The sequence below is a fragment of the Fundulus heteroclitus genome, chromosome 1, assembly GCF_011125445.2.
Source record: "Fundulus heteroclitus isolate FHET01 chromosome 1, MU-UCD_Fhet_4.1, whole genome shotgun sequence".
In the NCBI taxonomy this organism is placed as follows: Eukaryota; Metazoa; Chordata; class Actinopteri; order Cyprinodontiformes; family Fundulidae; genus Fundulus; species Fundulus heteroclitus.
Genome location: NC_046361.1, coordinates 32,683,231 through 32,789,809, shown reverse-complemented (window position 1 = coordinate 32,789,809; position 106,579 = coordinate 32,683,231). Strand labels below are relative to the sequence as shown.

Sequence of the window (106,579 nt, the reverse complement as noted above, 5' to 3'; positions counted from 1 at the left end):
TTCAGTTATATACAGTGAATCTTTATATATACAATGGATCAAAAAGAATACCAAAAAAATACAAAAAAGGAAATAGGAATGGGCATATGATGTCTCATTTACATTCTTAGTGGTCTATATATATAAACATATATATATATATAAACATATATATATATATATATATATATATATATATATATATATATATATATATATATATATATATATATATATATATATATATACTTATATATAGACATATATCTATGCGCCTACATAAATACGTACCTACATACCTTTTAGTTTGCTTAATGACCTTTAACTTATATGATTTGAGTCAATAAATTGAACAAAAGCAAAGCTAAAATTGATTATCAAAAACTTATTTTTTACTCATGGCTCGTGTGGTCTCTAAAATTTCAAAGGTCTCTTTTGACCTTCAAAATAGTTGTCACCCTGGTGCGTATGGGTGTGTTACCCTTTCCTGCCACAAGGTGTCGACATTTCCACCCCCGAAAGCCGCCAGCGGACCGCCACGCCTGTAGGCGGACCAGCGCCATCGTCAGACCAGACGCTGCCTGGGTACAGACAACAACAGTGACGGACCGAGAGAGAGAGAGAGAGAGAGAGAGAGCGAGAGAGAAAGACCGCATTTAATTTTTTTTTTTTGCTTTCGGTTACGGGTGTAGTCTGAGAGGTGGAAATAGTAATTGCACTGCAGCTTTACCTCGAAGTTTTAGCCTCATGAAGGAGCTCCGTCCTGGCTGAGTTGGGAGATGGGAGTACTTAACATCGTAGACCAGGTAGGCTTGAAAGGAAAGCGCTCCGTGTTTGGATTGTGGCGCAGTCTATTTGCTGGAGATAACCTGCTCTAGTGCGCAACATGCTACGTATTCGCCGACCCGCTTCTAATAACTCCGCCGCTTGCTGCTGCTGCATGCTTCTTTTTAGATTTTGGCATCATGTGTGCAGCGTTTTGACCTGATTTTTTTTAATGTACGGTTTCGTTTTGTGGGGTTGGAAGCGAAGCCCGGACCGTAGTCTGGGCCGGGGCCAGCTCCGTAACTGCAGTTAGCTCAAGCCTTTTAGCTAGCTGACGTAAGAACCGAGAATGGGGCCTGCAGGCCTCTAACAGGGCTTGGTCTATCCACTGGGGAGAATAATGAAAGAAATGGAGAAAATTAGCTCCACATTTAATTAACTACGTCAAACGTTTAAAAAAAATCATAATTTATCATCATGCTGATGTCTTTAACCGTTTTATTATATTTGAAAAAAATGTGTTTTCCCTGTTATTGCGGCGGGTCAGATAGATAGAAATTAGCATATTTCGAGTCATCGATCCGGATTAGTTTTAAGAATTTTTTTTTACGGTATTTTAATTTAATTTTTTGCATCATTTTTCGCTGTAACTAAGGCGTTGTTTTCGTCTGTTTCAGCCTCCTCTGGTCCAGGCCATATTCAGTCGTAATACTGAAGAAGTTCAACTGTTATTGCACAGAAAGGAAGATGTCAATGCACTGGTATGTGTGAAAGTACAGCGAGCTTTTAAAGGGAGATCACAATGGCTGCCATGCAAATTAAATCCCCAGTGTTTACATATTGTGTGTGTGTGTGTTTTTTTTGTCTCTTTTAAATAGGACCAAGAGCGCCGCACGCCACTTCATGCTGCTGCCTGTGTGGGTGATGTCCATATTATGGACCTCCTCATTGAATCAGGTGATTTTTCTTTTTTCCTGCATTTATTCCAGACAAGAACCCAGGTACCTTTCTCAGACAAACGCCATACATGCTCTTTCTAAGACCGAATCCCTTTTCTCTTGCCCCTTGTTCTCTACCCTAACTCTACATGTCTAAGGGGGTAGGGGAAGCAGCTCTGATTTGAAAGACATTTCTTTGAACTGAAGTAACTTGCCTATAGTCCAAAATTCCCGTTTTTGTTGTGTTTTGCTTGCAGGTTTCTGTGGCTTTGTACTCATGGTGGAAATGTGTCTCTTTCAGGTGCCAGTGTAAATGCTAAAGACAACGTCTGGTTGACCCCGTTGCACAGGGCAGCTGCTTCAAGGAATGAAGTACGTGTCGGTTTGAAATCGTCCATTATCATTTAATTTTTGAATTAAATGCTCAGCTGCGGCTCTATCCGTAGATTATCCACTGAGATCTGAGTTCTAAATTATATGTAAACACATTAAATATAGAGTTTAGGGTATTTCTACAGAAATATAAAACAAAAAAAAATGTGAAACTTGATCTTAGGATTTATTTAGAAAAAAAACAATGATTTTTGTTACTGCTACCAAAATAAAATAATAGATTACTACTGTACAGTTAATATGTTGCCTGTAATATTTAAAAATTTAGAAGTGTAAAAATATATAGAATAAGTGTCCTAAATTTAGTGGTGGTTTTGATGTGGTTATTGCAGAGAATAGTGTTTATTTTTGCCATTTATTTCCTTATTTGGCCAGCATACACACGCTGATATTATTTTTCTCGTTAGTTGGGCTGCCTGTTCGGGTAGCCGGCCTGCAGTCAGGTGCCAAACAGACTCCTGCTTGTTTTTTTGGCTAAATGTGCTTTTCTATCAAAATAAAAGATCAAACTAAAGGGTGGTGCTCCTTTAGTTGTGTTTAGAATCACTTCTTGTCATCTTTTTTAAAAAAAATATGTTCAACCTGCGTTTCAGCAAGCTGTTCAGCAGCGTGCAGCAACAACGTGAGGCGAAGCACTCATTACTCTTTGCTCTATTCAGCCAGATAACATTTCTGCCGTTTTGTTTTCTCTCTCTCTCTCTGGCATCTCATATAACCCCAGTTAGGGCTGAACAATTAATCGCATTTTCAATATAATCGCGATTTAAAAAAAAACGCAATTTCCAAATCGCAGAGTCTGCAATTTTTGGCTATGTAACAATTAGACACGTCTATTAGGTGTTGGTAAAATGTTTAAAGTGGGTTTGCCTCCACATGGAAGGGAAGACAGTTGCAGCAGTGAGATAATCTAATTTTATTACCTGTTTTAGAGTTTATATAATCATACATAGCATTAAGTACAGGTCAATCAGTTTAATACATAGACTTGCTTGTTGGTTGCACTTTATGTTCAACAAGGATCGACGTCCAAATCAATTAAAAGCTGTTCTCTTGAATAATATTCTGATTAATAGAAACATTAAAAATTCTTGTTTAAAATAGTCCTTGTTTACAAACATCTTTATTTAGATGCCATTTTTGTCGCTTGTGGTTAATGCAGAGAAAAGTCAAAATTGCAATTTTGGTTGAAATATATTATAGGCAGAAAACAATCATTTCTGCACCGAGTTTAGATGCTGTGGGTCTTTTAGCAACTAATCTGCACAGCGAGGAAACAAGTTGATATGTTTAAAAAGAAATGATAAATTAAACTGGGAAAAAAAATCACATTAAATCGCAATATTAAGAAAAAAAATCGCAAATAGATTATTTTCCAAAATCATTCAGCCCTAACCCCAGTAAACTCTTGCAAACGTAGGACGGAAAACCGTTTAAGACCTCGGTAAACCTTGACACCAACCCAGGCCTGGCTGTGGGTGAATAGTGCAAGCTGTAATAAACGTATTAATTTAGTGAAAACCTTAAACCTCGGTGGCTCTCTTCTCTTCAGAGGGCAGTGGGTCTTCTGCTGAGGCGCGGCGCTGAGGCAAACACTCGGGACAAGTTCTGGCAGACGCCGCTACATGTGGCCGCTGCCAACCGCGCCACCCGCTGCGCAGAGGCTCTGCTGACCCAGCTGAGCAACTTGAACATGGCAGACCGCACCGGTCGCACTGCCCTGCACCATGCAGCTCAAAGTGGTTTCCAGGAGGTGAGACTGCAAGGATTAACCTTTAACCTCTGCAGATGCTCTTCACAGTTGAACAAAAATCTCAATGTTAATTTCTCATTTCTTTTTGGTCGTCGAACAGATGGTGAAGCTGCTGCTGAACAAAGGAGCCAACCTGAGTGCCATTGATAAGAAGGAGAGACAACCTATCCACAGTGCTGCTTATTTGGGTAAAAAAATAGTTTTTATTTATCACCATGATTGCTATTTAGATGTTTTTATCTTCATAGTTAGGTTTCTCCAAATAAAGAGCAGCAACATGTAAGGAAATGTGATGTGAGAGGGAAAGACATACCAGTAAACATGTCAACCAGGCTTTTTCTTGGAGTCTTCTCTATTGCTAGATATTTACTGTAGATGAAATATAAAAAAATTTTTTTTTTTTGCCTTTTGGGATTTTTACAGGACATTTGGAGGTTGTGAAAATGCTGGTATCCCGTGGCGCTGACAAGAGCTGCAAAGATAAGCTGGGTTATACACCTCTCCACGCTGCTGCTGCCAGTGGTCACATCGAAATTGTAAAGTACCTTCTGAGGATGGGAGCAGAGGTGAGAGGTTATGCTTTTGTATTCAAAGTGTTTGTATATAGACTTAACTAGTCAATTTACCTCCTTTTAAATTCTTCCTCGTTTAAAGTGTGACGCTTCGATTGTGTTTCATGGTCAGATTGATGAGCCCAACGGCTTTGGGAACACTGCGCTCCACGTGTCCTGCTACATGGGGCAGGAAGCCGTGGCTACTGAGCTGGTGAACCACGGAGCTAATGTCAACCAGCCCAACAAGTGTGGCTTCACCCCTCTCCACCTGGCTGCCGTCTCCACCAATGGTGCCCTGTGCTTGGAGTTGCTGGTCAACAATGGGGCTGACGTCAACCAGCAGGTTTGGAAACAAACGCTTTCATTTTTACAGATGAGCTCAGTGTCCACAGACTTGGATCCAAACTGAGAGAGCAGTGAGATCTCGAGTATTTGATATTAAATTGTCACAATACATCTAGTTTAGAAAAAGTCTTGACAATTAAGTCTACTTTTTTTTTTTTTTTTGCCGTTTCTAGTTGCATGCAGGGTTCCCACGGGTCCTTGAAATCCTTGAAAGTTTGTGAATCTGAAAAAAATAAATTCAAGGCCCTTGAAAGTTATTGAAAACAGCCAAAAGAACACCTTGTCCTTGAAAGTCCTTGAATTTTTTTGTGGGGTTGAAAGTTCACACGGATGACTACTCATATGTCATTATTTTACTACCACACAATCTTTTAAAATATGTTAATTCCGCAGACTTTTGATTTGCAAAAGTACATTCGCTCTTCTTCGTTAGTTGGTAGGCTACGGTTTAGGCCTACGTGCGTCCAATAGGTTACGTTCACGCAGTGTTGCCAACTCAGCGACTTTGTCGCTATATTTAGCGACTTTTCAGAGTCAAAGTCAAAAACTAGCTTAATCAAAGATGAAAGTAAGTGAAACAAATTGATATAATTCTGAACATCTCAATGCTGCACTTTTTTCCATAAAATTCCATGAAACGGTAGGCTAATGTACATCTTATATGTAATGTAGTATGGCATAGCCATGTACTGTGGATATAAATGTAGGCTATGAATATGATCAATATCAATGTAGGCTATAAATTAAGTCTACTTTCTTGCATTGCTTCTGACCTAACAACTTCTATGCCGTTTAGTCTTATTAAATTTGCATTGTATTAAAATATGATAACCTATTAAGCGGTCACAGTAGGTAAATGCCGCCACGTGTGGTCCTTGAATTTGAGGAAATTGGTCCTGGAAAGTCCTTGAATATGATGTTCACCAAGGTGTGGGAACCCTGTGCATGATGTATAAGACAAAACCAATTTTTTGTGGGCAACACTAGAAAAAAGTCTCATACAGAGCAGCTTAAGCTTTAAAAATTCAATTTCATGATTACTTTTTTTAGTACCTTCCAAGGACAACATATCTGATGAAATATTGCCTTTGGCGCTATGGAGTATGCCTTTTGTGTTGGGAAAAACACGGAAAATAGATGTACATTGCGACACCGTCTCTAGCCAAAGCGGAAGCGCGACAGCGGTCGCCATGATAAGTGCTGTGCGAATAGTGCAGTCAGTAAGGAAGAACGCACGTGTTTCCGTCACGTAATGATGTAGTTAAATGGATGGCGTGTGACTGATTCGGCTTTTAATTAGCAAAAATCAAGTATTGCTTTTATAAATGCATATTCTGGCAAAGTTTAATACCATCACATCCAAAATCAAGGCGTTCTCATAAACACAGAGGTGTCGGTGCGCCCACTGGGAGGCGTCATGTTGCGCCGCTATTTCTGATTTCAGAAGCCTAAAGGAGACAAACTCGTTTTCCCCATCTGTCTCCTATATGAAGACGTTCTGTCCGTGGAGGAGGAATATAAACAAGCAAAGACGATCGTAGATCATTCCATATGCCGTTTTCTGTTGAAATGGAGGACCATCCATTATCTTCACCCAGTAAGAGGGAAGAGAAAGTAACCAAGAAAAGAAAAAGAAGTAATAACCAGGAGAAAACGAGAGGCTATATCGCCGTAGCTATTATTACCAGGCAGAGATAATTTATGACGGAGTGGGGATTTAGAACTGATGCAGAGGTTAACGCATCACAGAAACCAAAAATGTGCCATAAAGTCGCGCCCTAGAGGTTGGGAGGCATATCGATATTGAAAGCCAGAATATTGATATTAAATTGTTTTTAAAAATATCAATATTCATCTTTGTATCAATTTTTTTTTTTTTTATGCACAGCCCTAGTTAATTCCATATAATGGGGAATTTGGGCTTTATGTTAGAAACAGAGCAGTGTAGTCTAGCAGCTACTCTGTCCTCCCAGCAGGCAGAGATAGCTCGGTTGTTTGTCTCCCTCTGTGTGTAAAGTGGAGTGGGGTGGGGGGGATATCAGCTGTGTTCACTGTCTGTAGTGCAGCAGCAAGAACGTGTCTCTTTACTCGTGTTTATAGTCGCCTTTTTAGAGCAAAAATAAATGACTGCACGTTCAGAAACGAGCCCAAAAAAAACATTACTCACAGAATTTACAAGCAACTTTAGAAAGAAAAAAAAAGTGGACGGAGCCAAAAACCGTTTCACACGATAACCGTAATTCATGTAGCGCAGCGCTAGATGGGTAAAAATCTTATACACTGAGGCTTTAACGGCTGTCCGAAATTGGCACAGCAGTCTGAAGCTCCTTTCCTCGTCATGATAGAGTTCTTACTGTTGACCCTGTGAAAGGTCAAGGAGCAGGATTTAGATGTTATTAAGGATATTTGAATGGAGCCACAGTCACAGGCGCTTGTTTTCCAGGAAAGGGAGGAACTCAATTCACAGGGATTCTGCTCTCAAGCAGAAGGGTTTCCGCTACATATAATTAATCGTGGCAGACCGCCACTGCAAAATAAAAGCCACCACACCTTCAGAAGGATTTAAAAATTATAAAATAATTAAAACAACGAAAAGCATGTGAGAGATATAGCCTATATTATTTATAGCCTATATTTGCGCACTTATACTAATATTAACCATAATTAGAGTTCGTAATGAATTTAAATATAATGAAATTTAAAATGTACTTGTAGGGGCTAAGCCGACGCTTAAAGCCACTGGAGTGTTTTTAAACCGGAATCTTATGGTTGACGCGCATTTGCTGCGGTCAGATGGTAAACAGGAAATGTCCAGACGCTGTTCTTGCAGTCAAAAGCCGATTTATTTCCATTTTTTTTGCTTGTTTATAAAACGAAAGATGATACAAACGTCCAGCTGTGTGTTGATAGTGTTTCCCGGCCAAGCGGTCAAAACCGATTTGCCTTTTCCGGTGAAACACACAATGTTTTGTTTCTTATATAGACTTTATACATATTGGCTTCTACATAACTTTTATTTTGAAAAACCAACACCACCTGCTCCTTCCTGTCTGGCTGCTAAGGCAGCTGGCTAACAGCTCCCACAGTGCACTGCTCTCAGGAGGGAAGGAAAACCAGAGGTGACAGTCCAGTGTTGCCCATTTAGCATCTTTGTTGCTAAATTTAGCCACTTTTCAGACCCCTGAAGCGACTTTCTTTTAAAAAGCAACTAGCAAGAACTCTAGCGACTTTTCCTGTCTTAATGGCGACTTTACCAAAAGCACCAGTCGTTCTGGAGTCACTGGAATGAGGCAGCAGCGAGAGTTGCCGCTGGAGTTCCTGCTTCCCTCAGCGTTGTCTGACAGGCACACCAGCCTGCTGCTACCTCATCCTGAAAGCCCCGCATGCAGTCAGGAGAGCCTCTGTTGTTTCATTGCAAAAGTATCCTGCCCCCATTTTAAAGCAGGATAAAATGTTTAATACAGTTTTTATTTTTTCTCTGAATCTGTTGCACTAAAACAATTCCCTGAATATAATTCACACGACTTCAATCCCTATTCACCTCGTTCACTTTGTGTCTCTGCACTGCAAAAATGGAACTAAAAATAAGTAAACTTTTCTTAAAATGAGTGTATATGTCCTTGATTTGTGCGGGTAAATAAGACGATCAGCCAATGGAATGAGATTTTTGCACTTAAAATAGGAACAACTAATCTCCATCATCTTATTTCAAGTGAAGGATGGCTAATTATCAGGGTCAAAATACTCATTCCATTGGCAGATAATCTTATTAACCTGCTCAAATCTTGGACAAAAACACAAATTTTAAGAACATTTCTACTTATTTTTAGGTTTGTTTTTGCAGTGTGATAGCCTTTGTTTTGTTTAAAAAAAACAGTTTATGTGCTGTGTATTCAGACCATGCATAAACAATTTCATAAGATTCATTTGTAGATCCTAACAAGTTTATATACTCAGCTGGTCCCGTAGCGTGGGCATGGGAAGCGAGGTGTTGAAGTGTAACGAGACCGGTCAGATTAGTAGAACCGAGCTGCATAGTTTTATCAGGAGTGTCAACACTTTGGAATAGAACATGATCCTAACAGGTTGCCGGGGGCGGTTGCCAACTACTCGGCAAGCAAGGTCGCTATTGGCTGTGCTAAAAGCCGCTAGATGACATCATCACCAATTAATATCAAATTTAACCAGAAGACAGTTATTGGAGGCACACACAGCGGACACGGTGGATAAGTGACTGGGGCTGTGAGTGATTCAGATGCAGGGAATTATTTTAGTGCAACAGTTTAAGGGGGGAAAAAATCCTGCTTTGTAATCCAGGGCGGGATAAACGGGATTCATGATTAATTTGCGATGTGGAAACGGAGTGGAGTCTCCTATCTGCTCTGGCAGTTTTGTATCTTTAATATTTCTGCCATGCTGCCTGCATACTAGGGTCGGATAATAACAACATATATCGATTGATAGATGTTTGGTGTGATAGAAGAAAAAGGGTCAATTAAATATTTATTAGAATAACAGTTTTCCTTCCTTTTGCATTCTAGCCTATCATGTAGGTTAATATTACAGTCATTACATCCTCCCAACCAATCACAAACAGACCCAGGAACGCTCCCGTCTCCAAGCTCCGCCCCTTCAGAGTTCAGAGAGCACGTGTTCTTTTTCACTTCTAAAAACTTGCAGTTTTGTTAAAAAGTTGTTTGCATAAAGGTTTGAATTTAGTGTTCGTGTGTCTTTATCTAAAAATACATCCTTAAATCAACAGCATAAAACAGCCAGGGCTGCACTTAAAATGCATGTTTTGAATTTTTTCATAATTATCGCTATCGATTAATATGGTTTCTATTTTAACGATTCCCCCCATCTCATCCAGCCCTACTGCGTACGTTTCCCTCTCTTTGTATCGGAGTCAAATAACGATATGTTGATTTAAACTGTTTTAGCTACAGTTTATGCATCTTTTATCCTATTCCTCACTGTCATCTTGCTGGAGACCATGCTTTTTTTTTAATCATATATTTTGTTCGGGAACATTTTTTTTAAAGCAGCAAGTCTTAGGAGAAAGCTCTGCTTGCAGACTTTTATTGTAAATTGTAACTTTGCGCATTCATCAGTCAGACATAACATCAATGCCACTTACAGGTGATGCGAATAACCAGTCAGGGTGCCAGTCTACAGTGGCAACATTTCAAGTAGTTTATGTAGACAAAGAGGTTCTTTTGATTTAATAGTTGAATGTAATAAGGACAATATGGTATTTTCAGCTGCTACCATTCACCACGTAAATTTCATGCGTTCTAACTTTTAGTATTAATGTTTTCCAGGTGTAAATAATGTTTTGAAACTTGACCCCAGAATAAATTAAAGCTTCAGGGGGGTTCAGTTCCAGATAATAAAGGTTCAGAGTAGCATTGTCAAAATATGCCTGGCATTACTTTATAACACAGTAGACCATACTCTAAAATGAGATTTATTTTTCCACAGTGGGGAAATTGAGGCATGACGGTGGCCAAACACAGTTACACACTAAATCTGTAATAAATTAAAAAAAAGCTAATCTAAAGTTTGTTCTTTCACAGCAGGAAAAGCTTTGTGGTACATTTTTTGTAAAAAAAAAAAAAAAAAGTGTTTTTCTTTCTTTCTTTCTTCAGAGCAAAGAAGGGAAGAGCCCCCTGCACATGGCAGCCATTCATGGACGCTTCACTCGCTCTCAGATCCTCATCCAAAACGGTAACTGGGACTTTTCTGTCCGACTGAACTGCAGGAATACTTTTTTTTTTTTATCCGTTCTCTGCGTTTGGATGTGGATCTTAATGCTCCCTCCTTTGACTTTGGTTTGCATCAGGTGGAGAAATTGACTGTGTGGATAAATATGGCAATACCCCCCTCCACGTTGCTGCTAAGTATGGCCATGAACTGCTGATCAGCACGCTGATGACCAACGGAGCAGACACGGCCAGGTATGGGGGGGATAAAACAACGTTATTACGCTGCAGCGCTGCAGTTGGCTGCATTAGATGCTGAATATGAAATAAAGCAGCAAGTTTCACTGAACGCGTTTTTTTATTTTACACATTTGTTTGTTTACCAGACGTGGGATCCATGGGATGTTCCCCTTGCACTTAGCTGTGCTGTACGGGTTTTCAGACTGTTGTCGCAAGTTACTCTCCTCAGGTTTGTTTATTTTTAAATATCTCCACTTCGGTTTACTTAATTGTTAAAATCCGTGTTTATATCTACTTTAACTCGTTTGGTTAATGTCCCTTCAGGTCAGCTGTATAGTATAGTTTCATCCATGAGTAAAGAGCACGTGCTATCGGCCGGGTTTGACATAAACACCCCTGACAACTTTGGGAGGACCTGCCTACACGCCGCTGCCTCTGGAGGGTACATAACAACCTTTCTGCACATTTTAAGAAAACATTTTGTCTGCGTTTGTCTTTTCTGATGACGATTTCTTTTTACAGAAACGTTGAATGTCTGAACTTGCTCTTAAGTAGCGGCACCGACTTGAACAAGAGAGACATAATGGGAAGGTGAGTTCTGCATCATCTCGTCTGGACCTTTTCAGACCATGAATCTTGGTATAATTCTCAGTCCTTGCCTAATTTCTTCCTGGCGTTCTCCCTGTAGGACACCATTGCACTATGCGGCTGCCAATGGGAGGTACCAGTGCACTGTGGCTCTGGTGAACGCTGGCGCCGAGGTTAATGAGCAAGACCAGACGGGCTGTACTCCCCTGCACTACTCTGCTGCCTCCCAAGCCTTCAGCAGGTAGGAAACCTGTTTAGATTTTAATCTTTGCTTTTTACCCCCTAATAAGGACAGTACGGAGCCCCTAAAGGGACATGGAGGGGAAAAAAACTATTGCGAGATCTCGCAATGTTTTTGCGAGACCTTGCAAAAGGTTTTCCTACGTCAACGAACCGGAAGTGAAACAAACGGCCTGATCCACACTCATTACTGGTTAGTCACCACATGGTTGTTTGCCAACCACCATTAAATAGAAAAAGAAGTTGTAAACAGACACAAAACAATGGAGGCGCAAACACGTCATCCATGGGAGAAGTTTATTGATTTCTATTTTAGTACTGGCCTGACATATAAAGACATTAAATCCGTACTTGGCTGCAGACATGGACTTGACATTAGTGAGAGACATTTTAAAAGATTTAAAGAAAAAGTTTTCCTACGTCGGTGAACCGGACGTAAAACAGACACACAACAGTGGAGGTGCAAAGTAAAAAGAATAAAACCATAGACATAATCTAAGAGTAGACCCCGCACTGACTGTCGCGGCGTAGGAATTACGGCCGCCATCTTGGGGCGGTCGACCTGCTACCCTAACCTGATAATTAAAGCTGAACACACTAATAATACCATAGCACTGGGTGGTGTATTTTTGTTTAAATCGACAGACTATTGACATCAGGGCTCGAGGGCTAACTTTTCACAAGTAAGATTAAAAGATATCGTTTATATTATAATGTTATTTTTTTAAAACAGAGATACAGGTCTACATGTCCAAGTTTTTGTGACTTGCATCTACTCCGTGAAGGCATCAGACCTTTAGACATTGGTGAATAATATATTCACCAATGAATATATTATTCAATAAATAAATATATATATATATATATATATATATATATATATATATATATATATATGACGTAGGAAAACCTTTTGCGAGATCTCGCAAAAACATTGCGAGATCTCGCAATTCAATTCAATTAAATTTTATTTATATAGCGCCAAATCATGAAACATGTCATCTCAAGGCACTTTACAAAGTCAAGTTCAATCATATTATATATATTGGGTCAGATTATACAGATTGGTCAAAAATGTCCTATATAAGGAAACCAGTTGATTGCATCAAAGTCCCGACAAGCAGCATTCACTCCTGGGGAAGCGTAGAGCTACAGGAAGAGTCATCTGCATTGTACATGGCTTTGCTGCAATCCCTCATACTGAGCAAGCATGAAGCGACAGTGGGAAGAAAAACCACCCATTAACAGGAAGGAAAAACCTCCGGCAGAACCGGGCTCAGTATGAACGGTCATCTGCCTCGACCAACTGGGGTTACAGAAGACGGAACAGAGACACAACAAGAGAAACAAAAAATAGTTAAGTCAGTCAAAAGCAATAGTTTTTTTTTTTTTCCCTCCATGTCCCTTTAGGGGCTCCGTAGGACAGTGACTTAAGCCAATTCAGAAAGTCCACACCAGCGGTCCTCAACTCTGATCCTCGGGGACGCGGTGTCCTGCAGCTTTTAGATGTGACCCTGATCTAAAACACCTGATTAAAATGGCTGAATTACCTCCTCAGTCCTGCTAATGACCAAATTATTTGACTCGTGTGTTGGAGCAGAGTAACAAATAAAAGTCGCAGGACACCGGCCCTCGAGGACCGCTGCTTGAAGCCTGGTTTATGCATATTACGTTGTTTTGGCTTCCACGCCCCTCCGCACAGCCAAAGGTTTTTGCACCGCATACCTGGGAAAATTTGTAACTACGCAAGAGCTCCTGCTGGCGGAGGTTCGTAAATATAGACTAGAATTTATCATTCGGCGCAAAAAAAATCACTGTGATCAACGAGTTACCGATTCCAGAACAGAAAGCTCCATCACTCTTGGAAGAAAGTAAGAGGCTTACATGTTGGAAACAGCTGTGTTTTCTACTTCTACTTGTAGTGGGGTGTAGTACGCTTGGCGTAGGAGCGGAATACTGCCCCCTAGAGTCTAGGAGAATAGTGCTACTTCAGAGGAAGAGCAGCACGGAGCATAAATGCTGCAGACGTTGCATTTCAGAGCGGAACGTACGTGCATAAAGCAACCTTCAGACTACCACTTATCGCCTACGTCAAGTACGTGTTTTAGCATTTATCATTTATTTTAAATGCCTTGATGTTTGAGGGCAATATAAAATGGTCAGTAAAGCTTCTGTCCACGTGGAAACCTCCTGGTCAACATAAGCTAACGCTAGCTGTTATCAGCTTCGGTACCCGCTCAGCACAGTCACAAAGCTGTCTGTACTGAAACAGTAATTTCCCTCTGGGATTGTTAAAGTATATCTGATTCTGCCTCAGTAAAATGGCGATAGGGTTCGTTTCACTGATACTAAAGGTAGCTCTTTCACTAACAGCTCTAATTTTACCTTGAACCTTTAGCAAACGGTGCTATCATGTTACGTCTGTTGCCTCCTCTGGGTGCCACGGTCTGCAAGGGCGTTCCCGTTTAATCCTTTTTTTTTTTTGGCTTAGGGTGCCATGTGACAGAACAACACAATATAGCTCATAATTAAGCGGGTAATGTCTAAATTCTGTACATATACTAGCGCTTCTCTAGTCATACCGACCACTGAAAGCAAGCGCTTTACACCAGAACCACATTAACCCAATCGCACGCATAAAAGAAAAACTTAAAAAAAAAGGTCTAATTTGCAGTTTACAAGCCACATAGGGGACAATGCTCTTTTATTTTATTTATTTTAGAACCATGCTCTGTTCTAAAATAAAGCGGCGACAGCAGCGGTCGTGCATTTACTGCAATTAGGGCTATAATTCACAAATTGGACTCAAGAGCATTGTTGTGTCAGATTGCTGCGTATAAATGAATGTTTCATGAATCTTTTTTAATACGTAAAGTGTTTTCTCCTTTGCAGAAATGCTTGACACCTCATAATAACTTTTAACAAGTTTAACTTTTAGCTGTGAGGGGGTGGAAGTTTGTCCCCGCTGAGGAATTGTTAAAACGAGGCGAATGACACCATTTTCTGTGCGTCTCCGTTTTTTATTGTCCTGCATTCGGTCACTTGACCGGTTGAGTTGACGAGGCAAAGCTTTGCTCAGCAAACGTCTGCAAAAACTGTTCATCGTTGCTTTTCAGAACTGATCGTCATTATTCCGGGAACCATCAAAATACCGAGGATGAGACGAAGGAGTCGTACTTGTGAGTTTTCTCTTCCCTCTCGCCTGTCTCGTGTTTTTCCCCGGCGTAACTCCACTGGTCCCTAAACCAGTGGAGTTACGGACAGAAACCCGCTGAGTGTCGCTCTCTGCTGCTTTTTCCCCCACAGTTGCTTGGAGCATCTTTTGGACAACGGTGCTGATCCATCCATGGTCAACTCAAAAGGTTACAGCGCTGTTCACTATGCAGCTTACCACGGCAACAAGCAGAACCTGGAGCTGGTGGGTTTTCCTCCTGAAATGTGTTTTTTGTTCATCGTGCTCACTGCCAGCCTTGTTGGCTTTTCTGCAGAACTGCATCAGATCTCTGTGCCTAAGTTAGAAACTGCTGGTTTAAAGCTTTATTTCACACTGAGCTGTTGGGTGTTGCTCTCAAATAGACTCTTATCAGTGAGAATGCTATACAGCATTCTCACTTATTAAGTTCCTGATTTTCTTTATTATTATTATTCCGTTGGCGTCTAACTACTCCCGCATACTTCAACCGATTTCAACAATTTCAGTATCAAAACATTTTACAATATTTCACTTTTTGTGCGATTTTTTTTTTTTTTGCTGTTCCCATTGAAAACAATGCAAATTGATACAAATTCCTTCAAATTCTTAATTCTTTCAATTCTTCTAATTGTTCTAATTCTTCAAATTTTTTAAAATATTTAAATTCTTCAAATTCTTGAAATTTTTCAATTTTTTTTCGTTTTTCAAAAAATTTTTCACATTCCGTCACATTTTTTCACATTCCTCAAATTCCTTCAAATTTTTTCAAATTCTTCAAATTCCTTCAAATTCTTCACATTCTTCTATTTCTTTTAATTCTTAAATTTTTTCAACTTCTTTAAATCCCTTCAAATTCTTCAATTTTTTTCACATTCCTTCACATTTGTTCACATTCCTCAAATTTTTCAAATTCCTTCAAATTTTTTCAGATTCTTCAAATTCCTTCAAATTTTTCAAATTCTTCACATTCTTCTATTTCTTTTAATTCTTTTTTTTTATTATTATTTAAATCCCTTCAAATTCTTAAATTCTTTAAAATTCTTTAAATCTGATTTCAATGTTTTTCAGCTACTTTTTCTCTTCTGCATCTTCTGCTCAAATCATTCTGCAGATTAGCATTCTCACTCGCTGTTACGCAGGAACAGCTTTTTCTAGTTAGTTTTATGTTTGTCTCTTATTTCCTCTGCTGTAAAGTTATGTGCTTAAACCGCTGCTTGTGACCTTTTTTACAGCTCTTGGAGATGTCCTTTAATGCACTTGGAGACATAGAGAGCAGCATTCCAGTCAGTCCTCTCCATCTCGCTGTAAGTGTTGCGCAGACCTCTGGTTGCAGGAAGCCCGTTAATCTCAACTAAAACCAAGGCTGAGACTAATTAACCTCCTCTCCCAGGCTGATCGGGGCCACTGGCAGGCCCTGCGCGTGCTGACGGAGACGGCCGCCTACGTGGACATGCAGGACGCCGCCGGCCGCTCTGTGCTCTACCTGGCGGCGCAGAAAGGCTACGCGCGCTGCGTGGAGGTGCTTTTAGCTCAGGGCGCCTCCTGTCTGCTCAACGACAACCATCTCATGTGGACCCCAATTCACGTTGCAGGTATTGTACCCCGGACTGAAAGCTTTCTTTAGCGCCGTGTTTGTGTCAGTTTTATTCTTAATTTGTCTTTGCTTCTCTCTCTCTCTCTCTCCCGGGGAACCAGCTACCAACGGTCACTCGGACTGCCTGCGCATGATGATCGAATACGGGGAGGAGGGGGATCTCACCAATGTCACGGACAAATTTGGCCAGTGAGTTGTTTTCTTTAAAATGTAGTGTCTTAAGTTAATGCAATCTGGCACCCAGTCAGACGTGTACGTCTTTATCGAGGCAAATCACGTGTGGATGTCTAATTGTTTCAGTTAATCTCTGAGCTAAAGGATTAACCTCATTTTACTTGTTAAAGCATGAACTTTTTTTTCCCTTGCTTTTAAGCTGAAAAAAAAAAGTTAGGCCACCCTAACCTAACCTGACCCCAGCCAGATGTATGTCGCTCCGCCTAGCTTCACTTACATCCATCTGGGACATCTCCATAGGAATTGCCTTTATTTAAGGCTGGGCCTTATCAAAAATCCTTGCATATGATTGGATAAGCCACTTGTCTGTCATCTTTATCGACGCGCTATTTCAACCACTCACACCGAAGCCAACCCGTGACGCTGTGAGAGCGAAGCAGGAAAAAACAAATGTTTTTTTTATGTGTTTGCGGCTCTAGTGGCACGCGTTTTATTGACAGTGAGCTGACAGGAAGAGGGGGGAAGACAGGCGGCAAAGCGCCGCGGGTCGGAGTCGATCCCGGGCCGACCGCGTTGAGGACTAAAGGCCTCCTAACATGGTTCACGCTAACCGCTCCGCCCCGGAAGACAAAACTTGCCAAATCTGGTCGGGAGAAGGGCGAAAACATGGTTTCCACCAACAAAAGCCTTCAGAGCCGTTCTCTGATGTTCTTTTAATGAAACAATATTAGGTAGATTGGACAACACGGAAGAAATAGCAGCATCAATGTTAAAGCTTGCTTCCTCGATGCGAGCCGCCATTGTTGTCTGAATCAAAACAGTCTCACGGTCGCTTCTCCACTACGTCACATTTATGAAACTCCAGCCCTGCGTCCTGATTGGCCAGACCATAAAATTGGTTGGAGAAATCACTTTCTATGGGAGATGTCCCAGATGGATGTGAGTGAAGCTAGGCGGAGCGACGTCAATCTGGCTAGTGTCAGGTTAACCCTAACCCCCTAATGGCTAAAATTGAATCCTTTTGACTTTGACTAGGCCATTTCTGTCCCATTTCTCAGTTTTCTGCCAGATTTCACATGTTCCTCAAGCACTCTTTAGTTGATGGTAATGGTCGTGGTGAGTCCTGTGATGGTGAGCTGGGAGGGTCCTGCTGCAGCAAAAGGATTTCCCCAACCGTGACGCTTCTACCTCCATGCTTTCCTGTCCTGGGATGGTGGATGTGGTTCACACCAAACACCTCCTCCATTCTGCTGTTCGGATAAAAAACGCTTTAGACTTGTCTCTGTATGATCTGCCAAACTTCAGTCTGACCTTCATGGTTCTTTCAAAGAGAAAAGGTTTCCTCCTTGCACACCTCCCATGGTTTACTGTTCAGTTTGGATTTAAATGTCCACAAACATCTCAGGCAAACGCACAAACTTTCATAAGGTGTCACTTTTTTTTTTTTTTTTCACATGACCGAACCCTTTAAAACCCTTTTTGTGAAGCTGGTTGAACAAACCTTTATTGTTGCTTTTGTCCCCCATCAGAACCCCTTTAATGCTGTCTGTCCTGGGAGGTCACACTGACTGTGTCCACTTCCTGCTGGAGAAAGGTGCCCTACCAGACGCTAAGGACAAGAGAGGACACACGGCTTTGCACAGAGGGGTAAAATTAAAATGCTACATCAACAGAATTAAAAACTGGATAGACACAACAAGGGTTAGGTTTTACATGAAAGTTTGACTTTTTTTAATACTGGAATACTGAAGGTTTATATTGAGATGATTTTTAGATGATTGGCATCCCATATTGGAGGGGAGAAATCTGAATATTTTGACCTTTTTTTGGACACTTAAAGAGAAACCAATGGTTCAGGGATGGCTTAAGGAACTTAACAACTACTTTGTGGTGTTGACTGGTCCAGATCTCAACCTGTGAGATGAGCTAGACAAACCAGTCTAATCCATGAACACCCCACCTCGCACATTTCAGGGCTTACAGGATCTGCCGCTTGCATCTTGGTGCCAGACGCCAAAGCTCATTTTTACGGATCCAGTGGTGGTCTTATCAGAGCTATTTAGAAATAAAACACTGACCAACACATTATCAGGCAGGTGGTCATGATGTTATTTCTCGTCAGTGTTAGGGCTGAACGATGTTGGAAAATAATCTAATTGCGATTTTTTTTTCTTTTTCTTAATATTGCGATTTAATGTGATTTTTTTTTTCCAGTTTAATTTATCATGTCTTTTTAAACATATACAAACAACAAATCATTTTGTTTCCTCACTGTGCAGATTAGTTGCTAAAAGACCCACAGCATCTAAACTCAGAGCAGAAATAATTGCGTTCTGCCTACAATATATTTCAACCAAAATTGCAATTTTGACTTTTCTCTGCGTTAACTACAAGCAACAAAAATGGCGTCTAAATAAAGACGTTTGTAAACAAGGACTATTTAAAACAAGAACTTTTAATATTTCTATTAATCAGAATATTGTTCAAGAGAACAGCTTTTAATTGATTTGGACATCAATCCTTGTTGAACATAAAGTCCAACCAACAAGCAAGTCTATGTATTAAACTGATTGACCAGTACTTAATGCTATGTATGATTATATAAACTCTAAAACAAGTAATAAAATTAGATTATCTCACTTCTGCAACTGTCTTCTCTTCCATGTGGAGGCAAACCCACTTCAAACATTTTACCAACACCTAATGGACGCGTCTAATTCCCTAATTATTACAAAGCCAAAAATTGCAGACTCTGCGATTTGGAAATTGCGATTTTTTTTTAAATCGCGATTATATTGAAAATGCGATTAATTGTTCAGCCCTAATCAGTGTGTATAAAAAGTTGGAAAAGGGATCCCTGATGCCTAATTAATGTTTGTCGGCACCCACTCCTTCTATAAAACCTCATTCAAGATGATAAAATGAACTTAATCTGTAAAGTAGCACCTTCCTGGTGGTCAGTGTTTCATGGTTTACGCCGACTGATGATATCTGGGTGGAGAGCAGGTGATGGGACCCAGATGGTCGCAGCAGCCAATACAGTCTCTCTCTCACTGAACATAATTGTACTGGATGAAAAACAAAAGATGCAATTTAAAGTCGAGCACAGAACATTAACGGCATCTACTTCGAATTATAGATGAATCATTTATTACCTTAGACTTAGACATCTATATTTGTCATCTTGTATGTACAGAGTGCAAACAGAACGAAATTTCATTGCATACAGCTTGTAATTAAAAAGTAAACAATTGAAATGTTAACAATGCAGGAGAAGATACAGCTTTGTGAATCTTGAGGTAAAATGATGGACAAAAAAAAAGTACGCTGTGTTTGTCGCTGACGTCACTCTTATTTGTTTGTCTTTACACAGGCAGTGTTGGGACACGATGACTGTGTAGCAGCTCTGCTGGAGCACAAAGCTTCTCCGTTATGCCGGGATGCCCAGGGTAGGACGCCGCTGCACTACGCTGCCTCCAGAGGCCACACAGAGATACTGGCCAGTCTGGTGCAGGCTGCCACCGCCACCGACCCACAAGATAAACTGCTGGACAACAAACAATACACCCCAATACACTGGGCTGCTTACAAAGGTCTGCTTGGTTTTTTTATCTGTGGAGAAACTCTGAATATTAAACGCCGCAGTTATTAAATCTGCGCTGTCGTGTCGATTCGTCTCTTCTCAGGGCACGAAGACTGTTTGGAGGTTTTACTTGAATTTAAAACACTTATTCATGAAGAGGGAAACCCTTTCACTCCCCTGCACTGTGCTCTGTGAGTATTAACGTTGCATATAACCAGGATACGTGTCTGTGGGCTTCATAATGAACTGCTTGCGTTAAAAACACTTGCTTCATCGAGGCTTAATGGGTGACTTGTCGTCTGTAGGATGAACGGCCACAGCGGCGCCGCTGAGAGGCTGGTGGAATCTGCCGGGGTCCACATGATTAACACCAGAGATGCCAAAGGAAGGTAGGTGGACTCGGCTCAGGTGTGAAACTTTGATGTGGCGAGGAAGATGGTGTATCAGACGGTCGATAAAATGTACAGATATTTGCCCATTTTATTGATATTTTATAGCCATTCATCTGTGCGTCTGTAGTGTTGCCATAGCTTGAATAGTGTGGGCCTGAGAGGACGGCAACGGTTCTGATGCTAGGTCCAAAAAAGTCTGTATGAGGGGAAGAAAATAAAGAGTAGAAATCCACCGGGTCTGAGACGGGAAACAACCAATTTCTAATCTTATAGGTCTGAGTAGTGAGCGATCAATGATCAGTGCTCATATTTAATGTCTGTAAACACCACGAGCCGCTACGGGTTACATAAAATCCATTTTTTGATGCGTCCAAGTGACTCGCTTCGCCATCAAAACCCGAATATCGTAACGTTAATTGTTGATCTAACTTTGATTTATGCAGAAGGCATAATCCAGAAGCATGTAAGCGCGCCCCTGGGACGGTTTACGGTGAAATTAAATGTAAAACACAAGGGATCCATATTTAATGGTTCCAAACGGATCCTGAAATAAGAGAACAGCTGATCTTAGCTGCTGGCCATCGAGTTAGTGACGCCACAGCACCGCCCAGAACGAGCCGCGCCAGAATGTAGCAGAGCTACGGCAGATTGCTACGAAGGATTTAGTTTTAGTAAAAGTGCTGTAGTAGATCTTTGACTAATTAGGAACCTATGAATACGGTCAGCTGGCGATTAGTTTGCAGATGCTTATATGTTATCCTCATTTTGACAAATCTGATATAATGTGGAGAAAAAGTACAGGCTGGTAAGCAGAAACTGTGTTTTGTACAAAGCAAGTTATTTTCCATCTTCCAGAAAGTTGAAGCTGAGAAACTGTCAAGAAAGTTGACTCGGCATCGCCTCAGAAAATATGCATGTTTGGTTCTAGATGAGCCTGACATGCTGCTCAGTATTTCACTCATAATCTTAGTAATGGATTGTGTTGGTTGTTTCTATAGGACCCCCCTGCATGCCGCTGCATTTGCTGAGGACGTTGCAGGACTTCAGCTGGTGCTTCGCCACGGGGCAGAGATCAATGCCGTGGATACAAGTGGACGCTCTGCTCTGATGGTGGCTGCTGACAGGGGACTCAGCGGCACTGTGGGTCAGTATTAACCCTGCTCACTGTTGGCTGTGGATTCTTCCAAGCCTTCCTCTCACTAATCAGACCACTAATTTTCCAATTACCGTATTTTTTGGACTATACGTTGCTCCGGGATGTAAGTCGCACTAATTAAGAAATTTATTTCACACAATCCAAGACTTAACAACTGACGTTACAATTCAATTCAATTCAATTTTATTTATATAGCGCCAGTTCATGAAACATGTCATCTCAAGGCACTTTTCAAAGTCAAAATCAATCAGATTATACAGATTGGGTCAGATTATACAGATTGGTCAAAAATGTCCTATATAAGGGAACCAGTTGATTGCTTCAAAGTCCCGACAAGCAGCATTCACTCCTGGAGAAGCGTAGAGCTACAGGGAAAGTTGTCTGCATTGTCCATGGCTTTGCAGCAATCCCTCATACTGAGCATGCATGAAGCGACAGTGGGAAGAAAAACTCCCCATTAACGGGAAGGAAAACCTCCAGCAGAACCAGGCTCAGTATGAACGGTCATCTGCCTCGACCGACTGGAGGTGAGAGAAGACAGAGCAGAGACACAATAAAAGAGACACAGAAAGCACAGAAGCACACATTGATCCAGTAATCTGTTCTACATTAGATGGTAATAGTGGGTGATCTGTCTTCCCTGGATGATGTCTCAGATAACAGAACACCAGACCAGGTGTACCTACTATGAAGAAAAAAGAGAGAGAACAAAAAGTTATAAGCAGAAATGATGACAAGCAGCTTTTCAGTCTGCATTCTGCGTGAATGCAGACTGAAACAGCGAAGCAACATATAAACATGTTTACTACTTGGTTCATGCTGGTCAGTATGATTTACCATTTCATTTTGATATACAACTCACACCTGAATATAAGTAGCAGGATCGGCCAAACTATGAAAAAAAAAGTGGCACTTATAGTCCGAAAAATACGGTAATTAATTATTCTAACATATTATTTCCCTTTAGAAAGCAGCTTTGTTTTTACATTTATTTCTACTAAAATATTTTTGTTGCTTTTTTTTTTTGCATTCCACATAATAAAATGTTAACACAGTTTTGCAAATATAGAATATAGGGCCACCTGAAGCAAGAATACATAAAAGTGAACGCCTTTTTAATTCAGAAATAAAAAGCTTACGTCTCAGGATCCAATTTGTGAACGTAGCACTAAAAGAAAAAATATTTTATCACACTATTTAGTTGAAATTTTAATAATAAAGACAGTAAATTTCAAGTGAATTATGTTTTACTGTAAGTATTTATTCAAGAGTTTATGTAGATACATTATCTACACAAATAGACCCGATCAAAACTGAATTAAATCAAATTAGTTTGGGCTACTGAACAATAATATGAGCACGCAGGATGGAGGTAGTCGGTGAAAACATAGCAAGTTGTTCAAACTGGGAATGCATTCAGCAGTATAAAGAAAATGCTTGTTAACCACAAATATTGATGTCGATGGATTATTGTTATATGTTCAGTAGCCCAGGATTTAGATTAGGCTGTTTTTTTTAATTATTATTATTATTATTATTTACAACTTTTAAGTATTAGGTATCAAAGATAAGTTGTTGGCTCAAGGACTTAAACATCTGGAAAGTAGAAGAGAGAAGTTTTGGTAATTTCATATCTAAGATGGTGGTTTTAAAGGGAGTGATGCCTCCCTCAGCGCAGAGATTTTATGCATAGCACAGCTCTTTGTCACTCTGTACCTTTGTTGTGTTTGCTCTGACCATAAAACAGGATTCCTATCAAAATCATTTTCATACCAATTAAATGTTATTTGTAAATAAAAAAAACCCTAATACCTTTATTCCATCTGCGTAACTACTGTTTTCTGTCCTAACGACTGTTCTAAATGTGTTTTTGTTTGCTGCTCAGCCATCCTCCTCCACCGAGCCAAGGCTGATCTGACGCTGCTGGATGAGAACAGGAACACTGCCCTGCACCTGGCCTGCAGCAAGGTACACACTGTACCTACGTAATCCTGTAGTTAAAGCCTTTTATTAGCAAGCGTTGGTGTTCTGCCAGTAATGAAGCGAGTCAAGAAAATACGGCTTTCGAGGTAAATGTTTCTGTTTTTGTTGTTTTTCCTTCAGGCCCATGAGATGTGCGCTCTGCTGATTCTGGGAGAGATCCACAATCCCACTCTCATAAATGCCACCAACAGTGCTCTGCAAATGTAAGGACCTACAAACATTAGAAACTGTTACATAATAGAAAATGAAACGGCATCAGGAACAGCCTTCAACCGAACCCTTATGTCAGCATCCAAACAATAAGATGTAGATTGTCTCCAGCTTTAGGGATTTTTAGACAAAACCTGTGCAAATTATCATTTGGGTTTGGAATGAATAAACGAAAATAAGTTTTGTCCTTATTGTCATTTGCAGTGATTTTAATTGTTTAAAAGAAAAGTTAAAACGACAGAAATGAGAAGTAATAGAGAGACGGCTGAAATCAAGTTCTCCAAAATAACATGCTGACATTTATCCACCACTATCGCATCAAGTCGGGATGTGTTTTTTTTTTTTTTATATATATATATATATATATATAGAAGGTAGCAGCTACACAGTTCATTGTTTAGCAACAGTTAGCAATATTATAAATAAGCAGATTCGTCTGGATCTTTGATTTTGTCTATTTTATAAAATTAATCCCAGCGCAGAAGAAAAATCGTAATACCAGTCCTCCTTGAGTCCAGACATTTCTCACTACCCAGACATATAATTATTCACAAAGTGGTTAGAGTTATGTTTGCTAAGTGCTTTCTTGCTTCAATCTGTAAACTGCATCATTTTACTCTTCTTTATTGTAAAAAAGCATTCATGTTCATATTTGTCAGGATTTTAATACTTGGAAGTATGCGCATTTAAATTTCCATGTTTGAACATGAAAACGTTTTTATTTTATTTTTATTTTTTTTGTGTCCTGTCTGGCAATGTGGTAATAAGAATTGTTGTTTTAATGCCAAAAAGAGCTCATCAGATTTTACTTTCACAAGCAGAGCCTTACTGCTTTCGCCATGGTGCTCCGCTTGATTTATATATGCAAGAAGCTTTATTAGAATTTATGCAGGGAACATTTCATGTTAAATGGAAACTGAAACAAGATGGTAGAAGAGAAGAAAAGGAGAAAAGTTGAAAGAGAGGAGAAAAGAGAGAGAGATACAACATCCTCAGTCTGCTTCTTCACCTGCAAAGAGAGATATAAAAAGAACAGCAAAACCAGCCAGTAAAGTGTTAAATGTTTTTAGATGTACAGCCAAAAAACTTCAACTAAGAGCTGCTGTCTAAATGCATCTTTTATTAAAAATACCTGGTAATTAGGGCTGTGCATAAAAATTGCTTCAAAGATTAATATCGATGTACCTCCCAACCCCTAGGGGGCGTTATTACAGCACACCATTACTGCTCACAGTGAGGAAGAGCAAGTGAGACAAATTTACAGAACGGCCGACAGGATTTTAGAAGCGCCTTCATCCCTAAAATCAGACGTTTGGGCACATTTTTGGTTTCTGTGATACGTTAAATGCATTGAACCAAACGCACTTTATTTTCCTGTTAATATATCAGTGTTCAATAAATTGAATATAAATATAATATTTGTCTGGTTTTGTTGATTGAATGACAGAGCATTCATTTGAAAGTAATAAATATCGTTACTGGAGTTAAATCAAATCCACTCTGAGCTATATTGAGAATATTATCGTATCGTGAGCTATGTATCGAGAATCGTATCAAACTGGCTCATCCTAGATGATACCCAGCCCTACTGGTAATTGCAGCTGGCCGATCCTTTGTCTAATTTACCTTCTGTTTTTTCCCCTTCGTCTTGCAGGCCCCTCCATCTTGCAGCTCGTAATGGCCTGGCTACGGTGGTGCAGGCACTGCTGAGTAGAGGAGCCACGGTGCTGGCTGTGGACGAGGAAGGTGAGGAGCTTCATAGCTGCTATGAGACCTGTTCATGCCTTCTTCTTCCCTGTTTTTATACATTTAGCAGGTAACATGAGGGCTACGTTAGGGAGCCTTGAAGATGTGTACATCATGATATTCTCAGGCGAGGACATTTTGAGTGAACAGGGATTTTATTAGTTGCGTATCAAACAAGTCTGAATTAACCTGACTAAAGGAAACCCTGATGGTGCCGTGGAGTCGCGTATCTTTCCGCTGTTTATTTTGGTGTCAACCATTTGGGCTCTAAGTGGGTCGAATATTTCACACAAAGCCACTGTTTTCTACTGAGGCGCCATTTTTTTTGAGTTGATTCTTGAGCCTTATTTATAACATCAACAGTATTATTAGGGTTATTGAACCCTGCTGCAAATGCTCTGTTGTTAAGGCTTTTTACAGCATTGCTAGCAGCGATCAGAGGTCAGCTGATGCTCTGGGATTATGAACAGGGTTATTATTGGTTATTATTATTGAAGGGATTTTGTAAAAAAAAATTAAGGCCTTAAATTGCATCAAAATGCATTGAATTTGATTACTGGTGGCATTAAAATAATATTTGTTTTTTTTTTTCAAGAAAAATACTACCTAAATAAACTGTTTGGTCAGATGTGTATACTAGCAGAAACATGCAGAACCGTTCCAGTAAGTGCTTCTGGTCGGTGGTAAAGGTGGATGTTTGGAAAGAAGCGTAGGAGCATGGGGTGCTCATCCTAACCAGTCACAGAAGAAGATGTTTAGGGGCTGGAGGTAGAGAATGGGGGATTAGAAATACCAACAAAAGTGGCTGGAAAATGAGGAATTCAGGACATGGTTGCAGCCAGTTGGTAAAGATGGAGAAGGATTTTGCTGTTTGTATAAAAAAAAAAAAAAAAGCAAAAAGAGTGAAGCGTGGTACAATGGGTGTCAACGCTTTGAGATCTCACATTCAATTAAATTTTATTTATATAGCGCCAATTCATGACACATGTCATTTCAAGGCTCTTTCCAAAGTCAAATTCAATCAGATTATACAGATTGGTCAAAAGGTTTCCTCTCTAAGGAAACCCAGCAGGTTGCATCAAGTCTCTCCAAGCAGCATTCACTCCTCCTGAAAGAGTGTAGAGCCACAGTGGACAGTCGTCTGCATTGTTGATGGCTTTGCAGCAATCCCTCATACTGAGCAAGCATGAAGTGACAGTGGAGAGGAAAACTGCCCTTTAACAGGGAGGAGAACCTCCAGCAGAACCAGAACCAGTGTGAACGGTCATCTGCCACGACCCACTGGGGGTTAGAGAAGACAAAGCAGAGACACAATAAGAGAGACAAGAAAAGCTCCAGCATTGCAGTTGGACTGTTACAGATCAGCTTCAAAGAGCAGACGACAGCCAACAATGTCGGGTTAATTTTCTGTAACAAACACCAAAAATGTTTGTCAGAACTAGAATCAAAAGCTTGCCAGCTAAGTCCCATCCGTTAATACTCTTTACAAAAAAAAACATAAATCTCGTGTTAATGATGTAGTACAATGTTCAGCAACATTTAACATCGCATGCCATTTTTGCAGCAGGAGGTTTTCATCCACTATTTAATTTAATTTGTATTGTGGTGTATCTTAAAATAATAATTTCAAGGCACTTCACAAAACATTAAGAGTTTCCAATTTGTCTTTGCATATATATCTGAACTGTCATGGGTGTCGATGGCATTAAACATTTTACAAATGACATTAAAAAAAAAGCATTAAATAAGATTTAATCAGTTCTGCAGAAACCCTGTATGTAAATTGTCACAAACCCCTCTTGTTGCCTCAATAACTTAGGATGGTGATTTTTAGGGGATAATTTTCCAGGGATACATTTGTAGCATTTTTCTAATTAAGTTGTTTCTGTACTCTTATTTTATTAAATTAAACATGGTATCACGCAGTGAGACTGAAGGTGACGTAATGAGGCGACCTAACGCTGGTTCTCTAGTCTGAAACAAAAAAAAAAACCCAGATCAGTTCTTTTAGCAGAACCAGTTAAGAACCAGCCCTGTTCAAGAACCTAAAACCACTGTAGTGGAAAAAGCCTTTTTTTTATCAGGGTGCTTGCGCAAGTCTTGAAAGTCTTAATAAGTATGGAAAACAAGGTCTGGAAAACACTGTTTTCCAGACCTTGAAAAGTCTTGAATTTTGTGTGAAAGTCTTAATAAAGTATGGGGGGAAAAAAATGTATGGTAGAATTTTACAGTATGCTCAAAGGCATTGTGAAATGAGAAATAGGAAGGTAGGCTATAAAACTATAATTTTACTAACTGGTCACGTACTGTATTAGCCTAATGGAATCAAACACTTGTTTGATGTGAAATTCATGTACTTGTGATCTTCATGTTTTGAAACGTTTTCATCAGTAAAAGCATAATTTACTGTGAATAATGCATTTGTTCATTGAATACTAGCCTATAAAAATTAACATTTCTAATAAACAGTTTGTACAATCTCAACCAATGAAGTAGGCAGTAAACATACAAGTATACAAGTACATAAAGTTGAGGTCTTGGGGGAAAAAAATATCAATTTTAAAAAAGTCTGGAAAAAGTCTGGAATTTTAATTTGGAAAAAGAGCAAGCACCCTGTTTTATTTATTTTTTTGTCACTTCTGGGTGTACAGACGTGATTATTAGAGCACCTGAGAAGGGGTTCACCTGTGACGTACTCATTGTGATTGTTTTCTGTTGATCAGGCCACACCCCAGCTCTGGCCTGTGCGCCCAACAAGGATGTGGCTGACTGCCTGGCTCTGATCCTATCTACCATGAAGCCTTTCCCTCAGCGGGACCCCTCCTCCTGCTCCTCCTCCTCGCCCACCGTCTCCTCCTCCGCGGGTCTCAACTTGCTGAAGCACTGCGGCATCACCGCCGCCTGCTCCCCTCTGCCCAGCAATGGCCTCCACAACGGCTACGTCAAGGACCGCCACGGTGCCCCGGTCGGCCTGGACGGGTGTCTGTCTGAGTGAGAGGGCCCTAACCCCAAACTCAGCCAGCTGCTATCAACATCACCACCACCAGGGGGGGCGACTACCTTAAACATGGTCAAGAGGACCAGAAGAGCACCCACCCACATGTCTGTTTTCTCTGTATGTACGTGTTGGTGTGTCTGTGTGTGCGTGAGCGTTTGGTCTTCTCTTGAGGTGCAGTCAAACCTATTATGCAATTAGATCCCATTTCCTCCATCTCCTGGTAGTGCTTAATGCAAAGAGGTAGATCACTCTACAAGGTCACAAAGATGAAGCGTTCAAGACAAACACTAGCAATCTGGCCATCTCTAAATTAACCCTTTAATAAACCCCCTGCTGGCATCATTATATAACCAACGTTTCAGAGCATGGAGGAACCCGCTGTATCGACTGTGTCTTCATATCACCCAGTAGAGAGGTCATATCATGTTTAACCAGTAATGTGACCTTGTAGAGGATCGTACAGCCTTCCCAAAAGAATGATCAAAGAGTTTTTCCGTTTGAGCTCTTTTTTTTTAATTATTATTATTATTATTATTGTCTATTAGCCTAGATTTTTATGAAGGAACCACACAAGGGAAAGTCAAAAGTTTTTGCTTGAGAGTGCAATGCTTTTTGTACTACAGTACAATCTGAAATTTTGGGAGGGAGGGGGGAAAAAAAAGGGTCATAAAGTTGTTTAAATCCTTTAGCTTACTCTAAACGTATGGCCTCGAATTGCTTTGGCATTTTAAGACGATTTGGTTAATGCTGCTGAATTCATTAGCATGTCTCCTTCCAAAGGAGAGCCATTCTCGGGTCGGCGCCATAATGTCCCCCTAAGTTCTGAGTGCTGACCCGGTTTTTTTTTTTTTTTTTGTTTTCTTTTAAGATGCTAAATAAGTGTTTGTTAAGCTAGAATGTTTCTAAGCATATAAGTTATGACCAAAGTTGATCAACACTACTATGGCTATAAATTATTTATTTGAGATGAACTGTACTGTATAGAGAAAGACAATAGATCTCGATATACCTCGTCAACTCGTTTAGCAGCTGCTTCATCTTCACCCAGGGTCCGTAGGCCTAACGTTCTCTTCTTTCATTTTTCTTTTTTTTTTTTTTTTTTGTAGGATTTAAGAGAACTGCTGTAGGATAGTGACTGACTGAGGCCTTGTTTATTTCTAGATGAAGGCTTTACTAGTAATATCTGCCAACAACACCTCATCGAAGCATCTTATATCTGAGCACATAAATGAACAAGCCATTTCAATTTATTTCCCATCTCTTTAACAGTGTTTTCCAAAAAAAAAAAAAAAAAATTTCACAATTTGAATGGCCTGATAATTGAGAGATAGAGCGAGAGAGAGAGCAATCAGTCTTGTTTTTAGGCACTAATGATATTTTTCTTTTGTTTATTTAGTTTTTTTTTGATGCGTGTGTCTTTAAATTTCGAACTGGCCATTAATGTTTAAAGCTCTCGCTAACGGAGTATTTCTTGGAGCTTGTGAATTTGTCTTAAGAATCTACATCACAGCTTCTCAGTGGTGAACTGATCCGTTTAAACAAATCTTGTCTCTCTTTTTTTATATATTATTATTATTATTATTATTACTATTGGGCGGTTTCCAAGCAATATTTTTTTTTCTTTTTGCCTTTTTTTTTTTTGTTGAGCGTTATTAAATAGACAATCACTGTCACAAGGGCTTTTGTTTCCCTAGAATGTGTTTTGGTTTCTTTTTCATTTCTTTTAATTTACCTAAAGACTAAACGAATGGCTCTGTGCGTGCCGGGCATTTTACTGTCAGTGTCAACTTCAATGCACTGGATTGCCTTTATGGCGTCTCAAGAAATGCCTTTTGACCCATGCCTTCTATAAAGCTTCATTTCAGTAGTAGTGCGTAGCGGCAGACCGTGACGAGCCCTGAGACGGATTATGTTGCCGCCCATATGACAGCAGCGGCGTTTACCTACAGCGACACCATCGTATCTAATGAGAGTTTTAAATAAAGAGCTCAATGCTTGGCTTATCCTAACGATCCAGCATTGTTGGTAGAAACAGAAAGTTGTATCCCTACAGGAAACAAATAGGGCTAAGAAGAGAAGAAGAAGAAGTATCTTTGCTTAGGCCAATCCCTGTTTAGATTTCAGGAATAGCAGAAATCCAAATATGTGCTTTTATTTGTGTTGATTTTGTTGCCGCCTCATCCCATTTTTCCGGTAGTAAGCATACTAAAGATGATTGTATCAGACCACTAGAGCTGTTAGTGACTCTTAGATGTTTTATCTATGCTATTTAGTCGTGTTGAACCATCTGACGGTGGTCGGCGTACACTAAGTCAGATGGGTTTTCCTTGGTGTGATAACTTCATATCCGCTGGTATTGAAGTGGCACAATTGCACACGTTAGTTTTGACTGGATAAGAGAAGAGGACCTAGACTAGGCTTTGTTGTTGAATACACTTTAAAAAAAAAAAAAAGGAAAAATGCTTTCTCTGTGGCGTATTAAACTTGATTTTGTTTCTCAAACTGACAACAAATATTCTTTTCAGAGCAGCAATCTCGATGAGTTGGTTATAGATCACTACGTTATCACGCGTCGATAACTGACTGAAACAGAACAAATCTGTGAACCCCAGCCTTTGTTCTCCCATTAGCCAGGCTTTTGCACAGAGCCGGTTCCAGTGCTGAAACCGGTGCGCCGTACCAGTGCTTTGTGATTCCAGCCCTCCAGGTCTCTGGCTCGGGTACAGACGACACTTATTAGGGATAAATATTGCTTCGGCATTGAAAGATTAGCGTATCGCCTCTTGATCTCTCCATCGCTGACGTTAATATCCGTGGTTCGATCTTAGGTAGGTGAATGTGGCTCTTACAGCTTATATTTGATCTTAAATACATAAACTCTGTTTGGAGCTTAGTTCTTGAACACTTAAGTAAGTTTTCTTTACAATAAGGCTCCCCTTATTAATTAATCTGTAAACACTTAATTACTCATTCATAAGTATTATGCATTAATTAAGGGGAGGAGAGGTACAAAACTGACTAGATTAACTACAGAGGAGAGATTAGGCTCATTATTTGGCAAGAATCCAGAGTTGCTTACATTAAACATTTCAGACTAAGTTTCTACCGTGTAAGCACAAACTGGTCACTTTTGTCTCATGCTCGACCATAATGCATAAGAAACAGTTATGTATGAGTTATTAAGTATTTCACAGATTAATTAATAACTTATCTATTAACTTTTATTAGCCATATTTAAGGGGGGGGCTTAATGCAAAGTGATACCGAGAGAAATAATGTAGTTTTTAACGTTTAACCAGCTCCCAAGCACGGATGTCATCCTGGGAAATGAAAAATAAAAGTGATAGAAGATCAGGCGTGTTCTGGATGAGACGTTTTTTTTTTTTTAGTGAGGCTTGGAATATGGCAGCAGAAAATCCAGCCTGGTTCTTTTAAAAGAAGCCGGTCCAGCTCAGGTTTAGCACTGGAACCACTCTGGTGGCAAACCCCTAGTACTGAGGGTAGGTACATACTTTTACTGTTCTTCTCAGGATCCCTGCTAGAGCAGCAGGTTGAGTTTCTTCATTCAATCAGATCTCTTATGTCTAAAGTAGTTTGTTTTTTTAAGATGGGGAAATACTGAAATACATTTTTTTTTTTAAAAACTGTAATCCTACAGCACTTAATTACATAGTCAAGCACGCACTTTAGTACATTCAGGTTCTAAGTGTGCAGAGTAGAGCAGATGAAATGTATGTACTTATGTTTACATGCATGTGTTGTTGCTGCTGAATACAGGAAATGTTGATGACAAAGATGAAGAGGGGGGAAAGAAAAGCAAAGGCTGCAACTAAATTGTACTACAACAATGCATTATTTTAAATATAAATAGAGCTATATAAAAAAAGGGTGTTTTTTAAGCACTTGGGGACAGTGTCCACTGCCCGCTGACTTGTGTTATCTCTTCCCATCACCCAGCCTACTGTTAACACTGCAGACTTTGGCCTAAGAAGTCCGGTAAAGTCAGTTTGTGAGATTAAAACGACACCTCAGGCAGGCACGCTTCACTAAATGCTCTCCATATCCTCTCTGCCATCTGTTGGCCATTGTAGGTGCTGTCAGGACAGCCTGGTTTTGGGCAGGGATATTCTTCTTTTTTCTAGTGATGTCCTTATCTGTGTAGTAAGTGGAGCCATTGCCCTGTGCAATGACACTCGATATAATCTCTTTTTTTTTTTTAGTTTATTTTTTGTTGTATTACAGTATTCTTATACGTGCTTTTTTTTTTCTTTGCTTTTCGTGTACCAGGAATACCAGTGATTGTGCATGGAGCTAGCTCACAGCTGTGATATAGCTAATATTAAACAAATGGAGCATATTATACAATATATTTGGAGTCAGAGACGGAAAGCAATGAAAGGTCCAATTGTAGCAATAGAGCGTGCGCGCGTGTGTGTGTAATAGTGTGCAGCACAAATATTGCACTGCCATGCATTTTAGGCCAATTCAGTAAATCATAGCATCAATGCCAATGGAAGATTCAAATGCGGGTTAGATGTCATATTATATCACTAATAAGGCCTGTTTTGCCAAAATGTGTTGAGAGAGGGAGAGAGGAAAGCCTCTCTGTAAAGCAGCAATGGATTTATGCATACGTTCAAGCAGTTTACAGTCTGACCATCAAATCTGAGCCATGAATTATACTGACTGAAATGAATGTAGGGTCAGTTTAGAGCGCGACAGTTTGCTTTCTCCCGACTTTAAACTGTTGCTCTTCATTTGTCTTGCGTAGATATGAATATACAGGTAGCATGTAGAAATATAACTCTCTACTTATTCTAATGTATGTGTAGTAGTCTTCCTGCTTTTGAAGGTCTGGATATGTTTAGTTTTTTTTTTTTTGTTTTTTTTTCTTCTCTCTCCCGCCCCTCCACCTCTTTAGGCACTTATAGTTGCATATTACCGCCGTGTAGAACGAAGCCTAAAAACATAAAGGACACAAGCGTAGATGAATTTAACATTACCGGTCATCTATTCCATTGTGATTGCCTTACAGTACAGTGAAACAAGAGGGACAATTAAAAAAAAAAAAAAAAAAGGTCTACAGTAGATATGACACTCACTCATAAATAGCCTATATTTGGCAAAAATGCACCTAAGTTACACCCATTTAGTGCCATAGAAACCTTGATTTGCCTTTAGACATGAATCATAATAACTCGGTCAGAAACGTATTCAGACGTAGACAGGATTCTTACGGTTTTGTGTTTGGAGCTGCATGTCTCTAAGCCCGTTATATTACTCAAAAGAAAAAATATATAAACACGTGCATGAGAAATTACTACTTAAAATACAAGTATTCTGTTAAATTTTGGTGTTGATATAATTCTGTTTTATAATTGGACTTTTTTTTTTTTTTTTTGGGGAAGAATATAGGTAGTCCCTTTAGTATTGACAAAGCAATCCATTGTTTGTGTGTTTTAACAAGGTGGTTTATATTGTGTGTTACAAAGGAGAAAAAAAAACAACAATTTTTGATGTCCAACAACAACGAGAAAAAAAAAAAGCATAGTATATACAATATAGAATTGATTTGCCTCAATGGATGTCTTGGTTTTTACTTGAAGTAAATGGCAAATTTCAATTCAACTCTGATCCACTGTTGAGCCTTTTGCCTTAAAAGCTATAACAGAAAATAAACCCTGGCAGCACCCGAGACGTCACCTCTCCAGTAGAGTTGCGCTACTTGCTTTGGTTGCTTAAAAAAAAAAAAGAAAAGAAAATTGGCTACTTCTAGGTCCGAGAAGCACACTGATAAATTGGGGGTAGCACATAGCTCAAGGTTGCCACGGTACAGAGATTGTTGAGGGTTTTGGGATTTTGCCATATTTTCCACTGTGAATGAATGAATGAATTCAGAATTCACTTGTAAACACAATCAAACTATGGCTTCTCTGTTATCCAGAGCCAAGAGACACTGGGAATTGACGTTGTGTACCTCAAAACAAAAAAAAAAATAAAGAAAATTAAGACAGGAAGGATGCTTGTACAGCTATGCTAACAAAGAGTTAAAAAAAAAAAAACTTGTAACTCCATTTTGTGCGTTGTGTAATTCTGCTTAAACCAGCCTAAACCCGATGATCTGCACAGGAAGTGTTTGATCGGCGTCGGCAGATGTCTCATGTTTCCTACCTTGCGAATGGGGCAGCCAGCTGCACCTTGTACTTTTTATTGGACCTGCAGTTTTACCTCATCAGTGATCTTTTTGTGTGACGATGCTGACATTGATTGTGCGGTGTATATCCCTCCTCCCCCCCCCCTGATGTCAGTCATGTAGATTACTCACAAGTAGTAGTAGTTTGTGTGTTTCTGAGTTTTCAACATATAAACATGCACAAGCCCCTTCTCCTCCCCCCACGAACTGACAACCGAAGCGCTTATTTACCCCGTTTCAACACGTCTCCCTTCATTTACACTCAACAGATAGTAAAAAGGTCCAGTTTAATATCAGCTGGCACGTTAAGGTAGCTATAAAACTTTACCTCTGTAAGTCAAAACAATATAACTTCGCTGTCTGACGACCTTCCCGGCCTGAACAGCTGGTTATTCATTCCCTCTACCCCACCAATAGGACCTGTGTAATACCAAGCACAGAGGTGGCACGGTGCCTTTTATTTGTTACTACCGAAAGGTACGGTCTTCCATTTGCGTTTCCCCGAAGCCTTACAACGGGAAATAAAACACACTGAACACGAGTGGCGGCAGAACTGAACTCCCTCCGAGCACAGTCATTTAAAGGGCAGATATCATTTTTATGACTTTTCGTTTTCGTTTGGGCGCGCTAATTATTTTTCCTTTACAAGGCTAAACATGATTAATATCTTTTTAAAAAGGAAAAAAATATAGCAAGCACAAGGCATCCTAAAGTTAGGACGTTACATCTTAAATGCCGAACCCCCCCTGGCACCGATGCATAACACAACGTCCACCCAAGACAAAGGTAGTGACGTATATGTCGGTTCATGCAGTGAGCCCTTCTTTTTTTTTTTCTTTAACACATAATGGGTTGCCGTTTTGTTTTATTATGAGGGTTTTATTACAACACAGTAATGTAGCTGTTAAAACATTATCCCAGGACATCATCTCTCACTCCACTGAAACTTTCTAAGTCTGTCTTAATTTATTTTCCCTAAAAAAAAAAGTCACAACAAAAACAATCTGGCCATTGTGTTAAAAGGCAGAGAATTTAAATGACCAATATTCAGTTATATAGGCACCAACCCTATATAACCGCCAATCTGCTTTTAAGGGGCGGAGCCTGAAGCACTTGGGCTATTTAAATAGATATTTTAGCTTGTTTTGCAGTTGGTCGTGACAGCTTTACAACGTTAGTCTCTGCTGGCGGGACAGACTGTCCACCTGTGGGCGCGCACAGAGAGCTAACGATAATTTTGTCTATTTCTCTTATTATTTCATAACATTAATGTAATCATTGAGTATCTAGGGAGGTCCGAGGCATTCCTCCAATAGAACGGTGGTGGAAACACAGATATTTGATTCCGGCTTTAGCTGCAAACACGTCTTTTGTTCATTTGGCTCAGACACGGAGAAAGAAAAGCTCTAGCTGAAGCTAATTCACATGGATCGACACGAAATGCCGTTGTTTAGACAGCGGCTGCAAAGAACTGCGTTTAAAATTACCTTTTTTGAAAAACAATAGAAAATATTTAAATGTGATTTATTTGCGATACGTCATTTCAAGAATTATATTTTTTTTTTGGCATTAAAATGTGATATTTGCCCTTTAAACTGTGCTTTGATTCAAAATAAAAGTAAACGCCTAAATGACTGCCTCCAGATTAGCTCGGCTCTCTCCACATAGTTCCTGCGACCAACAGTGTTGCAGGAGAAATTGCACATTAGTGATGCAATTTCTATTTCTTTTTCTTTTAGTTTTTGTTTTTTTTTGTTTTTGGCACATCAAAAGGTGAACGAATGATCAGTCGATTGAAAGCACAAATCCAAAGAAGGCACCTCGGAGCTCGGAGGGCTCTCCGAACCATGAGAAGCAACGTAAACCAAATTTAGGCCAAGATGTGAGGGAGGGAAAAAAATAATATACAAAAACATGTTAAATGCAGAAATCGTGAGGCTTGACTTTTAGAAACACAGTAACTGTAGAGAGACCGCTGTCTGAATTTCCAGAGCTGCTTCTGATTATTCCTCTCACCCTTCTGGGTTATTCATCTATGATTAGTAACTTCACACTGCAAACCAAGTTGTCATCGACCTTTTTAGGGTGAACTGTTTGTTTGTGACTGTGTTGCAAATTGATTGTGGAGATAGTATTGTGTTATTTTAGGGTAGACCGAGCTAGAAATAGGATTGCAGTTGTAGCTGTGTGCAGTGTTTAATAACGGTGTGATCATGTTCTAGAAGTGACGTAACATTTGTTGTCTTACTGCGACGTTAAGGCATGAAAATCTTCTGTCGAGCTGACCTCGTTTTCAAATGGATATAAGTGCAATAACCTTTTTTTTTTTGTTCGTCACCGCTTCCTCGGTTGAGAAAAAAAAATTTACTTGCGATCCCTTCTCCTTTTTTTTGTAAAAAAAAAATAAATAAACTAAACAAACAAAACACCAAAAGTCACTGATCTGTAGCAAATCAAGGATTCCGGTGGTCCTTCCATTTGTATTCAGAGGTGTCCTTTGAAGGCGAGGCGTGAGATTACGTGAAAACTGTGATTAACACGAAAGTTTAAAAAGCTGCCTGCTCAAACACAGGATTGTGCACAAGTGGGGGAAAAAAAACGTTTGAGTAGTTTCTTCTTTTAGCGGACGGACTCTGATGGGATTGTGATTTGGACTAGACACGTTCCTTTGCATGTGTAGGTGTGTTTATATGCATCCTCTGCTCCTCCTTTTAGTGGTTTTCTTAAGAATATTTAGACCTCCTGTCAGAGAGATGAGGGACATAAAAAATAAATAAATAAATAAAAGGAAATCTAAAAATGCCTTATATTGTTTTTTCAATGTTGAGCATTAAGGGTTTGTTTTCATGCCCCTCCCTGTTCAGTGTGTAGCCTAAAGCTTGTACAGTTAAACTCACAGGATTTATACCCGCTCCATAGGACGCGTGTTTTCAGAGTTTTTGTCACTCGCAGGTCCTGTGGTTGTGGTTTTTACAGAAACATTCCCCTTGAAAGTGCCGTTTGTTTTCACCAGCAGAAGATGTGTTACTGGGGGGGGGAGGAATGCGTTTACTCAAAGGAAATCGATGTTGGAAACACTTTGGCAGCGTATTCTGTTGAACCTGTCGAAATGAATGAAACCAAGTATTCTGTGCAGGTGAAACAAGGCGGCGATCTTCTGATGGAGCACCTTATTATCATAGAAGCAGTGTCTCACCGATCTCGATTACTCTAAAGCAGAGCCATATCAGAGGATTTCCCCATTAGGAACCCCCCCATGAATGTGCTTTTTAGCTGTAGGATGTATATTGCATGTTTTGTGACATTTTCGATTGAGTATCTTTAGTCCCTTTCATGTTTTTTTTGTTGTTGTTTTTAGTCTGCTTCACTGAAGAGTTTACCACCTTACTGCAACCCATGAGCTTTTAACAATACTCCCATCAACTGGACTTCAAGCAGGTGTCGATCTGCTGCAGAGGCAGCCTTAATTCATTGCAGATTTAAAAAAAAAAAAAAAAAAACGATGGACAAATAAGCCGACCTGTTTTAATTTGAGCGGCTTGTCTGGGGAAGTATTGGGGGGGGGAAAAAATAGGAGCCCTTATACGTGGAAGGACTCTGAATCAGGGCATGTGATGAATTACAATCAAATTATTACCACGATGCACCTTCACAAGCATAGGAGGAGGGGGGAAAAAACGTTGGCTTGTCCACCTGACATTCCAAATTAGATTTTCAGTTCTTCTTCCACAGTCCTGTCCCCTTTTTTTTGCTTTGCTGGTGAATGAAGTGGGCACGTGCGTCAACGACAGGGTTCCCTATTTAGCATAACGCTGATTACCTCATTTACAAGTCTGCAAATATACTACTCTACTGTGTGTTAAGGAGTTGATGCCATCACCAGCAGCGCGGTCTCCTGACCTGTGATGACAACAGGACCAATGAATTTACTCTGCTCACGTTAGCCGGTTTTTAGACTAACAACCTGTCTGGAAACATACGGTTGGAAATTTAATTGAGCTTCTTTTTTTTCTTTTTTTTTTCCAACAGGCGTTCTAAGATTTAGCTTGGTTAAAATCTCTGCAGCTGCTAACCCAGTCAGCATCGGGAGTGGTCAGAAAGCCGTAGCGGTGCATCTAACTAGAAGTTTGTTTATTTCTGTAATCCCATTTAAAAAGTGAAAGTCAAAGATTCGTTACATACAGTGAAATGATTCAAGCTATTCCGTTAATTTAGAAGCTGATTGCTTACTATTACTGAAAACCTGAAGTATTACGCAAGACTTAATGAACATAGATAATTGATCTAGATTTGTTGGCTTATTAATTACAAATATGGCTGCAATGTCACGGACTTTGGACCTGATGGCACACAGTCCAAGTAGGAAGTCATCTTTTTTTAGCGTAGGAGCTAAAAAAAATTCCTAATAGACCTTAAGACTTTTTCCTTCCACTCAATTTTCCATTAATATGCTCCATTAACATGCTTGCATACAGTCAGATTAGTTGATAACAGCATTTTATGGCTATTTCCTGACTGACTCAGTTCTCATCATCGTGAAAAATAAGAGAAATACATTTTTGAACTTTTATTAATGGCATCTATAGAGTATGGAGTTTCACTTTTTGAATTGAGTGACTGAAACGGACATTTTGAAAGCATTATGATTTACTGGGATGCACCTGTCTAGTCAGATTAATTTGACATTTCTCAAGTTTTAAGTGAAAGTCCGACGGCTCAGAGATTGACTGGGATGGCAGCTGCTGAAGCTAACCGTCGTGGTTCAGTAGGCCTGGTGTATCACAAACATTTGAGTAAAGGTTATAGCATCGCGCGCTGTTTTTTGTTCTCGTTTCTTTGTAGCATTACTCCTACCTCCTTGTTTTTGCAGCATTGCGTATTGTTCGCCTCTCCACCTGTTCTGGCTTTTAATAGCGCAGTTCACAGTACGGGAATACAGATTTATCATGAGCAATTGTATACTTATACATAAAGTGTGCTTGGATGTGCTGTACATGTCTACTTGACGTTTTAAAACAAAAAAAAAATATTTATGAGAAGCATTTATACGACGAAATACCACTGGAATGTGAAGCCAGACAAAGTTGTGATGCAGATTATGATAGTCTCTCCCCTTTAACATTCAGTGGTGAATGGTCAGAGGAACCATCTTTAATAAACTAAATGATGACTTTTGAGTTTCCTTGTTTTCCTTTTTTTTTCCCCTGTATATGCTTTTCTGTCTAGCCCTATAGTATACAATAATAATTCAACGTTTACAGCTTCGTTTAGGCTCATGCAGTTGTACCGATACACCACCGGTTGTCACAATGGAGATGGGTAGGTGGATCTGTGGTTCTGTTTGGGGCTAAGTCCCTCAAGCTGTTTGCCTTTGAGTCCACTTTCAACCGAATCCTAGCTACGTCGGCGTCTGTCTCTCCACACTGCCCTCACATTTTACATCGGGTTTGACTTACAAGGTGAAAGGTTTGAGGTTTTCAGACCAGCCCCCCCCCCCCCCCCATCCCTTGCACCCGCTACTCGCATCAACACAAGAACAGGACCAGCCCCACTCCCTGTCGCCCACAAACCCCAGCGTCTCACCTGAAACCTCAAGCCATTCATGTTTCTGTTTTGTTTCTTCAACAATGCAATCCTGAAAGCACTTTGCCTTGTTATTCCTTTTTTGTGAACATGTGAATGATAATTTGTTACAGAAATGTTAAATATGTAAAAGATCATTCACTGTTTTGGAAAAACCTGCATCTGTCTTTCTGACGTTAAAAGAAAAAAAAAACAGTTTAGTGACATTAAACCTGAATCTATTTTATAAAATGTTTGCTGCAGCCAATTGGTCTTGTCATTCAGTATTGTGGCTTAGGGTTGTTTGTGTTCAATAAAGTGCTATTGCTAAATATCTCCTGTCTTTTTCTTTCTTTCTTTTTTGAATGTTTTCCTAATTTGACATTGAAGTGTTGTGAGGAAAAAAGTATTTACCCGCTTGCATATTTTTCTTGTTACTGTTTGTTTTGTTTTTTTTTTTGCTTTTTGTCACAACTTTCAGATGAAACTAATTTAAATACAGAACTGGAGTAAATACAAAATGCTTATTTCAACTGGTTTAAATGTGAAAACTGGTGTTCAAACCAACCTGGTTGTGGATGTAAAATGAATTACCCCTTAAACCAGTTCAAACCTTTTTGCTCTGTGGGTCCAAATCAGCAATTTCAAATCACTTATGCCTCATACTTTTTTTCTTTTTCAATTTGGAGGGGTCTATTAAAAATGAAAATTGTTTTTATTGTGAATTCTTTTTTTTCTTACTTGCTCAACAATAAATAAGACATTCAATGTTAAAATGGGGGAAAAAGTAGAATAAATAAGTACTTCATGATTTGTATGATTACTGGCAGCTAGTTTAGGGTTAATTTGTGTTGCTGAAAATAAATTGTTGTACTTCCATTTTTATTCAGGAGTTGAACTTTCTACTTTCCGTTTCTGAAAATAAAACCCATCATGAAATCAGATATCCAACTTAGAAAATTAGAGATGGGTCATTAATATTAATTTCAAAACAAAATACATAGAAAAAACTAAGTGAAAGGGGTTTTTAGGCTACAGTTCACTGCGATGTAGGAGTGACATCAAACACAGCAAGTTGGAAACAGCTGGATTGGCTAATTGTCTTTGTTCTACAAAACACAACTTTATAACAGGATATTCATTCATTCATTAAAACTCTTGGAGCGTATTCCCTCACAAAGCTTGGGCATCCAAAATGTTGCAGCAAGAGTTCTGATGAAAATCAACAAGAGGGATCATATTTCTCCAACCCTTCATTGGCTTCCTGTTAAATCAAGAATAGAATTTAAAATTCTCCTTCTAACGTATAAAGCCCTTAATAATCAAGCTCCATCATATATCAGAGCTCTGATTACCCCGTATGTTCCTAACAGAGCACTTCGCTCTCAGACTGCAGGTCTGCTGGTGGTTCCTAGAGTCTCTAAAAGTAGAATGGGAGGCAGATCCTTTAGCTATCAGGCTCCTCTCCTGTGGAACCAACTCCCAGTTTTGGTCCGTGAGGCAGACACCCTGTCTACTTTTAAGACTAGATTTAAAACTTTCTTTTTTGACAAAGGTTAGGGTTAGAGGGGTTTATGTTACCCTGAGCTTTCTCTGTAGTTATGCTGCTATAGGCTGAGGCTGCTAGAGGACATCAGGGTCTATTTTTCTCACTCTACTGAGTTCTCTTACTGTTCTCCAATTTGCATTGTTTGTCGTTATTTTGTTCTCTTCATAGAAGATACAACTGGTCTGGTGTTCTGTTAGCTGTGAAATCATCCAGAGGAGACATCCATCTTTTCCTCGACTCAGATCACTTTCGCAGGCCCTGCTGCTGCAAACCAATCAACCATTTTCCCATGGCATGATGCTGCCACCACCATGTTTCACTGTGGGGATGTTGTTCTTGGGGTGAAGGGACGAGGGTTTTGCGCCAGACAATATTTTTGTTGACCGCTAAAAAGTTCAGTTTCAGTCTCATCTGGCCAGAGCCCCCCGACAGATGTCCCCCCGACATTTGGGGAATCTCAAAACATGCCTTATTATTTTTAACACTAAGGAATGGCTTTTTTCTATGAACTCTTCTATAAAATCCAGCTCTATGGTGTATAGCGTATTGTGATCCTTTGAACAGCTCTGCAGCTCCCTCGGGGTTACCATTGGTCTCATTGATGCCTCTCTGATCAATGCCCTTAATTTGTGTATATTTTCTCCTTCTCCTCTCCTCTAATGCGTGTGTGTGTGTGTGTGTTGGGGGGGGGGGGATGTCAATATTAAGTCTGATGTGTATGGGTGTCATGTTAGTTGTCTGCCTCAAAGGTAATTTCACCATGGTAAAACATTGTGACAATAAAAGATTCTTGATTCTACTTAACCAACTTCGGTTCTGTGCAGATCCATCACATAAAAAGGTAAAAGAAAATAACAAATATTAAAAAAAAAAATTTAAATTCTAAAAATTGCAGGTTGGACTTTAACAAAATAGGTAAAAAAAAGCCAAAGAGGGTGAATTCTATCTATCTATCTATCTATCTATCTATCTATCTATCTATCTATCTATCTATCTATCTATCTATCTATCTATCTATCTATCTATCTATCTATCTATCTATCTATCTATCATTATTATTAAGGGTTTTAACGGAAACGTGGTACCTGAAGTACGTCATGACGTCTCCTTCCGTCTGCGTAAACTCCAAACTGTATGATGTAGCAGGACGTGGCTAACAGGGAGCTAGTGACGGCACGACGTCCGAAACACTTAAAAATCCTGAAAAGAATTAGATTTACTTAATGTCGGAGTAAGTATATCAGTCATTACTCGGATTACCTTCCGCACATTTGACTCTAAACAGCTGTTTTTTTTCTGTTTAAATTTTCCAAACTGAGCCCAGGTTGCTTAGCTCGAAAGCTAATATCGTATTTGCTAACAAGGCTCGCTAGTTAGCAGACGTTTAGACCCAAACCGTGACAGCCGGGCTTTCGGCTGCCTCACCTGAAGCGTTTTGGTATTTTTTTCTTTCACCAAGACGCCAGTTTCCCAGTAATATAAACCCCTGTACTATACAATTTAATGTTGGGGGAAATAACAAATCCCGTAGACCCAACCAGCCTTTGGCGCTTAGCTAACTTGTGCAGGGCATGCTGAGAAAGAAGGTGGAAAAATGTGTAAGAATGGCATCCTGGCCAGAATGTGCTGCTTTTTCCCCTAAACTGGGTCAGGCAGCAGTGAACCAGAACAGTACAGAACAAGATGTTGGGTTGTCCTTGAGGCGATGCATAGATGGAGGATAGCTTTGGACGACCACGTAGCATCGGTTCAAGGGTGGCGTGGGAACATGACAACGTTGCCATTGCAAGGGTTTTGGGGGCGATTGTGCATAATTGACGCTCCTGCTATTCAATAATTTGCGTTTAAAATATTTTGTTTCGTGTTACAGATTAAAATACTACTTATATTGACAGTACTTTCAGGGGTTTGAACTTGCAAAAGCACAACCCTTCTGAGAGGTTTATTTCTCTCGTTTTGCTTCATGCTTCCGTTTTCAGACAATGATAGTCAGAGTAAATAGATAATAATACGTTTTTGATTTAGGATTTTATTTCTTAAAAGGAAGAAAGCTGTCCAAACCAACACACCCAGATGTTGAAATTGTAAATGCCACTTTGCTTAATCTTGATTTTTCAGTGTTCATCCACAAATCATCGATTAAGTCTCACTAGACACACCTTAGCTCGATCATTGCCAAACCTGCAGAATCATGAAATCTGTTAGGTAGAACCTGTCGGACAACATGAAGTAGGTCTTAAAAAGCAACAGATCATGCTCCAATGTTAATTAATTATAGGGCGTATGAAGATCAAAGTTATTTAAATCTGTTACCCTGGGAAAGGCTGCAAAGCTGTTTCTAAGTCATTGGTTCTCCAGTGAACCATTGAGAACCTTTATGCAAAAATGGAGAAAACACGAATTATAAAACTTCCCAGGGGAGACCGGCCTACTAAAATTACTCCAAGCTTGCGTTAAAGAACCCAAAATGAAAGCACCACAGCCCTCTGTTCCCGATTCAATGCTACTTGAGATACTTGGGGGAAAAATAGCCTCTGTGGGAAAGTTTCAATGCAAGCAAAATACGCTGCTGAGCAGAAGTAAAACATTTGCTAACATATAATGTATAGATTCCCGAGACCTTTGGAAAAGTGCAGGTGACATTACATCTGCCGTGCAATCAACATGGGAATGATCTAACCGCTGGGTTGTCCCCGCTGAGAAAATCCTCATGGGAGAAAGTCTGGCCATTAGGTTGTGAATATAAGCTCAAGCACACTTGGGTAATGAGGCAGAACTGATGATATGAAGCATACTAGCAAGTCCACTTTTGAATTGTGCTAAAAAAAAAATAACGGGAAGTTTTTGAGTGGCCTAATCAAAGTCTGGACTGGGACCTGACAAAGATGCTGGGGAATGCCTTTGATTTAGCAAAACCCTTTTGATGTGGCTAAATTAAAACAACCATACAGTGAACAGTGGGCCCAGGTTCCTCCACAACCTTGTAAGACTTGTTGCCAACAACTTTAGTTGCTACCAGCTGTGGAGAAATCAATTTATTAGATTTATTAGACATGGATTAGAATAGGGCTTGTTTGATAGTTGCCTTTAATGAAGGAATTCCTCATTTAAAAATCTAACTACAAACCTTTAAAGTCACTTTCCTGTTTTTTTTTTTTTTGTATTTAGCCAGGTTATTGCTGTCTGAAATTAGAAATTACTTTTATGATCTGAAACGTGTGCACAGCCAAAACTAAAGAGAGAAAACCCTTTATTTTTAGGCACTGTATTTGTCATTTTCTGGCGATGGGTTGCTTTTGCAAAACGTGAGGCATCAGCAAAAGAGGTAAATGGAAACATTTGAGGCCTTTTGTGTTTGAGGTAGGTACCAGCAGCGTTGTGTCAGTTCATGCCTAACAAGAACTAGTTTTAAATTCAGTTTAGTCTGGGTAAAATGAATCAATTGATATGAAATTTTGACCATAGGACGGGTAAATGCCACGGCGCGCTTCTGAAATCCTGACCCTACTTAAGCACAGTGTATTGTCCAGCTGCTCTAAACACCTGTCAAACTCTGTCATTTGGCCCAACTAAGTGTGAGAACCACAGTGGAAATGGGGTGAAATCTAAAATCTGCAGTTAAAGTAAAATAAACTTCATTTTAAACTCAGGCAGTTTAAAAAAAATTTAATTGGTTGGAGACACAGAGGAATGTGAGTCCACCGATTTAAAATAAATAAAACAAAATATACTGATTTTCTGGTGTGCCCAAAATCTTTTTTTTTTTGAAGGGTTTTGTTTTCAATTTTAATGTTTGTTTGCTTCTTGTTTGTTCAGGAGGTTGTGGGTTGTGTACCATGGGGTACGACGTTACGAGGTTCCAGGGTGAGGTGGATGAAGACCTCCTTTGTCCCATATGTAGTGGAGTACTAGAGGAACCGGTGCAGGTACGTATTTATTTCAAAGATTAGCCATTTATAAGGCTGTACACTGACATTAAGATGACTACACAACTTGGGAATGCCCAGATGATGAGGTCATTGCTTTAAGCCTTTAACTGCTTGGCAGCAGCTCAAATTTGCTGCTAACTTGTGACGACATGGGAAAATCAAAAGAAGTCAGGCAAGATATCAGGAAAAAAGTTGTGGACCTCCACTTGTAAGGTTCATCTTTACGTACAATTTCCAGATGCGTACAGGCGCCACCTTCATGTGTTCAAGCAGTTATAAGCAAGTTTAAGCAGCTGGTTGGAGAGCATCAACCATTCCAACTAAAACACTTTAGGGTTTCTGCTACATTTAATTAATCGTGGAGCACCGTCACGGCAAAATAAAAGCTGCCACACCTTCACAATGAAGTTTTTTTTTTTTTTATATAAAATATATGGTAAAACAATGTAAAGCATGAGATATATTTACCCTATATTATGTATAGCCTATATTTGTCCACTCCTACTAGCCATAATCCTTGTTTGAAATGGATTTAAACATCATGAAACGTTAAAATGTACTTTATTGTGAAAAACCAACATGGCCTGCTCTTTCCTGTATGGCTGCGAAGCTGCTAGTGGCTGCTGTGTTGCGCTGGTCTCAGGAGGGAAGGAAAACTAGAGAGGACAGTCTAGTGTTGCCCATTTAGCGTCTTTGTTGCTATATTTGCCGACTTTTCAGACACCCCCAGCAATTTTCTTTTAAAAAGCGACTAGCAACAATGACTTTTAGCAACTTTTATCGTTTAAATGGCGACTTTACCAAAAGCACAAGTCATACTGGATTCACTTTATTGTGACTCCCTCAGCGCTGTCTCACAGGCACACCACAGCTGCTGCTGCCTCGTCACATAATTATAGTTCTTAAAATAGTCTTTTTTTTTTTGTCCCTGAAACTCTTGCACTAAAATAATTCCCTTAATTTGATTCACACACTGCTTCAGTCACTCATTCACCTTTTTCACTTTGTGTGCCTGTGATAACTGTCTTTTTGCTACAGTTTGTTTTATGTCGTGTGGATTCAGGCAATGTAATAAAAGTCATAAATCATTTTGTAAAGGTAAGTTTTAATTCCAAACACACTGATCATCCTACCTACAAGTGGTAACCTATTATATGGTAGGATTCACGACAAAACTTCCCAAATTAAACTGTCATGTTCGATAGAGAAATATCCCGGACGAGCCCCCATTTATGTTACATCCCTAAGAATGGAAGTCCTGGAGGCAAAGGCTGTGATACAAAATGTATGAAATAAACCGAGCTACCAGCAACTTAAAACTTCTGAACTAAACCCGGCTCAGCCTAAAACGGATTTATTTTCCCGATTTCAAGGTTTCACACATAATTTAACAAACAACAGAAAGGAAGTGGTAAATTTAAGTATTTCCAAACTACAAAGAAAATAAAAAAACAAATCTTCTCTGACAAAAGGCCCCCTGGCTGGCCAGAAAACAGGAGAAAAACCCTCCATCAATCCATCCATTTTCTAATTCCCGCTTATTTCTGCAGGAGCTAGTACCCATCTCCAGCGGTCATTATGTGGGAGGCGGGGTACAGGTCACCAATCCGTCACAGGGAATCAAAAGCAGGGAACACAGGGAACCTAAAGCAATCAAGTCTTTAATGTTTGGAGACATGTCCTGTGGCATGAAGAAAAAGAGTTTAGCTACAAGGACCATAGTTACATTTGGCCAGAAAAAGGTCGAAGCCTGAGAACAAAGCCCCCTCAGTGAAGTATGGGAGTGGCAGCATCATGATGTGTGAATGTTTGTTTTAGAAAACAGATGGCCTCATGGGGAAAGAACCTAACGAGGCAGCGTCTCAGCTCAGAAGCTCAACCAGGAAGTTGAAGCTCGGGTACAGGTTGGTCTTCCAAATGGATGAAGACCACAAGCGGGTGACTAGATAATTTACAGAGTGAAGGTTAAGTTAACGGATAATCAAGTGAATGTTTTGGAGATGGCTAAGGTGAAAAGGTGTGGGTGTAATGCGGCCTACAAACGTCTCCCAGTTGCATCAGTAAGCAGTATTACAAGTCATACCGCTTCAAAGGCAAAAACACTGAGGAAATGTCTGCAAACTTCTGGATTTAAAGAAAGCAATCTAAAGAATTTTTTTTTTTTAGCATTCTGAAAAATATTAGCAATCTAAATGTGAGTTAAAAGCTTGAACTCTTGTCGTTGCAGGCTCCACACTGTGAACATGCCTTCTGCAATGCCTGCATAACCCAGTGGTTTGCCCAGCAGCAGATTTGTCCCGTCGACCGCACCGTAGTGACGCTAGCCCACCTACGGCCCGTGCCCCGCATCATGCGCAACATGCTGTCCAAGCTTCAGATCAACTGTGACAACGCCAGCTTTGGCTGCACAGCCACGCTGAGGCTGGACCAGCTGCAGTCACACCTCAAGGACTGCGAGCACAACCCGAAAAGGCCGGTCAACTGCGAGGAGGGCTGTGGGTAAGTCTCCTCCTTTTGGAGTTTTGTTAGTTGAGAACGTCTGTCGGATCATTTGGAAATCATAAAGTCTATGGTCTATTGATATTTTAGTTCTGTTTCCTGCAGGCTGGAAATGCCCAAGGATGAGCTGCCCAACCACAACTGCATCAAACACCTGCGCAGCGTCGTCCAGCAGCAGCAGACCAAGATTTCAGAGCTGGAGAAAACGGTGGCAGAACACAAACACCAGCTGGGGGAACAAGTGAGAGCCTTTTTGCTGGCACATTACCACAAAGACCAGATGACATTTACTCTAGTACTGATAAAATACGTTAAAAAAACTGTTGGAATCGGTCAATAATTTGAAAGTTGCAGCTTCTTGCGAAAGCAAATGTACCACGTTGGACTTTTCAGGCTTTTCAGCTTTTTTATCCCCTATAATAAAAAAACTCAATGCATTTTATTGGTATATTGGGTGAAAAACCAACACAAAGAAGTGCATACTTGCTTAGAAGAAGGAAATAGATGGGTTGTTTGGGAAATGCTCTGTCCCAGTCTCTATTCTGCTGCAGCCTGTACCAGGTTTCTATCCAGGATGAACATTCATTTATTAACCCAGAACAGATTCCATGTTCTTGCTGATACGGGTCGTTACCACAGCATGACGCCACCACCGCCACGTTTGAAGGGTGGAGATGGTGTCTTTGGCATGTACACCACGTGAATCATGTCTGGGCCCAAGCACCTTGTGGCTTTCTTTCAGCCTCTGGTCCATAAAGCTTTTTTAGAGCGGATGGCTAATAGTCAGGCTGTCAACAGATTCTTCTTCCTGAGCTTTGGACCTTTGCTTTGTTCATCCAGAGTTGCCTGGTTGTCCTGTCGGTTTAGGCAGAGGCACGGTTCTGGTTGAGATTAAATGACACACAGGTGGACCATTTACTGGTTAGGTGACTTCAGAGGTCAGTTAATTCAGTGGAATCAGAGCAGAGGCCTCAGATTACACATGCATGCAATGATTTTCATAATTTTAAGTATATTAAGACAACATAAGACAACATCAGTTTCCTTTCTTTTTCCAATTATATACCCTGTTTACACCAACCGTTTTTAACCGTGCCGAGACCAGTCCGAGCTTGGTAACCGAGATAACTATCGAGTGCAAATGGAACGCAAACTGAACTGAACTGAGCCAGACACAACCGGACCGCGCTAATTGCAGACCAGTTCCATGTGTGGGTTCGACTGTGATAAACCTCAACATCTGTCGTTGTTTCCTGCGTCTGTAAATACTTATTAGACGTTCGTTTGTCTTATCCATTTCCCAAAAGCCGACTCTATCAAGTAAATTCACCAAAAGTTGCCGTCTTCGCCTGACTCTGCTAACAACGAAATATAACCAAACATAACTTCCTGAATGTTACGGGCGCCGCCATTTTTATTTGCTTGATTTCGTCCTTCAATCCAAGAGAGCAGCAGTACCGCAGATCGTCACTAGGAGGCGAGGAAACCAAAGAACCGAGATAGCGTGATGTGTAAAACGGTCATCAGAACCAAGCTCGGCTCGGTTAACTGATCCAAGCTCGGACCGAGCTCGGCACGGATCGGTTTAACAAGGGTAGTGGAAATGGGGCTATAGACTACTTTATGACGGTCTGTCATTAAATCCAATTTCTTGTTGTATTGTGACAATATGTGGAAAGATTTATATATATATATATATATATATATATATATATATATATATATATATATATATATATATATATATATATATATAGAAACAGTGCTCAGAGTGCAGAAGAGGAATTGTTTGGGAACATGGAGAGGAGGCAAAATGAGAACAATGACCAGAGCAGATCCTGGCTGGTAAATTCTCCGGGACAAATGGATCAAATGCTAGATCTGTTAGGGAGACCTGTTGACCACCTTACAGGGTAAAAAGTGTCCCCTAAAATAGCAGGCGGTTTAGTTTTATTCCATCTGCTTTATTAAATTAGTTTGATGTAATTGCCCTTTCAAATGTCTGAAAGAAGCGTGTCTATTTTATGAGTTTGTTTTATCTGAAAGTAGCTGTTTCCAAAAAAGTAAGCAACCAGTAGCAGCAGTTAATGAAGTTATAAAAAATATAATAAACAAATAGCTATGAAAAAAAAATATTATTATTTACAGATTTTCTGTATCATTAGAAAATAGTGTCATATCAAGATGCTATCATTAATTAAAGGCACACAACATACTTTTTTTGTTATTTTAGATTTATTTTGCGTATATATGTTTTTTAACAATATTATTTTCCATTCATTTTTAATCTATGACAATACCTGCTATGCCTAATACTCTCAAATTTCACTTCCTGCACATTATTCCCCTCAAAACAATCGGTTGTTACAATTTCAATAAGTTTTTAGCTCTAAAGACTACGCAAAACAAAGGGGGGGGGGGCAATTAGTGCCCTGTGGCAGCGGCCTCAGTCACCTGTCTACTTTATGGGCTGCACTGAAATGCAATTTCCTCCCTGGGGGACAAATAAAGCAATTCAAAACCAGTGACCTTCATTTTTGGTGCTGCAGTTCTGACGCAGAGGCTCAAGTTGATGACATAACTCGTAGTGTCCCATTGTCCAATATTGCACACTTGTAACCAACACACTCAAACTCTTAAGTGCACTTCCGCCAGGTGCACACTTCACAGTGGGGCGTAGGGTGTAGTGTGAGTATTGGGATACGGCCATAGAAAGGTCAGTAAAGCTCTTGAACGTGCATCAGACCGCCCAGACAACACACACTAATGCTAGCCGTCTTTAGCTTCACGGGCGGCCCAACGACGAGGTTCTGTCTCTTCGAGCGAAACGACATACAAACGTGTTCAGTCTCTGTTGTCTATAAGTTAATGTTTCAATTATTGCTGGACGATATAGGAAAAAAAAGTATATCAATAAAATAGAAATAATATTGATCGATATCAATAATTATCAACAAATTAAAAACAAATATTTTAACCATTTTATGCTGTTGCTTAGTGACCTATTTTTAAATAAAGAACTCACAAATTGAATTCAAACTCAACCCTTTATTCAACCAGAAAAATAAACACGTGCTCTCTGAACTCTTTGAAGGGGGCGGAGCTTGGTGATGGAGCGTTCCTGGCTCTGTCTGTGATTGGTTGGGAGGATGTAGTGAACGTAATATTAATCTACATGATAGGCTATAATGCAAAAGGAAGGAAAACTGTTAATATATTGAACTTCTTATTGAACCTTTTTTTTCCTGTCGTCGATATACGTCTGTCGATCGATTTATATATCCTTATTTAATTAGTTTGAATTAATTTGTAAGTGGTACAGGAGCAGAATATAGTTTTCACAAGCGTAGAGCGCCCTTTTGCGGCTATACATGGTAATATTTACTCCTTGGTTCATGTTGGTTTAAAAACATGTTATATATTTGATATATAAGTCGCACCTGACTAGAAGTTTCAGGATCAGCCAAACTATGAAAAAAAAGTGTGACTTATAGTCTAAAAAATATGGTAATCATGAATTAAGGATTGTTGATTGGGGACAAAAATGTAACAAGAACGTGTCAGAAATTAAATCTCGTTACAGGAGTTTTTTTAGGTGATGTCTGTCATGTTCATAGTCTTGAATGTTACCAACTGATAAACTCTTTATTCAAAGTAAAATATTAAAATTTAAAGATATTGTTTATACAAAAATTTTGGAAATAATGTATAAAGCATTGAATAAAAGTCTTCCTTCTGGTATTCAGAAATTATTTAAGTTAAGAGAAAATAAATATAATTTGCGAGGTTTGTTTATATTTGAATGTGCAAAAGAGAAAAGTCAGATAAAGTCTAGATGTGTTTCAGTTATTGGTGTGAAACTGTGGAATGAATTGAATGATGAATTTAAGTTATGTCCTTTCTTGGTGAACTTTAAAAGAGTTTTAAAATGTAAAATGATAAAATCTTACGCTGTTATGTAGATCTATATATGTACTTGAATTTGAATTTGAAGAAATCCTGGTAGGTTGTAAGGTTAAAAAAATAGGGTAGGCAAGAATAAGCTTTGCTTCGGCCTATCCCTTTTTTGGTAAACTGTGAGTTTGTCTATTGTTTTTTTTTTTTTTTTCTTTTTTTCTTTTGCTGTTACTTGTGTTTAATGTGGACAATTTACCAAAATAAATAAAGTGATTGATTGATTGATTGATTGATTGATTGATTGATTGATTTTTTTTTTTTTTTTTATGTCCAGAAACGAGACATTCAGCTGCTAAAGGCGTACATGAGAGCGATCCGCAGCGCAAACCCTAACCTGCAAAACCTGGAGGAGAGCATAGAGTACAACGAGATCCTGGAGTAAGCCACGTTTCTATTGTTACCCCCCAGTCGATCCCCCTAAAAACCCAAAGCGGTTTCCTATTTTGTTTCTCACGCTTTCCCCCCCCCCATGTGTCTCCTCAGGTGGGTGAACTCCATGCAGCCGGCCCGGGTGACCCGCTGGGGCGGCATGATCTCCACGCCGGACGCCGTGCTGCAGGCCGTCATCAAGCGCTCGCTCATCGACAGCGGCTGCCCCCTGTCGATCGTCAACGACCTCATCGAGAACGCCCACGAGCGGAACTGGCCGCAGGGACTCGCCACTCTGGAGACGCGGCAGATGAACAGGCGCTACTACGAGAACTACGTTGCCAAGCGCATTCCTGGCAAGCAGGCGGTGGTGGTGATGGCCTGCGAGAATCAGCATATGGGGGAGGATATGATCCTGGAGCCCGGCCTGGTTATGATCTTTGCTCACGGCGTGGAGGAGATCTTATAACCCCGCCGCGGCCGTCAGTCTGTCCAGAGACAAGTGGGGATGTTTGGCCTTCACTCTGTGGAGTGGAAGAGGGTTTGTTTTTTTGTTTTTTTTCAAATCCTCTTCAAAGCGAAAGCTGCAAAAATCTGGCTTATTTAAAACAAAATCTTAGGCTCACTCCTAAGCTTGAAACTTATGCCTTAAAGTAAGGACAAAGACTTTTATGAACCTGGCAAATAGAAACATAATCTGATATCTAAGGTGAAATATGTTTACAAGGTTTATATTTAGTGCATTACGTGATCTGATTGTTCTGCTACTAACATAGTAATAAGCTTACACCCCCCCCCCCCATTTAATGCCCTCGCTTGTACAAATGCTTGTAAATACAAATAACTATATTGAATTCTAACTGTAATACTCACCACTGTAATTAGATTGTGATTTTTTTTGTTGATCTCGGTTCAGTTTGAGCCCGTGTTACCGTCTGGAGGGAAGTCGCCTCCGGAGATTTCTGTGCGCTTGCTTTATCGTTTAGTTTCCTGTGAACATTTCACAAGACGTCGTGCTTTTCCGCTTTAGATTGTTCAGACCTTCTGTGCCATTTGTTTTATTTATTGTGTTGCCTTGTTTTTTGTTGTTTTTTTTGTTTTGTTTTTTTTTGCAAACATATGATTGAAGATTTACCATTTATTGTATGGGAAACTGCCTTTTGGTGAATTTGAAGTTTGTTGGTGGACTTTAAAAAAAAAAAAATGCTTGTTATCTTCGTTGCCTCTGTTGTTCTTGTACGTCGGATCCAGTTGAGGTGTTTGATTTGCAGTTTAACGTCTGAAACGTCACTCAGTGCTATCTATGATATTTTTTTTTTTTTTTTTTTTTAAGAATTTAAATACTTCACTTGATGCTTTAGGCGATTTATTTTCTGACTGAATTGTAGAAGTTGAGTTTTTTTACGGCCGCCGGACACCTTTCAGCGACGCAGCGCGGCGAAACACAAGTTTGGAGATTGTATGAATATTTGTGAAGTCACACTTGATGCTTTTGCAAAGAGAAAAAAAAAAAAACTCTTTACCTTGAGTCACTTGCTGCTGTGGTAAGAGGAGCAAAACTTCAGATGATATGAAAGCTCTTACTGGCAGACTGCCCTTTTCTTTCTTCCTTGTTAATGTTTTTTTATTTGGTCTGTAATGTAAGGTGTGTTGTACAGGCAAGTAATAAAACTTTGAACCTCATGGTTTTCCTTGTGATCTAGACGCTTTTAAAATGAACTCTTGGTGTAATGCCAGCTTTCACCACGGCATGTCCTCGGAGGACCGCAGTTCCTTGGGAGGGCATCAGATAAAAAAAACAGCTTTGAGTCAGTAGACTGTGAGGGCGTTAAGGAGGTGAGGGCGGTGGGGAAGTTAAGTGGCGCCGCTTTGGCTTATGAAACTAAAGAGAGTCGAACCACTGGACTCAGACAGAGAGGTCTGACCCAACTCTTCCTCCTCCTCCTCCTCGCCGTCTATCCCGGACGCCCACATGATTCCCCTGCCTGTCATCCTCGTCCTCATTGTGGAGCCTAATCCCTCATTGTCGTGCTGGCTGGCATGAAATCATCTGCTTCACCAGATACCGTGGCTCAGTTATTCTCCACCGACGTCATTCGTTTCAGAGTCAGAAACCGGGCACCGCAAACGAACGAGCGAACGTCTCTTTATTGTCGTTGCACTAACTCAAAGTGCAGAACTCGAAGGTGCACGGAATGCATAAAACATAAATTTCACAGGATTCTTTAATTTATCCATTTATATATATATATATATATATATATATATATATATATATATATATATATATATATATATATAGAGAGAGAGAGAGAGAAGGTCGCAGTGGACCAGGACCATGAAGGTCCTGGGTTTGAACCCTGGGTCAGGCCTGCAGTCTTCCTGTTTGCATGTGTGGGTACTCACCAGGTACTCCGGCTTCCTGCCACAGGCCAATAACGCGACTGTTCTCTCCAAGTTGCCCGTAGCTGTGAGTGTTTCCTGTGATTGACTGCCCACCTGTCCAGGGTATACTCCACCCCTTTGCCCAATGAGCCATAAGGATGGGCATCAGCCACCGCACAACCCTGCATGCATAAGATAGATAGATAGATAGATAGATAGATAGATAGATATCTTTGTCATTTTGTATGCACAAAGTGCATAAGCAGATAAAGTAAATAGCAGAGGTGTCAAGTAACGAAGTACAAATACTTCGTTACTGTACTTAAGTATACTTTTTAGGTATCTATACTTTACTCCATTACTTATTTTTCTTCCTACTTCTGACTTCTACTCATTACATTTTCACACAAGTATCTGTACTTTCTATTCCTTACATTTTTAAAACAAACGTTACTCGTTACTCTTGGCTTCAGTTTAAAATTTATAAATATTTATTTCACGAAATGTGCGCCATCCAATGCAGATCATTGGCGCCATCCACACCTAGTGAGAACTAATGTAATTGGATGAGTTATATAACGCAAACACTCATTGGTTAGCTATTCTATAGCTATTCTCTCTTTCTTTCTCTCTTTCTCTTTCTTTCTTTTCTCTCTCTCTCTCTCTCTCTCTCTCCCTCTCTCCCTCTCCCCCCCATCCCTCCCTCCCTCTCTCCACACACAAACTACATAGAATGTTTTTGCACCAAAGGGTACAGTTTACCTTAGGTATTTGATGGAACTCACACATTTATGTTCTGGCAGTTCTGCAGGCTTAATCTGTTTGAAATTAAATTCCAATAAAGTTTGAGAGAGAACATGCTCCTTGAGTGACTTTGTCTTTGGCTAATGGGTTAATGATTATGTTGTGTCTTAGGCCACATGTAGAACTAATCAGTGTTTAAATTAAGCTTTCAATTCATATAGTGGCATTTTTTTAAAGGTTACTTTATACTTTTATACTTTAAGTAGTTTTTGGAGCACATACTTTTTCACTTTTACTTGAGTAAAGAGGTCAAGTTGATACTTCAACTTTTACCAGAGTGTTTTTAAACTGCACTATACTTCTACTTAAGTAACAAATGTGTGTACTTTTGACACCACTAGTAAATAGATGGTTTACATACGTAGACAAACAGGTTATGTGGTAGTGGGGGGTCACAGCTCAGCAGACTGACTGCACAGTGAAAGAAACTGTGCTGGTACTGATGCACTGGAGGGGAGTAATGTCTCCAGGGTGAGAGGGGTCAGCTTTTAAGCAAAGCTGCAGGTGTTTGGATTCTAGGCCTACAGTTCCTGGGGAGGTGGGAGGTTGCAGCCAAGCTTGGCCTTGTCCCTGGCTGCAGCGAAGCAGACTGTGACAGCTGATGTGAGGATGGACTCAATGACGGCAGCGTAGATATCCACCATCATCTAAATCCTTTGTCAAACCCTGCCTGGTGGGGTTCTGCTCCCTCTTGAGCTCCTGGGGGTGGCAAGGAAGCAGAATGGACTACATCTCTTCCTTGAGCCAAACAACTGTTCATCCATCAATTGGAGCAATTGTCTATACCCGCTTATTTGTGCAGGGTCGTAGAAGACTTGGTGGCTATCTCTAGCAGCCATTGGGCAAGATGCAGGGTCCACGCTGGGCAGGTTATCAGTCCAGTCACAGACAACCTAAGAGTGGTTTGGAGAGACCTAACAGTATATGGGAGAACCCCTTCATTCAGGGACCACATGCAAACTCCACATAGAGAGCTTGCATGGATTTGAACCCACGACCTTAACGGCATGTGCAAAAATGCCATAAATACAGTTGCACCTCAGCTAAAATAATTCACCCCCCAACTGCAAACGAGGGTTTTTCCAGCAAGAAACACATAAAGGGGCAGCTGACGGCAACGAATCAACCGAGGAACAATTTAAACAGCGCCACACAACTAAGTACTGTATCACAAGTGGTTTCTCCAAATTGTTTCCAAAAACATGACTTTCAGAGATGACTGCGGTCTGAAAAGTAACCAACCCCTTCGTGACAAGCAGAAGAGAGAGGAGTCCCCTGTTCCTGTTGGGACCTGCTGCAGACATTCATAGCCAAACTGACAGCAGATAGTTCTGGAGAATCTGTGCCTGATTATCATGGAAGGAGGGGCTCTTTGCATTATAGTTTAATAAGACTATTATTATTATTATTATTATTTATATTATTATTTTTGCTACAAATGCCACCTGAGATTTTCAACAGGGCTCCTGCAGCCAAGCCTTGGTGGACTTTGCGCTGCTGGAGAGTCCAAGGCCAAGGCTCAGCCTCCTCCCAGCCCAGGCAGCTCCCTTGGAGCAGCGCGCACTGCGCTTTCCGCGGCCATTTGTTTACTAAAAGCATTAAGTGTATCCCGCATTGATTTCCTTTTAAGTGATCCTAATGGCAAGAATCGTTTTGACGAGAATCACTTGACGGCTCCTCTGCGCCTGTGTGAGTGTGTTGGTTTGGTGAGGAGGGGTGTGTGCACGCAGGGAGCAGCCGAGGCGGCGCTTATGGAGGGATGTTCTCACTCACTCTCTGCCCTGCACTAGTTCACCGCTTTCACTCCCACCGACTCCACCGCCTCGGCTTGAAGTTGGCCGCTCTCCGCCTGCTCCTCCTCGGCTGGAGAGGAAAGCAATTAAAAGCCAAAAAAAAAAAAAAAAAAGAAAGAAAGAAAGAAAAGGATTTTTGCCCGGGCTGCGCCGCGACGGAGCGTCGACAGGAAGGTAAAAACAAACCCAAAAATAAGAATAATAATAAAGCGACCCGCCGCCGACTGTACGCGTCCGGACTCCTGCTGATTGAAGTTTGGCTGCGCGTTGATTTTTATTTTATTTTTTTAGAGCCAGATGAACACCAAGCCTCTCTGTTTCTCTCTCTCTCTCTCTCTAACACACAGAAGGATTATTTTAGTCGAAATAAAGGGCGGCAGGGACGGAGGGAGGGAAGGGGGGTGCTGTGCGTTATCGGTCTGCACATAGTCATGTGGGTGCTGCAAATGAACGCACTGCGCTGCCGTGCCTCGTTAAATGAGCACAAAAAAAAAGCCAAACAACAGCCATTATTATTTCAGTTCCCTTTTGCAGGCTCCTCTTCGCGTCCACTCCGGACGCGTCCTCTGCTCGTGTGCGCGCTGACATGTCGGATTTCCCCCGGACTCAAACTGTAGATGTTGCTCTGTGTGAACTGTCCGGATGATTTACGACCCAATATATGCCCGTCACTGCCATGGGCCCGGTGAGCAAACAGGTTTATGTTTCCCCCCCATGTGATAGGACCCCCCCTATCCTCCCTCACCCCCCCATGTTTGTGTGTGTGAGTGTTGCAGGAATAATGTGCTGTACTGGCGCTGGAAAGCCCAAGCAAAACAAACATTAAATGTCCCCAGGGAGGGGGCGCACTATATTTGTCAGCACTGGGATGGCAAATAATTATGATAATGATAATAATAAATCCTTTATGGCGGGAATTAGGCGTTGGTCGGTGCCACTTATTCTGTGAGGTCATTGTTACTCAGAGCTCCCTTTTGACTGTAATAGTGAGTGTAACTTTCACTTCTTGCATTACCTGGGAAGGAAAGACATTTAATCCGTTTTTTTTTGTTGTAATTTTTTTTTTCTTATTACCGACATCAATTAAGTTTTTGTTGTCATGTTGTCAGCAGGCAATAATAAAGACAGGGAGTAATTGATTTTCTTTATTACAGCGCATTATGCGTGTTGATATTTACGTCTGTGGACACCTCAGCCTTCCTGTTTATTTGTTATTACTACATTTGAGGCTTGGAACCTTTGTAATTCTGTGATCTGTTCCTGTTGAAACATTTCGAGATGCAAGGTGACCCGCACTGTGATCTGAGAAATGACATCAGTGGTTGCTAAGTCTAATTATTTCACTTCTCTAAAAATAACAGATCTGTCTCGTCTTTATCCATCACTTCCTTTATTATATCACCATGCTGCTGGAGTTAATTAATACCAAACGTGGCATCCACAAGACGGGCCAGACTTTATAACGGGGTTACAGGGCAGCAGCCGCTGGGCCATGTTTATATTTATTTAAATTTTTTTGGGAGAGGGAACACAATGTTTTACTTCTTCTTTTTTAAATTTATGCATATTTTGAAGACATTGCACTTTATGTTAAACTCATAGGCTCATGTCGGGTAAGGTGTTTTGATATGGTTAGACTTTAATTAATAAGAACAATACTCAAGTATGTTAAAATTGTAAAGTCATCGACCCGAACCAGTTGGTAGCACTGTTGTCGTGCAGCAAGAAGGTCCTGGGTTCAAATCTCAACCTGGGGTGTTTCTGCATGGAGCTTGCTTGTTCTCCCTGTGCATGCATGGATACTCTCCGGGTACTCCAGCTTCCTTGCACAGTCCAAAAGCATGACCATTAGGTTAATTGGTCTCTATAAATGGGTGTGATTGTGCAGGGTTGTTTGTCCTGTGTGCCTCTGTGGTGCCCTGTGACGGACTGGCGACCCGTCCAGGGTGTACCCGACCTCTGGCCCAGTGAACGCTGGAGATAGGAACCAGTCTATTATGAAACAGTTTGGTGTCTACGTTTAGAAGCCTTTTTCCAATGCCTGGTATGTAATAATGTAATAAGTACATTTCTTACTTATATCTTGTTAAGTACTGCAAGTTTTAGAGTTGGGCATAGAAGCTTTTGCTTCTGCCCCCTTTTTTAGGTCACCTTTTTTCATTGTTTTTATGTATTTGTTGTGGAAATTTCTGTTTTGTGACTGAAGAAAATGTACTCAAACTCCCCCCAAAAACCATATAGATAGATAGATAGATAGATAGATAGATAGATAGATAGATAGATAGATAGATAGATAGATAGATAGATAGATAGATAGATAGATAGATAGATAGATAGATAGATAGATAGATAGAGTAAAAAATACATTTAATGTTTCACTTTCAGCTAGTGGATTTGTAAGCGAACTGGTTAAGCCCCACCCCCCTACACCCTTCCAAAAAAAAAAATTTAAATAAATAAAAAGAAAGAAAGAAAAAAAAAGAAGCTGTATAGTTGTATGACAGCATTTTACCTCTCAAGTCTGGGCAGGTTTTTTTTTTCTTTTCTTTTTTTAATTTTCTCTATATCTGAGAGCAGCTTGCCGTTCTGCAAGGCTGCCTCCACCAAAAAAAAAAAAAAAGCTATTATATAAGTCACATTCAAGTCTGAAATCGGAGTGATGGGCAGTCCTCACTTTGAAGCTGGGGAGCGAGCAAAGCCTCGCCTACATTTTCCAAGAAATCTGTGATTCATACGGCTGCGAACGTCGTTTTTTTTGTCTGTTTTTGGTTTCTTTTAGAATCTATTTCTGCGATGTTCCACTTTATCTGGTGTTTCTCCTAGGCTGAGCTGGTAGTTTGCATAACATTGAATTCCTCAGATAACACCATGCAGCAACACACAAGGGGATGCCTTGTTCAGTAGATTATACTCAGCTTTGAACACACGGTATTGAAATATTTTAATGTAACTATTTTTATTATTACAAAACAACTGTTATGAGACTCTCATGGTACGAAACCCTTGAGCAAAAATGCCAGGATTTCACGATTTCATGGTTTTGGCCAGCTACGGTGGTTTTTGTGCAGAATAATCTAAATTTTGGCAGTCTGCCCTTTATACGATAGCACAAGTATAACAAGCTGGTACTAGCTGGGTAATTAGAGGAGTTATCTACTGCCTGTAGTATGTCAACCATAGTTTTATAACAGCATTAGCTTAATAAAATTGAGAAGTTGCATTTTTGTAGTGTCCACATAATGACCACCTATCTGTCTTTTCTTTTGCAACAGGAAATATTTCCAAATGGCTAAACTTTTTTGAGCCATGTGGCCATCAGTGAGCAGCAACATGTGGGGGAGGGATGAGTTTGGGTTGCCATGTGCTCCAATAAGATGGAAAAAAAACTCCCATGACTCTTGTAATTTCTAGCGCCTCATTAAAAAGCAGTTTTAAAGGGGACATATCGTGCTTTTTAAAGCCCTCCTTGTCATATTAAAATCATTCAGTTGTGGCCACATCCACGCAAAGCCGAACAAAGCCGAATTAAGATATCCTTACAGAAATGTTTGAGTGTAATGATGAAACCGCCTGAAGCCCAACAAGTCGTAAATAGGTGTTGTAATACGTATGCCACGCCAGTGGGTGGCGCAGTACTGCGGTGACGCACTGTAGGAAGAAGAATAGATATTTGTTGCAATCACTGCTGGAGTAAGAAAAGTTGCTTTTATTTGGACCGACGACGAGGTGGAACATCTTCTTCGAGTGACACTTAAATACAAGACCGGGAAAGCAAAAAAAACAGAAGGTTGAAAGCGAGTTCATGGGAGACTTTTCAGATGGGGATCGCAGTTATTGTTGTTTTTGGGAAGGCGGTGCATGCGTGTTAAAGGGGAAGCGCGGCCTATGTAGGGTCGCGCCAGTATCTAGCCGGTTATGCGTATATGGGTGTCACGACTCACGACGGAGGCGCCACAGACGGCGTCTTCAAACCTATCCACTCTGGGAGTTGGTATCAGATGTAGTTGGTTTGGCGGAGGCTCCGTTGTGACGGGACAACCCAACCGACAAAGAGGCTTGTCGTATACACCCAAACTCAGGTTCGTCTAGACGGGGCCTGAGAGTAACAGATTCTGGTGCTGTCTCTTTAAATGCAAATGAGGCGCTTTATACCACGCCCCCCCTCCAGGTTGCACAGCGTTACACTCCAACCCGTTTGGCCATTTTTGTAGTTTGCTGAGGGGACGTTGTAATGAATTAGGGGGTAAAACCGCCAGCAACCGAACATTTTCATTTATCTACTTGTAGCTCCAGGTTCCTTCAGCTTGGACTACAAAATCACAAAAAAATATATAAAAATATATCAATAGCGGATTTGCGAAATTTGTTAGCTGGTGGTCCATGACATTGTTTAGCAGTCCTGCACCAAATACCGTTATTCTTCAAAAAACATAATAGAGAAAACTGAACAGCTTGAAAAATATGACCCAAACAGAAAATAAAGATATCTGCACAGCACCAGGAGAGACTAAATTCACATTTTCTGCACTCCTAGAGACTTTAAGTGCACAGCAAAATGTATTTAAGGGCTAAAAAAGTGGATTTTCATCATATGTCCCCTTTAACTATAGGAATGGTATAGTGGGAAATTGTTAGTTTTGAAACCGCCTCTTTAATACAGAGAAGATTTTAAGCTTTTATTTGTTTTTAAAGCTTGGTAGAGGTAGAAATGTTGGGGTGACTGAGGTTTTTGTTTTGTGGCCACATCTCGACAATCGTTGAACCCGCACTTTTTTAAATCAACGCTCAAGATTTTTTTTCCATCCAGACAGGCTTTTAACACTTAAAACTGTGGTGACACTACTCCGTGTTCAAGGTTACTTTATCAGTAAAACGTCGGTGGGATTGTTTTACAGTGGTTCAAACTTCAAAACTTCTGGTTTTATCTGGTTTTTAACCTGTTTCCTTTTATACCTCTGTATATCTTTGGTTACATATTGCTATTTGTGAAGCTCTTTCATCACCATTATTGTGGATGTGGAATGGACCAACCAAGATTAATTTGGCTGATAAAACCTCTGCATTACTTAATATTGGTAATTGACCCATGTTTATTTCTAAATGAATTGTACTCCTTTTTGCAAATTAAAAAAAACGCTCATTTGGGCGTTCAATTGTTTAAGGCAATTAAGCCAATTGAATCAACTATACAAATAGGGCCGACCTTACATTTGGCAGTACTGCTGTAAATAAAGCAGCTGAAGATGTTCCCCAGAGCTTGAAGGAGTAGAGGTACAGAAGTGTATGTTTTTCCTCTTCAGGGTTAGTAGATTGTAGTTTAACCTGCAAAGCGACCCCCTGAGCTGACAGACCATTTATAGTAACGGAGTATTCCCATGTCGGCGCAGTGACTCACCATCTCATCTGCACGTTGAAGGCCGTTTAGAGCAGGGCCGCTATTTTTGAAGGGTTCTGGCATGGGAGGATCAGTAGTTGGAGAGGGAAGACTCAAAGCTGACCACGGGTCCCCCTCCTCCCCTCCTCCCCTCCCCTCCAGCCCGTGGATCCTCCTACCTGTTAGTCACCCGTGGCGGTGCTTTGACAGAGAGCAGCTGATGGAGGGAAACACTTTCCATAGCAACCGTGCACGTCGGTCCTTCCCCTCTATTAATCTGATGCAATCTGCGCACACTTCGCTGAAGAGAAGTGTGGCAGTTTCAGGACAAAAAGCCCAACACTATTTGTAGACTGCCTTCTCTTTTTTTTTTTTTTTTTTTTTTTTTCTTTTTCTTTTTTCAGAAAACCCAAAACAGTCTTTTCCAACCACAGGATGACAAAGTCGGTGACTTACACTCTGCAAGAGTTGCAAAACAGCAGATTTCCTTGACACAAGCCGTGGGTGTTCTGAGAGCTTGCACAAACACCCCCCCCCCCCACCCCCCACCCCACCCCCAGTGGAAAAAAGGTCATCCCCGAGTGAAAGAAACTGCTTTTTCTTTTCACGCTCTTGTTGTTGTTGTTGATGATTTAACGAACAGAAATGAAGATTAATTATTGGGTTGCGTAACTTTTCCGAGGGATCGTGCCTCGGGGTTTTCCAGCTAAGCGGCGCTAGATGCAGGTCAGGATTCTCACAGAGATGAATCGCTTTCTTGAGCTGTTGCTTTTCTTACCGCTGTTGCATTTACACGTTACTCCTATTTAAGGAAACCGACCCGTCACAGTGTGCGCCCTTGCTCGTGTATTCCGGGGCCGATTACGTGCAACAACAATTTGTTTAAACAAAATCACATTTCGGCTCGTCTGTCAGCGGCGAGAAACAAACTGCCCGACAGTTAAGTGGCTCCGCTCGTTGCCAGCACCCAGATCTTTGACGTCTGCACGCGAGAAACTTTTTCCACATAAATGTTTCTATAAAGGAGCATAAACAGATTCCTCATAAAGCATCTGCCATCTAACTCTTGAGTCCCACACTGGGACCAGAGTCGACCAAACGGTCCGTATTTAGTCTTTTTTTAAACACAATGGTCTTCCTGAAACCTCCTGAAATGTTGAGCTCCGTCGTTTAGTTGATGCTGTTGTCGTTTTAGATGCCTCTCCCGTGTTTGTTTGCCCGCAGACAGCCAGCTCTGAATATATTATGCCGTTCATTTCTCCACTAAGTAGCACAAGGGACGCTTCTTCCTGTTCTCCATGTTCCGACTGGTCCTGATTCCCCCCCAGCATCAAGCATGCAAATCATTATCTAATCAGGAAGCCAGGAATCAGATTACTCAGATAGGATCAGGATCGCGTTAAAGTAGACAAAAAATGATGATGATGATGCTCGGTTGGTAAGGAGACAAAATACAGGTGAAACCAGATATTTACAGACGCTGTATAAATCGACACATAACCTTCTTTTTCCTCACTATCTGTTAGATCGGACTCACTTTTCGCAGTTTCAGGTCACTTAGGATGACCAAAAATGATCTATATATGTTCCCTTTTTTTTCTCTAGAATCAAAAGTTTACATAAGCTTAAATTACTTCGCCTTTAAACAAATGAGGAAAGTCAGAACGATGATTTTTTTGGGTCATTTTCAACGTTGGAGTTATTTAAATGCACACCTGTAGGTGTTTTTAAAGGCAACACCTCAAACACGCAACTTCTCTGGGTGACATCATGGAAAATGGGAGTGTGGGGGGGGGAAGAATTGGCAAGATATCATACAGAGAAGTGTGGACCTTCATAAGTTCGGTTCCGCTTGGAGGAATAATTTGCAGATGCCTGAAGGTGTTGCTTTAATTTCTTTAAACGGCTTTGTGCCAGTGGAAACACCGGGTATTAATGCGTTTTGATGCCAAACGTGTACGTTTCAGCCCTGGAGCAAAAACCAACAACTTTGTGAAAAAAGGTTTGGGCTGAAATATCACTCAAGAGCGCAAAAACGGCATCACTCCAGAAGCAACAGAAAAAATAAAGATTAGAGCTTAGAAACTCACCGAGGGACAAAAAAACCGGAGCAAAGTTGTGTGGTCTGGTGAAAACGAGGTCGCAAAATCATAAACTTGACCATTGCTGCAGTTAGAGGAGGAAGAGGGAAGCTTGCAAACCCGAGGACATCCTCCCAGCTGAGTAGTATGGGGGTGGCAGCATCTTGTTGTGGTTTTTTTTTTTTTTTTTTTTTGCTTTTCTCTGCTGCAGGAGGGACTGGTGCACTCTGTCAAATAAGTGCATCGTGAGGACAGAACATACATGCTGAAGCAAACCTCAAAATGTCAGCCAGTTAAGTTAAGGCTTGGGGGTAAATGGGTGTCCCTGAAAAGGCGCGTGTGTGTTTGTTGTTGTTGTTTTTGCAGCTAAGCGAGAACAGTTTTTTTACTAGTACAGTGAGGACTTTGATGTAAAGTGAGGACAAAAAAAAAGGTCCTCACTTTCTTTTTCTGGGCTAGGGGTTAGGTTTAGGACTAAGGTGTTAGTTAGGTTTAGGTTAGGTATAAACCCCCAAAGGTTAGGGTTAGGCCGTAGAAAGGCTTGAAGATGAATGGAGGACAAGGCACGGTCCTCACTATGCATATTAAACAAAGATGTGTGTGTGTGAGAGAGAGAGTGAGGCGGCCTTTAAACCAGACTTGGTTACACCAAGTGAGAGGAGCAATAAGCCCAAATTCATGAAAAAATCCCCAAAACATTTGACCAATACAGTTTAAAAGGTGGGCACAGTTGATGGCACCGTTGCCCTGCAGCAAGAAGGTTTTGGGTTTGAATCCCAGCCTGCACGGTGTTTGCATGTTCTCCCTGCGCATGTGTGGGTTCTCTTCAGGTTCTCCAGCTTCCTCCCACGGTCCAAAAACATGAACTGGTCTCTCCAAACCTGCCTTAGGTGTGAGAATCTGAGGTTAGACTTTCTCTTAATCTGGCGTTAAGCAAATAGAAATAATTTAGATTAGCCTAACGCACCTAAAAACGGGAGTTTAGTCTGATTTATTGTTAAACATTGAGCAAAAAAAAAAGAAAGAAAGTTTCTTTTTTCGTTCAGTGGTTTCAGTCGATACAGTGTTGCTCACGTCAAAAACAGGAAACGAGGATCATTCAGACGTTTCTAAAATAAGAGATACACAATCAGAGGCCTATTTTTAGTCCATTTATGAGCCCGGAGCACATTTTGCGGGAATAAGCGGCGGATCAGAGCCGGTTAGATTTTTTATTAACGATTCCTTCAGGTGTCCCCTCTGCTGTCCACGCAGGGCCCGGCCCGCCTCACCGGGCCGCACAAACACGACTGCTAGGCAACGTCGCCGCTGACCTTTGGAGGGAATTAAGCGAGGACGGCGTGAACCTTTCAGAGTCCAGCGAGAGTAAATGGATCCCAATCACATGCAGGGAGGGCACGGTATACCCGGGCGTTGTTTTGTTGCTTTTTCTCAGTGCATTCTTTGTGCTTTGAGTCGTCCGATTGTCTGCTCGGTGCAGGCACCCGTCGCTGATTCGAGCCCCAGCTGCAGCTGAATGTGTGATAAAACCTGGGGACAAAAGTGTGAACGAAAGCTTCAGAGTGATCCTCTTTTCATCAGCCTGCACTGAGAAACATCACGCACTTTGCTTTTATTCTCTGTCCCTGAGGTTGACTGTGTCGGTATAGGGAGAGGTAATAGATCTATACAGAAGCTTGTTTTCATCTGTACTTTCATTTAGTATAAAGGGTTTTTGTCACGTTATCTACAGTGAAAGTCTCGTTGTTTTTCTGTAAATTTATTTGAGCCGATACTGAACGTTAGCCTTTAGGTAAACAGAAGGCTGTTTATGGCTTTAAAGTCTTCACAGTAGACAAGCTTTTGAGTTTTTTTTTTACTCTCCCAAGCTTCTGATGGCTTTCACTCTGCAGACATTGATTAGTATTATCAGTATTATCTGGTATAATGTAAACTTCGTTGCCTAGTATGTTTAAAGAAGCTGTTTTCGGTTTTGCTGCTCTTTTATTTCCCATTTCTGGTGCAGCTGAAGTTTCGATTCATTTAAAACGTCGTCCTTTAATACTTTTTTTTGTTTTAGTGTAATACGGGCAGGTTCTCATGCAGCTTTTCTTTTTATCATCGCACAATTAAACTAAACAGCTTACTGTAAACCAGCTTCACAGCAACATACTCATCTGCAGTTAGAGAAAAGGAAGCCTAATAGTTGCAAGGAGTACAGAGCAGAAAAGTAAAAAAACAAAAACAAATCTGTTTTAGCTGATGAGCACATGTGAGAGCACATTAACTAGATGTTTTCTTTATTTATCTGAAATGATTCCATTTCCTCCTCGTGCATATTTTAAACGAACATTAGCTCGTTCATTTCCTAAGAGCACATGTTATCTCTTATGGAGCACATTATGCCAGAAGTGATGGAAAAGATCACATTCCTTCGGTAACACAATTGTATCTTAACTCCATTATGTACCTCATCAGTTCTGGAATGATTAGTGTTTGTTTTTGTCTCTCCTCTATGACAACAACATGAAACAGGATGTTGTTACCTGTCCATTAATTCATTTCCCCTTAATCATTAATGAGGTGTATATTTTCCTGCCTCTCCTCGGCCATAACAGACTTTCCTTCCATTAAGGGTTTAAAGGCACACCCAGTAGCGGAGGAAGCTTTCGTAACGATGCTCACCTCGTGCTTGAAAGCTGCCCTCCAGGTCAGTTCATGCAGCACTCATGAGCTCCTCCGCTGTGTCATTTTCAAAGGTGTTGCTCACTCTCAGCTTCGTGTGACATTTAAGTGTCTTCCTTTCCAAAATACGAGGGGAGGTCCCTCTGCAGCCCAGATTGGCTGTGGTAGCCTTGCGACTAATATGTCGTTGTTAAGCTGCTAATTCTTGCAGACCACACCGCTGCTTGACATTTACTAAACCGACTGCATCCGATGTTTGACTCTTTTTTTTTTTTTTTTTTGGACGCTGATATAGGCCAGAGAGAGACAGAGAGTGTGTGAAGCAGATTTTTGGGTGCAGAGAGTCCCCAGAGCCGATGTATCATGGGTGCTGTTCGTCTGAAACAGTTTCTGCCTGACCCGGTTTTGACTGGCTAGCTGCACGTTTGGGTGGGTCTGACGGAGACGTTTCGTAGGCGGCACAGCGCGTGTCTTTCTGAGTTTGTTGGGAGGCTCCGACATATGAGGAAAGTTAACCTTCAGGGTATTTGGTGTGCTGGACCAAGTCAAATTACTGCTAAATCATGAAGTGGAAAGACAAATGTGTTTTTATTTTTTTTCTAAACCAGGACATTTGAATATTATAGTCTGGCTTATGCATTCAGCCTCTCTGAGTCAACCCTCTGTGAAACCAGCTTTTACTTCAGTTGCAGCTGCAGATGTATTAGTGAATGTCTCTTATCAGCCGAAGCTTTTGGGCAATCTTCTTTGCAAAATCGCCCAAGCTCAGTCAGATTGGATGGAGAGAGCATCTGTGAACGCACCTTCCCAAGGCTTGCCGCAGAGTCTGGACTTTGACTGGGCCGTTCTAACACGCGACTACGAGCTGATTTAATCGCTCTGCTTTCGCTCTGAACCTATGAGGCCACTGCCCTCCTGGTGAGGGAGAAAAGTCATCGTGGTCTCAGGTTTCTGCAGCTTCTAACAGGTTTCCCCCTCCAGGAAAGGAAGGGCCATCGACTCTGACCAGGTTCCCCCGTCCCTGCTGAAGAACGAAGATGCTCCCACCTCCACATTTTGCCGTGGCGAGGGCTCGTTCAGGGTGATGTGCAGCGTTAATTCTCCGCCACACTTAGCGATTTGCATGTAGACCTAAAAGCTTTATTTTGCTGTCCTCTGACCAGAGAACCTTTTTCCCTCACTAACGCCGTGTCCCCCACACCTCTTGTGACAAGCAGCAAATGGGACCTCTAATGGCTTTCTTTCGGCAAAAGCTTTTTCTCTTTTTTTTTTCTTTTTTCTTTCCCCTTGTCAGTTTTTCACAAAGGCCAGATTTGTGGATGGAATTGCTAACTAGTCGTCCCTGTCAGCAGATTCTTGCACCCGAGCTGTGGCTCTCCGCAGCTCCTTCAGAATGAACACGGGCTTCGTGCCTGCTCCTCTGATTAATCCTCTCCCTGCCCACCCTGTTAGTTTTAGACGCTCGGTCAGGACTTTGGGGGCTTGAAAAATCGCGACAGGCTCTCTCTCCATTCGTGGATGACGGATTGAGCGGAGCCCGGTGAGAGGTTCAGAGCTTGGTGTATTGTTTTCTAACCGAACCCAGCGATAAGCTTCTCCACGGGTTTCTCGCTGCGGTCCCTGGCCTTCGTGATGCCGGGTTTGGTCGCTAAGGTTCTCAGAGGACGGCTGGGTTTATAATGAGATCAAACGGCACGTAGCTGGACACTTTTCTACTTATAGGACGACTTTGTGAGACATTTAGTTGCCCTGGACTTTATTTAGGGGTGTCAGAGTAGAGGGGGGTTGAATCAGAAAACCTTTGAAAACCGTCCAGTTTGATTTTAATTCAGTACTTTGTGTTGATTTTACTGCAATAATAACTTATTATAACGTGTATTTCTGCGTGTGCAAACTTCTGTTTCTTCTCGCTGAAGGTTGGAGGTAAGATTCTTCTTCTGTCGGGGCTACCGTTGTGGATTTCTACACCGCGAGACGAGGAAGATGCTATCTCTCGCTTGCAGCCATGCTTTTATGTTTCACAAAGACGCCGTCTGCTGTTCACCCACCTTCTCTTTTTCTCCCCGTCTACGTCTCACCGTTTCTCTCGCCTGTGTGTGTGTGTACACAGGCAGGCGGTTAGTGCAGAAAGCAGGCATCATGTCCACCCCCACAAACCCAGAGGTGAAGGAGCTGAACCCTGTCGACTTCATCCAGCTTCAGCAGTATATTGAATGTGAGTAGAGACAGACAGGCAAGCAGGCGGCTGCTGCAGCGCTTAACATCCCTCCCCACACACACACACTTCCACCCACACACTCTCATTTACCCTCGCTCATGATTTCTCATATCTGGAGGCAGCAGCAGTCTACCACTTTTTTTTTTTTTTTTTTTTTTGCAACTTAGTCATTAAAACATTTACTTGTGCTCTACTTAAATATATATTCTTTAATGTATTATTTAAATAAACGGCCTTGGAGGGACGAAGCTTTCATGAGTAATTACAGAAGCGCACATGCAGCCCTGGGTGACCTCTGTGCTTGTGCTTGCAGACTGCAGCTTGAAGGTGAAAGACGTGCTGAGGGAATTCGATAAAGACGGCCGGCTGGCCCAGCACAGACACGGAGAGGTGAGGGGACTGCGTGTCCCGCTGCACTCAGACGAGTCGCCCCTATCCCCCCCCCCCCCCCCCCCCCCCCCCCACGGTGACGTTATAGCTGCACGAGGAACAAAATGATCGCACCGAGCACAGCTGTTTGGTGCGAAGCGGCACCATGATTCATGTGTCTCGTCGGTTATTAATAATCCCGGGCTGCTTAATTAGAATTTCAACCTATCGATCATGACGTTAAGCTGTTGCCACTGAGCGACGCTACAAATGTAAATTGCCTCCTTAGATTTGCCCACGCAGCAAGGCCCCGTTATAAGCTCGGAGTCGGTTTGGCTCGTGCTGCGCAGGCACAAACGTAAACGATGGAAGATCCTTCCACTTAAGCACCTTGATGGTTATTTGCTTCGTTTTTTTTTTTTTAGCCTTTAACTAATCTGCGCAGAAAGCAAAGGGAGGCGTTGCTGATGAATTCAATTTAGCTTTATATGAAAATTAGATGGAAATGTGGGTTTTACAATAAAACTAATCAATAAATATATGTTAAGGCAAACAATAATAATATGATTTATTAGATGTTGGATGTAGCGGCAGTCTTTTTTTTCCTCTCTTTTATTTTCTTTGAGGATTTTCTTGTGACTTGACTGCCTTGACAGAGCTTTAAGTATTTTACTGGGGCATCCCTGCAGGGTATCAGCTGGGAAAAAGGGAAAGATATCAGCGTGAAATGGATTTGTGGTTCACCATCATCAAGGGAATACAGCTTGTTTGCCCTGCAGCATAATATCATGTGATTCCAGTCCATCTGTCAGGTCAAACAGATGGACTGGAATCTTGAATCTGGAGCTACTTTTAGTTTTTAGGTTTTTTTTTTATGTCTCCGTAGCATAAAAAACATTTCAGTCACTCCAGGCATTTCGTTTTAAGAAAAATGTGCTACACATCCAGTGCTTTGCAAAAGTATTCACATCCCTTGATCCTTTTCAGGGTCTTATTTGTTACAAGCACAAACTTCAAGATATAAAAAAAAAAAAAAAAGAGTGCATTGCTGCAAGCAAGGAGAGCAGTAATTGGAGAATTACCAATGCAAACTTTTTGGGGGAGTTTACGTTTTATTTCGCAAATCTGACTTTTATGGAAGACTTGCAAAAAGAAAGTCAGCATTCATGTGGTAAAACTACACAAACTAATCCTTTTAGCCGACACACAAATCCCAGGAGCTCAGGAAAACTAACAATGCACATCAGCCTGAAGACAACGCCCCCCCACACAGTGAAATACGGTGGTGGCAGCATGATGCTAGGGGATGCTTTTGCTCAGCAGGGACACGGAAGGTGGATGGCAGTAATTACAGGACAAAACTAGAAGGAAATCTGTCAGAAGCTGCAAAAGACTTACGGCTGGTGCAGAGTTTCATCCTCCAGCAGCCGGGGGCCACAAGGGAGTCATTAAAGTGTCCGTGTGTTGGGATGGTTCAGTCAGAAGAAGCTTTCTACTCAGCAATTATGCACTGCTGTTTATTTGTCTATCCCAATAAAGTGCACTGAAGTTGTAGTGTTAGAGCATGTGGAAACGTGCAAGGATGTGAATACTTTTGCGCAGCAGCGTGCATGACTGTTATCTGAGGCTTTTGAAAGCCCTTTCAGACAAACCACAGAGACCCATCCAGTGCCTTTCAGGGTTATTATTCTGGTGGTAGCAAGAAAATTGTAGCAAAACGCGACGATCTTCTTCCCTTATTTTCAGAGGAGTCGAGTTTGAAAAAAAACAAACAAAAAAAAAGGAAGTCAGCAACCCGAACACATGAAGACTGTTAAGCGTTAATTTTTTTTTTTTATTCTACGTGTCTGTAAACCACCAAACACAAGAACGAACCTCTCTCATTCATTGTGCCCCGCAGTGCATCAACGAGGAAGGCTTTCGCCAGTTCCTAAAGACCTACTTGGAAGTGGACTTCCCTCCAGACCTCTGCCAGCGGCTTTTCCGCTCCTTCCAGAACTCTGAACCCGCCCAGGAAGGCGGCACCAGTGAGGCTGTTTTCACGCTGTGCATTCAGGCAGCTCATTGCTTGCACTTTACAGCGGGCTCTTATCAATTTACATTATGGCCTATTTGGCGCAGAGTCATTTATCACTGCGTGTCTGTTCAGCGCTGTTTGTGCAGATATGGCAACCAGAGTATTTACAGCCCTCTCGCTTTCCTCCCATCTCTCCTGTAGAGGAGGTCTTCCTCAAGGATGTGTCGTGTTACTTCTCCCTGCTGGAAGACGGCCAACCCAGGGACAAACTAGAGTGTAAGTTGTTTGTTTCTTCTCTGATCAGAACCGACGGGCCGGTAGTTCCACTTTCATTTCCTCTCTCTGTGTCTCTCTTCAGTCGCTTTCAGGCTTTATGACAGAGATGGAAACGGAGTCCTCGACAGCTCTGTGAGTTGTTGGATAAATTGTTTAAAGCAACGGTTTAATATCGTCTCTGGCGCTGAAGGCCTTTCTTTTATTCAACAGGAAGTAGATCGGATCATCGCTCAAATGATGCACGCCGCCGAATATCTCGACTGGGACGTGTCCGAGCTCAAACCGGTAAGTCCCAGAATGCCTTGCGTCAACACGTAAATTAATGCTCATGAATGTAGCCGTGCACACACGTTGCTTTGAGCGCTAACATTAATCTAAGGGTGGACACATTTACAGCGTTTTTACTTTATTATATGCCATCCAGGATAAGATGACCGCCATAAAAAAAATTTCTGTCATTAAATACATTAAAACATCAGAAAAAATAACGTGAGAAAATACAGAAAGTAATTTTCAAATGGTGATTTAATTTATTAGCGGAAAAAAGCTATACGAACCAACAAGGGATTCCCCCTCAAACCCTGAATTATTCATACTCCTGGTAGATTTAAATGTAAAATTAAACCCATTCAATCAAAAGGATGGTTTCTGCTGGGGGAAACAATGTTAATCTTTTTTTATCTTTATTTTATTAAAAATGGCATGTGAAATTATTTACAATCTCTATAATCATTGGAAAAATCTTAATTGGCATTATAACAGTCAAACTCTTCGTCTTATGGCTGACCAGCTTTCCTCTCATTTTTCCTCTCGAAAAATGAGAGGAAACACGCAATTACCTCAATTACCTTTGAGATTTGATGGCCGCCTTGTCATCACCCTAATCTTCAGTTCACTCCTCTGGTTCTCGACAAGATTTATGTCTGGACTAATGAAACATGCAACCATGTTTCAACAACTTTAACCCTAAATCTGCCAGGGAAGCATGAATAATTTTGGGTTTAACCGTAATAACTGGTTGTTCCGGATCACCGCATGTCTGACTGTATGAGTTTGTTTTTTTTCTGAAATGCTGTTAGATTTATGGCACATGTCTTCCAAACTGTTTAATTTTGTCTCGTTATTTCAATTAATACTTCCTCAAATATATCCAGGATCGCAAAGACATTTTAGGCCAATGTGAAGGACCTTTTTGTTTTTTTTCCCCCATGGATGCCTTTTGGCTCCATGGTGTGTTTCTCATTGTCAGATCATGAATATTGACCTTAACTGAGGTCTGCTGTGCTTTAGATGTTGTTCTAGGTTCTTTTCTTTAGGGTTCTTGAACTCCTAGATTACTTGTAAACTCTATTTTTTAATAACTTTGCTGGCTTGGCCATTCCTGGGAAGGTTTCATTGGTTTTCCATGTTTTTTTTCCCTGTTTCTAAGTAATTGTACTCAGCGATGCTCATTGGAGTCTCAAATGGCTTTGTAACCCTTTCTAGATTGACGGATGCTCCTTACGACCTCTTGCCTGCTTCAGGTTGTCAGTCAGGCTCTATCTGAACCAGTAATACTGATATTAGACCAAATGAATTTAGATAATCACAGTTAATGAGGGGTTCAGGTTGGTTTGGATGTTTTTTCCCCCCTTAAATAAATAAAAATCACTTGAAAACATACAATTAGTTTTTATTGTCATGAACTAGAATGGAGATGAACCCGGTATTCAATCAGACACTTAAACAATGATTTATTGAAGAGACGATGAGGATGGATCAGGCAGGTGTACAGAAAAATAGTCCAGAGCCGAGTTCAAAGCGGTAATCCAAGCAAAAAACCAAAAATGTAAACAGGGTGCAGGCAGACTCAAAAAAACAGAATAGGATCAGGTAATCAGGCAAAACACAGAATGCTGGATGGTTCTTACCGCAGGGAAACAGGAGGCATGAGCAATGAGACATGTGTGAAGTTCCGGCAACAAACAGAAAACTGAGGAGGGTTTAAAAAGGCAGCAGGACAGGTGAAACCAAGTGGCTCTAATTAACTGGGACAGGTGACAGTGATCAAAGAAGGGGAAGTGACTGAGAGAAACACAAGCTTTAATAAAAACTAATAGAGAAGACCAGATAACTAAAACAGTAAACAAGCTAAACATGACTCCAACACAATAAAAAAACTAGAAACAGAACTAACCCCTAAAGCAGGAAAGCTAACTTAACCAAAATATCAACAAAAACCAGAACAGAACATTACATTTATTTTTTTGTTATGTGTGTCTGATGTTGAAATTAAAACGTCAGAAAACGTGCCAAAAAACCTGTATAAGCGGCCAAATAGTTTTCCGCGGCAGCGTGAGCAGAATGGATGCTAACGACTAAATCATTTCTCGTCAGGTACTGAAGGACATGATGACAGCGATTGATGCCGACTCCAGCGGCACGGTGTCTCTGGACGAGTGGGTGGAAGGAGGCATGAACAACGTTCCTCTGCTCGTCTTGCTGGGCCTGAAGGTGCTTTAATGGCAGCGAACCTCTTTTTTTTTTTTTTTTTTTTTCATGTGGTTTGGGCTCTGAAAGCAGAGCTTGAACATGATTGATTTTTACAGCAGGTGTTTCACTGTCGCTGCTCTGAAGCCCCGGCCTTGTAGTGCGGCTCCTCTGTCCTTTGCCTCCTCCTCCTCCTCCTCCTCCTCCTCCTCCTCCTCCCCGTCTCTAAGGGCCTTTATGCCGACTCAGTGTTACAGGGTGCGGTAATGTCATCCCCCCCTCATGCAAGCCTCTGCACCATCATAATGCCGTGGTGTTTTTCCACTTACTCGGCACCATCGAGGCGGCAGCGTAAATTCTGAACTTTTTACAGCCGAGGTGCTGCATTTAACCGTGAGAAGGAGCAAAACTAAAGAAGGCATACACGTAAAAATATTAGTCTTAGTCCACTAATGGCTCTAATTCCTGTCGTGAGAGCTGTCGAATGCGAAGTGGTGTTTGCTCACTGCTCCAGTGTAAAACCACAAGCTAGACTCTTCCCATTGGCTTGGTCTCTAAAACAATGCGAGGGACTTCCCCTCTGGCTATTTCCAGCCACGGACATTTGAAGCCTGGGGTGCGTAAATTCAGCCCCCTCACAGTCGGCCATGTGCTGCCCACTTCGCCTCCTGCTGCGGATGATTGGCGGATACATTATGTCATTAAAACAAGCACTTCAGTGGCTAATCTGCACCAAAGCGCTGATTGCTCTTTAGCCAGATTGAATCCAGTTGTACGGTCTTGTATGCATAAAAAAAAAAAAAAAAAAAAAAATGAGCGTCAGTGTTTGATCTGAAAGACGTACAGTGTGCTGTTGTGAATAGTGTCACAAGAGTCATTTCATTAAAACAAGGTAAGTGATGAGTGCGTAAAAAAACACAAGGTGTATGGAATCAAATTAAAATTTCTCTATTTATCATATCAAGGCGAGACAAATCCAATCTAGACAGATCAAAATCCACTTATTTTTTTATCCTGAACTAAACTCTCATTATAAGAAAAACAACAACTTTTTTGTCTTAAAACCTTTAGTTTTAGGGTCATAAACCTCCGACGTTCTTCCCTCTCTGCTCAGATGACCCAAAAAGACGGGCAGCACCTTTGGAGGATGAAGAACTTTAACAAGCCTGTTTACTGCAACGTGTGTCAAAGCATGCTGCTGGGTTTGAGGAAACAAGGCCTGTGCTGCACCTGTGAGTACCTGACCTCACCAGAGGAGGGCGACATGCTGTGGCACTCATCTAAAATAGTCTTTTCAAATATATATATATATATATATATATATATATATATATATATATATATATATATATATATATATAAAACTCCACTTGTGTGTCCTGTTGTGCAGCCTGCAAATATACGGTTCATGGGCGGTGTGCTAACAAGAACCCCGCTCCCTGTGCCAGGACGTATGTGAAGTCAAAGAAAGAGACGGGGGTGAGGTGGATTCTCCACAGTAATCTTCACAGTAAACCAGTTTAAATTGGACTTGATGATTTTTTTTTTGTATCTTCCCACTTTACAGGTTCCAGTGCATGACTGGGTGAGTGGGAACTGTGATTCAAGAAAGTGTGATAGATGCCAAAAGAAGATCAAGAGCTTCCAAGGTTTAACAGGGAAACACTGTGTGTGGTGCCACACGATGGTAAGTAGTCAATTTTTCTGCTTTGCATCTTAGCAGTTTTACTGTTGCGATCTAAATTATTCAGCCTTCGCTCCAAATTAGGTTTATTAGCAAAAATAATTCAATTTACATCCATACATCCATTTTCTAACACGTCTCTCCCTATTTTGGGGACACGAGGGGTTGCTTGTGTCTACCACCAGCTGTCAATGGGCGAGAGGCGGGGTACACCCTAGACAGGTCCCCAGTCTATCACAGTAATTCAATTTACAATTATCAAATAAAACTAATATTACAATTTTTTTATATAAAATCGAAACTAAATCCTATTTTCAATTAAAACTGCAGTCTTTAAATTATTCAAGATACTGAATTGAATTCTTGCCAAGAGGCAAATCAGATGTAACCTTTATGCAGTCCGTGCTGCAACCAATCAGGAGCCTCATCTGGTGTGCTTTAGGGAGGACACCTAAAAAAAACTGACGTCAGTAACGTTTCTTTACACGCTATAAATATGCAAATAAGTCAAGAGAATTGTCCAAGATAAGTATATAAATAAGCAATGAAGCAAAATTGGAATTTTCATCCTGGTAGATCAGCTGTATACCTGGAGGAGCATTAATAAAGCGTATGCCTGCAGCAGGACACGTTGGGGGATGAGTGATGCTCTGTGGTTTGCTTTCCTTCCTCTGATGCTGGAAACCTGCAGCGTGTTAAGACAAGAATTGGATTCAATCAAATATCAGGGAACTCCTGGCAGGAGGGCTCTGTCTCAGGAAGCTGAAGCGTTCAAACATTTGACCTTCAAGCTGCACAACGATGCCAACCGTATCTCAAAGTTCAGCCTGGTTTCAAAAGAAGTCCTGGAAGAGATTAAAGTGGCAATCATGGTCTTCTGATTTGAGCAAAAAGAAAAACAAAAAACATGTGGTGGGATTTGAATAAAGTGGGCTGCACCGTTACGAGTTCTCCTGGTGCATGTGTGGCTTCTCTCCGGGTACTCCGGCTTCCTCCCACAGTCCAAAAACCTTGTTGTCTCTCTAAATTGCCCTTAGGTGTGAGTGTGTGCAACGTTTTTTTTTTTCTGTGTGTGTTTGTGTTGCGCTGTGATGGACCGGTGACCTGTCCAGGTTGCACCATGCCTGTTGCCCCATGGCCACTGTAGATCAGCACCGGCCCCCTGTGACCCCGCGGGGATAAGAGGTTATGGATGATGGATGGATGATGGATGGGTGTCGCTTCATGCTTGCTCAGTATGAGGGATTGCTGCAAAGCCGTGGACAATGCAGACGACTCTCCCTGTAGCTCTACGTTTCTCCAGGAGTGAATGCTGCTTGTCGGGACTTTGAAGCAATCAACTGGTTTCCTTATATAGGACATTTTTGACCGATCTGTATAATCTGATTGAACTTGACTTTGTAAAGTGCCTTGAGATGACATGTTTAATGAATTGGCGCTATATAAATAAAATTGAATTGAATTGAATCTGAAAAAGGTGGCTACGGCACTCAAACCTAAGAACGTCAGTGGAACTGGAGGCCTGCCTCATACAACGCAAAGGGACTAAAGAGCCCCAATACCATTTAATAACAAGACATTTTTACTGATAAATATGTTTTAAACAAAAATCACTGAGGTACCTTCGACTGGTACTAGGAAATTAGTTCCTCTGTGGTGTAGCAGCCTAAGCCTTTAATATGGTGGACCTGGGTTTTAATCCCTGAATTAGGAGCGGTTATAAGAAGATGCACAATGACTAATCAGATAGAAAGAGAAACTTGTTGATTCACTACTACAAAGCAAGAAGAAAAATGTACCTTTATAAAATTTGCGTATTTAATAGCATGTGGCTTAACAAACCATACAAGATGTTTTCCCTTCATCTGCTCCTTAAAGTAGAAGAAATATGTGTCTCTTAATCCATAGATATGTTTACTGTAACTTTCCACCTTCTGAAATAAATGCATTTGGAAAAAACAAAAACAAAAAATGAAGACTGGTTTATTTTGTGTTCATGGTTTAGTAAAGCATATGTGAAGAGTGAGGACATTTACTTTCTGAGTTTTAACCAGAGGTGTGTGGAGTGGCCAGACATTACCCTCAGGTAAAGGTAGCATTACTTTAGTATATTTTTGCTCAAGTCGAAGTAAAAAGTAGTCATCCCAAAATAAATAACGTAAAAACAAGTATTTTGGAGAAAAGCTCATAACATCTGTTTTAATTATGAAAATGATTTAATAAAACAGACAAGACTACAATGTCATGTGTACATTTCAGGATTTTCAAGAATTAAATAAGAAAAATAACATCAACGCAAAAATAATGAATTCAGGCAGAAGAAACACGTGTCAAAAATCGATTTCTGCTCCCAGGATAAAGCTTTTAAAACCAATACTTGCAGAAGGTAGATAATATACGCTTTGTACTGTAAGTTTACTTGACCTCCAGATAGCACAAGAGTAGAGTAGCGACACTTCAAAATAATATTACTCAGGCTGAAGTAAAAGGTATCGTGGTCTGAAACTGCTCCCAGCTACTCACCGCCCACCTCCGGTTGGAACAACGCGAACGCCGAGCAGATCCGACTGCAGAGAAGTCTCTTAAAAGCAAACGCTGGATTCTGTCAGTCACGACCACACCGAGGGTTGATGCAACACCTGTTTGTTTTTTTTTCACCAGCGTCATGATGAATGTGCAGCCCTGGAGCCAACGGAGTGTACCTGTGGGACGCTCAGAGACCACATCCTGCCTCCATGGGCTATATATCCTGTTATAAAGGTACACGCTTATCTTCGGGGCGCATCATTAGCACATATACAGTACGACCTGCAACCGCCACTCCAACGCAGATCGTTACGTCAGTTAGGGCTTTTTACTCGTGAGTCGTGAGTAAATGCAGTCTAACGTGTTGCTTTCTAAGACTGTGGATGCTTTCGTGTGCCGATAACTTGGTCCTATAAATGTTTTCTGGTTGATTTACGCGTTTTTCTTTCCTAAAGGAGAGACCAAACAACATGAAAAACGGCTGCTCGGGGTCAACAGATGACAGCGACCTCAATGTCACTCCTGACGGACAAGTGCTTCAGGTAGACTTCATGAAACACGCCTTTTTAATTATTCTGCACGTTTAGTCTACTGCTGGCAAAACAAAACAAAAAAAATAGTACAAGGTTCAGTCAGGCTAGACAGAAAGCATCTGTGAACATCAGTTTTCACGTCTTTCCACAGATTCTCAATTGGATTTAGGCCTTGACTTTGACTAGGACATTTTGACACTTCAATCTGCTTTATTTTGAGCCTTTCTAGTGTAGATCTGACAGTATGTTGCTGTCCTGCTGGAAGGTGAACTTCCTACCCAGCCTTATAGCCCTTTCTTTTCAAATTGCGTTTTCTGATCACATTCTTTTCACTTCTAGCTCTTGACGCGCACATTGACAAATAAAAATGTTATTGCCAACGTCCGTGCAGACCAATAGAAATGCGTCTTTGCTCCAGAGGAAAGCTCGCCCTCAGAACTGAAGAGAATGTGATCTGTAAAAAAATTGAAAAGTTGAAAAGAATGCAATTCATCAAACTCAATCTAAAAAAGAGAAATTCGAAAAATTAACATTCAAAAATTTTAATTTTTTGAAAAAAAAAAAAATATATATATACATTGCTTAGTCTTTATTGAAAAAAGTCCTAATCAAATCTCAATGATTTGATTAGGAAGTTTTTCAGGATTTAATTCCTGGATTCCAAAAAAAGGTTGAAAAACAAGACAACTGGACTTTTTTCCGACGTTTGAAGACGTTTTGCTTCCCATCCAGAAAGCTTTCTCAATTCAAATTTCTAGAGTAGTATGGAGTTCCAAGCTTTATATTATTGCCCAACAAGGCCTTAATTTCTGGATTACATTTTATTCAAATTTCCATTTACAAGATATGTTTTTTTGCTTGCAATAATAATGGGACAAAATTCAGGCTTCTTCCATTTTTATCGCTGTAATTTTGTAGTCCAAGCTGAAGGATGCCACAGCTACAAGTGAATAAGTAAAAATGTTCAGTTGTTGGGTGTATTAACCCACACCATTCATCACACCTTCCCACAGCGTACTATAAAAAATGGCCGTACAGGGAAGAGTGGAACGCTCTCCTGGGGCCTGGGTGTGAAGGGCCCAATTTGCATTTAAAGAGACGGCACCAAAACGAGTTGCTCTCAGACGCACCTCAAAACCGGAGTAAAAGAGCAGCCGAGGAGCAACAATAACGAGGAATTCAGACAAAAGCATTGCAGTTCCACTTACATACACCACAGCGCAATGATTTAAATATGAAAAGAAAGGCATTAAAAAGCACGCTATGTCCTCTTTAAGTATTTAGCGGCCTCTAAAAGGTTTTCATTCCCAGATTGCTCTGTATTTTGCTCCATCCATCTTCCAATCTCATAAAGGGGGCTTCCCATATGCATTACTTTGTGTTGATTGATCATGTAAAATTCATAAACCGTAACGTGACAAAATGGGAAAAAGTTCGAGGACTACTAACAGTTTTGCTAGTCACGGGAAGTTGTAAAATAATCTGTAAAGTTCTGGAGAATCTGTGATATTTTATCAGCTGTTTATCAAACAGATCAGCCCTGTGCCAAAAACTCATCCTCTTCTGGTGTTTGTCAACCCTAAAAGTGGCGGCAAGCAGGGAGAAAGGTGAGCGCCGCAAAAGTATGACTTTTAAGAAAGATATTTCGATACGAGCACATTGTTGAGCTTTGTTTCTATCTATTTCAGAGTCCTGCGTAAATTTCAGTATTTACTGAATCCAAGGCAGGTGTACAACCTTTCGAATGGCGGCCCTGGAGTGGGGTGAGTTCTCTCAGTCTGTACTGGCGTTTCTGCCTCGCCTCTGCTTTCAGGCCCTGCTGCTGTTGCTCACACCGTCGTCTGAATTTCAGACTGAGTTTCTTCAGAGACCTGCAGGACTACAGGATCTTGGTGTGCGGTGGAGACGGCACGGTCGGGTGGATTCTAGACGCAATAGGTGAGCTTGTCGGGTCAATCCCTGTGAACAAAAAGGAAGTGCACGTGACGACTGTTTTTACTCACTTCCGTTATTCTGCTCCTCTGTCCACTTCTTGCAACAAGACAAAGCCAATCTGCTGGTGCGGCCTCCCGTTGCCGTGCTTCCTCTGGGCACAGGAAACGACCTTGCGCGATGTCTGCGTTGGGGCGGAGGTGAGAGTAGGTTCGTACGTCACAAAGCATGCGACACGTGTGCACAAGAAGTACCTCATTTGTGTTTCCCCTTGCTGTTTCTGCAGGATATGAGGGCGAAGATCTGGCTCGCATTCTTAAAGACATCGAGTGCAGCTCCCAGGTGCTGATGGACCGCTGGAGTGTGCAGGTTATACCAGACGAGGTTCAGGAGAAGGGCGATCCTGTGCCGTACGAAATCATCAACAACTACTTCTCAATTGGAGTTGTGAGTTTCTCTGACATGTGTCGTGCAAGGGGAAGTGTTTTGCTGGCAGATGCATGGGTCACATTATGCATTGTTCACTGCTGTTTTCGTGTTGTGTCGGCAGGATGCCTCTATTGCACACAGGTTTCACACAATGAGGGAGAAGCATCCTCAGAAATTCAACAGCAGGTAGGTGTGCTAATTGGACCACGTGCCGTAGGTTCCCTTTACCCAGTACAGGGTAAGAGAACGCAGAATGCTACTGACAAGCCCTAGGAAGGCTGCTAAAACATGAGAACAAACCAACGCTGAGGGAACAGCGTCTCTTCAGGCTCGGCAACACAGGTGGTGACGACAGCTGCATCTGTGTCACCGCCCGACTTCTTTTCCTGAAAGAGAGAGAGAGAGAGAGAGAAAAAAAAGCTAAACTGTTAAACCTAAAAGACACGTTTTTTTTTTTTCAAATCTGCAGAATGAAGAACAAGCTGTGGTATTTTGAATTCGCCACTTCAGAAACCATCTCTGCTTCCTGCAAGAAACTCAGCGAAAGCTTAACGATAGAGGTGAGCGCATCTCACCAGAAGCACCACACCCGCAGATGTGCATTTTATCTCTGAGGTAAGCAGCACCCATGAGTGCTTCACTGCAGACATTATGCTAATTCCTATGCTCTCTCTCTCTCTCTCTACATATATCTGTGACCTGCAATGCTTTTACCAGTGCTGTGGCACGCCCCTAGACCTCAGTGGCATATCCCTGGAGGGGATTGCTGTCCTAAACATTCCCAGTATGCACGGTGGCTCCAACCTATGGGGTGAAACCAAAAAAGCGGATCCTAAAGGGCAAGCGACTCAGGAGGAGCCTGAAGTGATTGTCGAACCGGAGATCCTGAAAGTGACTTCCCAAGGTATTTTCTGCTGGACTGCATCGGCTCCACTGAGCGCTGGAGTAAAAACCCTCACCACATCGTTTCACTAGCGTGCAACGTCGAAGTTCCTCTTTGCTCTGCAGAGCCCATTAGCTAATTGTTTTAAAGCAAATCCAAATCCAGATTTCCTGTTGTGCCGCTGTTATCAGTTAAAAAGCTCATAAACTGAACATTTAGCGCAGACGCAGCAGCAAACCACACACTGCCTGAGTCAGGCCGAAGCTTGTCTTCCTGCGGGCTTGTTCCCAATTGGCTGCGTGTGAAAACACAAATGTGCTTGGCAGACTCACCAGACCAGCTTCATGGCACAAGATAATCACACATGGATAAACACGTCAGTTAGTAGTATTAGTGGGAGGCTCTTCTCTGTTAGTTGTGGTGTGGTTTTAAACTGCCAGAGACAGGTATAGGTATTAGCTTCAACCCACATCACTTAATTGCAGCTTGGGAATCATATTATTTTGCTGAATCGGATTATTTTCAGGCACGAGGAACATTTTAAGTGGGGAATCCCTTTCTGATTAATGCAGTATACTTTGTCTCTGTTACATTTTGTGACAATTGTTTGTGGTATTCTATGTTTAATGGTTGCATTTCCACAAATATTCACACGTACTGCTGCAGAACTGAAATTAGCACCAGGGCTTTAACTTCCTTTGGGCTTTGGGACACTTCTTCAATTGATTGTTCTGCAGAGACTTTAAACCTCTAAATTTTTTTTTTTTTTTTAGCCACTTGAGGGCGGAAGAGGAACAGGTTTGGCACCTTTTTCCCTTCAGAACCGCCTTTATTCTTTAGTAGCATAGATTCAACAAGGTGCCTGACACTCTGGGATTTTGGGTCCATGTTGATACGATTGCATGACATGGTTGCTGCTGATTGGTCAGCTTCACCTCCATAATGCAACTGTCACGTTCCACCACATATCAAATAAACTGTGCTGGGTTGAGATCACTGATGCCACTGGAGTACGATTGAACGCTTTGGCGTGTTTAGGAACCAGTGGGAGATGATTTGAGCTTTGTGACATGCTGCCATCAGAAGGTGGGATGGAGATGCTCGCCATGAGGTGTTTAGATCATAACCTCATTCAGTGTCCATGAATGTATTTGCACGTTTTAATTACTACAGTAAGGATATTCATAAATTAAAGCGTTTTAAATGTTTCAGTTTATAGCAGTCAGCCATGGGATTGTCACAGGTAAAGTAAAAAAAACAATATGACTGAATTCAATTAGTTTTATTTATACAGCGCCCATGCAAAACAAATTTAATCAATAGGTCAATTTAATCCAGTCATGCAGACAGAGTGCAGGTCAATTACATATAGTGCCTTGTAAACGTTTCCCCTCCTGCTTTTTTTTATTCTAACCTGTATTTTAACTGTTTAAATCTTATTTACTGTGATGGATCTGCACAAAATAATCGAATTTGATAAAAGATTCTTGGTGAAGAAATAAAAAACTGAAAATTAGCATGTACCCCCTTTGCTATTGCTATCCAATTACCTTCAAAAGTCCCAGAATGAGTATAATGAAGCCCACCTGTGTGCAGTGTCACATGACCTGTCGGCATAAACACACCTTTTCTGCAAGGCCCCAGGGGCTGCAACAGCACTAGGCAAGAGGCATCACACTGTGAAGACCAAGGAGCTCTCCAAACAAGTCAGGGACAAAGTCGTTAAAAAGTACAAGTCAGGATCGGGGTTGTAAAAAAATATACAAATCTTTAACGTTCCTCCAGATCCCCATCAAATTTATGATGATGGATCAAAGCATCTCCAAAGCTGCAGCTCCTTTGTGGGGTTCTTGATCTGCAGGGTCTTTTTAAGGTGGTCGAAAGAAGCAAATCAAATCAGTTTATTTATACAGCGCCAATTTACAACAGATGTTATCTCGGGGCACTTTACATCGTCAGTTCAATCAAATCATGCAGATTGGATAAATGTTTTATATCTAAGGAAACCAAGCAGATTGCATCGTGTCATTGACTTGCAGAATTTACTCCTTCTCAATGAGCATGAAGCTGCAACGGATAATCAATTGCCTGCATTGTGTTGTTGACTTTGCAGCAATCCCTCATACAGACCATGCATTTAGTGACCGCGAAAGCCACGGCTCATGGATGCTAATGTAGAGCAAAGGCTGGTCTGTTTGGTTTGGTCCAAGAGAAGAGTTCCAGGAAACACCACACAGCACAGCTTGTTTATGAGGCTGCAGACCAGCCAGGGTGTCCATGCTGGCCCCTGTTTACGGCCAAAAAAAGAATCATGGAGTGTTTGAAGAACTGCCATCCATAGGGATGTCCCACCTGAGCATTGCGGCAGACCATGTGCACCCTGTCATGGCTGCAGCCTCCTTCAGAAGGATAATGCTTCCACTAAGTCCAAATGGTTCAGGAATGGTTCAAGAAGCACAGCAAAAATGCTTTAGATGTTTAGTTGGGCTCTAAAATCCTCAGATCTCATTCAAATTGAGCATGTGTGGGACAAACAAGTCTGCTGAAAACATCTTGGTGCAACAGCAAACCTTCAGAGTGGACTCCATGCTTAGACATATCAGGAGATGTTTGGCAAAAACAAAGGGAAACGCATTTACTATTACTATACACTGCAAAAACGGAACTAGAAATAAGTAAAATGTTCCTAAAATGAGTGTATTGTCCTTGATTTGAGCAGGTAAATAAGATGATTTGCCAATGGAATAAGATTTTTGCACTTAAAATAGGAACAATTAATCTCACTCATCTTATTTCAAGAGCAGGATGTCTAATTATCTCATTTTAGGGGTCAAAATACTCATTCCACTGGCAGATAATCTTATTTACCTACTCAAATCAAGGATAAGTACAGTAACTTTAAGAACATTTTACTTATTTTTAGATCCGTTTTTGGAGTGTAAGATAATAGTAAATGTGCTTTGTTTTGATATAAGATAATTATGACAAGAATTTTAGACAAACTGAACGGTTGATGTTTTCTGCCGGTCTTTTCAGACCTCAGTGACCGCCGGCTGGAGGTGGTTGGCCTTGAAGGAGCCATGGAAATGGGACAGATCTACACTGGGCTGAAAAGCGCCGTGAGGCTCGCTAAAACCTCGCAGATCACCATCAGGTACGAACGAGTCTCAAAGATATGTTTCGACGTGTCAAGTTTGAAATCTCAGCATGATAATGGCTTGTCCTTGAGTTAGTTACAGCTGAAAGCAGATGCTTTACATACAAATTCACATGTACAATAACATCCTTTGGTATTGTAATTACCCATTAGGATTATAGTGGCCCCATGCAACTTGTTGATCTCCCTGTGTTTCACACTCAGGACAAAGAAGGCATTGCCAATGCAAATAGATGGAGAGCCATGGATGCAGCCCCCCTGCACGGTAAATAATGGAGACACATCTTTAAAGCAGTTGTGCACAGGTTTTCTGCAGGGTCCAAGTCTCGTGGTGCCAAGTGTCATATTTAATCGTCTCAATTTTAGGCCTTAAAAACATCTAAAAATGTCCAAATTTGCTACACAGGGTCTTAGACTACCACTATTTAGGGTTTGAAATTGTGTAATTGCTCATTCCTTGCTTCTTCCAATGACTTTTTCTTAAGTTTTGAGAAAGGACAGCTTTGGTGCTAAACGGTGCTTCTATTTTTTTTTTTTTTAGAAGGTGTTAAAGTTCATAAATTTAATCAATTGTAGGGATTAGAAAATCTTAAATAAACCTAAAATCTCCCTATAAATGATCTTTAGCTAGGTTTTAAATATGCAAATCTTTAGCTTCTTCGTGTCTTCCATTTACTTTTTTATTATTGAGAAATACTTTGCTGGCATTGATTTGTTCTACATTCTGTGGACGTCTGGCTATAGATTTATGAATGTAAATGTATGTATTATTATGTTTTGAGAAAGCAGAAGACTCCTTTTTTGGGCAGTGAACGGTCCTGTTAGAAGGAATTTAAAACAGGATATTCAACCTCATGGTTCAAACCTTAAAAAATGTTTACAATTTTTAAAATTTCCCCCCCTAAAAACTGCTTAATGTAGTTTTCTCTTTAATGGAATTGAGAGTGCAATGGTCTTAAAACTAAATGAACTTTACAGAAATCCTGTATTTGAGACCTTCTTTATTAATTGATTTGGTAATTTTGAATTTCTCTTGTTTTTCAGATTCATATCACACACAAGAATCAAGCGTGTATGTTGATGGCTCCACCAACCAAACCATCAGGTTTCTTCAAATAAAGCTGACCGTCTCAATGCATGTTTCTCAGATATTCAGGACTGACACTTTTTGATATAGAATCATAGTATGATCTAGTATATTTGCATTATAAGAAAGAAAAGATGACCCCTCCCCCCAACATCTAGTCTCCGTCACGCATATTTCAAGCATGGCATCATATGAATGCAGACAGAATGGTAAGCTATGTTTGCTTTGTGGCCAAAAGGATTTTGACCAAATGATCTCAGTGTTTTAGTAATACTTTCCCCTCCTGCTGTTTCGAAGCTTGACAGTAGGTGGAAGTGCTGCTCTTTAGAAACCTTAATCGAGGTTTAAGTGGCTACGGTTTTAAATAGGACAACCTTTTGGCTTCATGTGCCTTTACAATCTGTTCTTCTCGGTTATGATTAGATAGAGGACAGAGTTCTGGGTATATTTGCACTTGGAGCATTGACCACGTAGTATTCCTGTTTTATTCTGGCTGTAAATATGCTCTGAAAGCCAAATGTATGTCAAACTCATTTCAGAAACTACGGTGCGAAAAGAAGCACCTTCATTTGAAATTCAGGTTGGAGATATTTTAACTTTTTGTTTATTCATTTCAAAAGATACTTGAAAGTGTTTGGGGGAACAGAAAAGCAAGCTGTTCCTCTCTGTATTTTTTCCCAAGTTTTTCTTTCTTTGTGTGGACCAAATCTGGTGTGTCTGGGTTTGATTAAGAGCAGATAGTTACTCTTATAGGAACATAATATCAATACATGTTCTTCTCTGAATGTGTCATGAGTTAGACAATTGATTGGGGCTATTTATTGAACTATATGTAGTCTTTATTTAATGCTTTATTGGCTGTACCATTTCAATATATCAAGAGAATGTAAAAGTAATAACTTCATGTAAAGATTTTAATAAATTGTCTGGGCTTCAGCTTGTGTTGTGTTTGTTTAAAACATTTAACGGAACATCGTGTAATTGATCCATTTGACCTCAAGGGGGCAGAATTTCCTTTATTGTATGGGATCAATTTTAATGTATAGGATCAATTTGCTTTACTCAAAGGGAAATATCAGTTATTGATTACATGTATGGTTCCTTGTGAAATAATTGATACTCTCTGAACTTTTTTACATGTTGTAGAGTTACAACAAAAAAATAAAATAATTTTGTCCTTAGGATTTTATGTAATAGACTGCCACAAAGAAGCACGTCATTGTCAAGTGTGAAAAAAAGAAATAAAAGAAGAGAAAATATTCTTGAATTAAAATGTATATTAGAGATGCATGGATTTCACGCGTTTTATAATGAATAAGGATGGGAAAAGTGTGTCTGGCATCTGTATTCAGCCCATTATTCTGTTATCCCTAAAGAAAATCTGAAAAGTAAATACTCAGCTTGTGTAATTTTACATCTAATTGAACCTAGTGAACACAGCATCACGAAGACCAAGGGTCTCAGCAGACAGGTAACATTAAATAAAGGTTTATTTATAAAGCACTATTTCTACAGACAGATCTTTCAAAGTGCTTCACAAGAAGGGTAAAACAGACTGCAGAAAAATATGCAATCATAAATGCCCATCTAACTAAAAGCTTCCTGGAATGAATATGCATTTTGCTGCTTTTAAAAAGTCCAAACCTCTTAGAAAAAGAGGCAATGCACTGAGAAGTCTGCGTGCAACATCTCTGCAAGTTCTGAAGCAGGGGTGCTGAACCAATAAGAGGTTTAGATTTGATTATCTCTTAGTAATGAAAGAGGTATATATTTGAATCAAATAATACATTTTTGGTGATGAAGTCTGTCCATGTTAAGCTCTGAAGGTTTAAACTAAAATGTTCAAATGAAACCTAGATCTGATTTAAAACAGGTTGTAGTAGTTACTCTGGGCTAGTCGGCAGAGTTTTGGACAACCTGAAGACGAGCCAACACCTTCTCACTGAAACAACTACGACGGTCCAGCCGAGGTGAGACAAAAGCACAAATTATCATTTCAAGTCACTATCTGCTCCAAATGTTGCTCCACTGAAAAGGTTAATCAAAAATAACACCTAAATTATTAAAGCTGCACTTCCTTCATCATCAAGTTACAGTTCAATGTTTACTATTAGCACTGCGTAATAGTTGTGTGGCGTTTATTCAAAGACGGAAGCTTGTGAACCTCAGGAGGTTTAAATGAACGGTGTGGCAGAATGTCTTTTGCAAAATGATAATTAGAAACATCACTAAGCTGCTGAATTATGTGGCCTATAGGGAAATGATATACTAAAAACAAAATGAGTCTGAGCATGGAGCCCTGAGGAACTCCACATAGCACTTCTCCAGAGTCAGACAAACTCTGGGTTACAGACACAATCCTTCAGCCTGTTTACCAGTGTGGTATTATTAACTGTGGTTTAGAGGTCCAGAATCTGCTGACATCATAACGTCACTCGTAACTTTAAGTTTTACCATTTATGTTCAATGCATTTTACAAATAAACACACAGGAAATGGTCATAGATGTTGTTTTTATTCAAGTAGGATGCTCGTCGGTCCGCCTTCACAAGCTTTGACGTAAAAAAGGAAGTTTGGAAATTTAAAGTCTAGCTTTATTATAACATGATGAATACTTTTATCCTGCAATGACTATAAATAATATGACACTGCGCATCGCTGTTTCAGCTCAGTTGTTGTTCACTTGTGTTTCTGTCTTTTTAATAGCCTTTATTCTCTTTTATAAAACACTGTATACATAACATTTACATGTGTGGGCACTTCAGGGTTCTGACGCTCAGAGTTGAGTTTAACAGCCTGACTTCAGGTTGTTGGACAGGATCTGTTTGTCTGAGAGATAAACTCCAACCTGTGTTTTGAAAACAGTGGCGATGCGGGACGCGATCCAACTTGATGTCCCTAAAAAGGCGGAAATCACTAAAGCAGCCGATGACTTGGCATTTTCTGTTTCCTGACATTATTTTCTTTCTTTTTTATTTTATTTTTTTACAATAATCTTCTTCCATTATATCATAGTAGCTCCTTTGGCACCCTTCCTTTTTGCTGACGTTTAATATATGAGATCTGTCTCGAATTAAATACATAGCGCTTCTTTTGTGGTCCTGTAAACCCAAAACACAATAACAATAAATGATACAGTTTCAGCTCAATTTTTTTTTTTTTTTTTACAAATTCTTTTAAACTGCCCTTTGCATATGCCCTGTGATGGACTAGCAATGCTGTTCAGGGTGTAAACTGCCTTTTCCCCAAGGCAAAAAAAACCTTTAGAAATTAATGTCTTGTACTTAAGTATGAAAATTACTGTAAAAAGAGATGTACTCAAGTAATGTAATAAAAAGTATAAGTAAAATGTAAAACAAAGCAAATGCAGTTTGAATGAAATTTTTTAGATTTTGGTAAACTTTGAAAGTCAAATTCACTTAAAATAATATAAACAACCAAGTGCAGGAGAAATTTAGACCAAGTTTAAACAGAAAATACAACCTTTTTGTAAGCTTTCAGTTTTCCTTCTTCAAGTAAGGTCAGTGCTATGCACTTTAAAATTGTACACAACCAAGTGCAGGCAAAATTTAGACCAGGGGATGTATACTAAGAACATGGTTAAGTGATAAACCAGGTCCAGTTAACCTACAGGAAGTGGTAAACCTGCTAATATATACACCTGCAGGTTATCATTTAGTTAAGAAAATTAGGACTTTCTGCTATTAGATGCTTTACCTATACCACAAGGTTAATTTAACCTGCTTTACTATTGGACCAGCTTCCTATCCTGTTGGTGGTGATGAACAAGCCCAGGCAAGTCCTGACATTATCGCGGTCAATCAGTAGGTAGGGTCAAAACACTTGCGTGAGTCTCTCTCTCTCTTTTTGTAACGAGTAACTAAACCAAACATTGAAAATGTATTGGAGTAAAAGTATGTAATTAAGTTCAGAAATATAGTGAAGTAATAGTAAAAGTTATCAAAAAATGTTATACTCGGGAAAAGTATAAAGTATTCCAAAATATACTTAAGTACAGTAGTGAAGTATTTTTACTTCGTTACTATACAACACTGGACATGTCAGACTCTCAAGCTGAAGTACCTGGAGAGAAACCCACACATGCAAACGTAGAACATGCAAACTTTTACCAGAAAGATCCTGGGCCAGGATTTGAACTTAGCACCGTCATGCTGCAAGGCAACAGTGCAAACAACTGTGCCAAAAATAAGATGGGAATCAACATGGCAGCCAGTGACTTGGCATTTTTTTCTTCTCTAATTTATGCATCAATCACCAGGTTCTTCTTTTTTATATATATAATAGGTTCTTTTTAAAATACTGGATTCAAATACTGGCCCGGGGTCTTTCTGCATGCAGTTTGCATGTTCTCCCTGTGCATGCCTGGGTTCTCTCCGGGTACTCCAGCTTCCTCCCACAGTCCAAAAGCCTGATTGTTAACTTTAGGTCTCTGTAAAGTGTGTGTCGTCCTGTGGTTGTCTGTCCCGGTGTGTCTCTGTGTTCCCCTGTGATGGACTGGTAACCTGTCCAGTGTGTGCCCTGCCCTTGGCCCAACGACTGCTGGAGATAGGCGGTGTGACCCTGCACGGCTAAGCAGCCATAGACAATGGATAAAAGGAGTATCATCATATAATTGGTACCATAAAATAATTTTTATCAAAATGTCTGGAATTTTTTTTCCGAATGTTTTCCTGTTACCTTAACGCTTGCTTTATTTACATCCGCAGCCTTTTTGTTTTCCCCCCTGTAGACCCAATAAATGATATTATGTTGCTCATCCAAATATAATAAAACCTAGAACTGCAGTCTTTTCAACTTTGCATTTCTTATATTCAGAAGTAGAGACACTGTTTATGTAACGACGAGCAGGTGCTTCCCCTGACAGCTCAAGGTTGTTTCACCACATATTCTTGTGTTACACTTCTGTTTACGTTTAAATTGTTGGGGATTTATTCTGACCGTGTAATGAAAACAGTGGCGGTGCGGGCTCCCCCTCTGACATTATCCACTCAAAATTATGGGAGTCGCTTTCTTGAACTCTGGTTGAAAAATCATTCTCTATGGTCTTCTTTTTTGTGATGATCTATTCTCATATCAGAATAGCTGCTTTAAAAAATCGGCTCCTAGAATTGGGGCCCAAATGCTCTTTCTTGATGTGCATTAACACACTGCCTATTTTCATCTGTCTACATCCGCAATGTATGACTTTTAGATGTAGACTGCATGTAAAAGTCATAAATTGCTTTTGCTTTATAACAATAATGCTTGCAGAACTCCCAGTGTGTTATCTCGTAGTGCAGGGGTCTGCAACCCGTGGCTCCATGGACCTTCCACAATCGCTCTTAATAACTTTGGCTAAAAACGATGACTAACCATATAATGTTATTTTAATATAGATATGATAACACAAGTTTTACTTTTTCTAATGGAAATGGTGTGGAATTGAATTTCCACACCAGAATGAACCGTTTTTATTGTCGTTTGGTTGGAAACAGCATCTTTTTTTAAAAATAAATAAATGTTTAAACATAATTTTTCACAGATAAACATCCATAGCCCTATTGGAAAGTGTATCCAACCTCTTTTTTGCAAAGATTGTATGATTTTTCTTTATTTTGCAATGTTAAAATTGAATTAAAACAGTGGTTCTTTAAAAATGGCAACAAATTTACTGTAGAAGATATTTGTCAAAAAAAAAATATATATATATATATTATTTTCCAAAGGTAATGGAACATTAGTGGCTCTGAAAGAGTCTCATTTAGCCGGACTAAAGGCGATCATGGCTCTTTGGATTGTAAATTTGCAGACCCTTGTTGTAGTGCTTGACGTGAAAGGGAAACGCCCGAGGCGCTCTTGAAAGCAGCATCGTTGTCATGGCTGTTGCCTCTCATTTGCGTAGTGCCCGCCTCCTCCTCACAGCCTGTACAGCCGCGACTCTCAGTCGGAGCAGAAAAGTTTAGGATCCGCTCCGTGTCACTGCTTTCCTCCGCGGTTCTTAATTCCCCGACGAAGATGACGTTCCGGAGGCTGAAGAAGGTGAACTCCAGCGGGGCGGACGGAGGACCCGCATCCCAGGACAGCGACATTTATTTCCCGTCGTCAAAGTCGGACAGCTGCAGGACCGCGGAGCTGCCCTCCAAGTCGTCGGAGGTTTACAACTACAAGACGCTGGCTTACTCTGGGGGGACGCTGCCCAGAAACTACAAAAGGGTACGATAAAAAAAAAGACACTTTCTATTAGATTTAAAAATGTGGTCAACTTTGATAAATTTTTTAAGTTATTACTCTGTCAGATTTAATTCATAATTTAAATAAATTATTTCTCAGAAACAAACGCTTTAATATTTTAGGGTTATTCTAATTTTTTAGTTGCTTGTTATGTAGGGAAAATAGCCTTGAGGGTTCCTAAAGGAGTATGTTCAGACCTGCATTGCACTTTGGGACGGAGCAGAGACTGTTCAAGAGAATTAGGGGCCCCCAGAACTACAATTGGGGGCGGGGGGCTTCCAAATATTATTACTCATCAAATTTACGTTTAATCCACCCTATGACCAGACATTTTTGTAGCATACATCTGACTAATACTAGCATCATTTATTCCTTTTGGAGTTTTGATATTATTATTATTATTATTATTAGTTGGGTGTTTTTTTTGTTTTTGTTTTGTTGGGATGTTTCATACCAACAATGCATCAGTTTGTAAAGCCAGGGCTGTGTTTTAGTTATCCGCATTAATAGCCTAGAATTTCGTGTTTCATGTGATAACAGTGGTTGCGTGACTCGGTCTCGTAACCACTTACATTTTCCAGTATTGTATATTGAAATTTTGACTGTTTTTGTTGTCTCTCAGAAAGAGGTGGCTTGTTGTTCTTGTCAAATTTCTTCGTCAGTCAACTGAACCGCAATCAATGGAAATTCTTCAAAACATACAGTTAAATGAAAGAATTAATTTTTTGGGGTATTTTTTTATTTTCTCCAAAAGTCATTAAAATATATTTGGAAAAAGCTGATAGAGAACCAGATCGTAATATCAATTTTACAGCATAATCTGAATAATTGACTTCACAACCAGATGCATTTTATGATATAGATGATTATTAGTCCAGATTTTAAGGGGAAATCCAATGACTTTTGTAGTTTGTCCCTATTTAAGATTTTTTTTCTCCCCTGAAAATGTTAACAAGGTGTGCCCAATAATAAGAAATTTGAATATTACGATGATGATAACCATTCGGCTGGGTAAATCTGTCACTAATATGCAAAGTTTCAACGCATGCCACCTACAGTTTAATCAGATACCAAATATTGCATCCAAGCAGTCCTTTGCTAATGCCGTCTTACGCAAATTAAAATCGTGATCCGGTAAATATAGATTGGAGTCATTTACAAGCAACATTTTGGACTTAAAGGACAGGTCTTGTCTTGTAAAAGTAACTTGTAGGGTATGTTTTGTGCTCTTGGGGGGGTCTAAGCAGATGCTCGTTGGTTCAGAGTCTGATGTCAGGCAGTTTCCAGGGCTTGATCTAGATCTTGATCTAGAGCCGAGCGATTAGCACAAAATGTGAGCGTCTACTCTAGAATCTCTTTCAGGGCTTATCTTGAGAAGATTTGCATTATTTTAAAAGACGGCAGAAAAGGCTGCTTAGCTCCTCTTCTTGAAAACGGTTCATACTGGCTTTATTTAAAGACTTAATATTAATAATAATAAAGTTTCACGTGCCTGACATTTCTTCTTCTACTTCTGTCCACGGATGACATCAGTCCGTGCTGTCCAGTGCGGCTCAGTCAGCACATTTTATGCTCTGCTTTGGGTTTTTTTCTTTTCCTCCAGTTGTATAACTTTAGATTTTGGGCAAAAAAAAAAAAAAAAAAGCAGATGTGTAGAGGAGCCTGTGTTTTTTTCCCCAGCTTACTGTACAGGGAGGCGCATTTATTAGGACCTCCACCCACTGCCAGCCCGCAGTAACAGCGAGGGGCAACAACACGGCATTGTGCGACAACGCACAGGGACGGAGACCCCGTCCGGCCCGCATCCCCCCCCCCCCCCCCCCCCCCAGCCCTCCCCGCCCGCGCCGTGTGGGTACTTGGGAATAAATGCACTCATTGAGACAAGTGCTGGACAATTCTGTAAGTGTTGGGACATAAAGAAAGCAAAGTTTTACTGGGCAAAGAGACTCTGGCACAAAGCAGGCTTTCATCAGAGCCACATTTGAAAATGATGGAGGTGGAACAGAGGAGGATTGATTTTAGGTGACTTTTTTTTATTTTAAAGGAGGCATCTGGATAGCCATGTTTCGTTTTTTTTTTTTTTTTTTTTTTTTTACTCTATCAGGTAGAGCCGGGACCTGACCTGCTGCTGACTTTGGTTTGGCTCTCAATGCGCTTATTGTAGCCCGGTGTTCACCACAGTGTCTTGTGTGTTTCTGTTTATAGCCCAGAGTTTGTGTGAAAGGCCCGAAATAATCGAAACCGTTCATATAAATCAACGGTTGGAGCGCTCCGGGGGGGTGTAGGCTGATCTGCTGTGAAATTGAGGCTAAACTTAGCTGCAGGTCTTGTTTTTTTTTTTTTTTTTTTTTTTGAGCATGCAAGTAAACACGTAAACGAAACGGACGTCAGGTTTCAGTACCATTAAATTATCGAGCCTAATGATGTATAAAGTAGGCGTGTCCTACAAGCGATGGCGGGGAATCCCTTGTGATTAATCTCGCTGTAACCTCACGCAGGTGTCTTTAGACGTTTCACGTCTTGCTTTCGTTTTCTCCTCACAGGGTGGCAGCTCGGAGAAGTGGAAACCAATAACGCAACCCCCGGAACCACAAAGGTACGCTCTCCTCCTAAAATTTCTTCTTTAAACACAAGTCGCCGCTTTGTTTTGGTTTCTGCCACCGGCGTCACGACTGCGCCGCTCCCTCGTCTCGGAGTCGGCGCGTCTTGTCCAAAACAGCGAGCTTTTGTGGATTTGGGCTTCGGTGGCGTGAGATCCTTAGAGGAGCCTAATGAATTTTCATGTCTCATGTTGGGTGAAATGTCCAGCCGTGACGCTGTACAGTCCAACGGATCGTTGTCCTCTGTGTCCGGCTGTGACGTCCAGAAGCCGCCGGACACAGAGGACGCCCTGTGTGTCTCGCATCGAAGCACCAACCAGCCCACACCAACTGAGAGCCTCTTGAACTTTTCCACGTTTCGTCCCCCCACAACCACAAACATCAATGCAGTGAAAATTGATGAATGGTTCTCAAAGCTCTTTGCAGAAAGAAATCTGAAAAGTGTGTCATGCATTTAAATGTTTAACTTCCCGTAGACGATACTTCAATTACTTTTTACTGCACTTACAGCTGTAATTATCTCAGGCTATGTCTTTACCAGCCTAGTTCAGCCATAGAGACCCTCTGGTCCGTAATTTTCTGCAGAATAGCCCAAGCTCTCTCAGACTGGAGGAAGCATCAGCTTTCAGGCCTGTACTGCAAAAAGGGAACAAAAAGTAAGTGACATTTTCTTTAAATTTGTGTATTTTTCCTTAATTAGAGCAGGTAAAAAGGACTATTTACCAATGGAAAAAGATTTTTGCACTTAAAATAGGAACAATTGATGTCCATCATCTTATTTCAAGTGCAGGATGTCTAATTATCTTATTTTAGGGGTAATAATACTCATTCCATTGGCAAATAAGGAAAAATACACTAATTTCAAGAAACTTTTACTTACTTTTAGTTCCCCTTTTGCAGTGTGGACTTTCCTACCGTTCTGTTGTAGCTCCTGCTGTAAGTTTATGGTCGTTCTCCTGCTGGAAGGCGAACCTCTTTCCTAGCCTCCAGACTTATTTTAGCCCCTATCAGGGTTTCCTGTGTCTAAGCTCCATCCATCTTTCTATCAACTCCGACCAGCTTCGGGGGGCCCCTGCTGAAGAAACCCATCCCCACAGCATGACGCTGCCACCATCATGTTTCAGTGTGGGGAACCACTTAGGGAGTTGCATGTACGCTCTCATCTGACCAGAGCGAACCTCTTACATTTTTTTTTTCCTGTGTCCCCTACGTGACGTGTGGCAAATTGGAAACGGGACTGATTACAGCTTTACTCTCAACAGTGGCTTGGTTTTTCTTTTTTCAGATTTTCACACGCGAGCTGTGGACCTCCGCAGCTCCTGCAGAGCTACCATGCTCGGCCTGTCAGTTTAGACGGACGGCCATGTCTTGGTAGGTTTGCAGCTGTGAAACGTACTCTTTGCACTTTCAGATGATGGACTGAGCGGCGCTTATGAGAGATATCTTCAAAGCTTTGGGGGGTATTATTTTATACCCTAGCCCTGCTTTAAGCTTTCACCACCTGTCTGCTGTGTCCTCTGGACTTCGTGGTGCTGTCGGCTCGCCGACGTTCTCTAGTAAACCTTCGAGGCCCTCGCAGAAAAACAGCTGGGTTCATAACGAGGTTAAGAGCCAGATTATTGCTAATTAAGTAACGTCCAAAGGGAGAAATTCAAATGCAAGCCACACTTTTCAGACGTATTTCTAAGACCTTAATTCCCCTTTCACTTCACACCAATCGGATGCTTTGTGGGTGGGCCACATCCAGTCCTGGAGACGTACTCTCCTGCAACGTTTGGCTCCATCCCTGCTTCAACACGCCTGAGTCAAATGGCTTAATTCCCTCATCGGCATTTCATCTCAGCTCTGCGGGAACCGGCTGATGAGCCATTCATTAGATTCAGGTGTGTTGGAGGAGCGACGCATGCAAAGATTGCTGTGGAGGACTGGACCCCGGTATCCCTGTTACAGACTAAATATCTGTAATGGTTGTTGAGAAAACATAAAAAAATTCAATGGTTTTGCAAAGTAGTCATCTGAAGAGTAAATTCACCCCTTCAGCGTCAGCGTTCTGCAGATGACTGACATTTATCAGGCTGTATTGATAAGAAGGGCTGTTCTTTTCAACCGTACGTTGGTTTTAAATCGTGTTTTCTTTCTATTTTTTAGGAAGGTGGTGGTCTTGGAGAAGAATGAAGAGGAGGCGTTTGGTTTTGAGATTCAGGTAAATGAAGAGGATTAACGGGGCGTATTAGTTTTGGAGCGTTTAGCCGGGCTTTCACGATCAGCCGGGGGTCTTAGTCAGCCGCTCGTCTTTCACTGGAAGACGGAAACAAACGCGTCCCTTCCTGCATCTCCGAGCGTGGCCTTGCACTAGCCGGAGTAAAAAAGGTCATGCAGCAGTCAAATAACTTGTTCCTGCTAATCTCATGACTGGAGCCGTTTTTTTTTTTTCCCGCCTCTTCCTGCAGCATTTTTATTTTAAGCCCCGTGGTTTACTCACACGCTTTCGGATGTAATACCTGCTCTACTCTATGCCAGCAGGATTTACTCACAAATCTCTGATCCCCCCCCCCCTAAGCGCCAAAGCCTCGCAGTGTTGCCGCTGTTTTTTCCACAGTCATTCTTTGAATAGTTTGCAGAAATGATTACAGGCTGTGAGCAGAACATGGATATTTTAACGCGCTGTCGCTCGCATAAAGTCTCTGGGATTTGAAGTAGTTCTTCTAGGAAAAGACGCCGTGTTCTATTTACGCTTTCGTTAGGCGTTCCCGCCCTTCCTGCCCGGCTGTGGCCAGAAGGAAGTAAGGCCATGAGGAGCAGTTTGATGGGCAGCGGAGATCGCCATGAATGTGGAGTCTCGCGTTTCCTGGCCGCTTTTCCTCCCTCAGAGTGGGTAATGTGGATGTGGAGCCGAGAGAGTCCAGCATGCAAATGTGAGATTTGCCTTGCGATGATATTTGCATGCTAACGTGTTTATCTTGCTGGTTGCTGAGAAGGAAGCCGGCAGCCGTAAATGCGGGCCAGATCTGAATCATTGCAAATTTCCTTTGGCGCTCTCATGCAACCTGGGCGCATGCTCTACCTGGACCCGTTTGGCTTAAACAGCAGAAAAGGTTGACGCGTGCAGAAGGTTATTAGGCAGATATGAAGTTTTGAAAAGTGTTTTGATGGACAATGGCTTATTTTTTTGCAGCAGCAGCAGCATGTAAACTTGTCTAAAACATTTCCGAGACGGGGAAGTGTATTCTTGTCCTGCAGCTCTGTGACCTTTGTGCAGAGACAATGCGGTCACTGAAACAAGGAAGAGCATTGGGGTACACGTGGAAGTAGCACGGCACAGTTTCCAAGACAACAAAATATAAATTTCAAAACTGACAAGGAAGTACATAGATGGTTTAGATAAATAAAAACAGCAAAATAAGGAAGCACGTTGGCATTTTACAAAACATACACTGCAAAATTGCAGAAGGGCTTTATAGAAAGATAAATATACTACAAATATACCATTGAGATGTTTATATATAGGTATTATAGGAATGAATATCATATAAATATTTGAAATTTGTTTTGGAAGATCACCCAACCAGCAACCTGAAGCATTTTCTGAACAAGAAGTGACTGCAAAAGCGTAAAACTGTGCTGTTTTATTTCCATCCATTAAGCCGTCTATATTATATTCTCACATATAAATGCTCAGATCCCCATTAATAGATTTACCTGCACTCTTTTTGTAGCCATGAACAAGATTCTGTCGTATGTCTGCCTGGAAATATGAGCAGCTCAATGAAAATGGTTGGTTTTCTGGGACTGATCCAGCCTTTAAACACGCCCCATACATTTTCAATAGTAATGAGGTCGAGGTCATTTAAAACGCTGATGTCAGCCTGCTTTACCCATGCCAAAACCTGTTTTTACACGTGGTTTAGATCCTTATCCGTTTGAAACGCCTAGTTGTGTCCATATTTAGCTGAATTTGGATCTAGCCCACATCATGATACCGTCACCGCTGTTTTTTTTTCTGCATGGTTCTTTGGTTTTAGAGCCTCACCTCCCAGAGATTCTCCTTAATGTTGCCAAATATCTCAGTCTTTGTTTCGTCGGACCATGAAACATTTCTCTTTTCTGCGTGGCCAGCTGAATGTTGACTCTGAGTTTTGAGAGTTTAGCTCAGACGGTTGAAATTTAAGACCCAACTGGATGTTCCCATAAGACAATAATCCTAAGCACACATCTAAACTGGTTTTGAGGTGGATAAAGCAAACGTAACATTAGGCTTCTGGAAAATGGCTCTGACCTCAACCCTATTTAAAAAGCCAGGAAACCAACCAGAGTAAATAAACTCTAGAAATTCTGATAAATTGAAAATGAATTTCTAACTTTTAAAAAAATTCACATTCAGGTAAAACTTGCTGACTCAGTTCTGCTTTTGAAAAATCTATGACGTTTATTATATGTACTTTCCCATTTGGAAAAAAAGATAATTTAAATGGATCCTTTTAATGGCAACATTAATAAGAGATGCATGCCTGTGATGTGTCTTTGCATCCTTGTTTCAGTGACGCACAAATGTAATTTTAGCTTTTTTTTCCCCCCAATGGTTGAATTGTGTTTTTTTCTGTAAAATGACACCTGGTCTCAGGATTCAGGTTCTTCCTCTTTCGGATCATTATGAAAACAAATCAGTAAAAATTCCCATCTGGTTTATTTACATGAAAAGTATTCAACAGGATTAAATAAGTAGGGAACTGTTTAGTCTTGTCCTAATTGAGCACAAGCAAATTAACAACATAGGAGCATCTTCTCTTTAGGATGTTGTAGAAAGGGGAAGTTACAGTCTGGCAGTTTGTGAAGGTTCATTAAGTCCTTCTTGGGGTTTGTTTTGGGAGGCGAGAGGAAGCGGACCTCCTTACTTGCCTGCGTGCGTCACATGCGTGCGTCCTCTGTGATAAAACCGTGTTTCCGGCACTGTCCGTCACGACTTCCCCTGCATGCGGTTCAGTGGTTTTTTTTTTTTTTTTCTTTCTCAGATGTTGCATCGTTACCACAATATTTCAGAACATCAGAGGAAGACGGGTTGGTGTAAAAGCGGAAGGTGTGTTTGATCTTCAGCGTCTCTTGTTTTCTCCTTTTTCAGACGTACGGCCTTCACCATCAGGACCAAAACTCGGTGGAGATGTGCACGTTTGTGTGCAAGGTGCACGACGGCAGCCCGGCCCAGCAAGCAGGACTTAAAGTTGGTGAGTGAACCTTTTTTTTAATAATTTTTTTTTTTTTATCTCATAGGTTCACTTCTTTTTTGCTAGGGCCTGAAATAAAATGGAAAAGGTTTGAAATAACCACAAGGGAAGTGAGCGTGACAAGAGTTGCTGGGTTTTTTATCAGCTGGCATTGTGAACATTATGTCAACACAAACCACTGACTTTCATCCTGCTGCTCCGTTGTTATGGGAAAATCCAAATGGGACTGCGTGCCTTGTCACTTTTCCAGCTGATGAACAACTTTTTCAACCGACACGTACACGTACGCAAGGGCCTTACATAAGTATTAACTCTTAAACCTTCTCACATCGGGTCGCATAACAACCGCACACTTCAGTGCTTTTCTCAAAAACTGTGGCGTGGATTTGTGTTCCTACCCTGAAATCCTTAAATAAAATCCAGCGGCACCACCAGCTGACAGAACTATATGATTAGATGAGGTCCACCTGTGTTTAATTTAATCCCATCATTGAGACAGCTGTTCTCTGAAGGCCTCAGAGGTTTCTTAAAGCCGGGCATGCGGAGATTTCACACAGGACTGTTGAATGAGGACCATTAAGCAGAGAAGAAGCAAAGAGACCTGTGTTCGCTCTGGAGGAGCTGCAGATATCCGTAGCTCAGGTGGGAAGATCTGGCAACGACACAGCTAACAGTTCTGCCTGCTGCAAATCTGAATTTTATGGAAGAGTGACGACAACCGCTCTGCAGTTTGCCACGAGGACACTGCAGGCATTCGAAGGTGTTCTGGTCCAGTGAGACCAGAATTTGACTCTAGACCTGAAACTTGGATGGAGGTTCACCCTGTAGCTAGCAGGACAGTAACCCAGAACGTGCAGCCAGAGCTGGGCAGCACTGGTGCCAGAATGGCCTAGACCCACATTTAACTTCAGTTCGCAGATATCCGTCCAACCGGGCTGAGCTGGGGAAGGTATGAAGAACTGGCAACGTTTTCAGTTTCTAAATGCGCACAGTGGGTGGAGGCATACCAAAAATAGCTTCTGCTGCAATTGGCATGACAGGCGGCTCAATTCTTGGCTCAGAGAGTGAAGACAAGTGCATGCCACACTTTTCAGATTTTTACTTGCCACACTGCAAAAACAGAACTAGAAATAAGTAAAATGTTCCTGAAATGATTGTATTTTTCCTTGATTTTTGCACTTAAAATAGGAACAATTCATCTCCATCATCTTATTTCAAGTGCAGGATGTCTAATTATCTTATTTTAGGGGTCAAAATACTCATTCCATTGGCAGAATATCCATTTTACCCACTCAAATCAAGGATAAATACACTAACTTTAAGAAAATTTTACTTATTTTTAGATCCATTTTAGCAGTGCAAGTGTCATTTTTCACTTCGACTTAACTGTGGACTCCTTTGCTTTGGCCTGTCACTTAGAATCCCGTTAAAACAGACTGAAGTAGCTGGTAATAGACCGGGTAGTTTATGTTTTAAGCAGAAGAGGTTTGGGCACGGACAGGAGAATAAATCTGAGCTGACACCAGAGAGCTTCTCTTTGCTCCAGGAAATTATCTCTGCTCTGGAAAGTCGTCACGCCTCGGTGACGAGCCGGCCTCGCCGAGCGCTGCGTCGGTGACAACAGAGAGAGAAGGTGTTTGTCTCGGCCAAATCCGAGCCGACTGCGTCAGTCTCACTTCTTACGTTTTCTTGTGCGCTCTCTGTTGTCCTCTCTGGACACAGTGAACACAATAGCTCTCCAGCAGAGGCCCCAGAGTCCACACCACGCCTAACTACGCACCGCCACTCTCAAAGAAGACTCAACGCTGACGGCTTTAAATCTTAAAAAACCACACGCAGGAAATATTTGGGTTAGATAAATATTCCCTTCAACATGTGGAGACGGGAGCACAGCGACAGGATGGAGCGCCACGACTTCAACGAGTCTGGTCCTCCACATGTGTGCCTCACATGTGCTGAGGTTTCACGCCTCACTTGGCTGCATCTCCAAGAAGTAAAATCCAGATCGCGTGGAAGCGTTGTGACCTCATGGAGGCCGGCTGGTTAACGCACGTTGTTTTTTTTTTTTTTTTGTGTATGTGTGTGTGCAGGGGACACCATCACAAGTGTGAACGAGACCACCGTAGAAGGTTTTCTCCACAAGGACATCGTTCAGCTCATCAGGTCCTACGGCAACACGCTCAGGTAAACAGATCCGTTCGTTGGTTTTTCTAAAAACGGGACCAGAACAGGCGTGAAGTTTTGAACAAAATATCAGAATATTGTAAAATGAACCTCTGCTGATGGTGGTTAAGAGGTGCGTTCAGTGACTCCCTGTGCAGAGGGTTAGTTTCAGAGTTTCGTACTGAATTACACGAGTGCAGACAGCTGTTCTCTGTCCTCCGCGTCCTCAGGATGTGCTCAGCCGGGTCACGGCGTAAACCGGCTGAGCCGCGCCTCGCTGACGTCGCTAAACCAAGCATGCAGTCGATCTCGTTTACGTGAAAGAGTTTTTGTTGCCGGAAGGACTGAGGTCTAAGTTAGCAGTGGGGAATAAACAGGAAAATAGTTTAGGTTTTTGGTCCTAGAGTTCATTTCCTACTGCTAATAATTTAGAGCAAATAATACAAAAAAACAGTATTTCTCCTTTACAATATGGTCAGATTGTTTAATATATATCATAAACCAACTAACGTACTCAATTCCTGGCTTTATTCTTTCAAGTTGGCTTTAATGTTTCTGGAGGAGACGCAGAGTCTGATAAATTCAGACCATATTTTTTTTTTTTTATAATTTTTTTTTTTTAAGTTTTCACAGTATCAAGACATATATAAACATAAACATATTGGAAGCATGCCAATATTCACAAGACAAGGTTTTAAGTACAGAAACGTATCCTTCATACAAAATCTGACCGTAAGGGTTTTATGTACTCAGTCCATTTAGTCCAGATTTTGTAAAACATGTCCTTTTGCATCCTGAGGGAAAAAGACAGCTTTTCCATGACATATATTTTGTGTATTATATTAGTCCAATCCTCAATAGTTGGAGATTCCACTCTCAGCCACTTTCTTGTGATGGCCTTTTTACTTGCAATAAGTAACATACCAAGTAATCTTTTATCATCGTTATTCCAATTTGTCACAGGAACATCACCCAAATACAGTGTTTCACGTTTAAGGGGAATTTTAGTACCAAATTCAGACCATATTTATAGAAAATGTTACTAAAATAACATACATTATTTGCAAAGACCTGTTGCCGTTGAATCTGTCATGCTGGACATGTTTTATTGATATTATAGAGGTTTCTACTTCGTTACCACTATTTGGTTTCAGACCGCAAATTCTTGATATTTGTAAAGAAAAAAAAAAGTAAGATTAATGTGGCAGCAACAGCAAAACAGCTTTTGGAAAGCGGGATTTTCCGTTTTATTACTGATAGACCAACAAAATAAAAATACCAATACAGTCCTTTTGTATCTCTTTTTTATTAAAGGAGCATCAGACTTATTACTGTTCAGGTGATTATAAGTCTTATCCTTCTGTATCCATCAAATCTATCAGTTTATTCCTCCCACAGCATCTAAAAACCCAATGTGACTTTCAGTCACGATATATTTTCTTATGAAACTTGCAGAGTAATAAAAACATTTCCCTATAGACCGTATTAGGATTTTGGCCAAATGGGTGACAAAATTCAGTCGTCTTTGTAGTTTCAGAACCTCAGTCATACTTTGCAGCAGAAAAACTGTTCAAAGTTTAAACTTGCATCAGAAAGTTGGGCTTTGATTATGTAAAATTAAGTTTTTCACACCTTTTTCTTTTTTTTACACAATGAGGATTTAAGTTTTGCAAGACAAAAATAGCGAGTTTTCAGTTTAAACTGCTCTTGTGCCTTTAGTTTTAATCTCTTACGCGTTATGTATTACATCAAATCGTAGGTATTTCTGACTGTTTGGCCAATGTGTCTCCCACTGCTGTAGGACTTTGGGTTTTCCATCAAACCCACCCAGAGTGCAGAATATTTACGGCAAAACTCCAGTTAATTTCTGTTTTTATATTTCAATTTTTCACTCAAAACTCTCTGTAGAGTCTCTTTAACTTGTCATATCGCTTGAATAAAACACTGTAGACATGTAAAAATTCAGAGATGTCCCACCAGGATGCACTGCTGCCCGGTGTTACATAATTTATTGATGCAAAGTGTAGTTTTTGAGCGGCGCCTGGTTGTTTGAGGCTTACATTCTTGTTCTGAGCAGCCTTGTGGGTTTTCCACCGCTTTCAGAAATGGCCAAAAATCACCAAAACAACCAATGACTCGGCATTTCTGATGAAATTTTCTTGTTTGTTGGATTTTTTTTTTCTTCCAGCTGTGTGTTGAGTCTCTGTTAGATGTCACATTTTCTTTCTGTTTGGGTGTTTATTTTGAACCACGCTCTGCTCCTAACCCTCCCTGCTTGTAAAAGATTAAAGGGACAATTAGTGCGTATAGGCTGTGAGCTTTAAGGGTCCTCGTTCAGCCGCGGCTTTTACAGTTGGACGTCATCAAATTATACCCTCCGCTTGACTTATTAAAGCTGTTAGAGTGTAAAACGTTGCTGCGGCGCTCCTAATTAAAGAGCATTTGCAGCCCTGGAGTGGAAGCTGCTCGTGTTTCTGATCCTTCCACGCTGCTTGTAAACCGCTGCTTGACATCAGACCCGCTCCTGTTTTCTGGGCTCGTGAAAACAGCCTTTCATAGAGTTTTTTTTCTTTAATAGCCGTTTTTCTGCCCTTGTAGTTTTTGTAAGTGCTTCCTGTTGAGCTCAATAACCATGTGGTCTCTTTTGGTTTTTCCACTTAAAGGCTGGAGACGGTTTACAGTGACTCAATCCGAAAAGCTGAGCTGGAGGCCAGGCTGCAGTATCTAAAGGTGAGTAGTTTCCCTTAAGCAATTGTTTTTTTTTCTTTTTGTTTGCTGGTGAATCAGTCTGATTATGTGTCCAGTGGCCTTTCACACCCAGCCGCCCCCTCCACACAGACATACATTGTTTTAAGTGCTAAATATTGGGACCCCTTCCCCCTCGCTCCACACCTGTCTTCAGAGTGGCTCCACCTGTTGCATAAAGCATTAAGCAAAATTTCCCCAAAGATTACAGCAGCTGTCCTGCTCTGATCTACTGCAAAAAGTATCCGCTTTTTAAGGGGACTTGGCCAGCATTTTAAAGCTTTTTTTTTTACCTTACATGCTGCTTTTAGTGCTGGTCGTTATAGATTTATTTTTTTTTTATTAAGAATCCTCTTTTTT

The 106,579-nt window shown here is 40.8% G+C and overlaps 4 protein-coding genes across 4 annotated transcripts in view; all 4 read left to right on the top strand.

The window, feature by feature from the left end:
- The first annotated feature begins 569 nt into the window (after positions 1-569).
- On the top strand, positions 570-40,612 carry ankrd52a (ankyrin repeat domain 52a). Its single transcript, XM_036141330.1, has 28 exons — positions 570-785; positions 1,422-1,505; positions 1,623-1,701; positions 1,984-2,054; positions 3,625-3,825; positions 3,926-4,013; positions 4,249-4,391; positions 4,510-4,722; positions 10,373-10,451; positions 10,567-10,681; positions 10,813-10,895; positions 10,991-11,108; positions 11,189-11,257; positions 11,355-11,495; positions 14,611-14,673; positions 14,801-14,912; positions 15,920-15,991; positions 16,078-16,279; positions 16,383-16,470; positions 17,985-18,102; positions 19,829-20,048; positions 20,142-20,229; positions 20,344-20,427; positions 21,429-21,574; positions 23,472-23,554; positions 23,690-23,772; positions 25,434-25,525; positions 28,249-40,612. Exons 1-28 carry the CDS (start codon positions 759-761, stop codon positions 28,518-28,520), a joined length of 3,234 nt encoding a protein of 1,077 aa, XP_035997223.1. The 5' UTR covers positions 570-758; the 3' UTR covers positions 28,521-40,612.
- Positions 40,613-42,926: 2,314 nt separating this feature from the next.
- Positions 42,927-54,264, top strand: rnf41 (ring finger protein 41). Its single transcript, XM_012875537.3, has 6 exons — positions 42,927-43,058; positions 45,644-45,753; positions 47,984-48,255; positions 48,361-48,496; positions 52,487-52,590; positions 52,696-54,264. Exons 2-6 carry the CDS (start codon positions 45,664-45,666, stop codon positions 53,048-53,050), a joined length of 957 nt encoding a protein of 318 aa, XP_012730991.1. The 5' UTR covers positions 42,927-43,058; positions 45,644-45,663; the 3' UTR covers positions 53,051-54,264.
- Positions 54,265-57,531: 3,267 nt separating this feature from the next.
- On the top strand, positions 57,532-88,198 carry dgkaa (diacylglycerol kinase, alpha a). Its single transcript, XM_012875536.3, has 24 exons — positions 57,532-57,737; positions 69,793-69,897; positions 70,214-70,290; positions 72,170-72,296; positions 72,488-72,562; positions 72,645-72,694; positions 72,773-72,847; positions 74,939-75,055; positions 76,146-76,263; positions 76,422-76,510; positions 76,599-76,718; positions 79,377-79,475; positions 79,697-79,783; positions 81,308-81,381; positions 81,463-81,537; positions 81,627-81,712; positions 81,817-81,906; positions 81,993-82,153; positions 82,257-82,321; positions 82,605-82,695; positions 82,853-83,039; positions 86,055-86,172; positions 86,380-86,440; positions 87,220-88,198. The coding sequence occupies exons 2-24, from the start codon at positions 69,822-69,824 to the stop codon at positions 87,292-87,294; spliced, it is 2,193 nt and encodes a 730-aa protein (XP_012730990.2). The 5' UTR covers positions 57,532-57,737; positions 69,793-69,821; the 3' UTR covers positions 87,295-88,198.
- Positions 88,199-93,163: 4,965 nt separating this feature from the next.
- Positions 93,164-106,579, top strand: part of tamalin (trafficking regulator and scaffold protein tamalin) — a 15,096-nt gene continuing 1,680 nt past the window's right edge. Inside the window, exons 1-6 of the mRNA XM_012875655.3 lie at positions 93,164-93,474; positions 96,036-96,088; positions 98,241-98,295; positions 101,209-101,311; positions 103,402-103,495; positions 106,138-106,204. Of these exons, the coding sequence (XP_012731109.2) occupies positions 93,277-93,474; positions 96,036-96,088; positions 98,241-98,295; positions 101,209-101,311; positions 103,402-103,495; positions 106,138-106,204 (570 nt within the window). The 5' untranslated portion in view covers positions 93,164-93,276. The remainder of the gene's footprint in view (positions 93,475-96,035; positions 96,089-98,240; positions 98,296-101,208; positions 101,312-103,401; positions 103,496-106,137; positions 106,205-106,579) is intronic.

What these genes read in the sequence shown, in the direction of transcription:
- ankrd52a (XM_036141330.1), top strand. Translation starts at nt 759, where the DNA reads ATGGGAGTACTTAACATCGTAGACCAG. An exon ending in CTCAAAGTGGTTTCCAGGAG is followed by an intron (nt 3,826 to 3,925) that starts GTGAGACTGCAA and finishes GTCGTCGAACAG; the next exon opens with ATGGTGAAGCTGCTGCTGAA. An exon ending in ACTCCCCTGCACTGTGCTCT is followed by an intron (nt 20,230 to 20,343) that starts GTGAGTATTAAC and finishes TGTCGTCTGTAG; the next exon opens with GATGAACGGCCACAGCGGCG.
- rnf41 (XM_012875537.3), top strand. Translation starts at nt 45,664, where the DNA reads ATGGGGTACGACGTTACGAGGTTCCAGGGTGAGGTGGATGAAGACCTC. An exon ending in TACTAGAGGAACCGGTGCAG is followed by an intron (nt 45,754 to 47,983) that starts GTACGTATTTAT and finishes TTGTCGTTGCAG; the next exon opens with GCTCCACACTGTGAACATGC. An exon ending in GAGTACAACGAGATCCTGGA is followed by an intron (nt 52,591 to 52,695) that starts GTAAGCCACGTT and finishes GTGTCTCCTCAG; the next exon opens with GTGGGTGAACTCCATGCAGC.
- dgkaa (XM_012875536.3), top strand. Translation starts at nt 69,822, where the DNA reads ATGTCCACCCCCACAAACCCAGAGGTGAAGGAGCTGAACCCTGTCGAC. An exon ending in CTGACGGACAAGTGCTTCAG is followed by an intron (nt 79,784 to 81,307) that starts GTAGACTTCATG and finishes TTTATCAAACAG; the next exon opens with ATCAGCCCTGTGCCAAAAAC. An exon ending in GCGAAAGCTTAACGATAGAG is followed by an intron (nt 82,696 to 82,852) that starts GTGAGCGCATCT and finishes TGCTTTTACCAG; the next exon opens with TGCTGTGGCACGCCCCTAGA.